At 33.3% G+C, this 144179-nt stretch overlaps 1 protein-coding gene across 1 annotated transcript; it reads left to right on the top strand.

The window, feature by feature from the left end:
• The first annotated feature begins 78138 nt into the window (after nt 1-78138).
• On the top strand, nt 78139-142766 carry LOC137925269 (NACHT and WD repeat domain-containing protein 2). Its single transcript, XM_068768695.1, has 32 exons — nt 78139-78241; nt 91671-91759; nt 103731-103876; nt 105300-105474; nt 106961-107105; nt 108241-108466; nt 109838-109948; nt 111417-111592; nt 112677-112831; nt 113667-113870; nt 114551-114690; nt 116208-116319; nt 117494-117592; nt 118998-119167; nt 119885-120048; nt 120285-120448; nt 123786-123955; nt 124273-124492; nt 125765-125977; nt 126970-127030; nt 127527-127679; nt 128434-128621; nt 130189-130318; nt 131212-131321; nt 132478-132629; nt 133218-133436; nt 133851-134055; nt 136271-136415; nt 137590-137752; nt 139422-139553; nt 140776-141000; nt 142622-142766. Exons 1-32 carry the CDS (start codon nt 78139-78141, stop codon nt 142764-142766), a joined length of 5010 nt encoding a protein of 1669 aa, XP_068624796.1.
• The last annotated feature ends 1413 nt before the right edge of the window (nt 142767-144179 follow it).

Raw genomic sequence — 144179 nt, 5'->3', positions numbered from 1 at the left:
GAATTTCATTTCTATAAGCGAAATTCTTTAAACATTTTAATGTATATTTCAACTGTAAATAAATTAAATAACTTTCATTTTAATTTTTCTTTATTATTAAAATAAATATTTTTGTCTCAGCAAAAATATTTCACAAATAAATAGTATCTTAGTTGAAAAAATACAGGAACTTTTGGCAGTACAAAATCTGCTAAACAGATAGTAACAAGAAAAAGCGCTTTTTAGTAATATATTATCTTAATAACATAATATTTACACCTGTATATAATCAACCTGTATAACGTAATATATCTGTAACATGTTACAGTAGTCTATTTTTGTCCACTGAACTAATACCACAAGCATATGAATACAATACAAGTCTGCATGGTTGTAAATTATAATTAATTTTATATGTAGTTATCTAAATTTCGAAAACTCTTTTACTTACTGTGTTATAATTAAGTCGTTTATTATTTCTGAAGTTTATTTTCTCCATTTTGATACAGTGCACCATGCATTAATTGAGAGAGAATAATATATACTAGATAAAAAAGATTTTACAAGTGTTAATATATTTCATTTTTATATAGTCTCATAAAAAAATTGTTACGAAATGCGGCATTTAATTCCAGCTGATTCAATTGTTAATGTCATAATGCGTCATAAAATTTACTTTTAAGGTCAACTAATATTTAAACATTACTCTGTCTGTTACTTGTCATTACTTACGTAACCACTTATTTTGGTTACGACGAAATTATGACGTATGTGTGTTTTTAATTTGTTTATTTAAGTAAAAGATTAGATTTTATCTTGTAATGTTTCTGCTCTATCGCAAGCATATTCAAAAATACTATCATATACTTCTCAATAATTTCTTCATTTATTTATTCATGTAATTTTTCATACGAAACTTGAAAGATATCCAATTGATAAAAGGCATGAGATAGGGAAACATTCTCTATGAAACTGTTTCCTTGGTGGGTAAAGAAGATCGTAGAATTACACATTAATCTTATGATGGACGACTTACGGTACTAAAACCTCTCTCACACTCTCTCTCTGCTCTCTTACATCTGTCTCTACCTTGTGTTTCATTGCCAAGCTCACAGTCACTTAACGAGAGCAACGATTGGCAAGTTGATGTCATAATGGGCAAGCCGTATAGCAAGCATATCAGATACCACAAGTGACTTAAAATTCTGGAAGATCATCTCTCCCATTTGTGAGTGGACGCTATACTCTACGCTTGCCTCTTTGTGATGTCCAATTGATTCAAATATAAATTCATAATATCTTTATTCAAGTAGGTATATATATGCGATTATGTATCTTAGATTATTTTAGTACTATAAATAGAAACCTACTACTTGACCTTATGGCTCTAGCGATCATCTGTTTTGCCCGCTCTATGACCTGACCGTTTCGAAACATCGGCTACCTTCGTTCAACTTCGGATCTTTTTATTACTGATTCGTGTCCTCTGTAAGCTCGGAAATGTGATCTAAACTCAAAGGATACTGTTCCGTTATTATTAAAGTTATTCAATTTGCTTACAAGTAATTTTTTAATGAATTTTAAAGGAACAATACAAAGTTGTAAATAAAATCTTAAACTTTGAAAATTAAAGCACAAAGCTTTCGGAGTTTTCGTTTATTTGGCAACCCTATTGGCGGAATTAAGTGGCCCGAATCAATTTAATGTAAAGGATAGCCACCGAACCGTTTCTAAAGGGTTGAAAGAACCCGGCCTTAAGGATTTAAGTAATAAACGAAGTTGGCAAGTTCAAGACATCGGGAAAGAGTTTTGTTTTAACATCTTTTTAGTTTTCGTCAACTAGTTAGATCACTTTCAATAAAAGCGTGAAACGTAAACATTTTTAATCTGTTTCTTTACAATGTTAATAATTGAATTATACAACAATAGAGATTTATTTATTTTATTAATTTACTCACACAGTTATCTGCTTAAATTGCGCAGTAAAGGAAAAAATCTTTTTTTTTGTGGTTCCATTTTTGGTGTTTCTCGTTCAACCTCTGTTTCGGGTGGACAGGATCTTTATTTACATCATCATTTTTTAAATAATTTCCAATCTCACCTATCGTCCTCCTCAACGTTTTTCATTCTATCCTCTAATTTCCTTCACATTATTTTTCATTCCTTTCAATATCTTGTCTTAGTTTAGGGACCTATCTATAATTAGATCACATTTGCAACTCTTGTAATTTTATGTTAAAATGTAATAATTATGATGAATATGATGACTTACAACAATAATATTTATTATAACTTTAGACCGTATTGTTAAAATACGTTCAAAGAATCCAACAAATTAAATCTAACAAATCGTACATTTTGCACTTGAAATTTTTCGAAGCGAGTTTCAATCCGCGAGGGAGCCAGTCGTACAATGACGGAACGTAATCTACTAAGCTGCCTCGCTTGCGAGTCTCTTGCCTCCGTTTAAAGCGATATTATTTCGTAATCCTTTGGGTATCGCGAAATTTGCAAAGGATTTAAAAATTGATCATATGGCACCACCCAAACTTGCTATGAACAAATCTGAAGCTATCCTATTTTAGTAATATTTGATATCATCATTTTATATACATAAAAAGACCAATAAGTTTCAACAATGCCAGGTTTTTAATAACGATCAACTAAGTTTAGACGTAATAATGTGGACCAGTAAATGCATTCTAGGACGTCTAACAAGATAGACAGACAACCTGGTAAAAAGAAGACGAAGAAAGAAGATACTAGATGCATGTTTTTTCCAACATGATCTGTTCAAAATCTGTGGCCATTGTCCAGCTATGGATGTCATACGAATAATAAGTCATCCTAATTATATAGTTGTTAATAGAATATTCTATTCTAGTAGCGTTTAGTTCACTCTCATATTGAAGATACATTTTTTAAAGATAGCTAATGCAGCCAATATCATATCTGAAAAAGCATCTGAATTTATTGCGGAGAATAACAAAAATGTCTAATCGCTGCTTTGTAATTTAATTTTTGATGATAATAAGTTGATAACCGTTCCCTTTACAAGATTATATCTATGCTTTGGATAACATAAGAAAGTATCGTGGCAAGAACTACTGTTGCTTTTATAGAACCTGATAGCATTTTTGCCTTTATCTTAAAAGTACCTGAGGTAGGGTTCAGTGAAATTTTAGTACCAAATTACTTAAGTGATTAAAATGAAAGTCAAAATATAATTACTCAGAAAGCAGGTTCCAGATGCTTAGCATTATGGAGAGTCAGAATAGGTACCAGATCTGACAATTTGCGTGAGAAGATTATTTACGTCGTTTTGCGATGGTGTTCAGTTTTACCTTGTGTTTAAGTGTCTTCTCCCGGCTTAACCAATGTTTTAATTGAAGTTAACACTGTTACCTTAGAAGCCTTTTCCAAAGGTAATATGATGTTTGCTCTTGATAGGGTTAATCCTTCAGCAGAAAAAAAATAATTTTCTACCCTTGCTTCTTTATTGTATTATGTTCAATTACATTGATTCCTTGTTAAAACTGTTTTGATATGTCATACGAAAGAATCTTTTAGCTTTCGTTTGTTGGCATTCATTAGTGTCTATCATTACATCTGAATTAGAATTGCCATAGCAAATCTTAAAGTAAATTTAATCTAGTGCCTGAAAATATTAATGTATTTACTTAGGATATTATTTAATATGATCGAGCTAATGAATAGAAGTTTCTGTTAGAGTTTGTATAAATAATAAAGGATTCTAGTAGCTACGAATAATCTGAAACGATTATACCTTATCAGGCCGTTTTCAATTTCAATAATGTTCTAGGGTCATTGTTAACTTTTGGTAATTCCGTTTGGTAAACGTGACGCGATTGTTGAATACCGATTAAGGTTACAATTGGTGATTATCGTTAGAAGGTTAAGTTGGTTAAAGCGAATTAAAAATGGCTATTCAGCGGTCTGTTGGTTAACAGGTTTTAATTTAATTTATTTTAAATGTGATATTAGCTTTTTCTGCTATTTTTCTACCTTGAATTTGACTGACTTCTTGTGAAAAATTTCCACGTATTTTCTTTAAATCAATTCGAAGGTTATGTGTTACTTGTTTGACTGACAGATCATAAAGATTAAAAAAAAAAGTTATAAAAATTTTTAATTAAAAGATCTAAAATCTTACGTTATTTTACGTTTGGGGATACGTTGCATTTATGTTGGTATTCTTTTTGAACATTATTTATTTAAAAAGTAAAGTATATCCCAATTTACCGTTAAACTTAGTTTTTTAATTAACCCGTAAGTTCCCAAAAAATTCACAATGTTTATTAAATGTTACATTACATTTACAATAGGGTATATTATAAAAACATGTTAAATGTTTCAATGTATGTAAATATTCTCTACACAAATGTGTACAGTAGAGTACAACTTTTTGGATTTCAGTAAATAATAAATACAGTTCAATCACCAAGAAACATTCCCGCTTTGATGGATTCCATTTTTGTTTCTATGTCTATTGATGTTACTATTCCAATAATATTTAGTCTCGTCTCAGCAGGTACAGTAACGTCTGGCTCTATCGTAAACTGTTCTATTTCGGAGGCGTCTGCTTTTAATCAAAGAATATCAAAGTGTTCGGAAACCGAGGTTGCCAACGTAAAAGTGTCAATTAGTTTTTTTTTTTTAATTTAGCAGAAACTCCTTTCTGAATTGTTGGTATGATGAAATTAACTTTAAGATATAAATTAATTTGATTAATTTATTATACGTGATATTTAGTGGTGATATGGTGGTATATTACACCATTATCATGAATGTGTTGATGTTCTAATAATAACTTATACATCTAGTAAAGAAAGCCAGTTATATTTCTTTATTTTGGCAATTTCACTTGCTTTCTTTGAACTCGCACTCCCATTAATGTATCCCTTATGCGGTGGTAATTCTTAATACAATTTTGGTATTAAGACGTTGTGGCTTTTAATAATATTAAATTAAATTATTTTATCCATTTGTAAATATTTCTCTAGAAAGTCACCCTGAACAAAATATAATTTTATTTTGTTTTTGATAAAACAGATTGCATCTTACTATAGGTAATAATATTTATTTTTAAGATATATAGTTGAATATAATAAACCAAAAAAGAAAATAGTAGGATATAATTATAATTTCTTGCTAAATCATATTAATTAAAAACATAAATACGAACCTGCAAGCTTGTTTACAAAATTATTTAAAAGTGACAAGGTTGACAGGTAAAAGTTTGTTTATTTTCGCGAAGACTTTTATAAATTAGACGTCATTTGGTTATCTGATATTTCCATATAGGGACCCATTATGTGGGCGTCTATGGCATTAAGAAACCGACTACGAAGTTTTGTTTAGATATATAAATGTGAGAATATATTTTTTATATAATAGATAATATATGTCATTGAAGACATGTAAAAATTTAAATAATTTTAGAACTTGTTATTTTAGTTGTTTTTATATAATTTTAGTTAGAGAAAATAAAATAAAAATTTTATCCGGATAAAATTATTAAACTTCTGTCAACTAACGCCCTGTACTATGTATAGGAGTGAACAATAGTTCTCCAAATAGGGGAGCTGTAAACATAAAAAATACTCTAATTCAAATAGGGCTATCACCGTAAATAAAAATATAAATAAAAAAATAAATTGGGTAATAAAAATAAAAATTAAGTAAAATTAAAAACAAGCTTCACTTATTCAAAATCGAACATTCCAGTTAAGAGTGTGAAATAAATGTGTCAGACTTCGAAATTTTCACTTATATTGAGGCCAGTTTGTTATTCATTAAAGGTGTGTTAAATGACAATGTTCCACTTTTAATAACTCGCAACTGGTACAACTCTGAAAAATTTTATACTCAAAAGTAAATCTCGTTATTTTCAGCAATACAAAGAGCTTTTTATTTTGAGTTTATAGCTTTTAAGCTGGCATTTTAAAATAAAATAAAATTTTTCGTTAATGAACAAGTTTTAATTGAATAATTTATACTTTTTTTTTAAATTTTGATCCAATAACTATAAACGATCATTTCATGGTCATATACTGTCTTTTATTATTAATAGAATATGTTGATTTCTATTGGCACAATACGATAATATACTATAAAGTGAAATGTGGGAAATCTCAGCGTATGACGTCAAACAAGGTGGACAGGTCTATTTAAAAGTCGTTGAAAGACGTAGGATTCAGGCTTTTTTTAAACATTTTAATTAAAATAAAATCTATGGAAGAAGAATATGTTGAAGAGTGGACCTCTTAGGGCACCATTTATGCTTTTAAGTCATAAGTAATCTAATAATCATTTTCTACGACTTATATTTCTCTTTCATCTCTTTCTCTTTCTTTACACTTCTGTCACGCTATCCTCTATTTTCTTCTACTATACGCATCGTCTTTATCTTTGTTAGGTGGGTAATCTGAATATGTATTTCACGAATACAATGACAGAAGAGTATAAATAGGTTAAAAATATATTCCGTTTAACTCTTAATAGCCTAGAGTTTCAATTTTGATACCAACCTTTTAAATCGAATGTTCACATTACTATAAGTTTTTTTTATAGGTTGGCTGTACGTATTTTACTGTTGTATAATATTCTTTCCAACGAAATAAAAAAAATCTATTTTTCCCTTCATCTAGACCCTCAAGCAAACACAGTAATATTAAAGAATCGTTTTTGTAAATCAGGCTATTAAAGGTTAAGCTTGTCTATAATGGCATTTTTCAAATTAAAAGTAGGTGGAGCCAAACGCGCGCTAAACTGAGAAGAATCCACAACAAACTCAGACGGGGTTTTTTCCATAATTTTCTAAAAATAGTAAGGTTATATTGATTTATATATCATGAGACATAACCATATAATCATGACGTATGCAAAGTATTTGAATTGTTTTTGTTTTGATTGAAATTTTGTTAGTATTCACAAATGTGATAAATGAAGCGAGTTCGGCTGTTCATCCAAGTAAGCTACGCGATAGGAAGAAGTTAGCCAGGATTCGAAATAAATCCCTTTTGATATAATTTAAATTCCGAATCTTACACGTTTAGAAATTCGGTAAAAATCACAGTGAAAGACCATGCCAATCGTCATGGAATAAGTTGATCATATAAATCCGTATTAAATAAAGTAACGTCAGAAACTCGGCGTTTGCGTTTCGCGTGGATTCTTTGAGTTTCTGCCAAAAAATATTAATCTTACGCTCCCGAAATAAATTTAATGGGAGATCGATCCGTTCCGTTTACATAGACAGGAATTCGGTCCAAGCCAGAAGCGTTGGCAGCAATGATTCCTTCCCATAGAAACGCAAGATTTTGATTATATTTTTCGAAATATGTCGTCAAATTAACATTAAATTTGTATCAAAAGAACTCTCATTTACTATAAATGTAAAGTAACGTTATTCTTTAGCAGACTAATGATAAAATACTATTTATTTAATAAAGAACATTGAACATTTTGTCGAAATAAATCGAAAAATATCAAAATCGAACAATCGATTTTCCGTTACAAAACATCGCGTCCGTGTTGAAACGCTTTGACGCAATCGATATCGGGTGGTTTTTTATTATACGGCCTCCTTATTTTGGGGTCTTCTCTTTCCCCTGTCTTAATCTATGACTGAGACTTGGATTATAAAATAATTTTTTTTCAGTATTTTGTACTTCATTATTCCTGTTCCATACTTCACATAATCTCTCACTCCGTAACTATTTTTCCTTTCTATTCGTACATCGGCTTATATCCGTCGCCACATTTCTCAAAATGTCACATTTTTATTATTTTATTTTAAATCATTTACTTTTTTATTTTTATTATTAAATTTATTCGTTTCAGCTGTTCAAACTTATTTCTTAATATAATAACACAGCTATTTATCACTTTTACCCGACCTAAGATTTTGTTTATAGTTACGACTTTCTTACAACCTCCTTACATTATTGTAAGAATCTGTGACTGCATCTTGAATCTCCTATCAGGGAGGCTTTGCCGCCTCTCTCTACCTTTGAAAGGTAACTTGATCTCTATATCTGTTCAGATAGCACTTATTAAGGGAAAACAGGCTAACTTATTTTTGTTCACTAAGAATTATTTTTAATGACTTGTATATGTCATGAGATGACGTTAGAAGCAGTAATTTGATAGAGACTAGAATCGAATTGAACTCGAAATACGAATTATTTTTTTAAGACTCAGATTTTTTTGTTTCCACTTTCGTTATATTCTAAATACAATAGTCAAGCGATTTATTCATGAGCTTTATTGTAATTTAAAAAACCTTTATACTGTAATAGGCTCTTCTTCGTTTCAGCGAATAGAGCCTACAAGGCGTTCGGCTTCCCCTTCCAGAGACTCTCCACGGCCCCTTACTATGTCTTCTACCAGCTTGTGATCGCCACTGATGGTGATCAAAAACCCTTGGCCCTAACGGCAATCGGTTGTAATGGTGATGTGTTCCAATGTTTAAATATTATTACTCAATAATAACATTACATGGAAGAGTGTATATGTATAAGAGTGTATATATATATATATATATATATATATATATATATATATCTCTATGTATACCGTACAAAGTTTCCGAATCCACAAAATAGTTACTAATTTTTCAAAGCCTTGATATACAAATATCTAATAAATTGAATTTTAGAATTCTATTAAATTTCAAATAGGATTCTAGAACAATATCAAATTTTAGTATCAAAATTTTCGATGTGTATTATGCATCGATATTCAAATGAATAGAGAGACAGTTGCTCTATCTAGTAAGGTTTAGCATATGATAAATATGCAGATTTATCAAATGAAATATGAAATATTGGAAACAAGCCAATAGAAGATTTGAACTGAAATGTTATACACGAAGAGAGGATTCGTAGACTAATGAAAGTCATCTACATATTCCAAAAGATTTACAAAGTACTGTGGTAGTCAGTAGATGGAGCCACAGTTAATAAACAAATTAAAAAAAAAATCTTTTTTGAACTATATCATAATTTTTTAAATTAAACACATAAGTTGAAATATAATTTTCATAATGAATACTTCGTAATAGGAATTGCAATACACTTTTTTTTCTGTTTATTTTACCGTTTTTTAATTTTGCGTGCTGAACTGTATAACAGATGCTATTTATTTTGAATTAAATTCTCCTCATGGCGTTGTATCCCTCTCTTCTTTAAATCCTTCTGTGCCGGTCTTCGGCGGTGGTTATTCCTTCGATTGTGGACCTGTGCATTGGACTGCGGCCTCTTGGTCCACTATCAGATCCATCAAAAGTTTTTTTTTATATCGTTAATTAGAGGTTGGGCTTTCATCCATGTTTAGACATGTCAATCCCATGGTAACCATTACAATATTCAGAAATCATTATGGAAGCAAGACATCAATATGCGAAATCGAATAACTGCTTTCGACTTAGATATCGACAAAATAGATTGCGCGGTGCCAATATCTAACTAAAATTTAATCGCCTTCACAGTGATTCCATTACATCGATTCCTGACAAATTCCAACAAGTTTTTACAACTTGTCAAGATCAGATAGTGCTAAATTAAGTAAGAAAAGAACCTATATTTTGCTAGTTAGACTCTGTGTTCGGCACTAATCGGTGTAACATAACTCCTGAAGATGCCCCGTGGAGGGGTGAAACACGTGTTGAGTAATTAGGCGGTGGCGGTTGTGTGATTCGCATTGTTTGTCGCATAATCATTTATCAGCGGGCTGGCGGGCGGTGCACTTTGTTGCACGACTACCACTTCATGTGCGGAAGTGGCTAAATATTGGTCCTTTTCTTAGGATGGACTAACGCAAGGTAACGCCTGAAACCATTAAATATAAAAGTGTTAAATTAACCATTATATAAAGATAAAACATCATAATTAAACCGGCATGTGATATCCGCATTTTGATACATCCTTTATATATAGAAGACATATATTCCAATCGATAAAATCATAAATAGGCTGAAGTAAACAAATAAACATTTAATTTTGTAAATATCATCCTGTTTTATTAATATTAAAACCTGCATGATAACAGCCTTATTTTCAACTAGACCAAATTTTTATTAGAGTTACGAAAGTATTTCTGTTGTATAAAAATATCAAATAAATAAGTTTTGCGCTCAAGAGAAACCATTAAAATTATCATAAAATGTAGAAAACTATATAAACAGCGGAAGAAAATGAATGAATTATATCGTTTTTATTTCTCCTTTTTACTTCTTTCGAATGGCGCTTGCAACGTAAAAGAACAGAAGTGATGGCCAATAAATCTTCTGCAGAATATTTATTGGCCGCATTCAATTTACAACTTTAGCTAACAATTTACTTTTTTATCTGTGTTTGTTTATACGAGATGCAACGTTGAAACTTTTTGTAGCTTTTCTATGGAAAAACTGTGAAAAGTAAACACAATTTTACGGTTATTTAACTCTTTTAATTCTAAATCAGATTATGTTCTTCTGAAAAGTCTAAGAGACTAGAAAAACTTTGATGACGTCACTTCTAAAAACGTCTCTTACGATGACTTATATCTGACATGGTTTACAGCATGGATGCACAGACCGCGGCCCGCTGGTCAAATACTGGTGGCCCGCCGACAGCAAAAATAATACTCTCGTGCATTCGAAAAATATTGAATTCTATTCCAGAATAAAACCAAAAAAATTTAATTGCCTATACTTCTCGCGGCCGGCCCGCCATCATTTTTTTTATCATTTGCCCGAGTGGCCCCTAGTCTTAATAAGTCTGTGCAACCATGGTTTACAGTTTTGTACAAAATACTGCATTTCAAAATCATGAAGTGTATGCTTGTGACATAGACTTTTTATGTGAAAATTTCATTTTTTATTTCATTTATACATTATGTTATGCTTATAAATATGTACCTACTAAATCTGAGTGCTTCCTCTTCGAGCACATCGTCATTTTCCATTAGGCGAGTTGATGGTCAACGCGGACAATATTGCGTTTAAAAATATTTGGAATTATTTTTCGATATCGAAGAAGTAGATGAACGAAGATAGCATAGCCTCACGGTTTATAATTTTAAGCAATTTTTTTAATAATAAATTTAAAGTATTTAAGTAGACTACATTTGATGATTACATTCTTAAATATATCATTATCTATATAAACTTATATACCAGCAGAGTTAGACCGGTGGCAGAGGAATGAAACTTGTGATCGAAGGTAGCGGATTCGATTCAAATACAATCTTTTAATTCACACTTTGTGTATTAATTACGAGTATATAGAGTTGCTATTGTTCACAAATAAGTTTCAAAAGGATAGGTAGCGGTGTTCTATGCATACCATATTTCCATATCGCCACGTTGTCGGGCGATTATGGTATACCCCCGTAGATATCTTTGGGAAGAGGTCTGTGCTCTGCTGTGGGTGTATATGGGCTGAAACCACGCTTATAGTTACAAATTCTAAGGATATATATATCATAATAAACATGCAGATAATTAAGAAAAGGACCTATATTTAGCCACTTCCGCACATGCAGTGGTAGTCGTGCAATGAAATGCATTAGTGCCAATTGAAGTATACGTTATACGTATAACATACGTTTTTGTAGAAATATTTTGAATCGCGATAAATCCGTTAACATTTTTTTCACGAATAACATACGAGTGGAACTACCAAAGATGAAACTAAAATTATTTCCCGCTAATGCTTATGGTTTGCACCTAAAGTAATAAACGTCAAGTCGGCATTACAGCGCATGTCTGGCGCACGTCCGTCAGAGCTGGCCTGAGCGTGCGCAGATAAATTTCAAAGGAACGCACCACACACGGCGCTGCGTCTCCTTACATTTGGCATCTTAATTCCGCAATGACAACGCATATTTATCAATCTAATTAAATTGTCGATGTATCCTCTTTATTTGTATCTCAAGTTACGTTAAAACAATAACGCAAGAGGATGTTCTACATGATTCTTTCTAATGTTCTGACTATGATACAAACTGGAAAGAAGTTCTGCTACCGTATGGTACAGACTGGTTATAAGTGGAAAATAGGCTTTTGCACCCATTTCTAATCATTCTTTATAAAACAATCGCTCTAAAATATGTCACTTTAACATATTTCTTCTATTGGAATGCAGTTAGTAAATAAAAGTTAAATTTAATATGCAGTAATTCAAACTTTGAAAACGCCTTGTTACAATGTTATCATTACGTGATTAATTATTTCTGAAATCATTGAATTAGTGTTGTATGTACCACAGATTATTTACAGTTAATGGTACTATATATTTACAGCTTTAAACATTTTCCACCTGTAACCCTGTATAATGTATTGTGTATTCTTAGATTATACTAAATGTTTTCAACATTTAATATGAGTCCATGTTAAGTGCAAATCCCTTAATTATATTGTTTACGCCCGCAGAGCCTTTTAAAATGAAATTGACCTCCCATATATTAACATCGTTTAACTTTTTATGACGCGAAGTTTTCAAACAAGTCCTGATCTAAAAACATACACACACACACACACGCATATATCTAAAATCGTACTTTGAATATCTTCTCATTTTAATTTTAATACATGTAGTGCTGAAACAAGTATACTTTGTATAAATTTATAACAACTTTCAAACTCTTATATATAAATACGATGAAATATTTCACTAGTCTCTTTGGCCTTGTTAGTGTAAAGATCTAAGAAAAGAGCCTTTAGAGTAGGGAAAGGATTAATATTTATCTACTTCTGCACATGCAGTGGTAGTTGTGCAACAAAGTGCACCACCCGCCAGCCCGCTGATAAATGCGCATGCGGCAAACAATGCGAATTACACAACTACCACCGTTAAATCACTCAACACGTGTTTCACCCCTCCACGGGCAAATTCAGGAGTCATACCCCACTGATTAGTGCCAACACACAGAGTCTAGAGCACTAATCGGTGATTAATCATTTATCAGAGTACACAGACTACCACTGCATGTGCGGAAGTGGCTAAATGTTGGACCTTTTCTTACTTAGGATGGACTTCCGCAAAATAACGCCTGATTCCATTAAATATTTAAAAGCCTTCAGAGTTTTGTCACCTGAAAAAAGGTGAAGGTGTAAAAATAAAAACCATTAACTCGAAACAGTCACAACCCATAAATAAATACAATAATAAAATTTTCAGTAAAACTACACGAGTGTTATTTATAAGGAAAATTTTCTTTTATTAGTCACCGTAATTTAGTGCACTATAAAAAAATTTACGACACTTAATGTGTATAGAGCTGTTCCGTCAGCAGCCCGTTAGATCGTGAGGCCCATTTGTTATTTATGCTAACGACAAAAATTAATTGAAACGCCCAGCGACGCCCGGCTTGGCCTACTTGCGATCATTTTGCTGGAAGATTCATCAAGCGAGGCGACACGGGTTTTTAAATCATCTTCACGTTCTCCAACAGTGATATCCTTCGGTTAAACATTTAGAATACATTTACAGATGTTAATGCACCGATTATTCTATTACAAATATTTTTAAAACATTATATCATCATCTTTATGGACCTCGTTCCAGGATGTTACATAAATATATATTTTTTTTTCAGTTTAAATTTTTACACTTTAAATTGTTACAATAACTATCTATCCATTGGTTTCATATCATCTGCATTTCATAGCCTTCTTCCCTGATCATCGCTCTTAGATAACAATTTTAATCACATGTAAATTTTGGTATCTAATTATTGACTCATTTTTATTTATGTACATTTATTCCTAGCTTTTTTTTATTATTACCATGTTTATTTTTCTTTCTTGTAATTTTTACTATTTTATTCAATTTACTTGCCTTAGAGGCTTACCCGACCCCTGTACTACTTTTGAATCTCGTTTTTATGTATTGCACATTGCACTACCTTGCTGCAAAAACCTAAGAATGATGGACGCAGTTAGTCGTCACCTATTGGAATACTTGTTTTGGATAATGCTGCAGATACTGATACAATTTTACTACTACAAAAGAGAGCAGTTTATGCAATTTATGAGACTCTTAGAGAAAAACAAATATGATAGTACATAGTCGATGTATGTGTATATGTCATATGTTTTATTTTACCGGACTGCCACTGCTACCTTAATGGCATTTGCTGATCACGCGGGTTTTATGAGTCAGTGAGCAGAGGGCGCCCAGTCTAAGACCTCCTCCCCCTTTTTTAAGATAGAGAACCTCGTAGACTCTGAAGAGCTTCAGTTCGGGACAATACGTACTACTATTTTAGCGCATTGGTAAGCCAAACGAACGCCTTAATAAAGTAACACAACTCATTCCCAAGCTGTATTATTATTGACAACTAGTCGTTCTGAATTTTTCTATGTGAAGTTACTGATATATCGCTTTCCAGTAGATAAAGATATTTATTTCTGAGTAATCGCTGTAACTTTTGTATATATATATATACAAATATAACTTTTTATTATATATATTACACCATTTATATTACAAAAATGACTCATAATCAATTAAGTATAAGCTTAATTCGTTTTCATTTTATTTAATCACCAGAACGTAGTGATTTTATTATATTGTGCGGAAATATACAGGCACATAGTAAATTCAAAGTCATTCCGTAGGAATGTTTTCTACGATGACGTAACAGATGATGTCAACTGTATTAAGTAAAGTACCGAAATTATCGCGCAATTCATTTTCGACGTTGTCTTATGACGGGAGAGATATAATTTTATGAAATTTAATAAATGTTAAACATTAACTTTATTTGTTTTTAATGATATTGTAAACAAAAGAATTTTCGGACGAGAACCCATCTTTCCATTTAACGTCAGTGAAATTTTTTAAAACATTTCTAACAAAGGTAAAAACAAGGATGATAACTCCAGACAGAATAAATACATTTAAAAAACTTTTAAGTTAAACAGTATTTTGATACCCATATTGTGGTGGTTGTGGAAAAATATGTACCTAGTCCGCCATATTGTAACGGCATCCATCTTGAATTTTAAATTTTGACATGATCATCGTGTTTTACTAGTGTAGCCCTTTCTTTTGATACCCATATTGAGGGGGTTAAGGAAAAATACGTAATCTGCCATTTTGTATCGGCGGCCATCTTAGATTTATAATGTCATGATTTTATTATATTGTATTGTCATCTAAATTAAATGTGTACCAAATTTCAAATCAGAAATAAATTCCGTACGGGTCGAACTAAATAAAACCGTTTAATAAAAAGGTTTTTAATGCACTATAATAGAAAACATGAACCGAAATTGCACTAAATAAGCATTTGTCAGAGATGTACAAACAGATCAAGACGCGAATACGTCACAAGGTATAGATGACATAAGTGTAGTAAAAAATCTATCTATTCATTGCTTCGAAAGTAGTTTATAAAATTTCATAATTTAAAGGCACGTATAAAGGATTTCTAAAACGTTTTTATACAAGAATGTAAAAATAAAGGTAACTTATTTGTTGTTCATTTGAAACAATATTTACAAAATAATTTATGAGCAATTATTATATTTCACTCGGAGGTGTTCAACTGTCTGATTGTCATTTATATTGCTTTGGTAATGTACATAATACAAATGATTATTTATTCTTTAATTCATTTCTTTTTCTTTCCGAGGACAGTGCGATTCAAATCAGTTTGATGTTTTTGATTTATTATTGCATTTATAAAATATATTAAACCGTAATTAATATATGTATATACATGAACATATATAGTATGATTTATAAAAGTTAACTACCCTTTATTTATACTTCTACTGTTTCCATGCTATGGTTGTCTGAAGGAATTGCCTCGTGTGATAAGACCGCCCATTGTAATTTTAATTTAATGTTTATAAAACTATGTATATATTTTCTATTTAATGTTTATATATATATTAAGTGTTTATTATATATATTTAGTGTGTACCATAAAGAATATTAAATTAAATGAAACAATACTCAGGATGACAAATGGAGGTCACATAAACTCGGAATAAAAAGCCAATTAATTAAGCGACACATTAAACGACTACCAAAGCGAAACAAAAAGCGAAGGCCACGTGAGCCTGGCAAATATTTACACAGTAAATAAAGGCGCGCGCCAACCGATCATGCAATACCCCATTAACCTAATTTATTTATAACATTTATTTTTGTAGACAATGTGCAAAGCACAAAGTTGAGTTTTCATAAACTGCGGATCCGTGTACGGGGTAATCCCCGAAATATACGGCCCGGTTGGAATTTTGAGGTTATTTCCGAGTGCCCTAAATTACTGAGCAACAATGCATGTCCCCTGAATATGGGAATTTGGGCTTCATCAAAATTATATTTAGTTTAATACGTAAATGATCACGGATTTTTGAATGTGAGAAATATTTCAGTCATTAAACCTTTGTATGTATAATTCTAGTAATTTCCTAAAACCCTTTTTTGATATATACAGAATATAAAAAGAAATCAGACAAAATGGACATAAGATGAAGTATGCGATATTATAGCAAACGGTAATTTTTTTCAGACAAACCATTGGTAGAATTTAATAAAATATAATTGAATTGCGGTCGTCAAGTGCTAAAAATGGAGGAACAAGCATAAAGTTTACTTATAATATATATCTACATACTACAACATATATTATATTTACGAAAAAACATTAATAAACATGTATGTAATTATTTATGTGTTATATAACAAATATTGCATTGATAATTAGTGAAGCTAAGTTAAAAATAATACACCATCAACAATTATTATCTAATAATTTCTGCCTTAGGTCTACACTGGTACTACTCAACATATATCTCCGTCTTAGACTTACAATAAGACAGGTTGGAAGCGTCCCGTATTCAGTGTTTTTCTGTGACCTCAACAAAATTCTGTAAATCTGTTTTGCGTGCTGTTCAGCCTGCCTTCTGCAACTTCAATTCGCCAATGCACTGGGCTATATCACTTACTTTCGTTCATCTATGGATCTTTCTAGAAATTTCTTAATTCAATCTTGTAGAAGATATCCCAAGCATAGCCCTTTTCATAACTTGTTTAAGAACTGTGAGCTTGCGAATGAAACCCAAAACGGCACCATATGTTTCAGTGCCAGAAATCATCTGTAGTAACACATATTGGACCTAAACCTTAATCTTCATAGTAGTATATCTTCAAGAAACGATTTTAAAAGGTAATTTGATACATAGATGTTACAAAACGAACAATTCAAATGGTCATTTATAGTTGTTGCATCCAAAAAGTCGATAATTAATTTACAGTTAAAGTAAAATATGATTTGATAATTAAATAAGACAACCAATTATTACAATCTGCCGAGAACAAGTTAGTTACTAGAATTTCGCTAAATTAAAATTAATATTTGGAATGATTCCAAACGGAATGGAATGTTCTCGGATTTTGTATAAAAGCACTCGGTTCTACTGAGTATAATTTTATGAAACGTTTTCAGTAATGTACAGACGTAAGAGAAACTGCATTGTTACTTTTAATACAGTCTCTTTGATCCGGATCAAAGTTAACATTGTTCTGTTATTTCAATTGTGGATTTCGTCTCTATTTTGAAGTATAATAATAAGTCAAATAACGTCTAGAAAACCCACAAAAAGAAAAAAGTGACGGTCTCGGCAAATATAATAAATAGTGACTGTTCGTTGTGGACTCTTTTAACATCTGGGCGTGTTTGTCATCTTCATAGTTTTATATTTAGAGATGCCATTATAAAGGAAATCAATCTGATCCTCTCTCTTCTCTTAATAAACACAAATGATGAAAAAATATGAACAAATGATGAATAAATGATCAGGGCTCCTTGACAGAATTCATGACTGGTTAGAGATGGCAATCCAGTATTTTCCGATAGCATTACCAAGGTCATTTGTCCACCTTGGACACCCTAAGCTTTGCGAGAAAGGCCACGGTTTCTACTTCAGAACTTAAAATGATTAATTTTTCGCAAATTATTTTATACTGCAAAAATTTTCTTTAAATTCTTTATTCGTGGTTTTACTTTCCGTAGGAATATTTCCAATATCATTGCTTTTAATTTCAACTTTCATATTTTTTTTAACTCATATAGTTGCTGCAATTTATTTTAATTCAAGAACTTGCCTACAAATAATTTTCCATTAAGCATATATATATATATATATATATATGTAAATTATTTTCTGTGTAAAAGTATATATATATATAAATCTAATATAAACACAACCATACCACGATATTAAAGTTTAATAATAATATCTTATTAATTAATATATACATAATAATACTAAGCAAAGGTAGTACTGGGTAAAACTAGGCAACGTTAGACAACTATATATAGTAAGATGTATTTATAACCAATAATAATCAAGTATTTTTGTGTGATTTCTAAAATATCGATACACATTTATGCACATCATTTATACACATACGCACAAATTTTAATTCTAATACATCTACATATTCAGTTACTCCCATTTCAACATTGTTGCTGTTTCATAGACGCACACTACAAGGTTAAGGCCTCCACCAAAGATATCTATAGGTGAAAAACCGTAATCACCTCGCATGGTGGGCGGGTTGGTGATCACAGTGTAGTATGATATGCAAAGGATGCTGTTGTGCATATTCTGAAAACTTGCTTGCGAGCAATGGCAATCCTATATAACTAAGGCATAAAGTGAGAAATATTTAAAATTGTATGAAGGGAATCGAATTCGCGACCTGTGATCACAAGTCTCAGTATCGCTGGGATACCAATGCTGAACGTATGTTATTATTTTATACACACACACCTTTATTGCTAATAAGAAATAATCACTTGTACAATCGTGTATTTTCTTTATGTAAGCATTCAGTGACCATGATTCAAGTCAGATCTTCTATTGATACCATGTCATTATTAACTCTCAAATTTTGCTTTAGTGGAGTTGTTTGAATTGTATTTCTGTGAAAAAAAAATATTATCATTATTATTAATGACAATACTAAAGTCATCGTTGTTCTCTTTTCAGGTACTCCCGAGTCCGGCCATAAAGCGGCTGAGTAATAAAGATGTAATAGATCACAGGATCCAGGTCGTACGTTGATAACTGTGCAAATTCAATAAAAGTTTCTAGGCCATACCAATTATTGCGCTAAAGTGGGTCATTTTTATTGCCAGATAGTGTTGTGTGGCTAATTACGTTTCAGTATCATTTGCAACTATTGCTTCTGTTCCACAAATCACCTGCTGTATAATAAGATTAGTTACGGGCATTATGAAAATAATAATTCTTTTTTTGAAATCGACTGCGTTTTATATTAGTAATATAACAGGGAATAAAAATGTAGGTTCAATTCTTCATAATACTCCGCTTGAGTTTAAAGAACGTTATTAGATCCCTCTTTTGAATTCGTCCTCGACGAGCGCTGGCGTTGGGGTTCATAAATGTTGCCTTAGATAACCACAAATTCAGTCTTATTCACAGAGGGAAATTTCTTTGATCTTCTACGTGATATTTTCTTCGTTGAATTTTTCGCCATTAAATAAATTTCTTTTTCTATTCCTAGCTGAATCTGTTATTTTATTAATTGTAATTATAGGGTAGAATTTAATCTATTTATTTACTTGAGATTTATGACTTACAACTGCGTTGTTGTAGTTTTTTATACCGGCTTTACATTGACTTTATAAATAAGTCATGACTTTTTCTATACGAACATATTCTCTGATATTTCTTTAGCATAAAATTTTATTTATTATAAATAATAACAATGGTTTTAATTTTTTAATATAGTCATGAATAATATCGTTACTAAATAAAATAATAATAATGATTGGAATAAAAAAATGACTGATGCAAAATCTGATCTCATCATAGACTGGGGAATTTGTTTTTTAATTAAAATTTATTTTTAAAATATTTACCGTTTTTACAAATGTTTCATGAAATTTTTGCGTTTCTTAATTCTATTTTTAAAAATTAACTTTCTTTTCTCTTTTCTCCCATTAAATTTAACTCCCAATTAGTATATCCTTTCAACTACCCGCAAACTAAACGATAAAACCTTTAGTTAATTGGACTGGCCCAAGATAAAAAGTGCCTGCAGTTTTTACGACGCGCCCACCGATGGACAGATAGCATTAAGTGGATGAAATGGCAATGGATATTGGCTAATTCAATTAGGCTGGCTACTCAATACATCGTTGGTGGTCACGCGATCACGAAATGCGGGTAGTTTTTAGAAAGAATAAATTGTTTCGTCTAATAAATTGATATAATTGAAAACGATGCTTGTATAGTCATAAAATTAATCCATATCACTTTCAAATATATTATAAATATTACTTGATAAAAGCCAAACCACATAACATAACCATTTACGTACAAATAGTTGATAGCAACAACAACAGTAAGCAAAAATAACAACAACAGATTAGCTAATGTTGTTGTCTACCAATAATCCAAAAATCCAACATGACGCAAGCGTTACCTCTGAGACTATATGGATCTTAATTCGATTCTCGAGTCATTTTTCGATACATAATCATGCCAGAAGATGTTTTCCTTCACCTTTATGAGCTATGACAATGTAATTTTAAACCAAATTTACTTTTAAAGTCAAATTCGCGACTTTCTGAAATATGACTCGATCTATTAACCTACAAATGCTGTTCCATAATTTTAATAAGATTATCGTCCTAATTACGGGGTTTTTTACTACACAAAAAAAGGTCCTGTAAAATAATTCATTTTATCAGTGTGTAATGGCTAACATCAATTTTAAATCTGATACGAACGATCGATGAATGGCAAATCAATGCATCGACACGCGAATCACTTAAAAGTAATCAAAGACAAATTCACAAACGATGACATCGTTAATCTTAATTTTTGACGATACATCGGCGCGTACGTGTGAGCGTTAAATTGTTAAAGTCAAAACTCATCGTCGATCTATAAGCAGCAAGTCATGCCTCTCACATTATTTTAAACTTATATTTTTTGTTTCAATTTACGGCGCACATCCGTATAATAAAAAAGTAACATTTTTGATTACTTCAGTTACGAAAATATTCAAGTCTTCATCGAAGTTTTAGAAGAGTTCTTAAAATTTGAATCTGTCCATTTAAATTTCGAACGAAACGAATTTATTTTATATTCATCTAGATTTTTCTCTGATTATTTTCTTGTATAGTTTTTTTTTGATATGCATGAAATAAGTACAATTATAATAGTGAATTCTGAAGAGTAACCGACCGAGCCGAGATTGGACCCTCTCGGGCGCCTTCGGAGAACTAAGCGTGTATGATCGATAAGTGACCACCAAAGCCGAGATCTCCTCGTGGGGCCTTTAAGAAGCATCCACCAAAGCGATCTAAAACCTTGGCGGCCTCCCGATCTAGTAAAATAATAGTAAGTAGCGGCCCGAACCAGAGTTTGGCCGTCAAACTAAGTCAAAGGCATCTGAAAATGTGTACAATTACTTTTGTAAAACATACACATAAATAGTCTTTGTCTAGTTATAAACAACCTCATTTGCATGTCAAGATTAGCTATTAATGTGAACAACTTGGAAAATACATAAAATAATCTCCCTTGTCATATGGTCTGATTCCCATGCCTTCGCAATCATCATTAAGGTCGCAATGTTTATCTTTGTAATAGCATGGTGAGGCGTTATGTGAGAGCGTGCATAGCTTTTGTAAAAGCTATGCATTTAAATTGTGAGATGAGAATATTAACTGAACGACCACTACAAAACAATGATCGAAAATAACGTATTGTATTATCAAGTATATTTATCTATTTCATTATATAATTTTTGATAATATGTTATCTATATACATGTTGATTAGTTATAGATTTAAAAAAATTAAAAGAGTGAAAATACAGTCAGTTAATGGTATCAGAGAAAATAAATATCGTAATGATACATTTAAAAATAAATTATTGTTTAAATTTAGTTCCTATAAATTTATGTATCATATTTTAGAGTGATCACTTTATATAGGGTGATTGAAAATAGATGAAATCTTCAAAGTTACCTCATTTGGTGACAAAGAGTTTTTAACACATAAACATTTTAACAATTATTATTCCAATCAATTTGCTTATAAGAAATTTACACCTACATCCTGACTCATCACGATAACTCCTAAACAATAAGGTTTAGGAACTTGAAATTTGATGATAATATTTAGTTTGTCAAGTAAAATTCAGCTAAGAACGGATTTTATAAAATTTTAACCTCGAAGATGAATTAGGGGTGGCAGTCGTTAAAAAATTAATAATTAGAACAACAACCCTTTTAGTTACAAAACTTGCCCAGAATATTTTAATGTCATTTTAAAAATTTATTATAAATAGTTTGTGAAATTACACCCACGTAAAAGCAAAGGAAACGGTATCTTGCCCTGAGTATTAAATATTGTACAAACCTTTGTCGTACGTCTGTCAAATGTCACTTCACGATAGTTGTTATCTGTAATGTAAATTTTGTCTACGGAATATAATTTCCTTGTCGAATAAATATGGCGTGGATAATTTTGATTAATGAATACGAACCTCCACATTCATCGGTCAAGGCGTAATTTTGAATGTTAATTAATATGATGTTTCATCGTTGTTTTTCATTTATTCTTATGTCCCCAAGATAGGGCAGAGGGCGTCCACAGTATGTCGACATCCCGAGCGATGTTGAACCTCGCGCTTTATTTCGCTTCACATTATCCTAACTGCCTTCATTTCTGCAGTGATTGTCCGCCGCCAGGTTTGCTTTGGGCGGCCACGTCTTCGCTTTCCTTGAGGATTCCATTCTAGGGCTTACCTCGGTTTGTTATTGGGGTCCCTTCGGATCGTGTGGCCTATCCACATCCACTTGCAGCGTTTGATCTGCTGGTCGATCGACATCTCACCGCAGGGTCACCAGCGGTCTACGTTAGAGACTTTCTCAGGCCAGTATATACCGAGAATACGTCGAAGACAGCTGTTAACGAAGACTTGGAGCCGACGTGTGATGTCTTTGGTAACCTTCCACGTCTCGCACCCATATCTATATCGTCGTTTTATATATTAATTAAGTAAATATTAGTAATATTTAAAAGAGATATTCAGGCTATCGAAGTAAAAAGGGTTAATGGCTAAGCGCTATTAAATATTGGTGTGTAAGTGATAAATAAAAATGCATATTTCGCTACGATCATTCCCCAGCCATTAGCGGAACAGGACGCTATAGCTGTAGATTTATGTCAACAAAATAAAACTTATCGTTGTTTCCGCGCCGTCCCGTGATTCCGAGGGTCATTTATCAATGCGGCGTTTTCCCGCCATTTTAATTGACAGCTGTCAAATCACGATGTTTTTCGCGGCATTTTACGCGCCGCCATATTCGCCGCGATGCTCTAACGATGGAGATTCCGTTTTTAGATATGGCGAATCGTTATTTTTTTTGTTTTTATTATTGGACACCACGTTTTATTGCGTTAATTCAATCATGTCACTACTAACAATTCGTGGAGTTATCTTTGTGTGACTTTGTTAGTGTCATATGCTTTAACGATTCACGTTGATTGTTATTCCAATACTTTTGAGGTTAGGTTACGTTCAACAGATAATAAATGATTCCGATAATTTTTTTTTTGTATAAATTACGTTCCCACGTTGAAATAGATGAGCACAATGTACTAAACTAATAAAACTAACAATAATTACGCACTAGCTGTTACATTAGATTTATATATTAAGTTAGATTTATCGTAGCTCCGACTATAAATTTTTTTAATTCATGTCTTGGTTTGCGTATGTTATGGTTGCCTGTCATTAATAACATATTTATAAGTATTCCAGTATTTTTTATTTTTATGATATATTGTTAATTTAATTGGTAATCCTTAATGATTAAAATAAAATGATTATAAATGAAAATAAATGTAATAATTTATACCTCAAATTATTATTCTAGAATATAATATATCAATTCGATAGCAAATGTATATGGCTTAAGATGCATTTTTTTATAATTAGGCAATCTTTTTTCAATATATTTTTTAATAAGCATAAAACACAAATGACTATTTTAGCATGTTTGTACTGAACTTAGAATAAGGGTTTTAAATTTTTTAAAAACCGTTTTTTTTGCTCAATGGATTTGAAAGTTTGTCAGTTTTGACAAGACAACTGTGCCAAATATCTTCAAATATGTAAGCTAAAATGGAATTTGTATTTATTTACTTTAAGTAATTTTAGATTATCTTTAATGCATGTCATTTAGATGCAGTTTATAATAAAGATTAAGAGCTTTTCATACCACTGCAATAAAAGGTTCTGTAGTAGCCGGCATAAGAATAGACACACGTACTAAGCTGTCGCAGCACTGTGAACAATACAATGCTATATATAACCGATCTTCTACTAATATTCTATAAATACTTCTAATCGATGTGCCAATTCACATGCCGGTTAATATAACACCTTCAAATGGATACCGAAATTTTTCTTACCTTTTCCTTAAGAGATTTTAACAGAAGATAACTATAGAAGAATATAATCAGAAAATTTTTACCTCTTAATCTTTTGCTTGACGTGCCAAGTCAAATGCCGGATACGTGTACTTCTACTAAGAAGATTTCAAATAGAATGTTCTAGGTAATTCTTCTTTAAGTAGTGCCAAATCAGGCATTATATCATTTTAAAACGTCATCCATTTTTTTAAATTTCTTTGGAGATTATACTGAAAAAGAAGACAGAAAACAAGAGATTGAGAAAGAAGAAAAGTACGGTACACTGATGGGCCTGAATTGTTGCTCTAACCTGTATTTTAAACTAGGTGAGCAAACTTTCAGGTGTGTTAGTGCCGGCTTTACTACTGGAAGAAAATGAAGAATGACGGAAGAAAGAAAAAGAAGAAAGAGAAAGATTTAAATTCAGAAAATTTATCATTCGTTTATTATTTTGTATAACATTGCATATTCCCATAATGCCCCATTAGGATCGCCAACCCGCCTGATATTATACATAGTATAAATAATTAATTAAATAGTTATTAATTAAATGAGGTTTATTATCTCTATCTATATAAATATACGGCAATGTCATTCGTTCTATTTTTAATTATTTTAATATTTATATAAAGAACAGTATTAAAATGTAAACCAGATAATTCTCTATGTATTATCTCACCGCGATATATCTGAAACCATTGAGCATAGAGATTTGTTAGGAATATTCTTTTATCCTTTTTGTAACGTCAGCAAAAGCGTTAAAGGGCTATTACGTTAGCGAAGCGAAAAAAGATTAAAATATAATTTACAGTTCTTTTTTTTTATTTTATTTAATACATTAAAATATTTAAGTATCATATTGTAAATACGCAAACACATTGCAAGCATATACTGTTGTCGTTCAAGCCCATAGACGACACTGCAATGTCTGCTTGCACCCGAGATATCTAGGGGGTATGTACCATAATCGCCACGCATGATAGGCGGGTTGGCGATCGCAATGTGGCGATATATGTATGCAGAGGACGCTGCTGTTCATCCTCTGGAAACTTGTTTATATAATAATTAATGCACAAAGTGTGAATTATACAACATTGTATCCCGGGATTCGAATCTGCAACCTTCGATCGCAAATTTCAGTCCTCTACTACAGGACTACCACTGCTTATAAATATAAGATTCATGTAAAATATATATTCGTTATTAAAATATTAACTTTGATGTGCAAATTTCTGAATTCGTCGCCCTCCGCCGAATAAAATGTCAAGTCCGAAAATTTAACTTTTTAGGGGAAACGAAAAACTAAATATTGGTCGTCTCAAAAATTGATACACCTAAAAATTCACTACGTAATAATGATAATTGTATCTATTCTTAGCATATCGAATAGAGAAAAAAATATTAATGTCTTATAATATTTTTATTCTAGATCATTTAGAGAAAAAAAAGATTACTATGTCTATCTCCGCCATTTTTAGCAAGAAAATTATGAAACAAATTGACTTAATGTATTACTACTTGGTTTCGATTGAAGTTAATGCTGTTGGCGTTGGGCTTTTACAGCTTCATAAGGGAACGAAAGGGTCCGTGAACTTAAAAATAAAACAGAAGCTGGACAGACGTATTCTAGTTGTACGACGTATGACGTTCGCATGTAGTTGTATGACGTTCGCATGTAGTAAACCGTTCTACCCGAGTAGAGTTATGTAGTGTGGATATTGTGTATGCGGCTTGGGACGGCAGCGTGGACCACAGGCGAGCCAAGATTAGATCCGGGTCCAACCTCGGTTCGCCCACGCTATTAGGTACCGGGCAGGAATAAGAACGGGTTTTGTGGTGTGGTGAGTAATGTTTGGTTCTAATGTGAATGTCGCGATGTGCTGAAGTATCGCTGGTGAAGTGGTTGCTGATGCTGTGAGGTTAGCGCTCGAAGTGTTGTTAGTGTCTGCAGCAAGTGTGATGTGGTGTGTGTTCGGTGGGAACCTGGGTGTGAAAAGTACGTCTTTGGGACGTCTCTTAGCCTTTGCTGAGGTCCGGCGGGAGTAGCGAGAAGCGCTCGCTACGAGAAGGTGTATTGGAACTTGTAGATTGCAAATATTCAAAAACCAGTTAAAATGGTTAAGATTGGCACTTTATTTGGTGGGGACGGCGGATTATTCGTTGAATATTTTATCATAATTTATAGTCCTAAAATGAAATTAATGCAAAGCGACCAGGAAGGAAAGAAAAAGAAGATATATAGTGACGTAGTTAAAACAGCTAAATAATAGAAACATTAGGTAAGTCCGCGGCAAGTGGGTGAATGTGAGGTCCGGATCGAGTTACTCTTCGAGTAGGCTTCGAGAGGTCAGCATGGATTGTTGTTGAGATATGTACTCTCGACAAATCATATCTGTTCAGATTAAACCAGAGATTTCTTCCAATTCCGAATCTTGGGCTCTCAATAATACGATAAGATTTTAACGCTATTTATTATAACTAAACATGTATCTATGAACATGTATGTATAAATACATTCGTAATTGTAACTCAGAATGACTTTTCCTGTTTATTTATAACTTTCCTAGTAATTTTTCAAGGTTTTAATGGAAAAACTAAATAGAAAATCATGCAGAAAATTAAACTGAGAGTAAATCGATCATTTAAACTGCGCTCGATCGAGCTTCACAATATATGTGTGAAAATGTATTTATGTAAATAAACACATTACCGATTTTTTTTATAAAACTGACCAGAAGCGAATACAAATTATTATTACCTAAGTTCTAAATAGATAGACGTAGGTAGACGCGTCCTGGGTACTTCCAAATAGGTAGACCGACCACTTTGAAGTCCTTGGATGCGCGCAATGCCTATGGAGGACTATTCATCGTACCGATCTTTGGGGAGAGTGTTACGCCATGCACTGCGCGTCCATTGACTGAAAAAGGAACAATAGCTAAAATTCGACCTAGAGCTAGCAAAACGTTTTTATAGGCAATGTAATCGATTTTGTTTGGGGTCGGACTATCATTGCTTCTCAAATAGCATTTGCAGATTTCATTTGTTTGAAGGGGCAGGCCAAAAATAACGCTTGTCTAAGATTCTCTTAAATTAGTGAAGCTTCAAATTTCCGGGGGTAGATTCGAATTTGCAATAAGATATTAGTAATTATCCATAAAGTTTACATTATTTGATTTAAGGAAAATATCAAAGAATGTCTGTGTTCTAAGAGATATAACATTTACATAACTTAATAATTAAGAAATTATAACATAATTCAGTTTTGTTTCTTTCTCCTGCTCTTATCAGGTCTGAGGCATTTTATCTGAACAGTTGGTATTCTCTGCTTGACGCCAACAACAGAAATCAATTCACTGTATGTTGAATAAATAACTTTTGAACTTAATTTGAACTCAGTGCGTCTATGCGACTTACTGCAAATTTTTATTGTCGATTAAAAGCAGTAAATATTTACTGAATACAAAATTAATTTTCAATAATTATATTGAATAAATTTATACAGTGATCACTCTGAAATACGTTACATTAATTTTCTTTATATCGTAATGCGACAAACCAATAATTTCTGGCATTATAAAATCTATCGTTGCATCTTGTTGAGGATAAATTATAATTAAATACATAACATTTATGTATATATATATATATATATATATAAATGTTACGTCACAGATGTATTAAATTATCTAATGTTGGTTAACAACAAAGGTTATAGACATAAAAACTTTAACACGGTCAATATAGCACATGTGCTTTTAAAACTTTTTTACATACTCCCAATCTTCATGTATAAGAGATCACTATTATATATGTGATAGTAATTTATCTTTTATATTGAAATGCGCCAGGCCAATTAATTAATGCACTACTAAGTCTACAAGGACACATAGCAAACAATAATTATTATGTAGTCCAATTCCAATTTTGTGATAAGGCCCTCGCTTGTTGAAAACGGTTTTTTCTTACTTTATTATCATTAAGTTATTTCTTATTCCTGAAACGATTGATTGAATGAAGCTATAAATTCAATCCTTCATAGCTTTTACATTTACAACTAATAATGGCAAGGTAATACGATTTTCGGTTGGAGATGAGTTACCAACCAAGCATTGTCTGATCCTACTCGAGGAAAATAAAAGCCAAGATAGATAGATGTATGTATACATAAACTATTTACAATTTACAATTGCGATCCAAACGAATCGACACAAGAATAATTGAACACAAAAGTAATGTCGACATCGTCACATACGGAGTACGAACGATATAGACCTATTTTTAATTTACAATAATCTTTTAAGTAGATTACAGATTTATGTTTTGTAAATGAACGTCATTGTAAAACAAAGTTCATTGTTTAAATAAAGTTTAAGTAGCATTCATCGTAGGTATACAGGAAGAGGCATCTGTTTGCCCGTACACTCCTCTTGAAAACAGGAAGCCGGCGAGAGGAACTCAATCCGGTGGCCTCCTTACATTTCCTGTGACGTGTCGCAATGCAGGTTATGCAATGTTTTCCGATGGTTGCATTGTGCATTCAACGGTTATGTATCGGACTCTACTTGACTGTCGTTTCATAACTGGCCTGACAATTGTTACACGTTGTATTTGAAATTTAACTTGCTTCTATACTTGCTTTTACATTTATTTTAATCTTCCATTCTTTTATAACGAAATAGTGTTCCTTGTAATGGTAAAGTTGCAATAGGAGGTCGCGGATTTAATTCCCGGTATACATTTTTATATAATTTACACTTAAGTTAATTATATTAGATTGACACTGCTCACAAACAAGTTACTTGTTTCTTTCTTACTTCCTTTATTTATTTTTCACAACCTCTTAATAATGTCCAGTTTTTAACAATACGATTCGTGCGACTACTTCCTCATCCTTATTTCATATTGATTCCTCAGGTTGTACGCCAGTATCTGTGCAGTTGTTGACGATTATGTGACATTAGTTTTTTTTTTAAATTTCAATGTCACAGAGCTATAACTTCCGGCAGTGCAAACTCTGCTGGGACACAACAAAAAATAATTAATTATTTTAACGTAATAATTACAATTTTTAAAAACTTTTTTTTACTACATGCTATACTATATCACATTAATTACCAGCAATTGGTAACTTTCATAAAGAGATAGTAAAGGTGTTCGTGTATTGGCGAAGGACTTTTGTGATTTTCGGACCTTTAAACTAAGATAGACGATCGACGAAATCTTAAGGTATGCGTTTAGAACGGTAATATATTAAAATGTATATACTATCACACAAAAACATATATAAAACTTACGTAAATGATTATTTAAATATGTTAGTATAATGCATATATAAAATTCGTTCTTTGAAATTATTAAAATAACAGAAAAAAAACATTCTGACAAAGTTTCATACTTATATAAGCAATAGCTTGAAAATAGATTTTTTTAAATTGAATAACCCCTCAACCGTCCTTGCAAGAGAATCCGTAACATCCGTTCTTTGCTGACCTACTTGGCATAAGAAATATTCCGACTAAATTTCAAATCTGTATACTTTATATTTTTCAGAAATGTCATATTGAGTCAGTACATAGGGGAATCTGTAATATATGTATATGTAGATAGATACCAGTGTCATATATGATCAATCAGAACGTCAGAATAAAACATATTTGTCAATTTAATTGTTTTATAACACTTTAAAAAAATAAATGCAATGTTATTTTCGAGTATATGGTACGATAAAAAACTGATGTCTTTTAATTTTTGTATTTCGTTTATAGAACGGTTTTTAAATCTATCGAGTACAGACAGGCAGACACATTCATTACAGAGTCAGATAATAAAAGACGAATGTGAGTAAAAGATTGAGTAAAACCTGTCCCTATAAATCCAATGCAGTGGTTGAATAAGAGTTCCCGAACAGCGCGGACAATAAAAAAAATATTAAGTAAATTTGTTTCTTATGTCAGTCATAATGACCAAAATATCTAAATCAATAGAAATTACAATAATCAGTGATTGATTTACCTGAAACTAAAATATAATAGGGCTTTTTGTGAAAAAAATACCACATTTAAAATGATTTCTTGTTAAAGAAAGCATTTTAAAGTATTATAGTTTTAAACTTAAAAATTATATCTGGGAATAATAACACTAATAATGTATTAAATTAATATAAAATTGTGGACTGGATTTTCCTTTGTTTTATTAAATAAATGATAATTATCAAGAAAAAAAAACTATGATCAAGAGACCTCAGGAGGGGACATCAGCTTGCCTGGCTAATAACCGAATATGTTATGCCAATACCTCGCTTTGCGTCGTTTCGTTTTGCGTTTTTTTCGATGTTGCGTCGCTGCTTAATTAGTACTAATTTTCACTGAGCGTCGTTAGATTTTCGTGGTTGCGTTGTTTTGGAATCGAGTCTTTATTTTTTTAATTTTCTTTTTTTTTTAATCAAAACTCGGGGATACCCTTTCTAACTAAAAATCAAAGCATTTTGAATACAGTTTTATTTTCACATTGTTTAAATAATTTTAAGAGTTCATTTTCTATTACGTAGTGTGTTGTGCTTTTTTTAAAAGAGAATAATTAATTTATACACATTTTTCTGTTCTGTTTCTGGTTACAAAAAAGGTAAATATTATTCCAATTTAATTATTGGCAGAGTTATATTATTTTTGTAATTTAAAGGTTTACTATGTGACCTCTGAACCTATCTTCGATCTTTACATGGTTTGCTATAGAAAATCTTAATTCACTTTGCGGCGTTTCAATTTGCGTCGTGTTTTTTTGGAACGTAACTACGACACAAAGTGAGGTATTGGTGTATATAATTTGCAATACGTAATCTATGCAATGATACCTGGAAAAATATATGTAACTAAATATGTTTTGTTTGAACAATTGATAGTGTCAGCAAATATAGCGTCAGTGGAAGGTACTGCTGGTGCAGTGAGAATGGTAAATTGATATTTCAGACCGCATAGCCTGGCCACACACGTAGATGCCCTATCGTGCTTAGCAGTCATCGAAATTCTAAACGGTGACGTAGGTATGGCGATTTGTTTACACTTTCGCATACCAAGTACCGACCTATTCTATTTTCTTTTTCTTATCTCAATTATGCTATTTAAAACATATATTTTAAATTCTATACTCGTATTTTGTTAGTGAATATATAGATAAAAGATTCCTTAATGGGGATAGATACACAAATATCTATACAATAAAGTTAAACAACATATCTTAGACGTTGCTTTTCTAAGTTTTAAATCTGTTTCACATAGTTGATATAGTAATTAATATATGAAACGTTGTTGAAATTCATTTAAAAAGAGCAACTGTTGTGTTACTAGCTGGCTTTTAGCAAGTCAGCTTTTCAAACCGATGGTAGCTTACTATTTTGATTATTTAAAAGTGCATTAAAAATTGTATAAAAATATATAGTTGTTGTTTTAGTTGTTTTTTATAAACACACGAAAGCATAAAGGCATTTCTTAAAAACGCAAAATTATGTTAAATATTTTTTTTTATTATAAAGTTTCATGTATTCAATATAATATTATATAGATATTTATATATAATTTATAACAAATGTTCCGAACTCTGTCAGTGCTAGACGCCTACTAACTGCGACAAAGTTACATAACATTACTTGCTACTGCAGTTAACAACAATCCACCTTATCTTAGTTCTTTGCACCAAATGAACTAGGATTAAATACTTTTATTAAAAATTAAATAGATTATGCTTTTAAGACCTTCAAGTCTTTGAAAAAAGCCTTGATTATCTGCTTATACTTCATATATATATACATATATAAGTGTAATATATATATGTATACATACATGTATATATTACACTTTTAATGGCGTGAATAGGCTCTCCATTAGTTAAACCGACGACATAGTAAAGGTTCCGGAATCATGGCGAGCCTTGGGGGGTGGGGGGCGGAGCTAATGCTATGCGGTGGGAGTCAATCTCCTAAAATGATGATATTTATATCAGATTTATGTATATCGAATTACCAATACTTTCTGCCATTGTATGGCCGCTCGCTCTATTTTTTAAGGTAAAAAAATCTATCTCATTGTAAAAAGATAAGATAAATTACGTATATTCAACATTGAAACTTTTAACAGAACTGTTATTGATGGTAAACTGGTAATATATTTTATTATGGTGCTATGGTTGTGGAGAAGAAGCAGAAAGAAACTCCACAACAACACATCTTTTATGTATCATCTATAATAGAGTTTAAAATAGATTTATACGTATACACTTCATCAGATGTAGCCTAAATTAAATCAAAATAATCCAACATCACCTTCAAGAATTCTTATCATTTAAATATTCGTTTATTGAATGATAAGCTTTTTCCGACAATTTATTTTTAATATACGTTTTGAATTTTGTTAATTGTAGATTTGGTTTGTAAAAACTGCCATTTGGAATAAGACAGCCGTTTATACTTCTTCTTTTGCCTATTTCATATCCATCATTCTCTTTATTGTATCTTGTAGAACAGAGTTAAATAAATATGTGACACGCGCATTCGTACTAAGCCTGTATTGAATTATAATACGCGATCTTTCTCCCTTCAAGGAAATGAAATTAGCCTCGCAATGTGTGATAATTTTTACTCCTGGAAAATTCAGATATCATCGAGGTTTTAATTCATAATTTTCGAGGGACTTTATGTAACCTGTCAAAGATGAAACCCATGATGAATGATAAATTATATGCCTTAGAAACGTTTATTGAAGGTGTTACTTCTCAGCGAGGAGTCAGGTCCATCACGTTGTAGAAAGATGATGAGAACGATCGGGGCTAACGGCACGCGTAGCAGATTTAAGGAGGCGTTCTTGTATTGACGTCCACATTCACCAACCAGACTCTTATTCTTAACTATCCAAGTTTTCAATGATCTTACCAACTTGGTTCGGAACCCGGTTCCAGAAATTATCTGATGTTCTGCCTCAGAAAATTATATAGAGATTTTGCTGTAGTTTCGTTCGCTTCTATCTTCCTCGAATTCAGATATATTGCAATTTTATTCCTAGTTATTTCGATCGTCGTTGTACTTTTTTACAGAAAGTTCTAGAAGTACTGAACTTATTATTGTTGAAAAGTTAAATCTCCTTGAATTCTTCAATGTTTTTGACTTTATTTTCACCATTATAGTATCGTTAAAAGAATTTGGTGCTGTAAAATAGGTCGTAGACTATAAAGTTTCTAGAATGTTCTTCGATTTTATATTGCCATTCATAATACGTCCAAGTTCCTTACGACCGCGTAGTAAACATTATGGAACGTCTTTATGTGTTCGCCGTCAAAGATTACGCCTCGCAGTGTGGACTATTCTTACATGTCGTTTTATTTATATAGATCCACAGACCAGTGATAAACCCAAAAAAATTTGCAAATTGTTCACAGACCAGCAAACGTGGTGTAGAATTTTCAGCAATTGTTGTAAAAATGACTTTTGTTTAAGTTGTAAACGCTTGATATAGGCCGTATATAACCATTTCTATAAGTAGCATATAACAATTTCGACAAAATAATAAAGAGATCGATAAAAAAAGTAAATAAAAATTACAAATCAAGTTACGTAACACAAATTCAATTCATAATTAATGCAATCTCTGTAACTAAGATTTAAAAATAAGTAAGCTAATAAAATGCAAACAGTGGTAGCTCAGCGGTACAGGACTGAGACTTGCTATCTCAGATTGCGGGTTCAATTCCCGAGGTACAATATTATATAATTCGCAATTTGTGTATTAATTATATAGGTGTCCACAGCTCACAAACAAGTATCCACAGGATGAACAGCAGCGTCCTCTACGTACTATAATACCACAGCGCAATCGCTAACCCACCTACCAAGTGTGGCGATTATGGTATATCCCCCCAAAATACCTTACATTAGGCTTCTATGGGCTGAAATGAGTAAATAAAAATTTAATTTATTATAAATTATTTTAGATATTTCACTTAATTATGTACTCTTTATTGTATATCAAGAGAACATTAACATCAATCAGATGAAATAGGTAAATAATTATACAATTTTTTATTATTATCTACGTATGGTCATTTACAGTGACCACTTGTGTACGTTTCCAAAATAATGCCCATAACAAACTCAGATGGAGTTTTTTATGATCACTTCACACATACAACTTTGACATAAAAATGAAAATATTGCAAAAATCAAATGTATATTAACATTATGAATAGAATATAAAATTGACCGTTATATACATGATGATTGATAAGATGTTTAGAAGCATTAAAATGGTGAAGGTATAGCTGATCTGTCAGCAAAATATATTTAAACCTTTTACGCCTCTTTCGCTATACAAAGTGATTATTCTAAAATATGATATTTTTTTTCTATTGAAATATGATAGGTCTATAATTTTAGGTAGTTCAAATTCTGCAGAGATAGATAATTAGCAATAATCATTTTTAATTTTTGGTAATTTGAATTTTGAATACGCCTTTTCTAATTATGTTATTATTACATTATTTATTAATTTTATAACTTTTAATTTTTGGATACGGTGTAGAGAGTAAATGAAGCCTTCACACCTATTATGAAAAACCTTAAAAATATGGATCTAAAAGTTGTAAAGGAGTGAAAGGAAAATGTCAAAATCAATATTGTTTTAATTTCAAGAAATTTTTCTAAATGTGTGATCCAAAATAATATTTAAGTACTTGAGAGTGTGACAAGTTATATATACGAATATATATTTCATTTATGTCAATAATATTATAGATAATATTTTATTAAAAAAAAAAATTAAAATTTACTCCCTGTCTCGATAGACTTGGTACTTATAACAGATAATACAACTAAGAAAAATAAAAATGAAATATATATAGAATAAAAAGTATAAAATAAAATAAAGAAATGTAAAACTGAGGAATAAGATGCGGAATGACTGATATCGAATGAAAGAGAAAGACAGAAGAAATGTGGAAGATAGAGTACGAAAGATTATAAGAAGAATGCAAGAAGAGCGCGCAAAAGTAATGTGAAAAAAATATTAATATAAATAAAACTACCCGGTCCTTCCCAAAGATAGGGGTATGAAGGGCCCCTAATAGCGGGGACCATAAATAGATACTACCTAGTGCTGTTTGTATTATTTATTAGTGTCCTAAGACATTTACATGGCTTTGATTCTTTTTTTTATGGAGTTTCACTGTTGTTCAAGATTCCTAGGATTCAAGACAATAAAAGACAGGGCGCAGAGGACGCTTAGTGTAAAATCTCTTTAAGGTAGCGAAGCTCGAATTTCCAGGTAAACCTCTGCTTCGGATGGTTATCAAATGTTTGATAGCAAGGGTGTGTATTTTGTATTTATCTGTGATTTTAATTATAAAATAAAAACGATATTTTTTACAAAATTTGTTCTAATTTCGTGTGTGATCACGAAAATATGATAAAAAATTAGTCGAAAAGTCGATTAATATAAGTAAATTTGTAAAATTTCCTGTACCCCATCTTAAAAATACAAAATGGCTTACATTTTATTCAGGCTGGATAGAAAAAATCTTGCAACACGAAACACAACAATACACTAAACATACTTACGTCCTAGAGGTTTCGCTTCTAGCTTCCGTTACAAGGAACAAGCCAGAGGGAAGACCAGATCCTCTCTCCGTCAAATAGAGGCACCATTAATCAATCACACAGCCTCATTTTGACAGACAGTCACTTTCTTTCGTAACTAACCGCATAATAAGATTAGTCATCTGTCATTTTATTGTTAAATTTATTCATATTCTTATACATAGGATGATTTATTGTGACTACATCACCAGAAGAATTTAAGAAGAACCAAATGTTATAGAGACGAGAATCAGATTGAATTCCCTTTTAATGGTATCCTTCAACTTAAAAATGCAAGGGTTTCAAACGTGCTATAATCTGAGAAGAGTCCACAACGTACTTATTTTGTAGTTACTCTTACTATATTCTGGTAGTAGAGCAATTAATTCTTCGTTGTAGTCTTACTTACTGTATTCTAGTAGTAGAGTAATTAATTCTTTTTTGGTAGTTACACATATTATATTCTAGTAGTAGAGCAATCAATTCTTTTTTGTAGTTACACATACTATATTCTAGTAGTAGAGCAATAATTTTTTTTTGTAGTTACACTTACTATATTCTAGTAGAAGAGTAATTAATTCTTTTTTGTAGTTACACTTACTATATTCTAATAGTGGAGCAATTAATTCTATTTTTGTAGTTACACTTACTATGTTCTAGTAGTAGAGTAATTAATTAATTTTTCGTAGTTACACTTACTATATTCTAGTAGTAGAGTAATTAATTCCCTAGCTTTATTATTACCAAAAATCCTTATCACTTCAATAGGTTTTTCTACAAGTTTTGGTTAAAAAATTTCTTTCTCGCCGTCGTCTTTTTTGTCCCTAGACGTTCCACTGCTAATGAAACTGATTGTAACAAAATGGTTATATATTATTTTTTATTGCCAATAAAAGTGCATTCTAGTTTTGTTTTAAGTAAATGAATTTTAGTGTTTTCAAAATAGTCCCCCTAATCTATGTATTGCATGTTTTCCAAATTTTTATTATTTTACCTAAGTTTAGAAGAAAATAAACAAAATCTCAACGTAATAGCTGGCTATTTTACGCTAGATTAACTACAAGGCTTCAACGGGTTTAATAAGGTCAGATATCCAAACTAACAAGGAGAAATAATAACTGTTTCACACATAAAAATCTATGACTACAATTCTGTAACCTTCTTATCTTGGTTTAATAGACGCTAGCGACCGTAGTTTCGTTGTGTCGTCTCATACGTTTAGTTTATGACCCAAGAATGTTTTACATTCATTATGAGGGTCTGTACATCGTTTTTTATATGCACTCTAAATTGTTATCTTGCTATTCAGAAATGTATTGAATAAATTTATAAATGATTCCGCTTGCGGTTCAGGTTTGAGTTGAGTGTTGGTGTTGATCGAATTGACTCTATGCATATAAGTAAGAAAAGGACCAATATTTAGCCACTTCCGCACATGCAGTGGTAGTCGTGCAACAAAGTGCACCGCCTGCCAGTCATTCAAACACAGAGTCAGAGTTTGACTCTGTGTTTGGCACTAATCGGTGTAACATAACTCCCGAAGATGCCCCGTGGAGGGGTGAAACACGTGTTGAGCAATTTGGCGGTGGCGATTGTGTGATTCGCATGTGCTGCATACACTTTGTTGCACGACTACCACTGCATGTGCGGAAGTGGCTAAATATTGGTCCTTTTCTTACTTAGGATGGACTTCCGCAAGGTAACGCCTGTTCCATTAAATATGTATGCATATGCTTATGTCAACCGATGGACTCCCACTGTAAGGTATAGACTTACCCCAAAATCACAATGCCCATATCCAATGACTGCCAGTAACCTTGATTTCCTCGTTGGTCCACAAAAGGGCCTATCCAAGCCGTGACCACCAGCTCGTGGTCGGCATTCAAGAAGCTCTCAGTCCTAGCAGCTGTCGGCTGCACGAGTGATGTATCCCGCCCACTAACACTTACGAGGAAGGTAATTCTTCGAACTATGTCTGTGACTTTGATATTTCTGAGAATCTTCTTATTTCTGACTCGATCTCACAGCGAAACTATAGTATAATATATATATATATATATATATATATATATATTCACAAAATTAAGATTGTTATATTTACATATCTACTGATAGAATAAAAAAACAAAAACCATATCTAAAATTAAAAGTAAATTAAGCTAATATAAAAATGATGATTATAATGTATATACAAATAGTATATAGAATGATTTATTAAATCATTTTAATAGTTTACGTTTGACAATATTTTTACATAATTGCATATCGATTCAAAAAGATTCCAAAATCATCATCTCAGATGAAGGGTGTTCACTGCTGTGCACGGGTTGAAGATCTTCTTCTATATTTCTTCCATTAATTTCCAATAGAACCGCTTGGAAGTTAAAAGAAGCTGACTGTCCACCAAGAGTGGACACTGCCGGTCTGTGGCTTTCTTTCTAGAACGTCAAACTCTCAGTGATCTTTTAATTTAATTTTCTATCAAACTTTTAAAAATATTCGCGCTTAAAAAGTACCACTCAAAGCTTTTATACCTTTTATAAAATTATCCACGAAAGTGCACTAACCTGAATGCTTAAAATTCTCCGTTCAAATTTAATTTCTTGCGACACACCGCCGTCAAGAATTATCGAGACAAATTGATTGTAATATTTCTAGCTAGAATTTATTAATTTATTATATTTTAATTAAAATCATCATTATTTCAGCTGTGAGAAGTCCGCTGTGGGTATAAGGCCTCTCTCATAGATATTTTATAGAGTTTTCGTCATACATGATTAATTCCCCCATTTAGTTTCTTCGCAAAATCGCTGTTAACATTTTTAAAATGGTGAAAGGGGCAATTCCTTGGCCTCTAATATAAGAAATTTTGCAACTACTTTTAAAGCACGAACAGCTAAGAAATTAAATAATTTACCGGCGTCGTCCCAGCAAGCTTTAACTTGAGAGTCAAGTGAGTGAATACGTACCTAGGCAAGCTTGCACCATCGTAGACATCTTCATGGCAAAGTATCAGGTGAGACAAAAGTCAAAATCTTTGTTTAATACAATAAAGAAAAATGTAATAGTGGAAGGTGTAAGCGACCAGCTTTTTCCAACAACCTTAATATGGTGGTCTTAAAGGTCTACTTTGTAAAGTTATCTGACCGTATTCTCAACAATAGAATGCATTAATTCTGCGCGTTATGTGGTTCATATATATATATATATATATATATATATATATATATATATATATATATATATATCTTCATTTATTTCCGTATTACAGTATTGCCTTACGTAACTAAGTCTTATTACTACGTATTACACACTGTAATCAGAGTAAGCAAATAAAAAAAGAAATAAAACATAGAAGAACATTAAAAGTAACAGAATAAGGTAATAAAATAAAAATATTGAAATAAAGAAAACTCAAAGAACTATAAACTGTGATAAACATACATCTGTAATACAAATAAATAACTTAAAATGTAATAAAATAAGAATAGACTGTTATACATTGTTACGGATAGATTTAGACTGTGGTAATTTAAAAGATGATGAAAGGTGACGCAAAGAAGAAAATTTAGAATGAATGAGAATGTTATATTATACGATATGTGTTAAAATATGTATGTATGAGTGAATGAATGATTATGTGAAGACTGGAAGAAGAGAGCGGAAATAAAAACACGTGAATAATTTATTAAAAATGTAAAAGTCCCTTTCCCATAATAACCAAGAGACTCCTACAAACGGGGCCATAATAAACACACACACATATGTGTGTATAACTATATATATAATAATGTCATCCAAAATATTGTACTTTAAAATGTTGACGAATACAATGTACGTCATAAAAATTTATAGCATAGATAGCCTATGTATTGTTGCATTATATTTTGATGTACAACAGGGAGTCAAATGCATCCTTGCCACAGTGTAGGCTGTAATTATATAATTATCTATACGTCTGTGTATGCACGTAGATTCAGATCACGATTGGCTCCGACTTATGATGTCATACCACCTTGTCGCCGAGCCGTGCTGGTGTAATGAAATAGGTGCTTATGTGAAACAAAGGCTCTCTGTGAGGTTAATGTTATGTCGTTGTCCAAGCGAGGGCGGCTATGGCGTTTTGTATAAACGAAATAAACATGTTCACACTAGGTATAGAGAAACACAAGATGTTTATTTTTATAAATTCGCGTAAAAAAACGACAGTTGTCGACGCTTGCGATTATGGTTCTAAAATGGATTATTTCCTTAAAATAAATTTATATAATATCTTATATATACATATAAAATAGTCACGAGTATTTAGAATTAATAAAAAACTATTGTTATTACATTTAAAAGTGCATAACCTTAAATAAGTTAATCTAATATAATATTGCTGCATATATTTATTTTTAACACAATTAAATTCCGTTATATAAATAGAAAAATTTCAAGCATCACTACATTAAAAGAACACGCGTCGTATATAGTCTTTTCTTTGCTTTGCCGACACCAAAAAGTTAAAATAAAGTTTTCTTTGCCGTTCCAAAGAATAGAAGAACTCGAAGGAACTTTTAGAAAGCAAAGAAAAGCAAAGTAACACTAAATTATGAAGTTAATACGTTTTAGATGCAGCTTTGTGGTTTCTTTTAAAATTACGCAAAGAAGCCTTTTATATATGTTATTAAGAAAAATATTTTCTTGTTTTTAAATAGCACCTAAACGGTTAACATACTGAATGAAAAGTTGTAGTTGTTAATAGAACAGTGGTAGCGCTTGAGGCGTGAGCGCAGAGGACTGCGTACCATAATACCACACTGCGATCGCCAGCCTACTTTCCATTCGTGGCGATTATGGTATATCCCCCATTGAGAGAATCCTATACTGATTTTAATTTAAAATCATATGTATAAAAATATAATCTGCTATATTCGCTCACATAAAACATTAATGTCATTTACAGTTGATGTGTCATTTAAATATACAAGGTGTTCTGTGGCAGAATTTATATTTTAAATTGAAATTTTTCAATAAACTTTTATCGAAAGAGCAGAAACTTCCAGAATTAGCTCCATTAATTATGCGGGTTTCTAATCACTATATGTTATATGACAGAAAATCAATGTGCTTTCACAATAATAGCGTATTTAAAGGCTAGTGATTCGTATACAATGGCGCGTTGATTGTTCTTATAGATTCAGGCGTTACTTTGCGGAAGTCCATACTAAGTAAGAAAAGGACTAATATATAGCTACTTCCGCTATGTAGCAGTAGTCGTGCAATAAAGTGCACCGCCTGCCAGCCCACTCGGTGTTTGGCACTAATCGGTGTAACATTACTCCCGAGGATGCCCCGTGGAGGGGTGAAACACGTGAACGGTGGTAGTCGTGTAATTCGCATTGTTTGCCGCATGCGAATTTATCAGCGGGCTGGCGGGCGGTGCACTTTGTTGCACGACTACTACTGCATGTGCGGAAGTGGCTAAATATTGGTCCTTTTCTTGCTTAGTTTTGTTTTTTGATAAAATATTCGATGGTTACGTGATTCTCTAAATGAAGATCTGATTTATTTGTGATTGCGGCGTCAAGGACATATATGTAAAAAGTGCAAAAGTATGTAAAAAGTGCATAATATAAACACGAATTCTATCGCTTACTGGTAACTAATTCTATATATATTTACATCATAACTATCAAAGTCCAGGGAAATTTAGCGGCATTTATAAAAATTAAGGCTCGTTCACATTATAAAATTACTTTTGCGCTACCTTCTATAATTATGAAATTTTAAGATAAAACTTTTCAATTGGGTTTACCTTCAAAGTAAGAGCACACGACATTTTAATATTTTATATAGTTTTAATTACGTTCTTGATAATATTTGTAAGTGCTTTTAATTGTTCGTATATGTATTATTTTTTAATAAAAGTATTATGATTCATTTATAACAATCGTACTTATTTTCTGTTGATGTTGATTCTGTTATTCTGACCCTTAAGGCTTTAACAGCTTCATAGGTGCTGAGTTCACAGAGCGGAAGGATCCGTGGACTTAAAAATTTAGATTTTAACAAAGATGGACAGGCGCGCTCCAGTTGCACTTAGTAAAGCACTCTACCCGAGTAGAGCTGTGTATTTTTGTATGTATGCGGCTTGGAACAGTAGCGTGGATCACAGGCGAGCCAAGGAGTGATCCGGATCCAACCTCGTTTCGCCCACGCTGTTCGCATTTAAGGTGTGGGCGGCCGCCCCAAAAAACGGGTGTGATTTATCAATCACTATCTGATAGTAAATATCAAAACGTGTGCCATGAGAGACCATTTTAATTGAAAATAGAGTCAAATTAAGCGCAACGAGACTTTTACACGAGCCTTTATATAAGCCTGTACTGAAATAACTTGGGTTATTTATTGAATGTTAACTTTAACAAATTTCGTTTACCACAGAATTTGAAATTGATTATAGCTTTATTGTCACTTAAATTTCAATTAAATATTTATAGGATTTTTTATTAAATGCCTTCGATGAATATATTAAAATTCATTGCATGATTATTTAAAGACATTGCATTGTATTACACAGTAAGAACGCACAGTTGTCTACAAAGTTGTAACTAATTTTGTGGATTCTAGCGATAGATCCGGTTTTTTGGGGTGAAGATGTTCCATATTTGAATCAATTTCAGTCATAATTTCTATTTTTCATTCTCCTTCTATTCTTTACAAATTCTTTCATGATTTCCTTTTGTCATTCACAATATTTACCCTTTTATCATTTACAAATAATCTACATTTCATCGTCTTTCTTCCCTCTACTTCGAACTTAGATCACAGATTTAATCACAGATAAATTTTATTTAATGGAATCAGGCGTTACCTTGCGGAAGTCTATCCTAAGTAAGAAAAGGACCAATATTTAGCCACTTACGCACATGCAGTGGTAGTCGTGCAACAAAGTGCACCGCCCGCCAGCCCGCTGATAAATGCGTATGGGCAAACAATTGGTCCTTTTCTTACTTAGATAAATTTTAGTATCACAGTATTGACTAATTTTAATTTAATTACAAATTTTCAGAGGGACCGGAAAGTAATGACGCTTTCTTAAGTTAAATTAACACGACTACATTTTTAACAAGTTTTTATTTATAATCAACAATATGTTCGCCTTCGTTATCAACAACCTTTTGGCATCTAGTATACAATGTCTTCCAATTACGTAATGAGCTACAAAATGACAAACAAATATCGACATGCGCAGAAACGACAATACTTTCTGGTCCCCCTAATATCAAATTCTAATTTCTTATTAATCATAATTTTTTCCATTTTTTCTTACAATATTTACTACTTTACGTAATTAACTTGCCTTAGGATCTTGTTCGGACTGTACAACTCTTCAGTCTTGTTTTTATTTTATGCAGTTGTACCTCAATCAGATGAAGATACGTTTAAAGCCTTTGGGTTAACGGATCCTGATCATAAAGCTAGTAGTCATTTGAGGGTTAAAAGAAGAAACTTTTACCATTCTTTTTATGACGTGCAAAAGTGATCACTGTATATAATACTATGTGGGTAACGAAATGAATAAAGTCAATATAGCATATACGTTTGTACATAGAGTAACTAGTAACGTGCCAAATCTAATGCCGGGTATTAAAAGTTCTATTTAGAACCGAATTGTGGGTCAATGTGAACTTTTTACACATGTTTTAAAAAAGCCCTGAAGAAATAGGTGGTGAATTTGAACACTAGTTGGAAGCCTCTTAAATCCTATATCAGGACGTTTAATACTAATTTTGCTATAATCATAATCACGTATTCAAAATTTGTATATTCACGATGACAGTTGACCGGCGCCGAGGCTATAGGCAGCGCGCAGTCCACGCGGCGAACGATCCGTCTCGATCCACCGTCAAGGTCGCCACGAAAAAAACTTGTCGTTGCGAACGAAATAGGCTCTTGAGTCATCGTATCGATTGTTACAAGTGCGCGTGTCCATTACACATAACGGAGGATGTATTTTTTAATTTCCGTAAGTATCAAGAATTTTACGACGCCAATTTTGTTACTTGAACTTTATTTACAAAGTTCATTGAACTTTATTCTTACATTGATATACCCTTTCAAAAATAACTTTTAAATGGTTACAAAAATTAAAAATATTAATAAGTTAATGTTAAGCTCTTTGCTGTCGATTAATATGACACAACCTATTTACAAATAGTTTCAGAAATAATATGTAACGTAATGATAATATACTAAATAAAGTCGTTGATAAAAACTATGATTGCTACATATTAAAATTAATTATTGTTTACTATCTTGTACACTTTGTACCGTCAGAAGCTGTAGGTCTGACGCATTCCAATGGAAAAATACATATTCCAAAGCGAACACTTTACTCCAATTCTGTACGAATTTATGTAAAATTTTCAAAGCTTTTTTGCTGATTAATTAGCTATACATTCATCGCCTTCAAAACTTTAAACTTACGAGTAGAGTCAAAAATAGAATAGAATAAAAAATATATTTAGTTGATGACCAAAGAAAGTCTTGTTAAAAGTCCAATGTTAAATAAATTAATTGTATCTTTATCTCTTATCTTTACTCTTATAACCAATCAACCGGTATGCCATTGTCCAGGAACTCAAGATAAATGTCTTACGGCAATCATTTGCTCGCAAAAACAAAGAAAACATTTATAAGATCTCTGGGATTTATAGCTTTACGATACGAGGATTGATAAAGGGAGGAGTGTTACAGAAGAGAGAAAGACAACGAGACGTAGCAGATATCGATTCTTTCTTTAGGAGACGTCGTTTCAGTCCACAGACACCCATTGCAAGCCACAGGCCTCCCCCAGAAACATCTACGGGGGGACACCTATATGTGCCATGATATACATGCTAGGCAGGCGGGTTGGCGAACCCAGTGTGGTATTTTGGTACGCAGAGAACGTTGTTATCCATCCACTGGAAACTTTTTTGTAAGCAGTGGCAAACCTATATAATTGATGTACAAAGTGTTAAATATTATAAGTTTGTATTACGAAAATCGAATCCGTGACCCACGACGGCTAGTTTCAGTTCTTTTTTATAATAACTAAGCTCTCTCGGCAGTTGCTGCTCGGGCTAATACATCAATGTTTTAACAGATAAGGATGTTACGATTTCGTCACAATTCTATGTTCAAAGCTAGTTTCAATGATATATTTCTTTACATTACGAAACGATAGAAGATGGGTTATATTTATATCACGATATGCAGTGGTATATTGCCTATAAGATGTTAAGTTTCATCATTCCAAAAGGTGTTTCATGTGTAAATAGATCAAAAAATTAAATAGTAATGCGTTTACCAGCGACAAATGACACTGTCCACGCATAAAAGTGCGATTCTAAAAATATTTGCTTTAATTTAAAATATTACATAAACAAAGTGATACATATGCAATTAGAAATAAAAATTACAACAAATAGTAAAAGGTAAAAGAAATATTAAGTCAAAACTGTGATAAAGTAGAAAATTGTGGTCTAGGAACGATAATGCGGGAAGAAAAATTATACACGGGAGACGATTTGAATCTGAAGAAAAATAGAGATTGTGAAGGATAGAAGAAAATTGTAATAAAAGGAGAAAGTGAAATAAAAGAATAAAATTAAAATAATTTACACGCGTTGTAACGTCCTTGCCATTTGACACATGCCAAGCATTTATTTAGAATAAAAAGACTTAAAGTGATATGTATTCATAAATCAGTAATTACTCTGTTACAAACACTCAAAAATAAAAATAGATAAATAAGGAGAAAAGGTGGAGCATCACTTTTTGGCGTCCAATACAGATTTTGCATCTTAACTTCTGAGACAAAATTTATGGCTATATGTTTATATGAAAAGAGATTTTTAATGGAATCAGGCGTTACCTTGCAGAAGTCCATCCTAAGTAAGAAAAGGACCAATATTTAGCCACTTCCGCACATGCAGTGGTTGTCGTGCAAGAAAGTGCACCGCCCGCCAGCCTGCTGATAAATGCGTAAGCGGCAAACAATGCGAATTACACAACTGCCACCGTTAATTCACTCAACACGTGTTTCACCCCTCCACGGGGCATCTTCAGGAGTTATGTTACACCGATTAGTGGCTCTGTGCACTCTGTGTTTGCCACATACATGAAAAGAGAGTTTATATTCTTTTGTCAGAAATTTCCAGCGAGGCTGAATAAGAGCTGAGAAGATACGTAATGAAAGTGATCGACAGCACAGTGGATTTGCATTGGCATTATGCAGGCCATAAAGCTGATATAACAGATGGTAGCGAGGGTTTTAATTTTCTGGAGAGGAGACCACGGAGCAGCAAAACAGTGTTGGATCTCTACCCATAAGGTAGAGATTCGTCAGACGAATCTATTAAGTTTGTTGAAAGGCACTAAATGCAAACCGCTTACAATCAGTCTTATTATACATCTCCTGTGAAGGTCCATGTCTAATATTGGACGTCCTATGGCTGAAAGATAACGATGGCTTTTCGTAAATGAACTTGGCATATTTTCTTTTTGCAGCAAAACTTTGTCAGCTTCGAGTACAACGAATAAAGAGTCACGTGACATTCGATATATCTTCGCAACGTATGAATTTGTCCTTGTCAGAGAAGAGGCAACTCAACACGGCGTTCACCCAGTTTAATTTAAACATTTCGACGTTTTCGTTTTAAGTTATTTGAAATTTTTACTTAACATTTATAAATTTACTACTCCCACATAATAGAAATAAAAAACTCGTTTTGAAACATCAATCCTAAGTTCCTCTGTTGTTGTTATTTATTGACAATTGACGATAATGAATGTTTTAATCAGGATAACATACTTTTAAATACGAGATAGACATTCTTCTATTGAGCCAATAGCCGCCCAATGCAAGGCTTTTGCGCTGCCCGCCCCACCTTAATCATGTCATCGGTCAAAGGCCTACATGCCGCGTTTACCAGCTCATAGTAATGGAGAACCTTTCGTTCCCAAAGGCGATAGGTTGCAAGAACTATGTGTCCCTGTTACTGCCACTTCAGATGAATCTTAGACATGCGTCGGTGATCTTGTTTTTTCGAATTTCCAAGCATATCTTTCTCCATTTTTCTTTTGGTGATATTCAGGCTTCTTATAAGGCCCATCGTAAACGATGCACTAAAGTAAAGTAAAGTGACGTTTTTTTGTAACTTCTCTTTATGACTTTTTCAGACTAGACGCATTGACTTGAGTGTGATATGGTTTTTATTTTATATAATATCGTACGAAGTATTACAGTTATGCTGTACCTGAGATATCTATCTCGTCGGACTTATATCACTAGAGCTAGCACTACAACCAAACTAATGAAAATTTTGACTACAAAAAGTCTAATTCATTTGTAATAAACGGTATCAGATTTTTTAAATAAAATACCGCCGTGGACTAACATTAACAAAATTCAGAATGCATATTAAAAATAAATTAACAGAAAAAAATTATTATTCAATAAATGAACATTTAAATGATCCTTGGCAGTGATGATTATTTTGAATTCATTTAGGCTATATCTGATAAAGTGTATAAATCAGTGTTAAACTTTATTAAAAAATGTATTTGTTGTGGGGAGTCTTCCTGCTTCTTCATCACAACATATCGCCTTGCGAAGAAGAATTAAAAATAAAATAAATTGAAAAAATCAGTTCACCATCTATAAGATAAGAGTTCTGTTAAAAGTTCCAATGTTGAAGAAATGAATTTTCTCTTATCTTAAAATTTAGTAACGAATCAATCAAAATCAAATCATGAAATGAACAACTTAAAAGCAGATTGGTCAAGGATTTCAAAATAGATATCTTAAAATAATAAATTTAAATTTAGAAATATTAATTTTAATAGAATTATAATGCATTCGTATATGGTTGGCAAAAACATAATATCGCAGATGTACAAAATATGTAAAAACCGTAACACAAAGAGAAATACTTTGATATTTATTTAAAAAATTAAACTGGACATTTTATTTTTTATATTCAGATCTCGAAAAATGGTGATCGAGTGAAGATACTTTCTAAAAGAGTTGCTAGAAGAAGGCACTATAATTCCCCAGAAATTAGTCTACTCTATTCAATGTAAATCAGGCTTTCAATCATCAGTCTGCGTCGGTGGTGATGATAATTGGATGCTTAAAATTAACGTTACGAAGCGACTAGAAACTAAAAACAAGACATGGATTTTCAAAGAAATTCATGAAAAAATTCTCGAAATACAGTCATACAATAGCAAACTTGTGAATTAATTTCTATAAAATTATTTTCCTGTAGCAGTTCCGTTTATAATTAAGTGCATTTAAATTAATTCAAAACAATAAACTAATTACAATAGAACAATTACCGCCTAGTCTAGAGCTTGAGGCGGAAATGACGGACGATAATTATCATAGCCGTGCTACTACCACCCACATAATTTACGACTCGTTTAAAAATTATTTACGACTGAACTATGCGGAGAATTTGTAACAAACGTGACGCAAGACAATGGAAACGCGCCGTGACGTCCCGCACGACGGCGTTGCCTTGGCCGATAGATCCGTGAAGTGGACTCCGGTACAAATCCGCTGACGGAAATTCAAATCATCGACACAGTCGATTTGGTTACCGTTTTATTTGTTCAATTCATTTATCTATGTGCATTAATACTTGCACAAATAATATAATAGTAAAAGAATGAGCCAAGATCGTACTTCACAGGTTCGATTCATTGAATACAAGTTTGTGCATTAATTATATAGGATTGTCACTGCTTATATACAAGTTTCTAGAAAATAGACAGCAGCGATCTCTGTGTGACATAATGATTTACTGCGATAGCCAACCGATCTGCCAAGTGTGGCGATTCTGATATATCTCCCACAGATATATTTGAGAAAGAACTATGCCTTGAAATGGGAGTATATGGGCTGAAACGATGGTATATACTGATGAGGAAACTTTAGAATCAATATTGTTCATTCCTGATATAGAACGTATGCTAATGAACATAGGCCTTTCCCGTATATTTCCAATAGGACCGGTCCACATCGGCCAGTATTGTCTTTTGGCCTAAAGAAGATCGCCTATCCATTTTCTCGATTAACATCTGTGATAGTTTAACTCGAAATTTCTTTTGAGAAGACACCACTTACTACTTATTGCATTTAAATGAACTAAATAAACATACAAAGGTTCATAATAACAGATATGAGGTTTCGTTTCAATTTTCAGCTAAATAAAAGTCACTAACGTCTCACGGTACTAATATAAGTTTCTCTCAGAGGCGACACAGCCTTCCGAAGGCATTGTAACTCATACCAAACAAGGGCTGGACAATGGAATGTATTAAGACCGATTACAATCGTGCGGTGAAGAAATTTATTCCTTGATCTAACTGATAACACCTGTTGAAATCGATACATTAATCCACGGAACATTAAACCATTGCCCTTTGTACTTGATATTAGAATATTGATTATACTTTTTTTTTGTTATCGAGAGAAATGTTCAGGATTGATATAATGTATATATATATATATATATATATATATATATATATATATATCTTATATAACCATACATATCGTAGTACATTTATATGAAATTATATTATGTAGTTGCCATTATTTATATAGTGTTTTTGTGATTCTCTTTCCACTCATTTTGATTTTACTTTTTTATTTTATAATTCGTTTTTGTGATTTTAACTAGTGAAACTAGTTTAACCTACCTTTTTTTTAAATGGCCCCCCTAATGGGAGCCTCTCGTACCCCCTGTCTAGTTTGGGACAGGAACTTTATTTACACATAATTTTTTCAGAGTTTTATCTTTATTCGACACTCACTTTCATACTTCTCAATTTCTTTTATTCTTTCCTTTTATCCTTCACAATATCTTGTAATTTTTGTTCTTTCATTCCTTCTTGCTTTCATTGCCTTTCTTTCCTCTTCTTTTTACCTTAGGTGGCTAGGTTCATTTTTATTTTCCAATCATTATCTTTATTATTTGATATCACAGATTTGTTTGGATTTGAACTTTTTAATACATTGCTAGACTTGTCTTATATTCTATTATTATTTGATAAGTTCGTTTACATGTGCATTTATTTCGTTTTTGGATCCAGTTTTTCTATTTAGTTTTGTTCCTTTTAATAGCGTTACTTACCACCCTGCGAGTAAACAATAGTAGATGAGCGATCAGGTGATCAGGTGATCAGGTTATCAGGTGATCAGGTGATGAAAGGTAGGTACCTTTATTATTTACTACTTTTATTATATATTAACTCTGTACCGCTTAAACGGTTAACTGACATAGAATGCCTTGGGCATTAAATTACCCGTTATACAAAAAATGTACAGAAAAGTTTATTAAATAAATAAATAAATAAGATACCCTGCCTTCTAAAACCCTCTCTGGTCGTTGTCTTCGGTACCTTCGGAGGATCTACCGGATCTCCTATGGAACTCACAGCTGCCTCTAAGTCAAAACAACCCCTAGAAGTCTTATAACTATCTTAATGTTCTCGATTTTTTTTAATTTAGATTTTATTAAAAATTAGGATTTTACACTTAAACTTTGGAAACTCAAAAAGTTTTTATGTATTCTATAGTCTTAAGTTAGAGACCATATACCGTGAAGCGTAGCGTAAGATGTTCACCAAGAAAGTGGACAGGCTACCTTGTAAGGTTCCATAGAACCATAGTAGAGATGATGATTTTTCAAATAATTTCGAAGAGTTTGTATGAATAAAATTTGATGCGTCTTGACTTCCTTAACGGCATTTGAAGGCTGTAATCCAAAATTATATCCTTGGACTGGTTTTTAATTAAGTAGAAGTCACTCAGTGCCTGACCATTTCTACAAGTTTAAGGTTTTACCGATGTGATATCTAGGAAGTACCTCGTCATTATCACAGAGAGCGCATTGTCATGCTAGACGTTGAGCGGTACCATACACACATCTCCAAAGTTATTTTTACAACAGATTATAAATATTTTTCTCTCTCACTATTCAATCTGTAGATTTTTTTAAGTTTCCTTTTATGTAAATCCGAAACATTTTTCTATGTAACACAATAGTTTCATAATCACGTTAATTTATTACAACTTGCCAGTTATATTTCAAATTTAGTTTTATTTAATTTTAAAATATTTGGGAACCAGTGAAATATCGCACGTATGAAAAGTATAACACGTATGAAAAGATTACAATAAAAACATTTAAAATATACATTACAATGAACCAAAATAAAATTATTACATTTCATACAAGTTAATAAATTATTAATATTAATAATAATAATCCGATTATATATATGTATATATAATATATATATATATATATATATATATATATATATAATATATATATATATATATATATATATATATATATATATATATATATATATATATATATATATATATTCGGATCACTTAGAGATTAATTGCTAATTAAAATCTTTATACAAAAATTTGTAAACAATTCGCTGTCAAAACTTTTTGAGTACTACAATACTTAATTATGTACAGTATGATCTAATTATATTACTGCGAAACGTCTTAATAATATAAAAGGATTACCTACAGTAAGCAGTGGTAGTCCAGTGGTAGAGGACTGACACCTGCGATCGTAGGTCGCGAGTTCGATACACGCGATACAATCTTATATAATTCATATTTTGTGCATTAATTATATAGGGTTGTTACTGCTCACAATTAAGTTTGTGATGGGCAGCAACGTCCTCTGCGTACCATAATACCACACTGCGATCGCCAACCTGCCTGCCAAGTGTGGCGATTATGGTATATACTTCATAGATATCTTTGGGAGAGACCGATACCTTGCATTGGACATCTATAGGTTGAAACTACGATACTGAAATTGGACGTGAAGTAGTTTGATGCCAGTAGCGCAAGAGCGGTCATCGTGGAAATTTTTCCAACTATATTTATTTCCATTTTAACTCTTTATATGAATTAATGAAAAAAACTCTGAATTTTTGGACAGGTTTTCCAATTGTTGGACTTATTATAATTTATCGCCTACATAAGAGATTTAAACTTAAGCGATCCCATCTGACCCATCACGATAACTCTGGAATGGTAAGGATTAGACACTTGTGACTTATTTCAAAAATTTCTTTAATTAAGTAAACATTGTTAAGAACAAATTTTACGAAATTTTATATACAAGAAAGTTTAGGGTCGTTCGTAAAAATGCATTTTTCCAAACTACAATAACTTTAAGTATTGACTAGAATATTTTTATTAAAATACACCTAAAAAGTGGTTCCTCACGTGAAGCAGGTGATGAATAGCTATTTAAATATATAAGATAAACTTTATTTTGAGAAACTCTGTATAATAAAATAATATAAATTAATAACTCCGGCTACAAATGAAGGGAAACGGATCTATACGATAAAATAACCCACGACCACGCGTGCAAAGTCGCCGGCAAATTGTAGTGTTGCGTCAAATTGTCAAACTGTGCACGCGCACCGGCAGCGACAACCGGTGAATGTGAATTTACCTTGAATGTACTCAAGTACAGTCGCGTACAAAAACATTAACACTCTTTCTAATAAAAAAACGAAAAAAATTACGATTGATAAATTAAGTAAGGTTGACTGGTAGAGAATGCCTAGGGCATTACGTCCACCATTACAAAGTTTTTAAAAAGGGTAAGTGATTTCGAAAAGGTTCATCAACAAATTGCTTATAACTTTTAAAGATTTCTCTTTTATAATTTTTTTATTGCAATTATTCTCTAAGTTCATGGACTATATATTTCAAATTATTATCCAATAAATAAATAATTATTTTTTCATACATGTATTATTTATTAGTGGAAATTTAACTGTATTGACAATAGTTAAAAATAAATTTTAGAAAATTCACTTATATCCTCGTGTCATTTTAGTCTGAAAACTATATATTCTTGGGTATTATCAATTCCTTCTACAATCATATTATAATTTTTAGTAATAATAATGCTTAGGAATGGCCGAGTAGTCCTCGCTTCGCATACTACATTACACGCATATTCATTACACCATACATCTACACAGGTATAGCCTATCTTGATGCGGACATTTTCAGTGTTCTGTGCAGCAACTGTTTTTTTAAAGTCCGCAGATCGCTGTTTCCGCGGACAAATTTCCACGAAGGTGACCTGCAAGGCTACCAGCGACAACTTCAAATGAAAAAGAGAGAAAATGCTTAGATATTACTTGCTCTACTGAAAAAAACTTCGTCTAGTTTCGTTGTGGGCTCTTCTTGGAGCAAGGCGCTTTTTGATTAGTTTAAATTGAAGGACACCATTATTCAACACTTCAATAGTTTTTGCTAAGCTGTCAAATTCTTATCTAATAGACTTTGGCGTTACCTCTCGGAAGTTATTAGCGGGCTGGTGGGCGGTGCACTTCATTGGTGCACGACTACTGCTGAATAGTGGAAGTAGGTATATATAAGTCTCTTTCTTTGTCAAATTCTTCCAACATTTGATTTAAATCCGAAAAATCTAATTTGACTAGTTCATTTTAAATAATGTCACATAAGAATTTAATATATGCTATTTACTTATGTAGCTGACTGTACTTCAAACATCCGTATATAGAGCGTTGATTCTTATCTAGGATGTGAACGAGTTAAAATGTATTGAATATATTAAATTCTTTATTGGCTGTTAAGTGTACTTTAAATGTCAAATTTATAAGTTGTGTCCTAGATGAAAAATACTAGGTGTTATTAAAAGATGTTCATCTAATGAGCTGATAATAGCAACCGATGATGGAGTAGCTCGTTCCGCTTGGATGGTCTCTGATGGAAGTTCCATACCCTATTCTGGTGATAACTCAGGTCTAAGTTCTTTTTAGGTGATCCTGGCGCTCTTTAACTCCTAGGAGCGCTTAGAGGTTGTTAAAGGGACCTAAAAGCCTCGGACACTCCGTAGGTTTATTATCATCAGCATTTCAGCTGTAAAACTTCTACTGCTGAACACAGGCCTCCAAAGATTTCCAATAGGATAGACATCATATAAGCCAGAGATTCATTGCACCAGGGGATTCAAGCAGGGAGTTTTAATTACACTGAAGCTGGCCACAGCTAGTTCTGGATATCCACGAGGCACGAGACATTAACTGAGTACGTGGATAGTTTTACACTCAAGGAGACTCTCTTGTGCCTCTGTAACCCAGCGGTGGACGAGGCCGTGGTGTATTAACCTGCTGTTCCATATACACTGCTATCCGAATAGACTTGGAAATAGAGTTGAGAAAAAATGTTGAAAGTGACAGTATCGCTAATAAAGGACACAGAAAGCCGTCACGAGATTTTGCAGTAATTCAAAAAGGTTGTAACATAGACAATAAATAAGAAAAAGACCAATATTTAACCACTTCCGCACATTCGCATTGTTTGCCGCATACGCATTTATCAGCGGATTGGCGGGCGGAGCACTTTGTTACACGACTACCACTGCATGTGCAGAAGTGGCTAAATATTGGTCCTTTTCTCACTTAGGATGGACTTCCGCAAGGTAACGCCTGATTCCATTAAATATTGAAGGCAATTAACTTAAAATAAAACATAAAAGGCCGGATTAATAACATTGCAATATTGTGATTAAATTGTCATAAATTAATTGTGATAATAATAATAAAATGACTTTAATAAACGACAAGCACAAAGATATTAAAAAGAAATGAAATCAGGTACGTGGGATTTAGAAGTCGAAGGTAACCGATATAGCCCAGAGGTTTAGTAAGTTAAAATAGCTGAGTCTAGATAGCGCGTAGTCCAATTGGCCGCTGGAGTTTTACGGTTCTAATGTTGAGACCGATTAAAATAAGCTAATAAGTAAAGAAGTAAGTAAAACAACTTTGTAAAAATTTATTCCTAGAAGAGACCAAATGTGAGAAATAGAATAAAAATTAGAATTGAAATAGTTAAGGTATGAGGAAAAGAGCGAATGGTCGAATGAAAGGGAGAGGTAGAAGAATTGTAGAGAGAAAGAAAATAATTAAATGAAAGAATATAGAGGAACGACAGAAGAGCGTGATAATTAAATAATTAATTGAAAAAATTATTAAAAGATAATAAAAGTCTCTATCCTATAAATAAGCAAGTGCTATGAGAGGCCGCCAATAGCGGGGCCATAGAAAAAAAAATATGTTGAGACCAAAGAATGTCTACCCACAGGAGGACGGTAAGAAGACGTTAGATTTCGGCTTATTTCTACTATTAACTCTAAAAAAAATAATTTGTAGATAGGATCTACCATACAATAATTGATGTCAAATGTGCAACACAATTACTTTTTTGAAGCTTAAACATCTTGAACCAACTATCCTGTATAATTTATTGAAATTGTTTAATAGTTTAGTGTGCATTGAAAGGAAAAGGAGGCAGCAGAGAGAGATAGAGAAATAACCGCAGAGCTCTCCATCTGCAGTCGGAGACCTGGATGTCGGAGGGTGTTATACCGCAACTTTCTCCAACCCCCTTAGAATGGCCTTCGCGACGGAGTCGGGGTAATCCGCCGCAAGAAAAGAGTCGAGGTTCTGGGCCACCGTCGTTGAAACTGCAGTAGTATGCGAAAGCGTTCCCGTAGTTTCAACAAAAGGCTTTCTAGAATACCGTGGAGTTTTAGCCGGTAGAAGTCTGGCATAACTCTTTCATTATCCCCGCAGCGGACGGGTATTCCATCCAGGATTTCCCCACGAGTATAAAAAAAGCTGTGCATAGGCCGTATAGCGCGCAGAACAATTGACTGCTAGAGTTTTACGGTTCTGATGTAGAGACCTAGGGATGTCTACCCACAGAAGGAGAAATGAACTTGGTAAGGTAGTCAGAAGACGTTAGATTTCTGCTTATTTCTACCATTAATTCTGAAAACTTTAATTTTTAGATAGGGTCTACCATTAATGTCATATGAGCTACACAATTACTTTTTTGAAGTTTAAATATCTTTAACCAACTACCCTGTATAATTTATTGAAATCGTTTAAGATATTCAGTGTGATTTGGAAATAAAATACATTTTATTTTCATCAGATGATCACATAGATGTCAACTACAAATTAATTGACAGCAATTGAACTTTATATTAATACCTTTAAAGATTTTACTACACTTATAAACAATGGAACGGTATAGATAAAAATAATCTATTTTAATAGAGTTTGTGTAACACTACTAATTGTTAATAATTTTAATTGATTTAAAAATACGAACGAAAAAAACTAAGTCGTAATTGTTACAATCGATTCGGTATTCGCAAAGTCAACAGCACTGCGAAGTTTAATTGGGCTGACGGAAGCCGTGCGCCATTACTCTGAAAGTGGAGAGATTCGATTTGCACCTCACTATTTCAGTGAATTTTATCGACATGTTTAATGGACTTTAAGGTTGAATGACAACACTTATCATTTTCATTTCAACCTTAACCTTCTTTTATTTTATAACTATATTGTTATTAACTACTCTGCTCTCTCTTATCGTGAAGAGTTTGTGCTGACATAATGTCCACTACGAAACACATAACTCCCATATAGTCATTCTGATATTTCTCACATATATGTCATTCAGACATTGACACTACTCAGACTCCTTCTGCCAGCACGACGTTCGCTTGTGACTGTATTTTTAAAACATTGTAGTCAGAACAAACGGAAATTTCATTCCTCATCACCTCCCAAAGTAGTGACCGACGTGATCGATGACGATGGTTTACTTCAAGAAAGTACAACACGCTTGTTTGCAACAGTCTTGATGGATCTTGAAGGTCACGCTGAGTTCCGAGTTATTTATTCAGATAGAAGATAAATTATGAAACTTTGTAATCAGTCTGTAATGATGTTCCTCCAGCAAGTTAAGCTTTTCAAAAGTTCATGTCATGATGTATGCAAGGTGTAATACGATGTTTGGTAGAAAATAAAGTACGGTAAAGAATGAAAGGTTTTGTGATGGATAAAACAGCCGCAGAAGAGTCAAAATCACTGATGAGTTTGAAGAATTGCTCGTCGTGGCAGTGAGTGAGGCATCGCTTCTTCAGCCGATGACAGTTGAAGCCGAAAGGTTCACGAGTGGCGATCACGAGTTGGTAGACGCAGTGTGGGTAGGCCCCACCAGGTAGACCAACCACATAGTTAAAGTCGCGGGAAGTCACTGAATGCGAAGACAAGACCAGTCATCGTGGTGACCTTTGGTCAAGGTCATGGCTTGCAGAAGGCGTCCATGGGCTGAAAAGAAAAAGAAGAAGTAGAATGGTGTTTTATGAGTAATAGTAGAGTTATGAGAGTTATGAGTATATTAGAGTAAAGTAATGTCATTTCTGTTGACCTATTTTACAGAAAAATTGATCGATTTTTACCGCTCCGGCATTGATTTTGTATACTTGATGGTAAAAGGTTGTTAATAACGAAAGTGAATATATTGTTGTTTATAAATTAAAACATGTTAAATATATAGTCGTGTGAATTTAACTTATGAAAGCGACATTATTTTCCGATGGAACTAATATAACAGGAATATTATTCAATAAGCGAATATTTAAATGACAAGAATCTCTTGTAATGATGTGACTTGATTATTTTGTTTTTATTTAGGCAGTATTTGACAGAATGTGTATGTGCATAAGTTCTGTTGAAGATAAAAAATAAACACACACAGAACTCTTATTGATCTCCAACTTATTATTGATCTATTTTTAAACCTTTTTATATTTTGACTCTACTCTGTTTCACAAGGAACTATAACATAGTTGTGGTGAAGAATCATGAAGGAACTCTACAACAATGTTATAAAATATTCTGTATAAAGCATAATAAATCCTATTATTAAACATTATTTTTCTGGTCGCGATGCCAACATATAGAAATTTCTCTAATACTAGTATTACTTTCATAATTTAATATATTTCTAGAAGTTTCTTGTTAAAGAAAAAAATAATATAATTTTTAATCTACAGTCAAATAAAAGATTTGTAATCAACTCTATCTACAGTAACGCGGAAGCACGTAACAACGTAAATTACTAACGCAATTTGTTTTTAGGCCTCATTCTTAATGAAGCGACGATTAAAGAGATTAATAGCTGAACATAGGAAGGGCTCCGTGTGGCTTGGGGGCCGCGGGTGAAGTCAGTTCTGTGTGAAGTCCTTGTAATGTTAGTAAATTCGAAATATATTTTGTGTGCGTTGAAAGGAGGGTGAATGCATAAATTCATGTCACTGCGTAGAGCGCCATCTATGACGGTAAAGATACACTGATTTATTTATTTATTTTAATTGGGCATGCTAATTGCAAAAAATGATGACATAAGTTTAATAAATAGCCCAGTTGATTTGCAAAGAAGTGACAGTAGACAGGCCACATAGCGCGCAGAAAACAAGGCCGCTAGAGTCTAAAGTTTTGGAGTGAAGACCAAGGATTAGCCATCTTTCAACCTCCCAAGCTACTATTGAAAAGCTATGTAAGAAGTATGTTACGTCCTATAGCACAAATGACAATGGCGATAAAAATTATAGGCAGCTGTCTCTACAATTACGGTAGCATTATGTATCGAAAAGTTAAAATTTTAATTAGCAGAATAGAATAACCAATCACTATTAAATAAATTATAGACAAGATCATGGAAGATAATACAGTAGAAATACTAACAGTTTTCATATTATATATTAAGACAAAATAAACTGGTAACGCCTACATTCCGTCTTTATAAAGTTAATAAAATTCCACCAAAGATCTTACGCCTTCCTTTTCTTACTTAAAATCTAAAATTAGAAACATATTTCTTTATAAATCTTAGCAAACAAAAGTTTTTATTTGAATATAATATATACAACTTGTTTTTTTTTATTTATATGGTTCATATTATAATGGACACTACTTGAATTTAATATACAAACAGTTAAAATGAATCAAATCAATGTCAGCGTGATGCAGCAATTCCGTCGTATTATACAACGCCATCTATCGAGCAGTTTGGTAAGAACGTATACGGTACTACAACTCTCTTCATTTCACAAAATAAACCAAAAATTATTAGTTATTAGTATTTAAAATTGGCCCTAACATTTAAGAGGAATCAGGGAAATCTTTCGTTGTTTCAGCCGATACAGGCCCATTGCAAAGATATCAATGGATTATTTCAATTGTTTCAAGAACAGTAAGAAGCGTTGGAATAAGTGCATTGTTATAAAAAGTGGATTGTATTAAAGATATTGTAAAAGAGGCCACAGTTAAAAAAAGCCTGAGTTTCTTATGAGCTTTTCTCAGAAGAGTTTTTGTTTGGAATCCTTATAACTTAAAGTAAAAGATATCATTACATTGTGCTCAATTTTATTCTAGTTTAAGTCAAATTGCGCTCATCTGACATTTTTTTCATGATATACAAAAGTGGCCTCCGTAAATGATCTAAGCTGGTAAATAAATCAATAAGGTGCCATCACTTAGGTTAAATATAAATATGTCAGAAATATAACAGTGCTAAAGCTATATTTAGCAGATTAGCTTTTAATTTAGCAGCGATGTGGGCGCTGGTTTGAAACCTTGACCTCTATCTACATCAGCGTGGAAATTACAAACTTTAAATGGAATTGGATGCTTTTAATAACTCTATCTATTCTTGTATTTTAATTATTCGCATTTTTAAAGGTTATTTTAGCTTCTAATTGCAGAATATTGGCTAAATATTTTTTTTTAATAACGAATCATACCAAAATAATATTAAGTTAATTATGGATTCCTAACACAGGCACTAATGCCTACAATAACTCGTCGCAATGACGGTTGTTTGCACAATTTATTGTTTAACTTATAAAATATAGGATAAAGATAAAACTACTTTATTTGACATTGGAATTTTTACCAGAACTTTTAATGATCGTCATAATCATCGTCTACTCTGCTTCGCAAGGTGTTAAAGTTGTCTAGAAGAAGCAGGAAGAGACACCACACATTGCTAATAAATATGTAAAGACACATTTTTTTTTTCAAATTGGTAATAAAAACTGGTATAATAGTTAAATCAAAATATTTAGTTTTTCAAATGAAAATAACACAAATAATTTAAACAAAATTCATTTAACCTTCATGAATAGTTTAGAAATTGTAAAAAATGTAAACCAATGTCGGATAAATATCATCCACCACGACGACGACATAAAACTAATCACCTTGGCGACCTTTATGGGCGGCCAAAGCCTTGCAGTTGGCATTTATCGGCTGATGATGATTACCAAGACTAAACGTACAGAAGTGGATTGTTCAGTCAAAATATTCAAGTCCCGGATGTTTAGGTTATAAATGATTATATTTAGAATCCATTTTCAATATATCACTAGAAATAAATTAATAAAGTAACATACAATATGTTAAAGAACGAGATGAGAATAATTTTTAATTTGTATTAACCTACTACTTTCTTTATTAAATAAGTCACCGTATCTTTGATCATACATTTCATCTTAACATTGATTTCAAGTAGGAACAATGAAGATCATTTTTAGACAGTGCTGAATCTGAATTACTTAAAAGTCCTGGTTTACAGTCTAGGTAATTTCAATAACTTTTAAATCAAATATTATAGAATTCTATACCAAGTGGCAGGTGTGTTAGTAACACGTGGATTGGAAATTAAATGAATATTTAAACGTCTTTCAAGGGAGTGAGTCGATTGTCCTACATCTATATTATCGATTTTAGCTGTTGTGATATATTTCTAATGTTTATTGTTTTAAACAGGGCAAGAGGCAACTGAAGAAATAAGACTCAAATTGAAACGTACTTGTATAATTGCAAATAAACAAGATTCCTCGTGCAAACGGGTACTAGAATGGAAACTACGAGACTAGAAAATACTACAGAAGAAAACAATTGAAGGAATGACGTCATCAACATGGCGAACAAGTTACAAAACTTTGATGAAAGAAGCCTGCACTAAATATATATTAAAGTAAGGCTGTACAAGCTAAAAAAAAGCCGCAGATAATGGTATTCACTTAATTCGTCGTCACCGTTTTAATTCACAGACGTCCAGTGAAAGAAATACCTTGGCCTGTCCCAAAGATATCTACGGGAGTGTGCCATAATCGCAACTCCTCTTGGTAGGGTAGTTGGTGATCACAGTGTTGTATTATGGTAGGTATAAAACGTTGCTGCTGTCCTCTGGAAAGTTGTTTTGTTAGCAGAGGCAAATCTCTATCATTAATACAATAAGTGTGAATTACAGAAGATTATATCCCGGAAATCGAATCTGCTACCTACGATCGTAAAGTTCAGTCCTCTACTGCTACCTGTGCTGGGCTACCAATGCTCGTAAACCTTCACTTCTTCACCAGTAAACAAATCTAATTATTTTCCGTTTTTTAGCGGCAATATGTCTACTTTTTTAATTTAAGTAAAGCAACAGCATAGGTACAGAATAAAAATACGAAACACTTTTATTTAATTTTTAAAGTGATAATATAAAAGTGTTATTTTGCTTATTTATATCGCAATTCATTATTTTATTTCTCTAACTAAGAAAATATATCCGTCAGAATTTCCTCGAATGTTTTGGTAAAAACACATTTCACGTTTATTTTTGATTTATTAATATACTTTGTTTCAATTTTGTGTAGAAACATATTTTTTTTTAGAATTATAAGAAAATTCTGACTACTTTCCAATTCCGTTCAATTATAATAAAAAGAAATATTTTTTTTGTTTTTAGAAATCAAAAGTTAATAATATATATAACCTTGTATTGTACTTGTGTATTGTCACTAAATTAATGCTTTTAATCTTTATTAATTTATTATTGAGCGGTAGTCTCTTTTGCGATTGTAAGTCTTGAGTTCTATTCCCGGGATACAATCTAACATAATTTACACTGTGCATTAATTATATAAAATTGTTTACATTTTGTGCATTAATTATATAAAATTATTTACATTTATGCATGAATTATATAAAATTGTTTACATTTTGTGCATTCATTATTTAAAATTGCCACTCCTCACAAAACAAGTTTCCAAAGGATGAACAGCAGCATCCTTTGCGTACCATAATACCACACTGCGATCGCCAACTCATCTGCCAAGCGTGGCGATTAAGATATATGGCCTCGTAGATATCTTTGAGATAGGCCTATCGACTTGTAGTTTGAAAATGAAAATATTTCAGAAGAAATATTTAAAGCAGGATGCCTAAAATTATTCCTATAATTGTTTTCTTCTGAACACATCACTGGCAAGAGAGTATTCTTTTAACTTATATTAAGTTTAGGTTTTATTAAGTATCGAATAAGACAACCTCTTTCAGTTCGGAAGAAGCTTCCTGCCGGTCCTGTTAAAAGCATTAATGTCGAACATTTAACACCTTATGCATTAAATGATGAAGTTATGATGATGAAATTTGCTGATTTTTTACTTTCTTGCAAGTAAAGTATTTATTATATTAATGTTAAACTGATGTGACGAGATTATAACTCTGTTACAAAAATAAAACGCAAAAATATTTCGGTATCAGATTTAGAATCTGAAATATTAAAAATTCTATCACAACTAATATCGATCAAATAAACTATTCGTTATAAATCGATGCGTGTCTACACAATCAAAAGATTAAACAAAGCGTATCAAAACCGCAATGTAACATGAATGTTTAAAAAACTATGAATGTTCAATAAAAACTGTCGACGGTGTTAGAATATTTCATATTGGTTTTTACATAAATAATCGAATGCAGGAATTGCGACAAACCTCGAACATACTAAACAGAAGCGTGGAAGTTTCTTCTGCCACTTCTTCTCCCAGCATTAACGATTTCCGAGGTGACAGTAGTGTTATTAGCCAAGCAGTAGCAGCCGACCAAGTCGAGGTTTGGCCCTCTAGAACGCCTTTGTGTCATAATGCTAAAATGTGTTATAAACAAGTGACAACCGACCACAGCCGAGGTACCCTCATAAGTGGCCTTTAAGTCTAGGAATTAAACAAAAAAAAAAAAAGTATCGTTCATTAAGTTTTTTTTTGTTCAAGAATTTTTCTAATTTAAAAGTAATCTAAGTTACTTTGTATATCAGTTACATGTCAATCAAAATCAAAAGGATCCGTCGAAATCGGTGCAACCGTTTCAGAGATTACCCGGAACATACAGACAGACAAAAATTTAAAAAAAAATGTAAAACTCGTATGCGATTTTTAAATAACGGCTATTTTAATATTAGAAACAGACATTGAAATTTTATTTATTTATATCTATAGATAAATTATACAGTAAATAGTACATATCTCACAGTTTATAGTACATTATGTACAGGATAATTGGTTATAGAAGTAAGAGCTTTAAAGAGGAAGAATGTATAGCTCGAAGACTGCAAGACAAGATACGAAGGACTCTCCTTATGTTTGAACCTTTGCAAGTACCCAAAGGTAATCCCTCGTGCGCCGTAAACATCTGGACTGAATAATCAGCAGGAAAGGACTTCCAATGCTTGCCAATGCAATGCCAAAGGTCGCTTAAAACTAGACCTTTTGGAATTCTATGTCATATGCCGATGTTCAGCAGTGGAAGTCTTGCAGCTGAAATTATGATGATGATAATAAAAGACCACAGAATATATAAAATTAACCTTTCTATAAATTTTTCTCAGCTTATTTTACTATTTTTATTAACTTACTGAATTTAAGATATGATAATAACATTCATGTGCTATATAAATATTCTACACATTTATAAAATGATTTTGAAACCGTACGTTAAAATAATTAACTATTTAGCTAATCAAGTGTTCGGTGGAACTAAATTTAGAGCATTGACACGTTACAATGTAGCAGCGGACGTCATCAACGGCACAGTTTAGTTGTAAGCAGTAACTCCTGAAATACATTCAGTTAGAACTGCCCCACCGGAACTGACTTTATAGCCCCACGTCTAATCGTGGAAAAGCGACGCAGGTAGGACTCGCAACGAAAATAGAAGCGTTTCCGACGTCATGTGGCTCAAGTCATAAGCGATATACGTATTTATACTCTTTTAATTATCAAAATGTTATAGACTCTCAAACGAAAACGAAAAATTAAACTAACTAATTGCAGAAAGAATAAAACTTGTTTACCCTATGATAACTTCCTTCGAAATAAAGAACCGTAATGTGAGAAGTACCCGTAACAAAATTAGATGGTTTAGTTAACACAGATTTGTATTTGGATTTCACGAATTTTAAATAACAATAAAACTATTCGTATAAGTTCATTGTTCTGAATATTAAAATAATATCGAGAGCCATAAATAATCCTTAAAAGACACTAGTGGTTGGTAGCGTCAGGTTGGCCCCTATTGAATTTTAAAAAGTGTAAAAACATAAATAAATAAAATCAGATTTATTCCTGAGATTTTGGATTATTGTATTCGCTAAAAGGGACTTAATTACTCTGCGTTTCATGGATTCGTAGTGCAGGACGTACAGGTAATCTTCTCCCTTCTTCTTTTCAGCCGATGCAAGGCATAAGACTCACTCAAAGATCGTCACGATGACCGCTCTTGCGCTACCCCATCCAGACTCTTTCTGCAACCTCAACTACATCGTCGGCATCAACCGGCTTGTGGTCGTCACTCGACAACTTTTCATCTCCTACGGCCTTCGGCTGCACGAGCAATCTGAAACTGCGACTTCAGACAGGCAATTCTTCAAGCTATGTCGGTGATTTAATTTCTGCTGTTCTCTACTGAACGAAATTGTAAATTATCCTATCAATGCTACTAAGTCTATCCCATAAATAAACTGATAGACCCGATCTTTAACATACCTCGTTTCAGGTTATAAAGTTACATTTTTGTGGTCAGTCTTCAAAATCGCTAGCGCTTGTGAATCGCGCCAGTGGTCAAAGACTACGCCCAGTGGAGAAGCAGTGTAAGGTGCGGCTTGCATAAACTGTTGCCGCTAATGGATTGGTTTTTTTTTTCACACTATTTATTACCATTTACAGATTACATGACCGAACTAATGTAATTTTCCGTTCATTGCCAATTAGTAGGGGAGGGCAAATATAGAGCAAGTAGAAAATAATTTATGTATTTTTTTTTTTGTAACTTACGTGATACTTGATGCCATTTGGTCTTTGAACGTTCATTTAATCCAATTAGGACTAACATTGGTGTTCTTTAAGATATGTTGGTTTTATAAAATTCATTTTGAGCTCTTTAAGAACGATTACTGATTTGCATCAGTATTGCATAAGGTTCTATTTTGTTTCAAAATCGCTTTACATTTCTTTAATGACCACCAACACCGATGTACTTTGATGGTATGTTCTAAGTTCAATACTGTTTATAGGTAAAAAAAAATTATAGAAATTCTTCCTTAAAGATCTGTTTTCTCTCCGACATATTTTACCAGTGCTCCTGAAGGATCAAGTCTCTATAACTTTTTTAGTCGATAGACGCCCACTGCAAAACTTAGGCCTCACTTAAAGGTTGCCACTATGACCAGCCTTAACAATGTCGTCGGATCATCTAGTGAAAAGTCTACCCACGCCGCGTCTACAGGCTCGTAATCGCCTGTTGAGAACTTTAAACGAGCAACTCTTCGTACTTCGTCTGTGATCTCTGTTCTTCTGCGATCTTCCATTTATGAATCGATCTCATAGCGAAAGTACGATCATAGCAATTTCCATTGCTCTTTCGTAAATAACCACGCCTTCATTCGTCTGTCATCACTGCGTCCACTTTACTGTAAAATTTTAATCACTTTTTGTGTGTTACTTGTGAATATAAATTTCAGAATTATTTATTTATTAACACACTTCTTATACAATGTACGCTTAAAGGCGAATTTAATGTCATAGGCATTTTATATCAGGTAACCGTTTAGGCGGTGTACAGATAAATTATTTAACCCTTAAATGCATAATGATGTAAAACTGCAATATACCATTTAAACGTAAAATGAGTACTACACTTAAGAGTAAATGCACAGTGTTGTATATCTGCAACATAAGTTTTTTTTAAAAAGTAAATGTAAAAAATATTATATAGATATTTTTTCTATTTTTCCTTGCGTTTTAGTGTACTTATCTGCAAAATAAATATTTTTTTAAAAGTATAAATAAAAGTCATGCATTTAAGGGTTAAATAAGTGAATATCATAAAATAAAAATCAAAAGGAACGAAAATAATAACAAAAATAAAAAAGCTAATATAAATATATTAATGACTGCTACAATAATAGGATATAAATATATAGCATATACAATGCGAAATGTGAAGAGACAGAAGCGTAACTTAAGTCTAAATAATTAAACTGTTAAGTTTACTTCACGGCATATAGAAATAACTTAGACTCCTAACTTCAGTGGGACACCCATCTGTCTTCTCTTGCCAGTAAACTGAGTTTCGCTGCTTACGATGTTCGTGAAGTCAGACACCTTACGGAAGCTAATACAGCCTGACTAGTTTATTTTAGGTACTTCCATAGGGTGTTATACTATGACATATTAGGTCAACGCTGCAAATATTGACTCATATTGAATGTAATTCAAAAAAGTGCAGTGCGGGCTATATACTGCTTGGGAGTTCAGAACACTTTAGGACATGTTTTAGTAAAACTGGTGTTCTTACGGATGCGTTAATATATCTATGATAATCTTTTTTTTTATTCGCAAAACATCTAAAATTATTAAAAATAAACAGTGATGAACATGGTGTTAATACAAGAAATTAAAATAAGCTGTATACTCCTTGTATGTATGTGTATTTAAAAACTAATTAAAGCATTTATGGCACAAGATATACATATGTGCGATTAATTTCCACAAACAATTTCAGATCTGCCAGTTGAGAAATTTAAAATCAATATTAAAAACATACTATTATAAAAGCATATTATTCTATCTAAACATACTTATGTCACTGTGTTGAATTAAATGTTGTTGATGCTCATTCGAAAAGAGCAACTGTTGAGTTTCTCGCCGGCTCTTCTAAGCAGAACTGCCTTTTCAGCCGGTGATAGCATCCTATATTAACAATACTGACATTATGTTTTGATTGAAAATTCGAAAGTCTATGTAACGGTATATTTGAATAAAGAACATTTTGAATATTATTTTAATATAACACATATATCTAAATGTCTACAATATACATTACTGGATAAAGTTTGAATTATTTTTATACAAGCAAGCCGTTACTTATAATAATGTATTAGGAAAAAAGCTAATAACTGCGTTCTTCGTTGCTAAATATCCTTTTCGGTGATATTTATACCATATCAATTGTTTATTGACAAAATTGTTTTTGAAATCCGAACACGAAACAGACTTGTAACATGAAATTTATTTTCTCATAATTTTATTTTGTTATTTAAAATACTTTATTGTACACGATAGAAGATATGTACGTAATTGCATAATAACAAATACAATAGTACAATGGGCAGTCTTATCATATTATAGTTTCTTCCAGACAACCACAGTACGGAAATAGTAGAAATATAAATAACAGGTAGTTAATGTTTTCATAAAATCAAAACATACAAATACATGCAAACATTTATAGCATACATTTATTCATTTATACTTATAATAAATACAATATAATACACAATTATAGATAGAAGTAACCTAGCAGAATTTAATCTTTAGTGATCATCTAAGACAACCTTTCTCAATTCGTGTCATTGTCAGATGACGTTGACAATGCAGGTATAATGATAAGATTGAAGAGAAGATATCGGAATGTACCTTGACAGACTATATCTTTGAATTGGTTTAATTATAATAAAAAATCTTTTAATACCTCAACTCCAGTAAATAGATTAATTTCATTATTGTAATTTAAATGTCTAAAAATAGTAACGTAAGTGGTAGATTCATTATCTTCACCATTTAAACCTGTGATTCCCAAAGTGGTCTATATCAACCCCTAGGGGTCTATGACAACCTGCAAGGAGTCTACGTCAGCGAAAAAAAATTTGGGGGTCCATGAAATGAAAATGGAGGTCCACGATAGCGGATCTCAACACATACACTAATAGTACCTATTTACTTACATCATACTAACTTTTACATTTACATTATTCATAAAAGTACCTATGAAGTAAAAAAATGCTTATTTAATGTTACATAAATTTTACATAACAGATACAAAATTTTATTTTGAGTAGTTTTAATTCAAATTCAATTAATAAATGTATAAATTAACATGTGTTTTTACTTTAAGTTTTTTGCACTAAACTTCACTACAGTTAGAAATTTACAGGAAATCAATATCAGGTAAGTAGGAAGTCTACCCAACACGGAAAAACATGGCAAGGGGTCTACGACACAAAAAAGTTTGGGAAACTCTGATTTAAACCATAGAACGTCCACAGCTGGACTTACGCCTCCTCCATTGTTTTCCGAAAACTTTAGCGAGCTTATTTGTCCACCTTGAGAGCGGACCTCATACTGCGCTTACCAGTTCGTGGTCTTCACTCCAAAACCTTAAGGTAACAGTAGGTTATTAGATTAGAAGAGCTATGATCGTACTTCGTAGGAATTTTACAGGTCCAATTTAAAAAGCTCAAAGAACGTGACAGAAGATATCGTGTGAAAGCTATGTTAACACAATCCGTGTTGGTCACAAACTTCTACTGTTAACAAACGCGTATTGGTCACAAACGTCTACTGGTAACAAATATCTACTTGCCATAAACCTCTACTGTTAACGAATGTCATTTATTCATAAACGTCTACTGTTTACAAATCTCTACTGTTAACCAACTTCTACTGATTACAAACCTCTACTGTTAACACGTTCACTGCGGCTTGAGGCCGATTCAGCCTCATGGTAGACTTTGCACTGGTGCGGCGCGTAAAACTCGTGTTTTCTCTCTAGTGCGGCGGCTGTTTACACTCAACCGAAACATGAGGCAGAAAAGGCCTCAACCGCACTACTAGGAAGTTCAGCTTGAGGCTGATTCGACCTCAGCCGCACCAGCTGAAAGTTCTTCAAAATTGGGCCCGCAGTGAACGTGTTAAAAAACGTCTGCTGTTTACAGATATCTACTGGTTACAAATATCTCCTGTTTACAAACATCTATTGGTAATAAACGGCAAAGGAAGGTCACTTTTATATAACAACATATCTCAGGTAGAAAAATGTTTCTCTCTTTTTCAAATCTGTTTCTTATAAGTGGAAAGATGTCAATGATACTACTGCAACCTTTTCTATGAGAGCATGTACATATATTACATATGTTCATCTACTGTTGTTAGGTAGGCTGTAAATGAACTTTAGTATATACTTATATATATATATATATATTATATATATGCGTGTGTGTATATATATATACGTATATATATATATGTATATACCCCGATATAGTAATATGTGCTTTCTAGATTATTCAACAGTATTTTTAACGAAAACTATAAGTATCAAAATGGCATCCATTTCTGTTACTATTACATTGTAGTTATATTACTATTATTATTTCTATTACTATTACTACTAATGCAGCCGAAATTAGAAATTGTTCATAACCCTATATACTTAATAATTTCATTTCATATATTTTCACATAGTTCGTGCGTGATTAGATAGTGAAAGAAAAATACTAAAAGCCTGTGAAAGTGAACACGTAATTTTCAAACTTTTCAGTCACGAAGATCATTATGGCGGTCTCGACCTTGCCTAGCCACATCACTACGTATAATAGACACTGAAAATAGACTAAAAACAGTGAATAGCGCAAAGCCGAATCGGTAACCTGGCAACCAAATAACATGTTTAGAATCATATTTGCATTCTATCAACCAGTATCATACCGTCAAAGAATTGTATCACACGTATCTTGTATATAATTAAATATATACTATAGAATTAAAAGTGAAAATAATATCGATTTTCCGCGACCTTAACATTCGAGTGCAACTTATCGATCTAAAGTCGCTTGAAACTGGAACAGGTGAGACCGGCGTCTTTGTCTTGTATCGATATGTGCTTGTTCAAGCTTGTCTTTGTCTTGTTCGCACTTATGAGTCTTTCTATTAAGCTATCCTGTTCTTTTCTAATGTGACGCATAAGGAAGTAGGTTAAGAAAAGTGTACATAGTTTTCTTTTCAATTCATTACAACGTATTGAGTTTTGTTTATATTTAAATTTGCTTCTGCATTATTGATTGATCATAGACTTTATATTACTTATAAAAAAGATTTACACCTGAAATTAATAAAATAAAAATATGTTTTGTTTCTTTATATTTTACCGGCGTACTAAGTTCTATTCATTATTAATTTTATTATATCGCTAGCTTAGCCCGCGACTTCGTCTGTGAGGAATTGAACAAAAAAATATTTAGTTTAAAAAGTTATTTTAATTTAAGTATTTTTCTAAAATAAAAGCAGCCTTAATTACTCCTTATTACACTAACTGTAGGTAAATTTCGTCAAAATTGACCTAGCTATTTCAGAGATGAGCCGGAACCAACAGAGAGACAAAAATTAAAAAAAAAAACAATTTCGGATGTGTACCACAAATATATCATATGGATACATATGATATATTTGTGGCATGTGGTAAAAAAGGTTATTTTAATATTGCAAACAGTTACTCCAATTTTATTTATTTATATAGATTTATCGTTGTGTATATGATTTATAATAATAAAAAATTTCTGAAGTAAATAACTGATTAATACAATCAGTTTAGTTTAGTTTATATTTAACTGATGTATTAGGTTCAGTTTATTATAAGTTGTAAACTAATTTATCGTTGAATTGAACTTAAAATTTATAATGACAGGTTTATAAAAGGAAAACGCTTTAAGCCGATAATATAAAATTAAAAATGATAACTATGCTGTTTTTAATTTTATATTTTCGAAAAGCTTTAAATGTAATTATTCAGTTACTTATTTGGCTATGAAATTAAAAAGAAACAATCGGTTAATTTTTTTTACTATAATCACGTAGATAAGATAAATATATATAATAGCGATTTTTTTTATTATTTTCATTTATTATTCATTTTACCAATTTATTTTCTACTGTGTTTTAATTTTGTAACAATATTTGTAAAAAGGTAAAAAAAAAAGTTGCTTCCTTAGAATTCTATGGTTATTTCTTGAAAGATTATTAATATTAATATCTGCAGAGGATCTTTTATGGTGATTTTATGTTTAAACCATGGCAAGCATTCCAAAAGAGCCCAATTTACAGAAACTAAAATCAAATTGACATTTCCTTTATTGATAACATTCATCTTAAAGATACAAAGGTTCGAAGCACACCCTAATCTGAGAGACAACAACAGATTTAGACGAGTTTTTTTTTTTCACTTTTATAACTTCTATAATACAGTGGTAGAGCCATTCTTTCCTATGCTTTATTATAATTAAAAATCCTTCGCGCTATGACAGTTTCTTTAATGGTTTTGTTTATTAAACTGTAATATATTTCAAGATAATTTAGACACATTAAATAAGAATGCATTGTATTAGGCGGATCGGAAAGTACTATCGCTTTCTTAAGTTAAATTCACGCGACTACATTTTAAATAAGTTTTTATTTCTAATCAACAATGTATTCATTTTCGTTATGAACAATCTTTTGCAATCTAGTATACAAAATCAATGCCGGAGCGGTAAATATCAATCGATTTTTCTGTAAAATATGGCGATAGAAACTACCTTCCTTACCGGTGCCTCTAACACTACCGTATACGGTTAAACACAAAAGAGTTATTAATTTTATGAAGCCTACACTTCTTAATTTGAAAACCTTTAGGATAATTAGCTATGTGACCACACTAACATCATTATGAAAGATTGAGACGCTGCCAAGATCTTGCCAAGAGCCAAACTACGGCTCTATCAATTTCTATTTTGGGGATTATCTGAATATTTGAAAATAGAACAGTTTATTTGAAAGGTTCTGTATAATTTTTTATACTTTGCCCTGTGGTCACTCACAGTAATATTACCGGGAACTGCGCAAGTGTGGGCATAATTCGTAGCTCGTTAACCGAACTGCTCGTTCCTTGGTGAGATCGGCTTTGCGGCGTCGTCGGACGGCTTAGAGAAAATTTAACTCCGTGCCGGAGATAAGCTAAAGTTGTTGAGACATTACATCGAAAGCAATATCTTCGTGCGTGTAAATATTTTATCATCGCATATTTTAAAAACAACAGATTAACAAAATTTATCATCAATAAAACAGGTCGTCCACTATTGGATATAGGACTCCTAGATAGATTTAAAATAGGAACGGTTGGTCACCACTTCAGAACCTTAAGGTTGGCGGCATGCTGTGCATGTGTAAAACGGTAAAATTGTTTTATTTAAAGTAAATACTTTTTTAAAACCATACGGCATTTGTAAGGCTTTTCAAGTTGGAACGACGATCTTGTTAGAGTCGTCGGAAAATATTAGATGCAAGCTCCTTCCAACCGGTTTTATTATCTATGAAGAGGCCTATGTTTAGCGGAGAACATCAAATGGTTGAAGTGATGATCATTATTAATTCACGTTTATTTTTTTTAATTTTTGAATTTCACGTACCGGTAAAGTGTATCAACAACTTTATCGCAGTGCACCTGCTTTATGTATTGGTTTGAGAGTCTAAAACCTTTTGATGTGGATTTTTCTCGTATCGATTTAGTAGTAGTATAAATCGCTCTATATGTCGGATCATAAGAATCCGTGCAAGAAATACACACGCTTCAAACCGAAGCATACGGTGTATGGTGAGTTAGTATACTATTATTCGTCTTAAACCAGTTTTAAATAGAAATATTATTTCATTCGAAACACACTACAAGAAGTGTACAATAAATAAATAGATAAATCATGGGCAATGAAGAACTAAGATCTATAACGTAGCTCGGAAAATTATTCGTCTGAAATGGCAGTGGACAGAGCACAGAACTGGTGTAACCGATGACAATTGGAGAAGTATGATCTCGTGGGACGACTACAATCCGGTAGACAGGTGGGTTACGTTCCCACTTTGTAAACCGAAGACATTGTTAAGGTCACTTGAAGGCGCTAAATGCGGGCACAGCAAGACAGACCAGTGCTGCCATCTTTGGGGGAGAAACATGCCTTTCAGTAGGTGCCTATCGACTTATATTATGGTGATGGTTCTTATATGTACTTCAATAGACAGCATGACTTTATAAATACCGCACCGTGTATTTTTATTAGCGTATTTTATAACATTGGTAGACTAATGGTGGTAGGTTTCGTAGGAAAATTTATTCATGAGCTGTGGTAATACTATATAATTAATACACGAAGTGTGTATAAGAATATATCCCGGGAATAGAACCCGCGATCTACGTTCAAGATTCACTGTTTCACAACAGTTCAAAAATATTTATCTACAAGTTTTTTTTTATCCGTTCATTAAATTTTACTTCGCGCTCTAATTTGGTAGGATTATCGGGGATTAATTCGTATCCTGATAACGTTCAATATAAGCTTATCTGATATATCTGATTTATACATTAAGCGATTGCACGGAAATTTCAGCACGCTTAACACGTTCACTGCGGCTTGAGGCCGATTCAGCCTCATGGTAGACTTTGCACTGGTGCGGCGCGTAAAACTCGTGTTTTCTCTCTAGTGCGGCGGCTGTTTACACTCAACCGTATGAGGTATGACCAAGACAAATATAGCTTTCTTTATGTCTGCGAAGCATTGACTCAAAATTGTAAAAAAAATGATTGAAACATGAGGCAGAAAAGGCCTCAACCGCACTACTAGGAAGTTCAGCTTGGGGCTGATTCGACCTCAGCCGCACCAGCTGAAAGTTCTTCAAAATTGGGCCCGCAGTGAACGTGTTAAACATTCACTTTATTTGACTTTGTTATTCACTAAGGTTCATACTGTTTCTCTGCAAGATCGGTTAAAGAAAGAGAAGCCATTATCAGATAGCCACTACAAGCTTTGGTTTTTGAAATAGCTACCACAGTTCGTGCAGCGCAGCATATCTCCACATATAAAGTAGATAGACGAACATGTTTACATAGTCAGTATACTTAAAATACAATAAGTTTTCAAACAGTCTTATTAGAAATATATGGAAGGCCTATGTGGCCAGTATAGGTCGTACAGATGAAATAATGATGTCGATAATTCATGGTATTATTTAATTAGAGTCATTTTTTTACATCCTGTATACATGAGAAGATTACTAAAAGAGACCAAGTTATTAGAAATTATAATCAAATTGAGCTATCTATAATGGCATTCTTAAATATAAAGCTTCCATAAACCCAAAGGAACACTGGTCTGATGTGATCTTAAAATAAAGTCGCGTTTTTTTTAATATCACAAATTTTTGAAGTTTATTATATCCTTCAGTGCTCATCACTCGGATCCGAGTATGCTTCCCGTTCGTTTTGTAATAGTAAAAAAAGCTCCGGCGTTTGTTGCGAGTGTAATTATTTTGCGTGTCTATTTTGATAATATCGTCAACTTACAAAAGCTAGCTGGATTCATTCTTACAATGAATTAGCGATTCGTATCAATCTTTAAAGTAATCAGCAAATAGCATTATGAATCAGACGGTAGCCTATTTATTAAGCTCAAGCGCTGCATCAACCCACCTGTGATCATTACTCGAAAATAATGTATTAGTAACAAATTATAGTCATATCGACATCAAATCATTGCAAGGATTAATTAAATTTAACATTATTTAATGTACACGCTATAAAATGTATACACCAATACCTCACTTTGCATCATGGTTACGTTCCAAAAAAACACGACGCGAATTGAAACGCCGCAAGTGAATTAAGATTTTCTATATCAAACCACGTAAAGATCGAAGATAGGTTCCAGGGTTACGAAAATACTAATTTTAAAAAGAAAATTGAACAAAATAAACATTTAAAAAACAAAAATAATGTAACCTTTTTTGTAATCAGAAACAACACGTAAAATTTTATATAAATTTATTATTCTCTTTTAAAAGAAGTACAACACACTACATTACAATACACCAAGTAATTGAAACTGAACTCTAAAATTAGCATCAGAGTGAAAATAAAACTGTATTCAAATTGCGTTGTTTTTAGTTAGAAGGGGAATCCCCGAGTTTTGATGGCATGGCACAATTAGAAACAAAAGTGTTGCCATCTTTAAGAAAAAAAGAAAATTAAAAAAAAATTAAAGACTCGATCCCAAAACAACGCAACCTCGAAAATCTAACGACGCACATTGAAAATTAGTACTAATTAAGCAGCGATGTAAAAAAAAAACGCAAAACGAAACGACGCAAAGCGAGGTATTGGTGTACTTGTATATATTTTCATAACTATAAAGATAAAATTGCAATGGGCGGTTTTATCACACGAGACAATTTCTCCCAGACAAACATAGTAATGAAACAGTAGTAGAAGAAATAAATTGAATTTTAAAACACTTTTTTCAGTAATTCATTTAAATATATAATAAAACACGTGTACGTCAAATCAAATAGCTTACGAAAACACTTGCTGTCCACTTTGAGAGTTTGACGGCTTTGAGTGCTTTTATTGATCGATACAAGCTAGTAATTTGTCAGTTTCCCACGATTGCTGCTATATATTAATGATGCGGTTTCGTAATACAAGTTGTACCTATAATATACTGCCTACTCTATGTACCTTTGTACCTGTATACTTTAGGTAAAACCAGCTGATTTAGATGTAAAAGCTTTGATGAATGTACAGCGCATTTACTGCCACTTAAACCCTGTGTAAAAATCAATGGTTTCAAAAATAGCAAATACGTTAACTATATATTGATATGATTTATTGCTTACTATTCATTTCCGAGTTTATAAATTCTTCCTGCTTCTTATCCACAACTAAAACACCTAGCGAAGCAGAGTAGTCAAAAAAAGAAATGATTAAAAGAATAATAGACGATATATAAGAGTTCTGTTAAAAGTTTCAATGTTGAATAAATCAATTTTATCTTTTATCTTTGCAAATAGTATACAACGTAATGATTACAAAGTATTTTCATATTGCTATATATTAAAATCGTTTGTATTGCCAAAGTGTGGTACATCCTGTACATATGTGTTGTTGTGGAGTTTCTTCCTGCTTCTTCTCCACAACCATAACATCTTGGAAATCAGAGCATGTCAAAAATAGGGTAAATAAAAAAATAAATTGACGATCGATAAGAGTTCTATTAAAAGTTTCAATGTAGAATAAATTAATTTTATCTTTTATCTTTACTAATAGTATATAACGTAATGATTACAAAGTATTTTCATATTGCTATATATAAAAATTATTGATTGTTTACTATCTATTTCTGCAGACTTTGTATTGCCAAAGTCTGGTACACCTGTACATATGTGTTGATGTGGAGTTTCTTCCTGCTTCTTCTCCACAACCATAACACCTTGGAAATCAAAGCAGAGTCAAAACTAGAGTAGATAAAAAAAAAAATTTCGATCAATAAGAGTTCTGTTAAAAGTTTCAATGTTGAATAAATAAATTTTATCTTTTATCTTTACAAATAGCACATAACGTAATAATTAAAAATCATTTTCAATTTGTTTTCTTTGTATTGCCAGAATTTATTGACCTGTCGCATTCCAATAGAGTTTTAGATTGATTACTTTATATAGGTTGATTTTAAATAGGCGTAATAGCCTTAAAGCTTTTTACTTTTAAAGCTTTTAGAACAATAACTAATCATCTTGTATATGCAGAATAAGTTAACAGAGAGGTTTCTATTTAAAACTGTTTAACTTACTGTAATAAGATGAAATATATCTACGCAACTTAGAGAATTATGATGTTATTAATTAATTTAAGTTTATTTATTTATAAAAATAAGTGAAAACACAACATAAACAAATTAGTTAACAATATTTGGTGCAATACCTAAAAACAATGTATTGTTCTTTTTGATAACAAAGTAATAAATAAAAATCTTACCACAGATATATATCAACCACTGCATAGTAGATATGGGCAGTGGTAGCACAGCTGTGGATTGAGGCTTGCAATTGTTCGCGGGTTCAATTCTCAGGATACAATGTTATATAATTCACTTGCACTTTGTGCGTTAATTATATGGGATTGCCACTGCTCAGAACCAAATTTTCAGAGAAGGCAGCAGCGTCTTATGTGTACAATAATAACACGTCTGTCAAGCGTGGCGTTTGCGTTTGGAGGAATCCTGTCCCTTGACGAGGGCATTTATGACCTGAACCGATAGTAAATATAACCATGGCCCCATTTAACGAGAGATCAAATATTATTGCACTAAATAACAACTTTTGTGTACTAAAATTAATCATTTAAAATTTTTTAAATACCTTTTTTAATGTAATTAGCAAGTACTTAAAATAAAGTCTGTCTGACCAAATCGTTTCGATCGCAATTGATTATAGGTGACTTCGTGGGAGCTTTTACTTGGTCAATCCATCGTTTCCTGTTACAGTGTTATTGGAACTGCTTATCAATTACGCACGGTAAGAGGGGAACAGTGCCGTCAATGCTCGTGGTGAAGATGCTAATTCTTTTTTACTTCGTCTCTCACCTTCTACATCTTGCTTTCCTAAGGCGCGGTACAATGGTTACATATTTAATGGAATCAGGCGTTACCTCGTGGAAGTACATCCTAAGTAAGAAAAGGACCAATATTTAGCCACTTCCGCACATACAGTGGTAGTCGTGCAATAAAGTGCACCGCTCGCCAGCCCGTGTTTCTCACTCTGTATTTGGTTTCTGTGCACTAATCGGTGTAACATAACTCCTAAAGATGCCCGGTGGAGGGGTGAAACACGCGTTGAGTAATTTTGCGGTGGCGGTTGTGTGATTCGCATTGTTTGCCGCATATGCATTTATCAGCGGGCTGGCGGGCGTTGCACTTTATTGCACGACTACCACTGCATGTGCGGAAGTGGCTAAATATTGGTCCTTTTCTTACAATGGTTACAGTTTCACAGTAGTATATGAATAAACGTCTTCCTGTGATTATCATTTGCTTTAAACACCATTAGAATTTAGAAATGTTCTTCTTCAATTTCAGCAATAATTCTTCTTGAGCAACTATGGACGATCGCACCGTGGACCTCATCTTCACAGGCTCTTTGAAGCTGCTGCCCCCTGTAAGCTCGAAGATCGTGAGAATCTTCACCAGTTCAACATTTACAGGTAAATTACAATATATATTTACCCTGCAACGATTTAACACTCGATATATATCAGGGCATAACAAAGCAGAAGCATGGATAACCAAAAAAACATACGAAAAGATTTACAATGTCGACTTTTTTAAATCTAAATGAGGATATTTATAAACATACAGTAGATGCTTTATCAAACCTACGATTAGCTAAAAATATTTGAAACTTGCAAAAACATTCTATTGCAGTGTGAAGGATTCTTTAAATTGTAAACAAGCTTGGGAATTAATATATCTATTAATGTGTAAAAGGCATTATGAAGGTAAGTATAAAACAAACCAGATGAGTTTGTTGTGGAATCTTATCAAACCTGCGTTTGGAACTTCCGTAGCTTTAAATTGAAGAATACTATAATAGAGGAGTTCATTAAGGTTCTAATTTAAAATAGAGTTCCTCTGGCGTGACTTAAGCTATACGTCCACTATTGGCCGCTGTGATTCCTAAATGAATACTAAAATAAATAAAAGAAACACTCATTGCAGATAATATGCAAACAATGTTTTATCGTCATAATTATTGCAGTCATAGAACATCCAGTGACTGACATAGCACGCCTGTTTTTGTAACTATATATTTATGGATAATATGTAACATACGATAATAGATAGTAAATGAAATATATATACTTAACCTTTACAAGTTTTTACATATACAATCATTAACCGTGTATGTAAATATATAAATTGTTTAGGTTTATGCTTTAACCTTAGTAGCCTGATTTACGAGAGTGATTTTTTTTAATATTACTGTGTTTGCTTGAGGGTCTAGATGAAGGGAAAAATAGATTTTTTTTTATTTCGTTGGAAAGAATATTATACAACAGTAAAATATGTACAGCCAACCTATAAAAATAACTAATAGTAATGTGAACATTCGGTTTAAAAGATGGTATCAAAATTGAAACTCTAGGCTATTAAGGGTTAATATACAGGTTTTATGTAAGATCATTTTGAAGATACAATGTATGTATAATTTATTTTACTTACCATCATGATTTATCTCTACCCATCGTAAAACTTAGTGCTAAACTAGTAGAGAATGTCTTTGATATTAAATTCGCTTATATATTGTATAAGCTTCGTAAATAAATAAATGTAATAGTAAAATATATCTAAAACAGTTAACTGGAATAACAATACACGAAGTAACTTTCGAAAGTTACGAAGATATTTGATTAACGAAAAGTAGAGATACCCCACTCTTCGCCCCCCTCTAGGCGGTGGGGGAGGTAAGGGTACTATGGCAACTTTTAATTAATACCCATTATCTGATAGTGCGGACGATAGCTCCTACGAAATTGAACGAAAATTTAATTTATAACCGTCCTTGACAGCACCTACTTTATCGTATAAGAGATTTTTAATGATAGTATTTATTTACTAAAACTATACAAGTGAATAAAAATGAAACATTAAAAGAAATAAATATAGTATTTGAAACTATCTTTATCAAATTCTAACCTTTAGCGCAGAGTTCTCCAAACTTTTTTGTGTCGTAGACCCCTTGCCATGTTTTTCCGTGTTTGGTAGACCCCCTACATACCTGATATTGATTTGCTGTAAATTTCTAACTACTTTTATAAATAATGTAAATGTTTTGATATTATAAGATAGTATGATGTAAGTAAATAGGTACTATCAGTGTATGTGTTTAGATCCACTATCGTGGACTCCCATTTTCATATCATGGACCCCCAAATTTTTTTTCACTGACGTAGACCCCTTACAGGTTGTCATAGACCCCTAGGGGTCGATATAGACCACTTTGGGAATCACTGCTTTAGTGGAACGACTAAAACTCTACTTGGTGATAAAAACTTATGATATAAAAATCCAATGATAACATGATTATTTCGAATCAACCCTGATGACGTCACTGTATGTATTTTAAATTTTAAAATCATTGTTAATATTACAATAATTATCATAAACATTTCACCGGCTGGAAGCTTACACCCTGTGTCTTTTGAAGACATAAACAAGGTTTTCTCTCTACCTTGTAGATGGTCTTCCTTTACTGGGCTTACCGGTTTGTAGAGATTCCAGAACCATCACCAAGCGTCTATCGCAACACTAACAAAGAAAGGACAAAAAGTGGTTATTCATGATAGACAAACAACTGTAGTAAATCGTAGTTTAATTACGGTTAAAATAATCAAAATTTCATTGGAATCGAGTAACAACGAACCATTGTTACATTTATTTAAACTACACATAACAATACCTTTTCAAAAAAAATATCCTGTTGGCACTGTTGGGATCATATCAATACGAAAAAAGCTAGATAATAAAAAGTCAGTTTTGAAATCCTTCGGTGTGAATAACTCTCGATTTTAATCAAATTATTAAAACGATATTAAACATATTGACAAAGATCTGAAGAATATAGTGAATGAAAAATACTTTCCAGTCACAATTCTCTGAATTTCATATTTTCACAAAAAAATCTTTCAGGTGAAATTATGTCTTAAACTATCTTATAGGTCTCATAGATCTCAATGACAGTGACATAAAATAGATTTAATTTAAGGGTGTTTACAATAAAAACAAACATAGAGTCTGTAGGGTAGCGTAATATTACGGTCTTCATTATCTACCTTATATACCTTTATTACAATATCATAAATATCGTGCAGTGGTAACCTAGCGGTTGAGAACACACTTGCAATCGTAGGTCGCGGGTTCAATTTCACCTTCTTACCGAGGTAAAGTCTTATGTAAAATACACAATTTATCCATTAATGATTGCCACTGGTCACAAACAAGTTTTCAGAGGATGGGTTTCAGCGTCAGGTGCCTCCTGTAATATCACACTGCAATCGCTGACTCACCTGCTAAGCCTGGCGATTATGATATATGCCTCATAGATATCATATATGTGAGGTAAGACTAAACCTTGCAATGGGCATCTATGATTTAAAACGAAGATAAAACATTTAGATTTGAACCGTGTTTATTACTGGTATATTCTAGAACAATAACAACAAGAAAAACTAATTGCCTCTGATTATCTTTGTTTCTGAACGCCGCATAACGCTCGCTGCACGCAATCTGCATTAACCGCAGTGGCTTGTTATGCACTAAAAGTGCAACTTACAGTTACCTCAAACAAAACATCTCAACGAAAAGTTGTTCAAGTAATCTCACTTTAAAAATTTATTATCAACAGACTTGTTATAACTAGATATGAAAGTAGAGGAAATGGAAGATAAAGATATAATCCAGATTTGTGATGGTAGTGGAATCAGACAAGAATATATAAGTGCAAATTGTCTTTTTGAAATAGAAGGCAGAATATATGTTTATTGAAATAAGCAATTATATTTTGTGATCGATAAATACTAAACGAAATCATTGTTAACGACAGAAAATTTGCATCAAGTGAACTGTCAAACGCGCGAAGTTCACAGCGAACTGTCAAATAAACGAAATTTCAGTAATCATATTTCTAGAAGCTTCTGTTAGCCAAGAGATCTTTCTACAAAGTATTACGTGATAAAAACAAATGAATGAAATGGGTAGTCTTTCTCAAGTATAGTGTGATCAAGATAAAAAGCAATTCGTTTTTTTTTTTACTTTATTTGGCAATTCTTTAACATTTTTTTTAACTTCCTAAGATCATCTATATCTGAACGCCTTGTTAAAATCAACGAGGAGGTTAAAATCAATGACAAACTGTTTTCATGTCTTAGTATCCTCTGTTTTACACTCATTTTCAATGCGTCGTACCCCTCGCTGAAAAATATTGGACCCTTTTTAGAAAGTTTGTCGGACACTATATTACATCATTCTTACCGGTCTTCGACGGTGTGTATTGCTTCAACTACTTCGGCGCGGTTTGGATTTGACCAGATCTGCGTATGAAGCTACGGCCTTATGGTTATCAACTTTTCCATATATCAAAAGTTCTTCTAATCTATCAACTTTCTACCTGCCACTCTGACCGAAAAATTTAAAAATTCACTTTTTGCTTAAATAAATAAGCCGATTGATATTACTAGTAATATATTTTACTACTGCTATGCTTGAACTGTGGTAACTCAGCGGTAGAGAACGGTGACTTGCGATCTTAGGTTTCGGATTCCATTCCCGGAATACAATGTTATGATTCATACTTTGTGTATTCATTATATAGGATCGCCACTGCTCACAAACAAGTTTCCAGAGGATGAACGGCAACTTAATCTGCATACCATAATACCATACTGCGATCGACAACCCGCCTGCCAAACAACTTTATGGTATACCCCCGCCCCCCATAGATATCTTTAGGGAAGGCCCTATGGCTTGTAGTGCGCGTAAACGACGACTGCCATGCTTTTCCTATGGCAATAGTAATAGAGAGTCAATTATTTAAGGGAATCAGGTGTTACCTTGCGGAAGTCCATCCTAAGTAAGAAAAGGACCAATATTTAGCCACTGATAAATGCGTATGCGGCAAATGCGAATCACACAACTGCCACCGGGCTGGCGGGCGGTGCGCTTTGTTGCACGACTACCACTGCATGTGCGGAAGTGGCTAAATATTGGTCCTTTTCTTACTTAGAGAGTCACTTATTGACTTGAATTTATCAGACTGGTTGACAGGCTGATCTGGACAGACAGAAACATGTTCTTTTACTGTATACTTTTGCTGCAACCAGTACTTTGTTGAAGATATCGGGTTGCCTGCAAATTTTTTGGCCAAAAGCAAGGCTTATGTGATATAAGCTAAATATAGCGTTTAGCAATATTTCATCAGTCTCCTTCAAGCATTAAGGTAACACAATTAAAAGTAATATTTTTACTTTGCGTGTCTAGAATCCGTTGGCTACGGTTCTTTTCAAATTATTTACGGCCGACGTTTATTTATGTTAATTTTTCTTTTAATTTTGATAATTGTTTGCAGAAATTCACGACGGTACTCCTAAGTTTTATATGATTACTAAAAATTTTGTATTTTCGCTTATTCTTTGCTTTGTTACTGTATAAGATTGGGATTGACTTTAGTGCACTGTATTTAATTAGAAAGCCTTGGTTCAGAGAATGAATTAATATATTAAGAATTAATTTTACAAGGAAGGGAAAACACGTGTGCTCGGTGGCGTAAGGGAGCACAGATATAAACATATTTTACCAATTCGCCAAACCATAGATAAAATCTTAACTAAAACATTTTTTGTTGGTACTATTGCCAACAGTTACTGACGAATATTATGTAATCAAGATTAGATATTAATAATATGATTACATATCTTATTTTATATAATTTTTTTCAGTTAGACAAAGTTCTACGACTGTTATGTGTTGCCAGTGATTATTAAATAACTCCAGAAAGAAGTTTAAAGAGGCCAATATTCTTACAGTGGTCTCAAAATGTTTTATTATAATATTTTGTACGTTTAAAATAATTATAATTAATTCAAAAACATATGAAACGTTCATAGTATGTTTAAAAGGCACTGTGAAAAACTGACTCTACAAAAGTTTCAACTGCAAAAAGTCTTCAGTTTCCTCCATTTACAAAGTTCAAAAAGAATATTAGAGTTAATTGACAGAAAAAGCTTATTATTCAATAAACGAACATTTAAATGACAAGAATCCTTGGCAGTGATGTTGACTAATTATTTTGATTTCATTTAGGCCATGTCTGATGAAGTGTATATATATATAAATCTGTATTGTTAAACTTATTTAGTCTTCCATTTACAAAGTCCAAAAAGAATATTAGAGTTAATTGACAAAGAAAGCTTATTATTCGATGAACGAACATTTAAATGTCAATAATCCTTGGCTGTGATGTCGTCTAGTTATTTAGATTTCATTTATGCTATATCTGATAAAGTGTATATGTATAAATCTGTATTGTTAAATTTTATTAAAAGATTTGTTGTTGTGGAGTTTCTTCCTGTTTCTTCTCCACAACTATAATACCTTGCAAAGCAGTTAGTAGAGTTAAAAATAAATCAGATTAAAGAATAGATAAATAAAAAGTAAAAGTCTATTAGAGTTGTGTTAAAACCTTTAAAGTTGAATAAATGAATTTTATGAAAATAAACGAGTTGAGGGAGGCATAAGCTGGCCCGGCGTGGCAGTCGGAGCGGCGGACCCTGACGGACGAGATCGGACAGGACCTTTCCTTGCTAGCAGTCGTATGGGCGATGCTGAGCGGTTCATCGGCGTGGAGGGCCGTGGCCTCTTTTTGTGAGACCGTCATGGTCCAGAAGGAGGCGGCCGAACGGGATCGGCAGAGGACAGATCCCGCTCGGAGACGACGCTGTCAGCACAGGGACGCACCTCGCGACGGCCCTCCGGTGAATGGTGTCCCCTACCATAAACGGGGCTTTCGGAGTCGCGAGACTTTAGGGTGGGGGCCCTAAACTCCCATTAGCTTCAGCGATTGTGAGGTGGACGATAGTTCAACGTGGTCTCGAACCATCGTGATAGCACCACGAGGGTTTTGGGGATAGTGTGAACCATACACGCATATCCCGGGACGGGCTATCTAAAATAGCACAGCGCGAGGGAAGACCGCGTGGCGATCCCTGATCGGGAGATGCCGCGGTCCCCCGTATAGCGCAGAGGGCGATCTCCGGGGGGGCTTTAGTAGGTAGGAATCCCACATACCCCAGATTTACCCCCAAAATAAAAAAAAAGGCATAAGCTGACAAATCCTTAATGGTTATGGATGTACGTATATATAATAAATTTCCACATGATATCTTAAACCTACCTTTTCTTAGTTTTAAATCTAAAATTAAATGTACATAATTGAGTAAATCTTAATATAGCATTTAACCCTTTCGTTACCGGCGTCGGAGTTTGCCGGATTCCACCTTGTAATGTGATCTTATGTTTAGATCCCTATTTTAAGACATCACAGCCAAATACATTACTAAGAATTATCCTAACTTTCATTTTTAATTAATATACCAGTAAAATCTTTAAATTTGTAACACAAATGAGAAAATTCGAATATCAGCTTACCGCCATGCAATGTGCACTTCGCGGCGCACATGCCCGGTTCAGTAGCGTCACTGCGGTAAGGAAAGGGTTAAGACTTTTTAGTTGATCAAAATGTGTGGAACTTGGTGGGTTGATTCATTTACATTGTTAATATTATTAGGTACGTATATAAAAAATTGTTAAATTTAATTTAAAACAGCAGCTGTTGAATTTCTGGACTGCTCTTTTTAATCGATCAGCGTTCCGACCCGGTGATGGATTACAACTTATAATTTTAAAATAAGAAAGGACCAATATCTAGCCACCTCCGCACATGCGGTGAAAGTGCACCGCCCGCCAGCCCGCTCGTAAATGCGCATGCGACAGACAATGCCAACTACACAACCGCCACCGTAAATTCACTCGACACGTGTTTCACCCCTCCACGGGGCATCTTCAGGAGTTGTTACACAGATTAGTGCTAAACACCGAGTGAGCTCAGTCCGCTGTCGCTTTGTTATTTATATGTCCCCTCCTCCCCACCACAACTTAATGTCACGTGATCGACCACGTGGGTATTTTTATTTTACCCTCTCTTACGCATTTGTTATATTTGAGATTTTACGTAATAGACGAGTGCCCCGACCGATTCTCCAGACAAACCTGCAATAATGGAGAGGAGGAGACATTGACCTGCTCATTAAATACAGGTCCACTACCCGCGTGTCTTATTATTTCTAGCCGTTCCAACACGTCCATACGTAATCCTTTGCTACAGGTGTGCAGCACGTCATAGGAATGACCATGGGGCAAACTATGTCCAGTCTCTAATAAATGTTTAGAAAAATGAGATCTTTCAGGGCGATCATTTCTATATGCGGAAATATGCTCCTTATAACGAATGTTGAAACTTCGACCAGTTTGACCCACGTACACCCCTTCACACCCACCACACTTCAACCTATAAATACCCGACTTTTTGTCAACCTCTGTTTTTTCCTTGCCGTTGCAAATCGCACGCCGAATAGTGTTGTTGGTTCTGAATGAAACAGAAACGCCGTTTTTTCTTAATATTTTAGATAATTTTTCGGATATTGGTCCCAAATACACTAAACTAGACCTACAGTTTTGGACCCCGCGCTCAGGTGTCACTGAGTATAAAAGGCCCCTCACTCGCTGGTTCATCTTCTTCCTAATTAAACCATCCACCATTCTCCGCTCGTAGCCATTTGCAACAGCTATTGCATAAATAGTATTAAGTTCTTTATTATATGCTGCTACATTTAACGGGTATGTCATCAATCTATTTATATATGAATTGAAGGCCGCAAGCTTATGTTGCCAAGGATGACAAGAAGAGGATGGAATTACCAAATCCGTATCAGTTGGCTTTCTATATATTTCAAAAACGTGCTGACAATGTTCCTTTTTGATCGTGATATCAAGAAAGTTAATTGAATTGTTAATTTCAACTTCTAATTTAAACTTAATTTTTGGATGAAATTTATTTAAATTAGTTACAAAATTGTCCAAGTCTTGCCTTGTACCTGTCCAGCATATAAGAATATCATCCACATACCTATAATAGTAAAGGATGTTACTATTACCCACAATATATTTATTCTCATAGTTGTCCATGAAGATCTCCGCCATCAAAGGGGATAACGGAGATCCCATAGCCAATCCTTCACTCTGTCTATAATAACTACCGTTAAACCTAAAATAATTTTGTCGCATGCAAATTTTTGTTAACGTTGCTATTTCGTTCAGCTCCTCCGGATGCAGTGCCCTTCTCTCCAATAGATCTGATAATAATGATAAGCTCTCTTGGTAAGGGACATTGGTAAAAAGATTATCTACATCCAGAGATAAGAACAACGAGTTTTCTGGTAAGGTAACATCCTTCACTTTATTTATCAAATCGAGAGTATTTTGTAAACTATATTTTGGAGAAAATGCCGATTTTGATTTTATTATACTTTTTAACTTTTTAGCTAACTGATATGCTGGACAGCCAATGCATGAAACTATCGGACGTACCGGAACATTGTCCTTATGTATTTTAGGTAACCCGTACAACACAGGTGGCTGCGGATTCATCGGAACAATATGTTTTGATGAATTATCGTGACTAAAAACGAACTTGGAACTATCTATAGCTTTTTTGATTTCTGTGTTATAGCGGGTTGTTGGGTCCGAGCGCAGAGCAACAAAATCACCACTGTGAATTATATTATTGACTTTCCCAATGTAATCATTGTGATCTAAAATAACTATACTATTACCCTTATCAGCTTTCGTAACTATTAAATTATTGTCTCTAATTTTACGTTTTAATGATTTCGCCACTCTGATTTCGTCCACAGACGTGTTACTAGGTGAATCGTGCTTTTTTAATTCCTCAGCCACCACCGCCCTGACCGTATTACCTTTACCATTCATCACGCATGCTATCTCCGAATCTATTGCTAGTTCCTCCCTTTCTTTTTGTGTTAGTATTGGTGTTATGTTATATTTGCTACCCTTCTCCAGAAATGTTAACTCTTTGTTGGTTAATTGTATGGTAGTCATGTTTTTTACCCGTGGGTAGAAAACATGATCAGACTGCCCGTCACCATTACCGGCGCTGCCACCGTTATTACATTGCCCTACTTCTCTATGTACACCACCATTTCTGCCACCGGTTCCACCACCATGTTGAGCTGATGTTAACCTACGTAACTTATGTGACTGAATTATGTATTTATCATGCGCTGCCTGTGAAGCGAAATCTCTTGCCTTTTGGTCTAAAAGGTCAAATTCCACATTATGTAAATTGTAAACTAACTCGGTATGTAATACCTTCAAATGTAATTTCAGATTATCTCTAATCTTAAACCACCGGCGAGATTCCGCTTCTAACCAGACCTTCTGAGCCTTACGTATAGCCATATCAGCCGCATGGCTGACCGTGTTGAAACGGATATTAATATAACTGTGGACGAAATCAGAGTGGCGAAATCATTAAAACGTAAAATTAGAGACAATAATTTAATAGTTACGAAAGCTGATAAGGGTAATAGTATAGTTATTTTAGATCACAATGATTACATTGGGAAAGTCAATAATATAATTCACAGTGGTGATTTTGTTGCTCTGCGCTCGGACCCAACAACCCGCTACAACACAGAAATCAAAAAAGCTATAGATAGTTCCAAGTTCGTTTTTAGTCACGATAATTCATCAAAACATATTGTTCCGATGAATCCGCAGCCACCTGTGTTGTACGGGTTACCTAAAATACATAAGGACAATGTTCCGGTACGTCCGATAGTTTCATGCATTGGCTGTCCAGCATATCAGTTAGCTAAAAAGTTAAAAAGTATAATAAAATCAAAATCGGCATTTTCTCCAAAATATAGTTTACAAAATACTCTCGATTTGATAAATAAAGTGAAGGATGTTACCTTACCAGAAAACTCGTTGTTCTTATCTCTGGATGTAGATAATCTTTTTACCAATGTCCCTTACCAAGAGAGCTTATCATTATTATCAGATCTATTGGAGAGAAGGGCACTGCATCCGGAGGAGCTGAACGAAATAGCAACGTTAACAAAAATTTGCATGCGACAAAATTATTTTAGGTTTAACGGTAGTTATTATAGACAGAGTGAAGGATTGGCTATGGGATCTCCGTTATCCCCTTTGATGGCGGAGATCTTCATGGACAACTATGAGAATAAATATATTGTGGGTAATAGTAACATCCTTTACTATTATAGGTATGTGGATGATATTCTTATATGCTGGACAGGTACAAGGCAAGACTTGGACAATTTTGTAACTAATTTAAATAAATTTCATCCAAAAATTAAGTTTAAATTAGAAGTTGAAATTAACAATTCAATTAACTTTCTTGATATCACGATCAAAAAGGAACATTGTCAGCACGTTTTTGAAATATATAGAAAGCCAACTGATACGGATTTGGTAATTCCATCCTCTTCTTGTCATCCTTGGCAACATAAGCTTGCGGCCTTCAATTCATATATAAATAGATTGATGACATACCCGTTAAATGTAGCAGCATATAATAAAGAACTTAATACTATTTATGCAATAGCTGTTGCAAATGGCTACGAGCGGAGAATGGTGGATGGTTTAATTAGGAAGAAGATGAACCAGCGAGTGAGGGGCCTTTTATACTCAGTGACACCTGAGCGCGGGGTCCAAAACTGTAGGTCTAGTTTAGTGTATTTGGGACCAATATCCGAAAAATTATCTAAAATATTAAGAAAAAACGGCGTTTCTGTTTCATTCAGAACCAACAACACTATTCGGCGTGCGATTTGCAACGGCAAGGAAAAAACAGAGGTTGACAAAAAGTCGGGTATTTATAGGTTGAAGTGTGGTGGGTGTGAAGGGGTGTACGTGGGTCAAACTGGTCGAAGTTTCAACATTCGTTATAAGGAGCATATTTCCGCATATAGAAATGATCGCCCTGAAAGATCTCATTTTTCTAAACATTTATTAGAGACTGGACATAGTTTGCCCCATGGTCATTCCTATGACGTGCTGCACACCTGTAGCAAAGGATTACGTATGGACGTGTTGGAACGGCTAGAAATAATAAGACACGCGGGTAGTGGACCTGTATTTAATGAGCAGGTCAATGTCTCCTCCTCTCCATTATTGCAGGTTTGTCTGGAGAATCGGTCGGGGCACTCGTCTATTACGTAAAATCTCAAATATAACAAATGCGTAAGAGAGGGTAAAATAAAAATACCCACGTGGTCGATCACGTGACATTAAGTTGTGGTGGGGAGGAGGGGACATATAAATAACAAAGCGACAGCGGACTGAGCTCACTCGGTGTTTAGCACTAATCTGTGTAACAACTCCTGAAGATGCCCCGTGGAGGGGTGAAACACGTGTCGAGTGAATTTACGGTGGCGGTTGTGTAGTTGGCATTGTCTGTCGCATGCGCATTTACGAGCGGGCTGGCGGGCGGTGCACTTTCATGCACGACAACCACTGCATGTGCGGAGGTGGCTAGATATTGGTCCTTTCTTATTTAGGATGGACTTCCGCAATGTAACGCCTGAATCCATTAAAAATTTTAAAATAATCGAAGTTTTAAAAGTGCGAGTACATGCCTACTTGAATAAAGATATTTTGAATTTGAATATGTTCCAGGATTAGGCCACCTGAATGAGCACGGTAATGATGAAGTAAAATTTTACGATTGCATTATTCATTTACCTTTTTCTAAAATTGAGTACAACGTTCTAATGAAAAGACGGAATCTTGAAAAATTTTAACTTTGCCCGTTTGATAGTTTATGCACTAAATTTTAAATTTGAAATTTTTCTTTAACAGCTGCGTCAGTCAGGAGTAATAGACCACAAAATTTATTTCACTTTTAATAAACAAATAAAGAGATCGCTTTGTAATATGTAACATTTATTGAAATCAGACCAATAGTTTCTTGTAGTAAAAACTCTGTCAAGACTAGGTTAATATAAGAACATATTTCTATTTCTAATTTAGCTACCATTGCCTTTTTTACTTAAGAATAATTTAAATTAAATTAGACACCTGAAAGGGAAAGCAGACCTCTTTGAGGGCAAAGATTTTCTTTCCCACGGAAGAAAGCACGATGGTTGCCATAATGAGTGGCATGGGGAGCTTGGTGCGCAGAGATGTCATGCGCTTCGATGCGAAGATGGGGATGCCCGCTTTTTAGAGGTCGTCTACGACGTCGGCGGTCTGTATTTCGAGCGCGAGGCCGCTGATAGCGACCCAAAGTCGCTTGTCCTCGGGGAGAGCGTATGTGTGGAAGGAGATGCCTTCCTCACGCAGGTGGTGGGTAAGATGACTGAAGTCGTCGACAGAGGTGAAGTTAATCATGATACCTTGCGTGGTATTCTTAGCTTTCGCTTTGTCCATCTAGTTCACGAGAAGCCACGAGTGGACGGATTTCCACGCTTGTTTGTCGTGGAGAAAGACCCTAAAAATTATTTATATAGCAAAACAACGCTTATCGCGTCAGCTACTCACGATATAAATAAATAATATATCGCCTACTGACCAACGTGTTATACTCTTTAAAATGATCGGGAAGAATACCTGAGTAGAAAACTCAGCTCTGGCTGTCGATGGAAACGCATTTCGCATTCAATTTTAAAGGTGCTTTTGTAAGCCTGTCTGCGGTATCAAATATAATCTACAATAACGATCTTTTTAACAAAACCAACAAGCTCATATTTTGTATAATAGAAACGATTTTAAAAATAGGCCTAGTTTAATGTAAACAGATTAACGTTTAATTTCGTCACAGTAAAAAGATTCCAAAATGTTCCAGAAAATATCGTCGGATTAGATGTATGATTTAAGCTGCAGGTTCTAACATCGCTTCACTTATCAGACCACAGTGAATCGAAAACGGTGCATTAAGTTACTTTATTAATTATATAAATTAATTGTATTTTTCAGACACAACGATGGAAAGAAACACGCTGATGGCAAAATGTTATCCTCGTATTAAAGATTACTGCAGAGAAAAACACGGCTTGGAGTTTCAGGTATGTAAATTCTTTGCCAGGTCAACGTCCACCAGTGGGCATCTATTCTGGTCGTCCACTGAAGACAAATCCTTCTCTTGAAGATATCCATGGGGGATATACCATCACAGCGATCGCTGTGTGGTATTATGGTACGCAGAGGAAACTGATGCCCATTCTCTGGAAACATGTATGCAGTAGCAATCCATTAAATTAATGCACAAAGTGTGAATTATATGTAAGATAGTGCTCCAAGAAATGAACCCGCGACCTATAATCGCAAATCTTTTTCCTCTACAGCTAGACTAGCACTGCTCATCTATTGGCTGCCGTGAATGAAGTTCTTTGCTAAGGTGTAATAACTTATTGTGCGTATGTTGAATTTTCGCGATGATTCATGCAAGCAAGGCTTTCAAAGTTCTTAATAGTTGGTTGACTAAGCTGATGATAGCACGTTAGAGAAAATCACCTCCAATCTTGGTTTTTGATATTTCAAGTTTTCGTGTGATTTTCCAGAAAATTTCAAAATAATATTAATAAAACTGCGGTTGTGTTTATCAAATCGACATCTATCAGAAATATTACAATACAAAACACACCAAATAACTACGTGAAACATGAGTTATGTATCCTCCGAAACACCTTTTCGTCTTTATTACAAAATACTTCTAAAATAAATTATATTAATAGAATTATATCTATGCATATCTAGAAAAGAATCCAAAAGCTAAAAAGGGTAAAGATCTTTTAAAATGATCATCATAATCATTTCAGCGACAAAATGTCCACTTGTGGGCATATGCCTTCATTTCATTCATTCTTCTTCATTCATTCATTTTTTATTTTATTGCATATATACCAATATAGTCCTTGGCAAAGTCGTCTGTCTACCTTTTTCTTTATATTTGGTATCTCTCGAACACTCTATCTTATTTTGGAAATAGTTTTTTTGTCTTTAAAAATTTTTGTTCACATTTATTTTTATTGTCATTCTCTTCCACCGATCTTCATATTAACATTCATTCATTTTCTATCGTACATCACAAAATCTTACATTGTCATTTATGCGTTATTTCACAGTACGTGGTTTTTATCACAGTTTATCACAATATTTATTATTCATACAATTTAATTTTTATTTCTATCACAGATTCTGTTCAGCTTGTAGGTGGACGCAATATGCAGTATTACTTGCCGGTTCGTTGTCTAAAAAGTTAAGGCTTCAGCTACCATATGTTTTTCACACTACACACTTCAACAGATTTCCTTACTCCTGATTCAATCCCGTAGAGAAATCCCTAGCACAGCATATTGGGTTATTCTGTACTTGTTTCTCATGATCGTTCCGAACCTTTGACCCACTCGGATAAGGACAAATGAAGTCTACACGTCACGATTTCGAACTTTGTCTATTGTGTTATCAACCCGCATTCAAGCTACGAACCGGTAAACCAATTTAAATAGTACATTGAACTATTGTAGTTCAAATGTATCTAATTTTTGTTCTACACGATAGTAGAGACAACTATATTATTTACTACCTCCAATTTTTATTAATTATCTAATTTCTTGACCTGTTATTCTAGATAATATTAACATTGGGAATCTGAAGGTATTATACAGAGAAAGTTAGAAAAAATCTATGTATAAATACACGTTTAAATATGTGACATATACATAGCAAAGCCTACTTGAAATATTTAATATTTATTCTATTGTTTCATTGTCATTTAGTTCAGTTACTGCAACGCACGTATAGAAAATCAAAGGCAAATTTTACTATGTCAAGATCATCTGTTCACCTTTTGTGGGGTTCACCTTATATAGGGTCGGTTCATTGCCACTCTAACCAGGCAATCCGTTGAACAACTTACGGCTGAAATGGCTGACGATCTGAACTTGTGTGTTGTTTTCGTATCTACTCGTATAACGTATTTAAGGAAGATTGAAGTTAGCTCTCACATGACCCGTAAAGAGTACTGGACAGAGATGATATCCTTGAAGTAAACTGGCGTTAGTTGCTATTGAGTCCAGCCTGTTAAACATGTTTATGCAGCCCGCCAAGCATTTATAAAATTGAATTTATTTAACGACTTTCTCTCATCAATAAATTGTTATAAAATTAATTATAATAAAATGGCGCTACTAATAAACATCAATCAAAACTGTGGGATGGAAAATTAGGAACCCACGTTCCTATTATATACTCGTATACCCTTGTATATATATATATATATATATATATATATACAATGATGTGTAAATAATTCACATTTCGGAATATCTTAAGTGTGGTTTTTGTTGCTTGTAAGGGTGTCACCAAATACAGTAATCGCTTATTATAGTACAGTTTGTGTTAAGAAAAAATTGTGTGCTTAACAAAATAGCTTTATAAAATTTCGATACAGTTATTTCAATGCTTAAACTCCTTTGTTATATAAATGAGATAAAAAGGCATGCAGTGGTCATATAGAAAACATGTTACAATGCAAATACAAAATAATCAACACCTCCGGAAACTCTTTTATTACGCGAATAATTCGTAATTGTGCAAAATTGTTTTATTACACCTATTATACCAGCAACTGTTGGTATTTTTGAATTCCATTTTATTCATTTACACCGCGATAGGGGTCAGTGATGGACGCGCATCAATAATTATTGACGCATTAAAATTATTAAGCTCAATTGGCATCTGCCGTATGGACAGCTGAAAGGAAACAGCCTTGTGTAGATTCCGAAGCACTTATAAATTTTTTTTGCAAGGCCCTAAAATTTTATTATTTTATAGTACTAATTGATCTTATTTATAAGTAGTATATCTTCTTTTTTTTGGTGAAATCCTCCTGACGTTCAAGATGTCCCGCCTCTGGGGGAGGAAGACAGGGGTATGTGGGATTTCTACCCATTGAAATCCCCCTGGTGATCGCCATCTATGCTATATGGGGGACCGCGGTATCTTCCGGTCAAGGATCGCCACGCGGTCTTCCCTCGCGCTGTGCTATTTTAGATAGCCCGTCCCGCGTGTATAGTTCACGCTGCCTCCGAAACCCTCGTGGTGCTAAGTAGTATATCTTATGGCAACCTAACACAACAATATATCTATATAATATATATATATGTATGTGTTTATATATATATGTATAAATATACATATATATATATATATATATATATATATATATATATATATATATATATATAATTAAATGAATACTGATGCCGGCAAATGATAGGCAAAAGAGCAATGGTAGAACAGCGGTAGAGCATTGAGACTCGATCACAGGTCGCGGGTTCGATGCAAAGTATAGAAACTTTTCTTCTTTTCTTCTTTCTGATACAAGACTTTCAAGTCTTCGAAGGTTTTGTTTTATGATCATCATGAAAAATTACTTTAAAGGAAATTTTTCAGTAAATAAGTCTCTACCATAGATTTCGGACCAGTAGATGCTATGTGGCCAGTTCATTTGTCACTTTAAGATAATTGTTGGAACAAATTATTGCAAAGGTAGAACGTGGATTTACTAAAAGTCTTATACAGCTTAACGCGATGATTTCAAAGAAATGTTATCATGTAAAGTGTTCTTACACTAATTATGGATTATTTGATCTCTGGTTGTGACTTCACGGATCAAAATTCGAAGTTCTTCAATAACATTATAAAGTGTAGATTAGCAAGAAATTCCGGATATCTAGTATAAACCCGGACACTGTTATAGTTTCGGTGGTATTGGCGAAGTTTGCTATTGCGGTTTATTAAGTCGTGGCGTTGTCAAATCCTTCGGCTTTTGAATATAATTTTAGACTGCAGATGCTATTATATTTCTGTATATATAATTTGAAGTAACAACATATATAATTTCTTACAACCGAAAGAATTTATAAGTATACAATAATATATTATAAAGTAATAAATTATTTATTCACGTGTAAACATAATTTTATTATTTAAAATATTTATAGTGATCTCTTTTGTACTTCGTATCAAGTTGAGATTTTTATTAACGAGGTTTCCAAATGAATTCTGATCTGTGAGAAACTCAAAACAAACTGACTCAAACTTACGATCACTTATACACATATTTTAATATAGAAATAACAGAAAATTTATTCAATTCATTTGTAGATACAGCTTAGAAATGGTGAAGTAAAACATAATTATTTCATTATTTCATCACTTTTATTCCTCTCGTTGAGGCCGTTTCATGATTCACGGGAGTTTTTTCGGGCAAAATTTATTTTTAACAATTTTTTTTTTATTTACTCTTATCTTTTATCCGTCTTAGTGTCATACATTCTTTCCCGTCTCTGCTTCTACTTTTCAACCGATGGACGTCCACTGCAAGGTACATGCCTCTTCCAAAGATCACCACGATGGTCTGTCCTAATCTCCCGAAACCAACGACTTCCCCTGAACCCTTATTCCTAGGTCTACCTAGTGAGAGGTCTACCCCCGTTGCGTCTACCGGCTTGTGGTCGCCACCCGACCATCGGCCCCAAGGACCATCGGTTCCACGAACGATGTGCCCCGCCCACTACTATTTTAGTAGAGCAGTTCTTCAAGCTACCTCGGAGATATTGGACCTTCTGCGGAACCTGTTTTATCCATTACAGATTCTTTCATTCCTTTTCTTACTTTATCTTTTACCAAACATCATATTCCACCACTTTTATACACCATGACAAAGTTATTTTCACGCCAGAATAACCCAATTTGATAGAAACCCTCTAATGGCGTCCTTCAACCTTAGGCTACTAAGAATTCAAACGCACCCTGATCTGATAAGAGTCCAGACTTGGACATATTTTTTGTTATTACTTTCACAATGCTTACTTTATTAGAAAATCAATTCATTCGTAGCTTTCTTTCGAATTAAAAATCTAAAAGATATAGTACCGATAATCCGTATTGAGTTGGCATGGATTTCAATCCGTATCCTTCCTTTAAGATATTAATAACTTAGTTGTACAAAAAGAACAAGGCTAAAAAAACATGGTACTGTGTCTGACTGATATGTATATATTTTATATCTGTTCCTCTGCTATGTATGTGGCATGAACGTTACATTTCGAATATAAAATTTTTTTAAGATTTTGTTTGAAATTGCTTTCTTTCCTTACAAAATGTTTCATTCTTCACTTTTTGATTTTCTCTCTTTATTCGTCGATAGTCGACCTTATTCTTTTATTACATTATCTTCTGCTTTCTTGTTGGGCTTACCCGACAGCGATACGTATACATATAAATGGAATAATCGATGAAATAAGAGGCTTGTCATGAAACTTCGTGAATAATTACACATTGTAACAAAGAAAAGTAGGATAATTGTTTTTAACAACATAAATTGAACACTTCAAAGTGTATCAAATATAAATTACCCTATAATAATACTGGCCGTACAACATTCTGGAAACGACATGTTTGTTATTGAAATTTTTACGTAGAGTTACAAAATGTTTCTATTCTAAACTACAATAGAAACCTTCCATTTAGCATTTTGCTGTCAGGCTTCATGCAGCTGCTTATGCCGTAAGGAAGATAAAACGCTGCTAATATTGATACTGTTAGTATAGTGTATTTTAGTTATTTCTACAGCATTTTGTCCTATGGATAAAGTTTTGGATATTAAAAATATACATTATACGCATTTCTCAGTCATTACCGCAGGGTAATCATTGCTATATATATTGCTACATATATATATGTATGTATAAATAAATAAAGATGTATATATATATATATATATATATATTTATTATGTTAATTTTTATTTTTATATTGACACCCTCAGGGTAAAAGCCTTCTCCAAAGCTTTCCATTTTTCTCTATCTTTGGCAACTTGGAGCCACCCATGACCTACCGTAGCCACTATATATATATATATATATATATATATATATATATATATATATGTGTGTGTGTGTGTGTATATATATATATATTTATTTTATAAATTACTTATCATATCTTATTTAAACTTAGTTTAATCACGTAAACATCTTTAAACTTGCGAAATATTTATTGTATTATAAAAAGAACGTCGCAAAACACCGTTAAATTTTCGTTTAGAAGATTCGATGAATATTTATCAAGTCTACTTCCCCGACTTTTATCTCCGATTATAATTCAGAGTAAAACAAACGCTTACCCAGAATCGACGGTTGGTTATGTAATTCGTTTCGTTTTTTCAAGCCGCTTTTAACGTGTTCAAAGAAAAACGTCTTTGATTTGGATACAGATTGTATTTAGTCACTGTTGGGCTAAAAGAAAAACTTTTATTTTTTTCATTTCTTAGTCACAATGAGAGAAAATAGCTCTGGGATTAAATCTGTCACACCTAGATATATCACTGGTTCGAATCCGTGCATTTTATGATTTATATTTTATTTCTGCTTATATTTTAATGTATATAGAATTTGATTTTGTGAAATTGTTACACATATCGGTTTCTTTCAAAATAATCATTAGTTATTGCATATAAACGTTTTAATATTTATTTTAAATAAATATAAATTCCTAAAGAATATTGCAGCGCATAGGTCTCTCTGAAAGATATCTACAGGGCGGTATATCAAAATCACCACGCTTGGCTAGCGGGTTAAGGACTGCAGTGTGGTATTATGGTACGCAGAGGATGCTGCTGCTCATCCTCTAGAAACTTCTTTGTGAGCAGTAGCAATCGTATATAATAATGTATAAATTCGCAATCGAACGAACCTACAATAGCAAGTCTCTAAAGCTGTGATACTGCAATAGAAAATACAACTGAAGTGTTTGGGGATGGATGAAAGGAATGGAATGATTGAGAAAGGAAGATGGAATAATGAAATGATAGAAGGAAGAAAAAAAGATATTGTGAACTATTGAAGACGAGGACGAAAATAAAAAATTCATGTGAAAAAATTGTTAAGAATTAAAAAACCCTGCTCCCAACAAAATAGGGGTGGAAGGAGAGGTCCCAATAGCGGAGACCTCATAAAAAATAGCAAGTCTCAGCCGTCTATCACTGGATTACCAGTGCTCATTTTGAAATTTTAACATCATATAGCTCTTTGATTCTGCAGTGGAGCCAATGAACCGGTAAGCATAGTATAAGACATCCACCAAAAATAATGAAGCCAATACTTATTTTTCTGATAGTTTTTCTTTTCAGCCAATATAGGCTCCTATTGTCTATTGTCTCGTGTGAAGTTTGTGCTGTTAGCCTTGCGGCTTTTACAGCTTCATCGGAAACGAGTTCACGGAACGGAGGGGTCCGTGAACTATATTAGAGGCTTTTGCAAGGAATAGGACTTTCTTAACCCTTTCGTTACTAGCGCCGGAGTTAGCCGGCGTCCACTGGATGACCCGTGCGCACCAGCGCCGGAGTTAGACTGCATCCACCTTGTAATGTGGGCTTATGTGTAGATCCGTGTTTTAAGATTTATCACAGCCAAATAAATTACTAAGAATTATCCTAACTTCTATTTTTAATTAATATACCAGTAAAATCTTTAAATATGTGACACAAATGAGAAAATTCGAACATCAGCTTACCGCCATGCAATGTGCACTTCGCGGCGCACATGCCCGGTTCAGTAGCGTCAATTCGGCGGAACGGACTGCCGTAAGGAAAGGGTTAAAGGTCACCACGATGACCTTACTTCAACTAATGCCAATCTATCGAGCACGCGGCACGGGGGGTTCTCTGAGTACCTCCATAGGTTCAAGCTCAAGGAGGACCCCTCGTGCTTCTGTGAAACGGGCGTGGACCAGACCGTGATCCACCTTGTGGCCCGGTGTCCCGCCTTCGAGGGACTCTGGCACGGTGCTTCGATTGCCGGTCTGACGTTCAAATCAGGGAGGAAACATTAGCCTCCCTGATAGGCGAAAAAGAAACTAGGAAAGAATTCCTCGCTTGTTGCAAGAAAATAGTTAAAAACGTAAAAATAAAAATCCAAATATACAATAAGAAATGTAATAAAATGTGATAAAATAAAACTAAAATGTGATACATAATGTATTATAGAAAATAAGTAAAAATGTAAAACAAAAATGTAAAATGAAAAAATGTAATAAGAAAAGAGGAAAGAATGATAGATGAACAGAGCAAAAGGGTAAGAAAGTAGAAATGTAGCATGAAAGATATATAATAGACCGAAAGAGAAAGTAAAATATTAAAGAAGAGAGAGAAAATAAAAAATCATGTGAAAAATTAAATTGCAAATAAAGTCCCTGTCCCACCATAAATAGGGGTACGAGAAGCCCCCAATAGGGGGGTCCTTAAAAAAAAATGCCAATTTATCTAGAGTTGGGTCTATCCACTTCGCGCCTGTCAGAGCATGGTCACCATATCCACAATTACACTTAAAGTTGTATATGTTACAATAATACAAAAGAGTTCATAAAATGTATTCAGAGCGATGATTTATATACAACTTAAACAAATATATATTTTACAAAATCTTAGATATATTAATCAAATAGTCCTATATTAAAGGAATTTATATAAAAAGTAATGCAATTAATTTTCTAAATTGTTTATAGATTAATAATATTGAATAAGAATCCACGCCTTAATCTTGGAAAGTATATGAAATCGTTCAGCGGAAGACATAAATTTTTAAAGCGTCTTAAGAAAATAATCCGTCGAATATTCCGAGAAAAACGAAGTTTCCACGAATTAGAATAATAAGCTTTTATATTTGTTTCGTGAAATTCGAAAATCCCATCCCAGACACGGTTTAAACGAATTAAAATACTCGAAGAGAAATATTTGCGAGGAATATTAAATTCAAAACACGTCACTTGCTGCCGTAGTCTAGGTGTATAAATTCTTCGTAAAGTGTCAGTTTTAGTAACTCCTTTTTGGTGAGCTGTGTTATCATCACATTTGCTGATAGATGCTTTCAGCAAGTATTTAATGGAATCAGGCGTTATCTTGCAGAAGTCCATCCTAAGTAAGAAAAGAACCAATATTTAGCCACTTCCGCACATGTAGTGGTTGTCGTGCAACAAAGTGCACCTCCCGCCAGTCCGCTCATAAATGCGTATGCGGCAAACAATGCGAACTACACAACCACCACCGCTAATTCACTTAACACGTGTTTCACCCCTCCACGGGGCACCTTCAGGAGTTATGTTACACCGATTAGTGCCAAACACTCGGTGTTTTATTGGTCCTTTTATAGCTTTCAGCAAGGTTTAGGCTTTCCCCAAAATATCCACGATATCTGCTGACCGTATCCAGCAACATTTAACGACCTTGACTCCTAGTCCGCCAAATGGGGTCCTATCCACGTAAATTTACCAGTGGATCCAACAGGTCTGTAGTCACCACATGAGCACCTTTGAAGGCATATTATACGAGCAATTCTTCGAGCTTGGATGAACTTTGTCCTTTTGCAAAGCTCCTCAACTGTTTACAATATAACAGTACACTCATATGTAATATGTCAGTATCCTTTGCGTACCAAATGCGATAGTGAACCCGCTCGTGAAACGTTGCGATTATTGTATATCCCTCCATAAATATCTTTAGGGGAAGCTATCTAGCAGTGAATGTGTTTGAACGAAACTATAATATATTACATTATGTTATATATTTTCGTATATTTTTAAGTAAATATTTTCTAATATGGTTCGTATATCCACTGCACTAAATTGGTAACTTTTATTCCTCTTTCATCATTCGATCTTATTACTACACATTGAACGACCGTTAAATTGGCAGCTAGCTCATATTGTTAATGCACATTGTTTTCGACACTATTTTTATTATATTCATCGCTATATACACAAAGAAAAGATTTCCATTTATTTATACTAAGTTTTTAACCACAAAATACCGTAGGATCTTATGTTGTTGTAAAATTTCATTACCACTTAGATTCGATCTTATCACGACACATTGAACGACTGTTAAATTACAGCTAAGTCATATTGGTAATGCACATAGTTTTCGTCGCTATTTTTATTATATTCATCGCTATGTACACAAAGACAAGATTTCTATTTATTTACATCAATTTTCTAAACACAAAAGTCCATAGGATCTAAAAAAGTTCTAGATCTAAAAGTTCATTGCCACTTAAATTCACGTGAGCAAATGACCATTTTGGTCCGGATATTTTTTACACTGACCACCGGATATAACTCTCGTTAAAACATTAGCCCAAACCCTCATGTTATACGAGTTTAAAATAGTTGCACGAACCAATGCACGTGGACATGTTTCCGTCGACTAAAATAGACGAAGCCGGGTGTTTTGTAAATATTTACACAAATCTCAAAACCTTTGAGCCGTTCGCCCAACCGGTTCCCGTTGTTGGCAACTGAAATTAATAAAACAATAAATATTCCGCGTCGAGATCGTGGAAGATTTTTCACCGGATGGTATGAAACCAAACTCACAGCGAGTCCAAACTTTAGAATGGTCCCATACAGAGAAATCATGTCAAGAATGAAAGATAATAAACAATAATTAATTTTAATATGTAGTAACCAAAATTTTAAAAACGTCTTATCTTACTATTTCATTATCACGATGTTTATTATTCATGAAAGCGTTGATTTGTGAATAGGGTGTGACATATATTAATTTACAAAAAATGACCTACACATTCACACTTCTTAAGTCTTTATACCTATAACCAATCACTCTGTAGATATATCGTAGACAATGGTGGCAAACCTAAAAGTTAGAGATCATATAATAAGTTCAGATGTAGCTAGCCAGATGCAAGTTTTTCTTAAATGCTGCACGTGTTACAGTGTAAAAATAATAGAGAAAGTTACTTAAGATGTTTTGCAAAAGTAAATCATGCTTGGAACGCGGATAAGTTGTTCTTTTTTCAAAATTTGATTCGAACGCTTTTTTATGTATTCAATTTTTAATTCTATGAATCGATAGTATAGTAAAGTTTGAATTTAAAATATAGTCAACATCACAACTAAAAATGATATTTTTCGTAACTACTCAAATTAATTATGTATGGTATACAGGTTTATTGGAAGAAGTTGTAAATTTTTGAAATGTTTTTGCTGACAATCACCTATTGTTTTGATCTATTAAAGTAAATGTTATGCTTTCCAACTTAAAAGTAATTGAAAAACAAATCCATAATTTGGAATTATTGGTGGCAAAAAATGTTATTTTTTACTAAATTATAAATTTTAATCACGTTTTGGTGTTAAATAAATACAGATCCATCACCAATATGTGTGACCAGTGATGATTTATCTTTGGCAAGCTGATTGTCGCTCAACGAAAATGAAAAAATCTATGGTTGAGATATCTCTATGTTTTTTTATCTATTTTCGGCGAAGCATTTGACCCCTTTCTCGTCTGATGTTAGGCAATGACGTAGTCTACGATGGTATACGTTTGCCTAGAAAAAATCTATTCTCTCTTCTGGCAGACTCCTAAGTTATAATTGTCTTTAAACAAAGAGGCCTATAGACTGTTCTACACCTTGGCTATTTACACTATAAAGGTATAAGCAAAGCGCTCAGTGCAGGTGAAAGTAATTTCAAACGTGTACAGAAATCGTGAATTCATGTGTCTTGTTGTCCGATGGTAAAGAGGAGATGGGATTAGGTGTAATTTTGCTGCAAACGGTCTAAAATTCAGCGCGTAGAATATCTATAAACTGGCATGGGGAATGAGACAATCCGTAGACGAACAAACATTACCGACATAGCTAACGGGTGGACAATATATCACGAACCGGCAACACAAAGAAGGACGTTCTTCCACGAGGTGGACAGACAACCTTGTGCAAGTCCTTGAGGACGTAACCTATACGTAAGAAGTATTGTTTCTGAGTACCCTAAAACTTCTAGCGCGACAACGAAGAACTTTCTAGAAATCACACTAGTAATTTTTTTTTAATTTCACAAGTTCTAAAAGGAAGTGGGGCTTGCGTTTTTACTTCAATATTATCGAACTGTAATACATTAGAACTACGCAATGTATTGTTGAGTAAGCGGTACTGTAATGTTTAATTCCAGGTGGTAGACATGCGTTGGGGCGTTCGTGACGAGGCCACCGATGATCATATGACCACGGAACTATGTATGCGTGAAATCAAGAATTGTCAGCGTCTCTCTATGGGTCCGAACTTCGTAGTTTTTCTCGGACAAAAATATGGTTATAGGTATGATTTACTTATTTACTGAATAGCGGAAATTTAAATCAAATATGTCGAACTGGTTGAGCCGCTTTTCACATTTACAATTTACAACACATTCGGCTATTATTTAAAAAAAAAGGATATACATCGTATATTATTTTTCATAAGTTTTTTTTTCTAGAACCTACCTTTGAAAGGTTTAGCATAAATTGAGGTTTAATCAGGTTCAAATATATGCTTTACTTTGAAGATTTCGTCAAAGTAAAGCATATATTTGGCATTTGCCTACATTTCTTCGCTGCGAAATTAAGGTTACGTAAAACTTCTATTGACTTAAACCTTAATAATATCCTTTCTTCATATCATGAGGAGAGAGATAGGACTAGGCAATTAAACCAGTCTTGACTTTCAAACACATCAAGGATGTTATCTTTTCAATCATATTGTGTTATATGTCCAACCATACATACATAGTGTGTACTTCAGAAATTTAAATATAATTAAAATCAAAACGTCTTTTTTTAAACATTCGTTAATAACCCAATGCAGTATTTTTGAACATTTAAACTGGTCGCACAACACATGTTGCATGACGAAGGTGTGAAGATATTTAATATGTTGGTGTATTCTCAATTTTACTAAAGAGTACTGGTGTATGTGACTGTACTCGACTGAATGTACATTCACGTACACATTTTGTCAATCAGTATTTATTATATCTACATTACTGTCACAATTGTTTAGTTTTATTTCTGTTATCGTAAACAATTCAGATTAAATGACTTGTTGAAATATATTTTACGTATTAAAAATTAAAAATGACTGAGTTTATTCAATATGATTTATATTCATAATTAAATAACTGGTAGACAGAGAGAGATACTAAAACATAAATTAAAATAGATATTCATAAAGAAACGCAATCTACAATTTTTATTAATATAAAGCCAGAATCTTTTCACTTTTAATCTAAATATAGGCTTAATATACAAATAGATAAATCGTATAATATACATAGATTCTAAAGATGATATAGAAATAAAAACTTACCTATGTAAAAGAAAAAAAATATATGTACAATATTATTAGTTGTATATTGGATGGTGTGTATTGTTGTCGAAGGCCATAAGACAATTTTATTAATATATTTATTTACTTTAAACCTTGTGTCTGTGACTGTACCACTGCGCGAAAGAGCTTCGGAGTGGACAAAAATTTTGGTGCGAGTTATTTCCTAGGAATTTACCGATAATCATCATCAGTTATCATTTTAACAGTAGATCGCCCACAGCTGGGCATAGATTTCTCACATAGATTTCCCAAAGGACCGGTAAGAAGCGGTCTACGTCCAGTGTCTTGGAACAACCTTAAAAAACTTATGCCTTATTATTTACAATGAAATATTTATGAATAATAATATAAATGAACTATTGTGTTTATTTTTAAGACCAATACCAACATATGTGTTGTCTTCGGAACTTCAAATGCTAAGGGACGAGTTGGCCGCCGGTGGTGTCGATGTGATTCTCCTGGACACGTGGTACAAGAAGGATTCGAACGCCGTACCCCCTGTGTCGGTACTTCAGCCTATATCTTCTATACTCGTGAATTTTAACAATAAGGTATTAACCTTTTAGATTCTTTGTTTTATATCTCAAGATTACATAGACTATTTCTTTTCTTTACTTCATCATCAAGTCAGCCGATAAACCTCCACTGTAAGGCATAGGTCACAATGACCAGTTCTGCGCTACCCATATTAAGTAACTGCCTGAAAATATCGGCGGTCAACTTAGTGGAGGCCTACATCGTCTTCCAGTTCATCATTGCTACTCCAGGATATCAGCGCAACGGTTATCACCAGCACGAGCAATGTACCCTGTATTTACTGACAAACACTTCTTCGTGCTACGACTGTCACTTTAATTCTACGGGTTTTTTTTTTGATGGCCCCCGCTATTGGAGGCCTCTCGTACCCCTAATTAGTTGGGATCAGGGTCTTTGTTTACAAATAAGTTTTTCAGATTTTTCATCTTTATTCTTCACTCACTGTCATACTTCTCAATTTCTTTTATTCTTACCTTATTTCCATCACAATATCTCATTTATGATTCGAGATCGGAACGAAATTCCGATCATATATATTTCATTTGAAAAAAACCTTGTTTATTAAATTTAATCTAAAAAGGCTACTGATAAAATATTATCAATGCAAATGTGTTGAATAGTATAAAAATGTGTACAAAACCATTGCTAAAGTATTTTGACTGTTACGCTCTACGAACATCAACTTAGTTTCTAACTTAGTACTTATATTAAGTAAGCGACATATCTACAGGAAGATTAGATATAGGTGTAAAAGTTATGAGAGGGTGAATGTAGACACCATTCGCTGTTAATTAATGTTTGGTGTCTTCTATTGTACAACCTATATAAAACAATGGATTTAGAAATAAGAATAAATAATTTAAAAAGGCTTCCAAAGTAATTGCTATAAATTACAATTAACTGTCTTTCGCTGTTATTCGCTTATCACATACAAAAAGAAAAAAAATTGTTGTATATATCAGAGTGATTACATTTAATTTGGATCACAAATAAGGTAAACATTCACCCCTTTATAGCTTTTACACCTATATACAATCACCTGTATAAATATCACAATTGTATTGATGTCCAAGATACTATATCTAAATTTGATGTACCAACCAACTGTGATGAAAATAGCTTACTGTAATATATTATATATACTTTAGTTAGAAATATACAGTACGATAAAGATAGTGAAGGTAAGTAAAACTGGACATTGTTAGGGCGACGCTTAAAACAAACAAGATATCAATGATTTAGAAAAATATATAATCCTAATAAATAGTTAACCTTAACTTTGTTTTAAATAGTTTATGATTTAAGTTAGTACATATCTCATGAGACTTAGTAAACACTGTAACATGCAAAAATATCAGTGAAATTTTTTTTTGGGAATATTCGACGTAATTGTAAAAACAAAGGCACAGACGCTAATGTCTGTGAAATAAAGATACTAAATAATCAAAAAACAGAAGTCACTTGCTATATTCAGTAATTGAGAAGAGTTTTTCATTTCAGAGAGTACCAAAACTGCAAGCAGAAGATCAAGCAGTTTGGTGGGACACTTTAGGTAAAATGCAGAAACTATTTCGCAAGGCATCACTTCAATTATACAACTCCGGACGGATCGACAAGGATACTATGCATAACTACTTCATGTCTGGTAACTAATTGTTTAGAGATAAATAGTTACGAAATGAGCAATCTAGTCGTAAGGAAGATGATATATCGGTAGATATTTTTCTGACAGACATTAAACTGAAATAAAATTCTAACGATATTGCAACTGATAAATAAAAGTGCAAATGGTTAATTAAAAAAGGTGAAAAAATCTTACAAATATAAAACATATTAAATAACATATCTATGTACTATCCATTATGATTTGAAATTTGGTAGGAAATTTTTTTTTGGAAAATTCAGGTCAGTATATGACAGATTTTACCAAAATTCACTCGCAAGAAAAGTTAAGAGGACCTAATTAAAAAAAATGTTTTCAAGCTATAATAAATAATTTTATAAAGAGAAACTTGGATACAATATTTTTTGGTGCGTTAATATTTATAATACCAAAACTTAAGGTATGTAAAGTTATACCTATGTAACCGTTTCGCGAGGTCCGTACTTACGGAACATTTAGTATGTCATCAAAGAAGTTTGACCTCTTCTGTTAATACGCTTGTCATGTCAATCTAAACATGAAAGATTTGTAGTAGAAGTTCAAGCTATGTGAAGCGGCCACAGCTTGTTCTCCTTCTTACCAGCCGATGGACGCCCACTGCAAGGCATAGGCTTTTTCTATGTCTTCGTTCCACTTGGTGGGGGACCTAACCACGCTGCGTATATCGACTTGTGATTACTACTATAGAACCTATATTATATATAATTCTTTTTTCAGCGAAAATATCCGTATATAAAAACATTACTACAAACAAAAGACTCATAAGTAAGAAAAGGACCAATGTTTAGCCACTTCCGCACATGCAGTGGTAGTCGTGCAACAAAGTGAGTGAGCACTCTGTGTTTGTCACTAATCGGTGTAACATAACTCCTGAAGATGCCCCGTAGAGGGGCGAAACACGTGTTGAGTGATTTGACGGTGGCGGTTGTGTAATTCGCATTGTTTGCCGCATATGTATTTATCAGCGGGCTGGCGGGCGGTGCACTTTGTTGCACGACAACCACTGCATGTGCGCAAGAGGCTAAATATTGGTCCTTTTCTCACTTAGGATGGACTTCCGCAAGGTAACGCCTGATTCCATTAAATATAAAAGACTGATATGTCATTTAATTTTTAGTAACCGAACGAGAGGTTATCAATGGGATTCTTAACGTAAAGAATACAAAGAATCATTGTCTAGCGTACGTCCGTTATATCAATAACATCAACCTTCAAAACCTGAAGAAGGCCAGTAATTTTGTCGACATCCTTAATCGAAGCTTGGACGCTGAGGCCTCCAAACTCTTAGCTGATCTAAGAGACGTCAGACTACCTGAGAAAATTGAAACGACTAACATTCAAAAGTATGTATTAATTTTATTTGTATACTCAAAAATTATTTTATATAAGTCAGAGAAATAGACTCAGATCAACGTCATTATCATCGTTCCAACCATCGGGAGCCCACTGATGGTCATGGGTTTCCAAATATTTTGAACAGGACCAATATAAAGGCGCTGCTGCATGCCTTATTTAGATTACATTAACAAAGGTAATCTGTGCAGTATAACACGGTGACCACTGACATAGATAGGTTCAAGAGTGATGACCATCCACAAAGCTCAGGGGCTAAAGATCTAATGTCTGTGGAACGTAGATCTTTATAATAAAAATAATAATAATAATAAGTAGGTAACCACTTATAAGGGTAGTCTTCAATACTGAACCAAAAAGTAAAGGCCATTTGTCACTAATGTAATTTTAGTCATTACAAAACACTTTCAATACAACAAAGTTTCTGAGAATCTTCTTGTATTATAACTAGCTGATCCCACAAACGTTGTTTTGCCATGTATGTTATTTTTAGGAAACATTAAAAAACAAATTAAAAATCATTGTTGATCGTGGAGGGATGAAATTTAGGGTTGTATGTATTTTTGTATGCTGTATCATAAAAAAATTTTGTCTAAAAAAAAATTAGACGTGGTTCACTCTTAACATTTAGGGGGATGAAAAATAGATGTTGTCCGATTTTGCACCCAATCCGATATGCACAATATTCACGAAAATCGGTCGAGCCGTTTCGGAGGAGTTCAATCACGCACACCAAAACAGGGTAACAACATATTAAGACTCCGGCGGATCAGGCGAAAACTCACTTTGCAAACGGTGCGATGTTATTTATGCCCACCGCAATAAGACTATCTGTCAATATTATCTTGCCCCAATAATTGCCTTTTAACAATCAGATGTTTACAAAATATGTGTTTAACCTAAAAATTTTGAATGAAGGCTATGCTCAATTTAATTTTCAAGATCAAATCAGAAATGATGAGATACAATGACTAAAGAAAGGTTAATGTGGAGTTAAAGGAATGGTTGACGTCGTCAAAAGAGATTGAATGCATGCCTTCTCAAACAGTTCCTACTAAAAAATTTGAGTGAGACCTGTTTCAATCGGTGAACTTCCTATGACTGAAACAAAAATGAATAATACATTTTTATAGCACCAAAACCTGAAAATTAATTTTCTTAATCAACCAGAACCATGAGGTGATTGATATATACATTGATAAAATTTTGGTTCAAGAGCAAGTTGGTTTACTGATACTATAGCGAAGAATGATATCGCTTGAAAATATGGAATGGCATTTGAGACCACAGCTAAGTTTTAGACCTTTAACCCATTGATTAATAAACTGTAATTATAAGCTCTGCAATTCTTGATGTTTCAGATATACTGTTGAATGGATCGGCCGAGAAGGGCTTGACAATGAAACACATGGTGAATATCTAAATCACTTTATATCGCATTTCTACAAGAATATCATCAAACTAGTCGATAGGTCTGTATTTAAATAGTAACTATTATTTTTGATTACTAATTAAATATTTACTTTAGATTACTTTTTATAACATATTGCAAAGGTTGACGGACAGGGTGCTGACCACTTCCTGACGATCTTATTGAAAATCTATTAGAGAGTATTTAATGGAATCAGGCGTTATTTTGCGGAAGTCCATCCTAAGTAAGAAAAGGACCAATATTTAGCCACTTCCGCACATACAGTGGTAGTCGTGCAACAAAGTGCACCGCCCGCCAGCCCGCTGATAAATGCGCGTGCGGCAAACAATGCGATTTACACAACTACCACCGTTAAAACACGACTACCACTGCTTGTGATGAAGTGGCTAAATATTGGTTCTTTTGTTATCTATAAGAGAGATATATACTAAAATATAAAAGACAAAATAAATTTATTCAACATTGGAACTTTAAACAGGACTATTATTAATCGACAACTTATTATTTATTTATTTTTGTTATCTATTTTATTTTAAGCTCTAGTCCGCTTTGCAGTAATGTAGAAAAAGCAGAAAGAATCTCCTCAACAACACTTCTTTTAATAAAGTTTAAGAATACAAATTTATACACATACACTTTATTAGATATAGTCGAAATGAAATCAAAATAATCAAGCGCCATCACTGCCAAGGATTCTTGTCATTTACATATTCGTTTATTAAATAATAAGACTTTTCGTCAATTTACCTTTAATATGCGTTCTGGACTTCGTAAATGGAATTTAATTTAAAAAATCTTACTCCGTTTTAATAAACGATTTAGAGACTTTTTGCAGTCGATGCTTTGGTAAAGCCAGTTTTTTCTTGGTGTCTTATAAATACACTATGGATGTACCATACTTTTTTTTTAATTTATGACGATTATGTAAACTTACAAGATATTATTGTAAATATATTGTGAGGCCACTCTAAAAATATTGACCTTTTTAAACGCTTTCTCTGGGAAATATATATGCCTAGCATAGAACCTCCTACGGCTGTAATGATGATGATTGTAAATTGATGAATACTGTTTTAATGTGCTCTGTCATGTCTTTGGGATTTATTGCAAGTGTCTATGAGTCACTCAATGAGATATGAAAAAGACTATGCATAGGATTTCTCTTTGGGGTTGTATCAGAAAAGATTTCCGTTAACAAAAGATAGTACGAAATAAGCGGAATGGCTAGGGTGGAATTGGTCAGGAGATATAACGCAGAATTGATGTTTGCTGGGGCCTAAAATATAGTAACTAAATATAATATAAATATATAAGTAGTATGAACCTCCAGGATATCTTGCAGCAGGTCACAAAGTTTGCAACATTTTCATCGTAGAGCGATGGTAACAATAAAGTTGAAACAGGACGCTTTCAACCGGCTCTATTTTGAATCTGTGGAATAATACTATGTCCAGAAGAGGACATATGAGAGAAATTAAACCTAATAACTTTTTTTTTCCAATGTACAGGGCAATGAGAAAAGAAGACAGCAGTGCGCAAGGACAAATTGTTACAGAAATTTTACAACACCTACACGCATGCAATAACTCTGTCAAAGTGTTTCACGGAAGAGAAGAAGATTTATCATTCATTGAGAATTACATGAAGAATAATTCTGATAAACCTCTAGTTCTTTACGGCGAAGGTTACTATAGATTTTGTTTTATAAATCACCTTTATTTTGTTAACGGGATAATATATAAAGAAATGGTATAAGTGAAAAAGAAGTTCATTATTTTCGACTTGACTGAAAATCTAAGAATTGCTCGATGTTTAGCACTAATCTGTGTAACAACTCCTGAAGATGCCCCGTGGAGGGGTGAAACACGTGTTGAGTGAATTTACGGTGGCGGTTGTGTGGTTGGCATTGTCTGTCGCATGCGCATTTACGAGCGGGCTGGCGGGCGGTGCACTTTCATGCACGACAACCACTGCATGTGCGGAGGTGGCTAGATATTGGTCCTTTCTTATTTAGGATGGACTTCCGCAATGTAACGCCTGAATCCATTAAATATCTAAGAATTGCACAATGAACCAATATGTAGAATCTGTTTGTAAAAGCACTTCAATTTTCTAGTACTTCTCCTACGTGGTACAGAAATAATTTTCGCTTCGTTCAGGTGGCTCTGGTTGGACAGTTTATCTCCCTATAGCTTGATCAATCATACTGTCATTGTAGAAAGATCACTTTGGATTACCACTCAAATCGCACGGATGCTTTTATGTTTTATTTTTTTGACTAAATTTCCTCAATAGAACCTTCTTAGTCACAAAGTTTGAAGGCTTCTTTGGGAGCTTAGGCTTGGACCGTAAATTGTGTAAGGTTGGTGTGGGTGACGGCGTACAGAGATAAGCAATTAACAGTGTGATATATAGAGAGAACCAAAACACACTGTATATATATGTGATATATATACAGTGTGTTTTGGTTGTGTAGCGTTGAAACAATAGCGCGTTGTAAAAAGGCAACCAGCGCCATCTAGTTTAGAATATAGGAACTTATAAGACGTGTTAACATTCTTTGTAACAAGTGTAGTTTTTATTAAACGCAATAATAGCTCTATCTATTCTTATCACCTTTCAAAATAATAATTGTAAGCTATTTTCTTTTTTTATTCGATAGTATAATACGTAGTCTTTATGGCGAATACAAATCTTAAGTCAAATACACTGAAATAAATCTTAAATAAAAAGAAGAACCGAGTAATAAACTCGTTTAAATATTGCAGGTGGTTGTGGTAAAACCAGTCTCCTTGCAAAGAGTTCAGCGATGTCCCTGAACAGTTGGTTTGCCGAAGTACGGCCCACGAACGTGATCAGGTTTCTTGGAACAACTCCTGACTCCAGCGCCCTCACTCCTACTCTTATATCGATCTGTCAGCAGGTAAGTTCAATTCAACCCTATCACTACCAGGGGAGAAATCTTTATTAGATATCGAAAGAATTTAACAATTTCATTACCGGCTATGTGAGGTTGTAGTGATAATTACGGCCTTTCTGTAGAAGGTTTATCTAGAAGGCCTATTATTTATTTATTTCAACAATTATGGGTATGGATTGCGAAAAGGTGAGTTGGTTTTAGTGGAAATCAAATATGGTAAACGTAAATGTAAATATTATTCAGATGAAAGGTATCCTCTTATATCTTACTTTCCGATAAAACAAATGGCTGGTAAATCAGAATGAGGAGGCTGTAGAGACTCTTATTTAAAACCTGTCTTAAAACAAAGAGCTTGGAGTATGAACTCATGACAAACATATGACAATTCAAGTACAAGTCTATAAACGTCGTAATATCATAGTCTGTAAACTATGTTTTAATTCGTCTTTTTCATGTTTTAAAATCCTTTCATATCCCTATTAATGATAATTATAAAATAGAGTAAGTTATCCCTTCTCCTTAGAAAAGCATTTATCTACGTTTTTACTTATGCTTCAATAAACACCCTTTACACTCCTTTTAAGCTCTTCTCTGCCACTGAAAGTATCGTATTGTCAGAAGTGCTATCTCAAATAATCACCTATTCGAATTCATTGGCTCGCAACTGATCATTGAGCCATTTTACGACCACCACAGACTGGCCATAAAAGTTCCTTTTATCTTTACCATAGGTTACAGCGCAACCAAGACATGGTTAAGCCAATTTTATACAAGAATGACATCCCCTATGAGGGCCTTGTCTTTTTTATAATACTAAGTAAAAATGTAAATTCAACAGATATCATACAATTTTGCATTGCCGTTCGAGAGTATACCGGATGACTTGGTGCCATTGACGGCGCATTTCAAGCAGCTATTGACAATGGCTTCTCAACAGCAACCTCTGCTCTTATTCTTGGATTCCGTGGACCAGCTCACAGGGATCGGAACAGAAAACAACAAAGTTTCTTGGCTGCCAACAAGACTACCGCCGAATTGTAAGGTGAGGATATATCGGTGTTTCCTTCTTTGTTATTGGAATGCCTTGCCTTGTTATGGATTTAAAATGTGCATTCTCTAAAATAATTCCTTTTATCTTTTTGTTCTTCCTACCTTTATTCTTTTCAATCGTTCTTTCGCAGATAACGCGTCTGATAATGTTCAATGACTATGTTTCATACGATGTCACTATCTCTCAAAGTTTTTTGTACTTTTCCTTCTTCGCGAAGTGACTTGTCAAAATCGTCAAGAACTTTTTCAGTCCCTGCGTCTACTTGATCGATTTCTTTCATTTTCATCTCCACTGTGGTCTTTTATAAAATGTCTGAGATTTTAAAATGATGTACTGCTTAGATGTTAAAGACTCTATCGATAATTATCTCAATGATATTTTTTTAATTACATCTAAATTTAATTTTATTCAAATTATTCAATTGTTTTTGTTTTATAATAAATTTAAAAATATAATTATTAGTTTCCATTTATAAAGATTTCACGTAGCTATCTGTTGTTTTGGTTTAAAGAGATAGCCTTAAATAATTTTTAATTGATTTCTCCTGGATGTAGCTGCGTATTTATATATATCTCGTCAAACCATCTTAGTTTTTCGTGATTTTATTTAATATCTCAAATACACATGTTCCTAACAAGTCGAATAAAAAAGACAAAATCGACAACTTTCAGATCATCGTCACATGTGCGTGTGAAGAAGCAAATCCAGAAGTGTCAAAAGAATACGACGTACTGCGACGCATGATCGATTCTGAGGAGAATTTTCTAGAAGTAAAAGCATTGGGAGAAGACCTAGCAATGCAAGTACTGAAGTAAGTGATTAATAAAATGACTGTGATATAATAATAATTACAATTACGATGAACTTATTTATATTAAACTAAGATTAAGTTAAAGTTCATTCGAAGTATTTCAGCCAATAGGCAGCCTACTGCAAGGCCCTAGGCTTTTCCCAAAGATCCGCCTCAATGACTAATCATGTGCAGCGGACCCAGCCTTGATTATTTCTTTGTCGAGGGCCTATGAGCGCCATCTACCGACTCATGGTCATTACTCGAGAACCTTTCAGCCCCAACAGCTATTGCTTGCACCAGCGATGTGCCCCGCCCACTGTTACTTCAGATGAATAAATCTTCAAGCTACATCAGCGACCTTTGTTCTTTTGTGGATTCTTTCTGATTCATTCACGCAGCGAGAATCCGAGCTTAGAGCTCTCCCAAGACACTACAACAGATCCCGCTGGAACCTTAAGGTTTTACAGTGAAGACATTGTACCAGTAAGCGTAGCGTTCACCCAGACGGACAGACGACAGTAAAACGATCATCGAAAGACGCTGGATGTAGGGAGCTTCCTCTTATTGGATTTATAGGGGAGGACTATGTCAAGCTATGGACGCCCTGTGTAATGAGAATAAACATAACCCATTCGACCAATGCTAATATATAGTAATATACAAACACAGATAGGTGTTGTGGTCGACACCTTCATTAAATCGCAATTACGTTTTATGTCATTGCGTAGTGATATATTCAGATGACAAATGCAGGGTTGCCCACATCACCCCCCTCCAAAGACCGTTTCATAGGCGGTAAAAATTTGTAAATTTCACTCTGCGACCTGATCTGGTCGGCCTGACTTCTTTAATGCTTCTATTTTCTCTTTCTTCTTCCTCTATCTTATCTCCTTTTTCTAAGACTGTATAAATATACAAAGAAGATTCTTTTTCAGAATTTCTGTTCTGAATGGTGGAATTTTATCTAAATTTGTCAATAATTTCAAATGGTGTTAAATAAACTTGTCAGATTGTCTTACAGAGCGTTCCCTAATAAATTCATGTAGATACTCTGTAAACTCTCAGGTCATTTTATAAAGGGAGAATCATTGCGTTGACATTTGTGGGATTGTCCAAATCACACCTCTCTCCTCCAAAGTCCGTTTCATGGGCGGTTAAAATTTGTAAATTTCACTCTGTAACGTGATCTCATCTGCCTGTGTTCCTTATTTCATTTGTGTTCTCTTTCTTCTTCCTCTATCTTATCTCCTTTTTCAGGACTTTCGTTCTGACCGGTGGATTTTCACTATCTTTATTTGTAAACATGTTTAAAAGGTTTTTAAAAACTCTTTTGATTATCTTATAGAACATTTCCTAATAAATTCATATAAGTACGCTGTAAGTTCTCAGGAATTTATTTATTTTATTGCGTAGTAGTGATATGATCAGATGACATATTTCTTCACATATAGATAAAGCAGAGTACCTTTTTAAATATATTCTATTTATTAACGGTTGACATGAGATTATTGATTACCCAATAATGTTTGGTTCAGGTTATGGATGGCATCAGCTGCAAGAGATTTGACGAATTATCAGTGGCGTTTGGTTTCAAATGCAATCGCACAATGTTCGTTGCCAATATTCGTTAAACTTGTCTTTGCTGAGGTAAGAATTGTTTTAACTTTACCACGGTCGAAACTTTACTAAATCCTTAATCGCCTTAACCGAAAACTATAAAGCGTGATATCTTTAGAAGGTACATATAATATAAATTAAGGTTATGTTAAACTTAAAAGCTAACTTATATAAATAAAGTAATAAACATTGCTTAGCTTTAAAACCGAAATAAAACAATTATTAATTTTAATTTAAGACTCTTTCTTTCTTTTAGACTATAGAAAATATAAATAATTGTATAATAGTAAAGACAAAATTACAATGGGCGCTCTTATCACACGAGATGATTTCAGACAACCATAGCATAGAAACAGTAGTGATAAATAACGGGTACTTAACGCGTAATTATAGACAAAACATACATATGTATATAGCAAACATTTACTCGTATGTATAATACTTATATTAAATACAGTATATTACATAATTATAAATACAATACTAAAAAAACGTCAAACTAACTTGGATCGCACTTGCGAATACGGGCCTTAGCGGTTATGTAGCATTTGTTATATATTCGTACTTATGTAAAAACTTTTCCACATAAATATATTTTATGTATGAATGTGTTTATAGTAATGTATGTATTTGTATGTATGTACACCTTTAATTGCTCTTTTCTTCGTGTCTCTCATTTCCGTCTAAAGGTTAGATGGAGATGAGAAACATGAAGGAGAGGGCAGTTTAGGGTGTAAAAAAGGGTGTAGCAAAAATAGAAAGATGGAAGGATTGACATTAACAGATGATGGTTGTTGTGTGGTTAGGAGAAAGACTTTTAAGTAGTTATTAATTAAAATTTTAGAAGTAAATTCGAGTGTTTTTCTATTGAGCATCCTGTTTATATATATGTTGATATATACATATATTAGTTAAATTTATTTATATGAGAGTACTATCCCTACGACTGTCAAAAAACGACGTATGTCAGGTGAGGTGTATGCGCGATGTGATGAACAAATGTCATGTTATTTGTAAGAAAAAAATAAACCATTTTCCGTTGTTAAAGATTGTGTTGTACCTCAAATTGAGCCCCATTCATATATATACACATATATATGTACACACACACACACACACATATATATATATATATATATATATATATATATATATATATATATATATATATATATATATATATAGGTTTTGATATTATGTTCAGGTATGCAGATGGAGAAGTTATACAAAACCACAAGATACGCATCTTGCTTCAACTGTTATGGACTCCATTATGATGCTCTTCGAAAGAATCGAGAAACAGGTTATTGTTATATTTTACTAATAAATTTTGATCATTATCATACCACCTCACATTTATATTCGAAAAATATTGGAATAAGATTACGTATTTCGTACTTTCGACATTTATTCAAAGATTTTTAATATCTCTTATATTTACTTCATATTCGCAAGTGTAAACATTACGATTTTTCTCTGTATTTTCTCTATTCTTTATGAAAATGGTCAATATATAAACTCAAAACAAAGTAAATAAATAATAATAATAATTTAATATTATTCATTATTTTTAAATTGAAACACTAAAAAGGAGCTAAAAATAAGAATTTTAAATATAATGTAATATGTTTATATAAATTGTAATGGTGTAAGTAAGAAAAGGACCAATATTTAGCCACTTCCGCCAAACACAGAGTCACTAATCGGTGTAACATAACTCCTGAAGATGCCCTGTGGAGGGATGAAACACGTGTTGAGTAATTTGGCGGTAGCGGTTGTGTGATTCGCATTGTTTGCCGCATACGCATTTATCAGCGGGCTGGCGGGCGGTGCACTTTGTTGCACGACTACCACTGCATGTGCGGAAGTGGCTAAATATTGGTCCTTTTCTTACTTAGGGTGGACTTCCGCAAGGTAACGCCTGATTCCATTAAATGTAATGGTGTACAAACTTAACTTGATATTATTTATTTCTATTCACTTTGTGATTACTCGTATGAAAAAATATTTATTGTTTTCTTATTTGCTTCACTAATAGACAGCTACAGTCAAGTTATTGATTTTGTCGCAGTAAAATAAAAAAAATTAACATAAGCAAATTTTATGATAAAACGTCAAAATATAGAGCAGGGAAGAGCAGCTTATGGTCCGACAAACATGTTTATACGGCCCGCCAAGCATTTCTAAAATTTAATTTATTATATAGACTTTCTCCCGTCAATGTTATGTTGTAAAATTAATTAGTTCCCGAAGACTTTCCGATGCTCAAAGACTAAAAGATTGGTCACCCCTGAACTGATTAAAGATTAAACATTTTAACAAGTTTTCTATTTCGTCCACTTCAAAACTATTAAAAATTTATTAATATTTTAGTCGTAATGTTCCATGGTCCACGACATCTTTTGTTTTATTAATACAAATCGTACTAACATACTCTACATATTTTCTATTCTAATAGACGAAAAAATAATTACAATCACAAGTTTTCTTATTCTTTCTCTCAGTTTTTTTTTTTACAAAATTCCCCTCAACAAGAACAGAAGACGAAATTATAAAAAAATAAATTAAAATTGGACCAGCCGTTGCTCTTTTTTGCGCTCAGCGATGTATACGATATTTTATTTTGATTTATTTAGATTTACAAAAGATAATTACTAAATATTTTAGCGTATGTATATTGAATAGGAGTTTTCTTCTAATTCTTCTAGCATGGACGTCTTCTGGTATTCCACGCCTTAGCTTATATAACAGCAGCTCGAAGTGGTCTTTCAGAGACGGAACTCGAGGATCTGATATCGCTGGATGATAAGGTGCTCGATGATGTCTACCAATATCACCTTCCACCGGTTAGGAGAATCCCACCATTATTATGGACCAGGTATATATGTTCGTTATTTAGTTTACGTAATTAAAGTCACTCAGAGAGTAATGGAGAAAGACTGTGCTGGAGCTTCAAGGTTGAGTCCGAAAGAAGGGGTCCGCAGGGGAACCCCGGTCTGCGAGGTAGCTTGAAGAATTGTTCGTCTTACATAACAGTGGCCAGGGCTGATCACTTCTGCATCCGACGGCTGTAGCTGATGTTGAACACGATTCGATAGACGTGACGTAATATTGAAAATAAATAAAGGTAATAAAGGGAGGAAGTAGTGACAGGCTTCTCCCGCCCAAATCATTTCATAGAAAAGCAGACTAAAGTAGATCTATGAGCAAGCCTTAAATTCTTGGACCGTAGAGAGTTTGACGTCGCTGTGGAATATATATTACGCTGGAACCACTCCGCGCCGATAGCGATCCGGTTGAAAGAGTTCTGGAGCGTTTGTAGGGGTTGGAGTAAGGTTTTCAAGGCGTGGCCGATTACAATGCTTGTGTCGGAAATGACTTCTTTTCTTTATATGAAAAATATGTAGATGAAGTCGTCTGTACCAAATTTATTAGGTTAAAATAAGCTTCTCAATGGGGGAGTTGCATCCGACGATTATAGTCGTAAATAATATAGTATGAAAAAATCTTGAATGATTGAAGAAGTCTTGAATATATGGATCAATACACGACTACCTCATGTGCCGATTCGTTGACAAGTTTTCTCTACTTATAGAATCCGCAATGATCTACCTAATTACCTATCAGAACGCGAGGCCGACGGCGTATCTGTTATGAACTGGTATCACAGACAGTTTCGAGACACGGCCAGGGAGAGATACTTCAAGAATATGAACATGGCGATGTACTTTCATTCTATGATCGCCGATTATTACTTAGGTAAGAGAGATTTATTTACCCCACGGTAATATCACTGAGATAATAAATTGGAAACTAACTTAACTCGAATAATTGATTTTTTGTTATGGCGTTTATGTAATATTTTTGTACTTCATTGTTTTATGTATACAAATGGTATTTTTAGAACTTTAAAACGCATTATCTATTCCGCTAGCTCAAGAATAGATTTATATCTTAGTTTAGAATACTATATGGTTCAATCAAAACATTTACAGGCATTTGGGGCGGTGGAATACCGAAGCCTTTTAAGTATACAGAGATCCAACGGCACCGTTTTAACTTGGCGGATAAAGAAGGTGTTGCAGATAGGAAAGTTCCACTTCAACCGCTCGTGTTCACGTCTGCTGATGGATCGTCCAAGAGATATAATCTCAGGAAGGTAATGTTTATAAATTATTGAAAAAGTAACAGCCGCATGTACAAAATAATTATTCATATACTTCATCTGTTTTGTATCAAATATAACAGCACTAGGAACATTAAACAATATTAAGTATGCTGTAAAGTTCGCAGTTTTAGTGGTGAAACTCATCACATTATTGTCACTTATTTTTAGTTCTTAGAACTCTTGAAGAACAGAATTAGCCTAATTATTCTATCACACGTTGAACCGATACAATTATTTTCTATTTCTTTTTACTATGCTCCGCAATATGAATCAAATTATTCTTATTTTTTTTTAATCTGTACCATATAACGTCGCATACCGAATCGAGATTAACGAATGCAATATAAGATTAATTTTATACCTGCTTTATAGCAACACAACACTTACTATATCTTTATCTATAAAAATTAAATCATTGTGTATGTGTAAAAAAGATTTTGTTTGTATACACAAATCGGAGATTTTTACACCAACCAGGTAATTTCGTTCAATATATAATTCAAAATTAAATTAAATAATAAACAAAATTTAATTATATATTGACTAAAATAATAATAAAATTCAATAAATAAAGTTTGATAAATTAATATCGTTTATTTATAAATAAATCTGGAAATCTGGAAAATTAAATTATAAGTTTATTAATAATAAGATGAATAGTGAAATATATACATAAAAAGTCAACCGTAAATGGAAGGCTTTCAATTTCAGAATCATATGCAGCTCTTTATTATTATGTATCACATACAATTGATGGTTTAAAAAATGTAATATTGGTACATAAATAGATTTGCTTATAAATAAAAATACTTGACAATATGTCTACACATAAACATAAGAAATTTAAATTTATATTAGACACATCACGATACCTCCACAGGTAACCATAGGCTCCATAACCTATAAGGCTTGATTACAATTTGGTACAAATATTATTTTTGCCAAGTAAAGGGTAAAGGTAGCACAGCGATGGAGGACTGAGACATGCGATCGTATGTCGCGGGGTCGATGCCCGGGATACAATTTTATATAATTCACACTTTGTGCATTAATTATATACGATTGCTACTACTCACAAAGAAGTTTCCAGAGGATGGGCAGCAGCGTCATCTGCGTACTATAATACCACACTGCGGTCTCCAACCCGCCTGCCAAGCGTGGCGATTATGGTTATACCACAAGGATATATCCCCACGGGTAACTTTGGGCAAGATATATGCCTTGCGGTACACGTCTATGGGCAATTATAAATTAGTTACAATTTTTATATTTGATTTATGTACTATTTATTGTACGTGAAGAGAAAATAAATCAGACGAAATAGGAATATAATTGTATAATGGGCGGTCTTATTGTAAACTGCGAATTTTATTTTTATCTGTGGTTTCAAACTCGCCTGCAAAACATGGCGATAATGGTATCGACACCAGCTATAAGGGTATCGATAGGCTGAAACTATTACCAAGGTGAAATTAGGAGACATTCACATTAAAGCATATTTACAAACTATACTTCTTAGTGGTATAAAATTTAGCTAGAACATATTTTTTGGCATATAAAATGATCAAGAATGCAATTTAAGAAATTACTCCCTGAAAAGGTAGCACGGACCACGCGGAGCAAGCGATGGTCAGTTTATAATAAATACATGAAATGTGACGAACAAATAGTCTCACTGACATAATTTAGGTGCTTACAATACACTTCCAATACAACAAAGTTTTGATAAATCTTTTAAAATTACTTTAAGAGCATAACAATGTTTCAAGTGGTTCGGAACTTTTGGCTTAAGTGACAACTCTTCTTTTATTGCTCAAAAAATAGTTTAGTGTAATTACATTAATAATTATATATTAACTGTAAATATACTAGGATTTATACATAATTCCTATTAGATTAACAGAACACCTATTTTTCCAGACCTAGATTACAATATTAGTACTCAAACCTGTATATTGAAAGTCCTAAAATGAGATTCACAGATATGTTCAAATTATCATTTTGTCAGATATAATACGCTAGAAATTTTCTAATAAATTCGATTTCATATTCAATATTGTCGAACAAAGTCAGTGACGAATGCAAGTGTGGAATATTAAATACAAGAGTTGCAATTAATGCATGATCCATAAACATAAGAAGGTACAGTTAGAATTATTTATTTCTACAAGATGCCAAATATGGGCATTATTTAGATCATGTCACATTCCATACAATATTCCATTTAACATTTAGTGTGTATGTAATACTAAGCTCTCTTAAAAGTTGTACGTTGATTTAATTTCAATAATTTATTTCTAATTGAGAATAAATCGTAATGTGTAGATTTATATTTGCTTTATACCGGGTTCCTTGACATACAGGTAAGCCTCCACGGATTGTTTGTTATGGAACCTGTTGACGTACTTCCGCACTTGCTAACGAGTCAGATCTTCACTTGGAGCATCACGTGAGCGACGAATACTGTATTAAAACAAACTTGTAAAAATGTTATATAAAACTCGCATAAGTGTTATAAATATATACTAGCTGATCCCGCAAACGTTGTTTTGCCATGTATGTTATCTATAGGAAATATAAAAAAACAAATAAAAAATAGGAGTTGATCGTAGAGGAATGAAAATGGTTGTATGTATTTTTGTAAGCTGTATCATAAAAAAATTAAAAACAAAAAATGTTGACTGAAAAATAAAAAAATTAGGGGGTGGACCACCCTTAACACAAGGGGGATGAAAAATAGATGTTGTCCGATTCTCCACCCTGGCCGATATGCGCGCTAAGATTCACGAAAATCGGTCGAGCCGTTTCGAAGGAGTTCAATCACGCACACCGTATCACGAGAACTTTATATATTAGAAATATATGTACACATAAATTTATTTCTGGCCTAGATACTGTGTCTGTCTATATTTGCGCGTAATAAATATCTACCTTTAATTGTTTTCGTCTTTTCAGGCTATATACAAATTACAAGGTATAAAACTTCCCCAAAGATATCTATGGGGGATACACTAAAAACCCCATGCCTGGCAGGCATGTTGGCGATCGCATCGCGATATTACGACACGCAGGGGACGCTGCTGCCTCTCTTGAAACTTGTTCGAGAACAGTGGCAATCCTATATAATCAATGCACAAAGTATAATATACCTTAAAATGCACAAAGTATAAATACCCACGACCTATGACTACAAGACTCAGCCCTTTGCTTTATTTGTTTTAATTTCTATTAATTTTTCGTTTAATTCTTAAAAAAGAACACTGGTTTAGTTTTCATACTTCTTCTATAATCCATATATTAAAACAATATAAATATTTCATCTTTACAGTTTGGAGAATTGCCTTTTCATTTAGTACGATCGAAGCGATTCACTGACCTTTACGCAGAAGTATTGTTCAACTACGAATGGCTACACGCCAAGTTGAACTGCTGTCCATTGCAGGCTGTGTTAGCTGATTTTGAGGATGCAAAACTACATGTCAGTAAAGACGCCGTAAGGTAAGTTATTGTACACAAAATTATCGTTTCATAAAACGTATCATAGTGAGTTTTTATTACATTTTTTTACAACTATATTACATACTTTGAATATTTTAGTGCGGATTTCTCACAAAATACTTGGAGGCTAGAATTTTTTTAATTTATTTATATTTTAATTTATTATCTAATACCTAGAATAAATAACAATAAAATAATATAAAAAAACAAGTTTATTTAAAAGTTTTCATAGTTATAATTAAAAAAAAAACATCAACATTTATACTTATTTAAACAATAAACAGTCGTAATTAATATATGATTATAAATGATTTCAGAGAGTTAATGCTAGTTGCTGACGCCCTTCGTCTGGGTGGGGCAATTCTAGGTGTCTATCCTGATATGCTAGCGCCTCAACTTGTCGGTCGACTTTTGCCTGAAGCTTCACAGAATCCAGCTGTAGCATCGCTTCTGAAACAGTGTCATGATGTGGGAAAGAATCACTGCGCATTGCTGCCTTCTCATCACTGTTTGCATACTCCTGGTGGTCCACTGAAGGTATGACTAAACTGTTGTTGTATGGTATAAAGGATAAAATTAAAATTTGTTACGTAGCTAGTTTATTGAATAATATATTCAAATACATACATACACACACACACACACACACACACTTATATATATATACACACGTTTTTATTATTTATGTTATCTTCGTTTTTTAAGTAAATATGTTTGTTGCCCCTATGTTTCACTGCTTGCAAGATATAAATAAATAATATACATACGTTGAAGTACTCGTACGTATACCATGTACTATGTATATGTATGCAACACATTCGTAATATTACCTATTCAAATGTCCTTTTCATTATATTAGCTTGAAATGGGTACTTTTCCTTCTTTCACCTTGTATCTATTCTGTTTTATTATAAAATACACCGAAAGGTACAACCAAGGAATCAAAAAGAAATCATATATCTCATTATAGTTATATATATATATATATATATATATATATATATATATATATATAACTATAATGAAAATGTTGAAAAAGTCGTTTCAAAAACATCATGATACATTTTAAATCATCTTCTAATAATATTTTAATGGTTCTAAAAACTGATTTAAATTTTGTAACCTTATATATCTGCATATCCTGTTATAATTAAAAATATACAAATTATTACTTTTAAATTTGCAGCCAACTGTAACCATTTCGAATTAACTCTTATATATTTTAAAGGTTTTATATTTATATATTAAAACAACACACCGTAATTGTAATAAATTATATGTACAATAGAAAATTCTGTATTTCTTTGTAACAATATTTATGAAAAGACTTACTATGGTAATTTATTATTGGTGCAAAAGCTTTTATGTTGATTGTATAGCTCATTTGCCATCTGTTAATGTATAGTACACCCTATCCAAAAAGTTTATTGTTTCAGAAATAATAGGTAACGTGATGATAATATAGTATAGAAGTTTCAGAGAGATCACTTTATACAAGGTGATTAGAAATAAATGTAAAATCTCTAAAGCTTTTCGTTCAATAAACGAGCTATATATACCCTTTAAAGACATACAAACCTATCTTCATGTTTTAGTGATATGGTTGTCTCTGTATTACAAAGTCTTTCATTTTTTATATATAATCAATAATATTACTAAGGGTTTTAGGGAAAAAGACTTTAATATGATAGAATCTAGAATCAAATTAATATCCGATTAAATGCTACGCGATGTCCTTTTACTATAAATATAGTTATGAGATTTCTAAGGGAAGCAAGAGACCTAATAAGCGAAGTTTTTTGTTCACAGTATTCTCTAGAAGGCCACCAGTTCGCTGTGTTCGCGTTCCGTCTGAGCTCTGACAAACGGTACGTGGTATCTATCTCTAGTCGAGTGATCTCCTGGGATTTGTCCACTTCTGACCTAGCCCGCGACCTTTGCCCACAACTGGAGGGTATCATGCAGAATCTGGAGCTTTCACCTGATAACAAGTGGGCTGCAGCATCCACCAATAATTCTGTGGTAAGATTTTTTTTAAACTAAACGAATAGTTATTTACATGATTTAAGTTAAAAAAGGACCAATATTTAGCCACTTTCGCACATGCAGTGGTAGTCGTGCAACAAAGTGCACCGCCCGTCAGCCCGCTGATAAATGCGCATGCGGCAAACAATGCGAATTACACAACTACCACCGTTACATCACTCAACACGTGTTTCACCCCTCCATGGGGCATCTTAAGGAGTTATGTTACACCGATTAGTGCCAAGCACAGAGAATTATTTGATTTAGTTATTCCTATGTTCTTGTATTCATTGTTAACCTTAATTCTATTTACGTTTATTAAGTTCTTATATAGTATTTTGTTCTACCTTAAAGTCCTATACATTATAATAGAAATCGCTTTTTTGCTCCTTGTATAGTCCTTATTCAATAGTATCTAAACTATAAAAAGAAATATATTCAGTTCATATATTAAACTAGATGTCTCGACAAAGTTCTAACCACCAGAAGCTATTGGCCTGATTCTAATCGGTGCTACATATTCTAGAATGATCATTTTAATTTTTGATTAAATATGAAATAAATACATTAGTTTTGTGATCGATAAGTACTGTCGTGGTAAAATAATATGACGATGATATGACTTAAATCTGCAACGCCTGAATTATGAAACGCGATAATTTCAAAGCGAATTGTCAAATGCAAAAAGTTTCTATATTCATTTTGTTCTCTGAAAATTTATACGCAATTATGTTTTGTTTATAACTAAGAATCTTCTACAAATTATAAGGATATAAAATGGTGAATAAAATCAGTAAAGTCGTCCTCCAATTAAAGCGTGACTAAGAGAAAAGGCCTTTATTATATATATTCATTTTACGTATACAAGCTTTTCAATATATTCTAAGTTAAGGATGCTTCTTTATATGAATGTATTTTTGTACATTTTTTTGTGTACAGTAAAGTCTAAATAAAAGAAATAATTTTGTTATTATTTGTTTTTATTACAGTCTATGTTGCTCAATATGCTGACCAGTGAATACGTGACCATCGAAAATCCCCTCGATGAAGGCAAGTAATATATGATAAATCAGATTCATAACTTCTCAAAATTGTATATATGTATTTAATGGAATCAGGTGTTATTTTGCGGAAGTCCATCCTCAGTAAGAAAAGGACCAATATATAGTTCCGCACATGCAGTCGTAGTCGTACTGAGAGCGCAGAGTCCTGTTCTGTGTTTGACACTAATCGGTGTAACATAACTCCTGAAGATGCCCCGTGGAGGGGTGAAACACGTGTTGAGTGATTTAGCGGTGGTAGTTGTGTAATTCGCATTGTTTGTCGCATGCGCATTTATCAGCGGGCTGGCGAGCGGTGCACTTTATTGCACGACTACGATTGCATGTGCGGAAGGAGCGATATATTGGTCCTTTTCTTACTTTGTATATATGTAATTATGCGTGTTCATCGTATTGTAGAGACAGGGTGATGATCTACGCAGCTGGTTTGTGGATACTTCCTATATAATAAATAAATTATTCTGGAATCAATGGTATAATTTTAGGTGAAACCGTCCGTGGAGTGTATGTCTTAAACCATCACATGTTCATCTACGGACCACACTCCTGGGTGCAGTATAACATGAGAGGAGAGCATGAGGAAACTGTGTCGGTGCCTGACTCTGCTCCTTATGATGACGTCACTTGGGAAATTCTATGTAATGATATCACAAATTTATTAACATTCATAATATATAACACCTTCTTGTTTATTCATAATTGCATTCGTAATTATGAATTTTAATGTATTTATTATTAGCATACATGAATAGCAAAGGAACAAAGATCACCGATGTAGCTCGCAGAAGTGTTTTACATATGATAAATAGTTAAAAAATTATTAAATATCCCGTACACAGTCAACGTCGACTTACGCTATTTATCCTTCTATTTCCGCATTGTATCTGTCTGTAACAATTTATTTTGAGTGATAAAACCGCCTATTGTGCTTATGTTATTACCAGCTGTCACCCGCCTACTTCGTGAACATAATATACATTCCCTCGGCGTCCATTACGCGTAATATTTCTTAAAATACTTTCTTAACTGATCTTTGCATAGTAAAATAAATATACATAATAAATTACAAAACTTTATGTCATATAGTTCTAGAGATATCGTGATGAGTTAGTATATAGGTGGAAATTTCTAAGTTGTGTATATGTATGTGGGATGCTCACAAGAAAACACTCGAATTTACTTCTAAAACTTTAATGAATACAACTGCTTAACAAGTTCAATAACCTTCATCTGTCAAAATTTATCAGATGTCATAAGATTTTTTTTTAATTTGCTGGCAATATAGATGTATAATTAGATACAGATAAATATGTTTTCTTTCTGTCATCAGTTCTGAAGCGTATTAAAAACAATGTGATCATAGACTAAAATATTAAATTTCTTTTCGCTAAGCCATGGAGTTCAGAGACTTGGAGAATTTTGTCCTCATAATGTGGAGTGGTGATCTTGACGAAGATAGACTACTGGTTCACTTTTGCAAGAACGGAATATGGATGCAGCCTTTAAGATGCAGAGGTGCTGTTGCTCTGAATAAGAACTGGACGAAACTATACAGTAGTGACCCTGGAAGAGGATACCAGGTGATAATTATTTATTACAAAGCAACTAATCATTTAGAACCTCGTGTAAATCAGGTTAAACCCTCCCTTCCAAATCCCCCCATATTCCTCGTGCAAGCAAAGAGGTACTTTAACATCATTTGCCAAAATTTAGACGTAGATCTCTTTAACACAAGTACTACTACGATTGCTAAATCTTTCTTCCTATATAAAATGCCTTGGAATATGTCAATGAAAAGTAAAGCCTTCGTTGCTAATAATATTACATTAATAATTATATTAATATATTCTAGATTATTCATTAAAATACTTATAATAATTATCTAGCATATTTTTTAATTTAGTTTCTATTTTATTCATTACGAGGAAGTATAACAGCTTACATAAGGTTATATGTCGTCTGAACTGGCAGTAGATTTGGCACATCACTCGTGCAGCTGATGGATGTTGTGGCTGAAAGGTTCTTGAAAAGCGAATACGAGCAGGTAGGCGTATCCTGGGTAAGCCCCGAAATAAGTGAACCGATGACATAATCAAGTGCTAATCATAGAGTCAATCGTTGAGAGAAGCCTGTCTTGCAATGGGCGTCTAGCGGCTGATATGAATAAATAATTATTGAATCGCAGATTAAGTTTATCAGAAGACTTTGGAGTTAAGCTGCTTCTGTCCTTATATTTAGCCTCCTACTGTGGTCTTATTGGAAATTCTACAGCTGAAATGACGATTATATTTAATTGACTTTTTTAACAAGTTAATAAGCGTCAAAGGTATTCCCCTTTGTATCACAGCACTGTTATGACATAAAAAACGTAGTTGCAATGTCTACTTAAGTTGCAGCTATTAGATTCTTTATTTAATCGATTATTTGTGTGAGTATGATATTATTAATAGTATGTAAAAATAAAAAACGAATGTTAATTTTTTTTGTAAAAATTGAGAAACGAGGGAAAAGGATGAGGCGATGAACGAATGGCAATCAGAAAAAGAAAGAGAGATTGAATTGTGGTTTGAAAGAATAGAATAATAGACTATGTGAAGGATGACAGCTGAGAGTGAAAATAAAAAAGACGAGAATTAGTAAAGATAATAATCAACCCTGTCACAAACCAGATAGGGGTGGAAATTGATTATTTAATTTAATGGTATTAATTACATAAATGTAATTAGTATGACTTTCGTGATATCAGCTCTACTTTTGTAATATAGTTTTAATTGTACAATTAGAAAACTGATGTGAGTAATAATGAAGAAGTAGATAATCAAGGTGATAATTTCGATGTATATATATGAAAAGTGGATTTATTAAATACCTGTCATCTCGATATACCTTATCCAAATGGATATAGATGGACAAGCATTTGCCTTCTCCGATGGTTTTTTTTTTGGTCCATCTTCAGTAACTGTAGAACCATTATCCTTTTTTCTTTCGTATCAAATGCAAAAATCTCGATCAAACAACAATTCTGATTGCCGAATCTTGCCAGTGTTCATAAGCATATTTTGGTTTTGAAAAACGAAATAAATATTAACGAAACTCCTTTATGGCAATTGGTTTCTTTAATTAATTATGCTTAATTAAATTTTCCAGATATCTGTCTTTGGACTAAATGAAGAGGAAAAATGTTGGGATAAAGTTGAGGAACTTCGTCATCGTGAAACAGATACTGCAGAGGCGATGCTGCAACTAAAACGAGGAAAAAAGGATCGAATGTTACTCGGTAAAAAATAATTAGGCTGAATGGATATCAACGCGATGTACCAATTAAGAGTACAATCTCTGAGAAAAATTTTATTCACTTATCTGCCAAGAAGAAACTAATTTTAATATGATGTGATATTTGCACCGTCGTTAAAATATCTTCTATAGTACCATTACTTATATGTTCCTTGATCTGAAGAATGCGAAAATTTTGGGTTTATATACTTATTGTGGTAGCAATCGTAATGCTTAGTTAAATTTGTTAAAAATTACATCACCAGTAATAAGAGATAAATAACAATTCACAACAATTTTGGTTAAGGTACTTGAATAGAGACCATGAATCGGTAAGAGTGGAACGTAGAACGAACACTCATAAGGTGGACAGATAACTCTGTTTAGGTAGTCAGAAAAAGCTAAAGTCACGCCGCTTCCAACCAGTTCTTCTGAAAATCTATAAGGGAAGTCTTTTTCCAGATGTTGAAGTCTTATGACTGAGGTGATGATGTTGAAGTTTTGTATTATTGTCTAGTTTTGAATAATGTGATGTTAATAAAGTCTAGACTAGCTTCAGTGCTATGAAACTAGTATAGTGGATGTATGATGACATGTATTATGTTACATAGATCCACGATACAATCGAACAGAGAGATATTTCTAATGCGGGTCGTGTGTACAACTAGTGCGCGTGAAGGTGTGATCTCCCAGACGTTTAGTTTGGCGTTTAGGTACATTGAATTGTTAAATGGGCAAGAGAGTCGCCACAAATAGATGGTTCTTCAGTAAATATTTTAGTATGAAGGTATACTTGGATTCGACTGACGGGACTAATTCCGAGACAGTTAGATCCCATATCATATCGTAATGCATCGAGTAAAATTATCTCTAATATAACACTTATATTTATTTTAGCAACAACAACCTATAGTTTTGTTGTATGGGATTTCTGCAATACTTTTCCAAGAGCAAACCACATTAAGGAGAAGGACGAAGAAGAAAGTGGGAAAAAAGAGGATGAAAATGTAAGACGATTTTCAGATAAATATTTTAAGGCTTTAGTAAGTTTTAAGTTGACCCACCTTGGAAAGATATCTTGTTAAGGACGCTGGATACAGATCACTTTCAACCAGTCACATTTCTTTTTAAATGTTCCCTGATTTTTTGGGGCCTTTCGTACTTTTCATGTCTTGTGTACACAGGGATATTATAACAACAATAATTTCCTTATTTACATCCTCATCTTTCTTCCATCTTAATGTCAATTACTCTTTCGTCTCTTTTTACTTACATATTCTTTCATTCCTTTCTATTCTTTGTTCCTTTTATACTTCACCTCGCTTTCGTCGCTTTCCCTCATCGGATTTTCAGGTATTATGTTTCTATGTTGCTCTATTTTTGTCTTATCACTTTCTTATATATTACGAATTTATTTTAAAATTGACATTTTCATTTATTTCTAGTTTTTATTTTCTTATTATTCTTATTAATATAACACAGTTCGTTTCTTTATGTGTTATATAACCAGTAACGTTAAAATTCCATGGAGAGGCATGTATTTAACAATGGATTTCCTACAGCTGAAACGGAATATAGGTTTTTTGGTAATCAGTGCAAAAACGCTTGCAGTTAAACACACTGATGAAGTATAGATATGAGAAAAGGAAATTTTGGATTAGACTTTATTTTTTAAGGATTTTTTTTACACCTACAATTATTATTCAAATTTTTGTACTTGTGTTTTGTAGTTTTAAAGTTTTCATAGTATTGATCGATATAAAAATTTATATAAGGATCTTTTTAACAAAGTAAAGATTTTAACCTAGGATTCGAAAAAAAAGACAAGCCTAATATGAGTTTTTTAATGGCCGACGTTATTGGGGTCTCCTTTTCTCTCATCTTATTTTTGAAACGGGGATATAGACCTGCACATTTTCATCCTCTCTCTCTCTCATACTTCACAATTTCTCTCTTTATCCCCTCTTTCATTCTTCGCATTTCCTATCACTCTCATCATTCATTTACGCTACATTCACGCATCGCCTTCCATCCCTCGGAGTACGCATAATTACGCTATTACCTTGTAAGCCAAATGTGTGTTATAATTACACGTAAAACCAAGATTCTCTCCTAACCTAAGTTTTGCGCTGTTCATCGTTTTGTATACATGCTTTTCAGGAGGAGAAAACAGATGTGGTTTCGGAGAAGGATCTCCGGCAGGAAGGCATAGTGCTACATCTGCCTCACACCATTCGCAACATCTCCACTAAGATGACCCAGTCCAATTCCTTCATGATTAGCAAGAATAACACCTACGCTGTGGCAGGAGTCAGGTATTATTAGTCATGAATTTGATGCTGGGATATAATTCCCACTTTTAGGTTCAGCTTATAGTACATTTCGATTAATCTATGTCGTTATTTTTACAGCAATATATCCTGTTGGTTATTTGTATAGGGTAATGACGTTCAATCAATGTAATTTTCATGCTAAAAGGGAAAGATAGAGATGTACTTGCAGTTTTTATTGTGAGGTCTAGATACTATTTTAGGCAAAAGTTTAGTTAAAAAATATTATGACTGCATATTTATATATATATATATATATATATATATATATATATATATATATATATATATATATCTTTCCCTTTTAGCACGAAAATTACATTGATTGAATGACATGGGGCCTTGTGAAATTATGTATAATAAACAATAATTTTAATATGTATCAATCAGAATTGTGAAAACTTTTTTTTTCCAATATTTAGTTTCGCATCTCTTCTGAAAAGTTACGTATTTGGATATATAGCATTTGTCATCCAATGAGCTATACATTCACTCCTTTACAGATTTTACTCAACCAATTGCAATACAACCAATCAACCTGTATTTCGATTGTATCCATCTTTAACATTTCAGAAAGAGCTTGTACGTGTGGAGTTTAGAAACGACGAAGCTGATAAAGATCTTGGACGCCCACTTCGGGAGAATCGTTCAACTGGAGCCCTTAACGATCGGTGCTTGGAACAATGTGATTACCTCATCCATTGATCGCACCGTGAAGATTTGGAACATTGATAATATCTTTGAGCAAGTTCACAAGATCGATCGACAAGAGCTGCCCATTGATTCCATAAGGTCAGTTTACTCGATAAAGAATTTGTTATAAAAATACAAATATTTTCGAAGGAGGACAGAGGACTTAAAGTCATTGGAAGATTCTAGATTCAGGCCGCTTTAAACCGATCCTATCTAGGAGGCTTGTGTTCAGTAGAATAAGACCTATCGCTGAAATGAGATTAATGATTATTTTAAAAAAATAATACAACATTAACGATTACTATGAAAAGCTGCTACAGCCTGTAAGTTCTGAAGTGGTGATCATAACAACGATAGAAGACCGTCTTAAAGTCATGAAAAGACGCTGAAAACTTCTAACCGATCCTAAGGTCCCTGGTGAAGCTTGCGTCCCGCACTGAACTTCCTACGGCTTACGTGATGTTATATGCCTGAATTTTTATAAATCTAATAATAATATTTCATCCGTTTCAGCCTAGCACGGGATAAACAGCTTGCAGTTACTGTTACACGGAGTTGCTGGGGTCTGTGGGACACCAGCACTGGAAGACTCCTGGCGCAGCTGGCTGATGCTCCTCTCGGTGCAATCGTGACTCACGCAGTCATAACACCGACAGGTGATAATGTGGTAACAGCTGAATCTGGGAACGTCGTGATTTGGGATATTGCCGAACAACAGGTTTGTATCTAATATATATACCTTATTTTACATTATTAAAAGTATAAGGTCGGATATATTAAGAAAATTATATAAATAAGAAACAGTAATGAGGAATTTTAAATTGTAAACTAAATGATATTAAAGAATATGGTGAAGGAAGATTAGCGATGCGTGTAAGGATTTTTTTTTATGGCCCCCGCTATTGGGAGCCTCTCGTACCCCTGTTTTGTTTGGGACAGGGACTTTATTTACAAATAATTTTTTCATGGTTTTATCTTTATTTTACACTCACTTTCATTCTTCTCAATTTCTTTTATTTCTTCCTTTTATCCTTCAGTGCGTGTAAGGATTGTGGATTAAAGTGAGAGGAGAAAAGAAAATGTGATGGATGAAAGAGTATGTAGCAATAGAGATTGTGAAAGATGAGGCAGGAGAGCTAAAATAAAATAGTAACAAATGAAAAAAATATTGCTAAATAAATTCTCTGTCCCAAATACGATAGGACGAATGAGAGGGCCCCCAATAACGAGTGCCATGTCAAAATAAACTGATTAGCTTTATATATTAGCTATCTCCAATATTAGACTTTTTCTAATGATACGTATTCATCCAAAATTCTTAAACCACTAACATGTATGTATAGTACCCGGCGATAAATATTGCACATCGACCTTTGGAAAGAGACAATCGGCTAATTTCAGCTTCGTAGAGCGTTATCTCTGTCGCACGAAATACAAACAGTCTGGTATCTATCAAGAGCTGTTAAAACAAGTATCATTTGCATCTTTTGATAATTATTTTTATTATTTGTATAAAATACACCAATTTTTCTATAAAAGGTTGCTTTAGGTTGGGGTAAAATAAAATAAAAAAACCTGTTCACATTATGATTACGTATTTAATCGTTTAGGAAATTTACAACAGTACATAATAAACACTATTATACTTATTTTTAAAAGCACAGATAGTAAATTGGAAATAAATGAGAATTAAAATTATTATTTTTTTATTTTTATTATATATATGTCTCATTTTTAAATTGTCTCTTTCCAAAGATCCATGTGCAATATTTATTGCCGGGTACTGTATAAGTCTTAAAATAGAATATATTACAAAATTACGTAATCCGATATTTACTACGATTTAAAAACATTGAAAAGTCCGAAGTTAAAAGCAGACGTGCAATTAAAACGTGTTAAATAAAGACGGAATTAATATTACTTTACTAAAACGAATAATTTTATGTAAGGTCTATTTATTGCACAGGTTTAGTATGAATTTAATTTAACTTGGCAAAGACGTAATGAAAAATTTAATAAATAACAAATAAACATATATCGTTATGCAGGTCCTAAACAGAAGCGTAGACATATATTTTTAATGTTTTGTTTTATATATAATAATCGTTTGGTCTTAACATGTATTCTTTCTTTTCTTTTATCATTGTATAAATAATTTTCTACACACATGAAATAAGCACGTGCATCAGAATTTCTAATGCGTAATTGTATAATTTTAATGTGTTTCAAAAATGACTTTGCAACTTATTTTTTTGGTCATCATTTTTCATATTCGAATTTACAACCAAATTTTTAGTTACGTGAATTTTTTAACAATTTTTTAAATACATTACCGTATCACTACCGTTTTAGTCCATAGATGCCCACTTCAAGGTATAAGCATTCCCTAAAGATGTCTACGGAGGGATATACCATAATCGTACCACTTGGTAGGCGGGTTGGTGATCGCAGTGTGATTTTATAGTACACAGAGGACGCTGTTGCGCATACTCTGAAAACTTGTGTGTGAATTGAGCAATTCTATATCATTAAAGTAGAAAGTATGAATTATTAATTGTAATCTGGGAATCGAATCCACGACCTACGATTGCAAGTATCAGTCTCAACTCTCCTCTACTACTTGGATACTGCTGCACATTCGTATAAATTCAAAATTGTTTTCTATAAAGTAACGCCAGATAAGCCAATCACAAAATCCCATGAATATTGTAAAACATTAATAAACTTCATTGAACACGTTTTTGTGTACAATGTCCGGTCTTTCATAAAACGTTCTACATCAAGAAAATTCCCAAGAGCTCGGTTACCGGACGACGTAACCACCACGCCATTCAGATTTGTTTTAGTCACGTAGCTAGCTAAAGAAAAATAAACTTTCATCTAAAGACTACGAAAGAGTCCCAGAAGTTTTGTATCCAATTTTATTTACACAGGTGGTGTTCAAAGAAGAGCAAAAAGTAGTAAAGCAAGTGCTTTTATTGGAAGACGGATCAAAGTTTATCACCATCTCTATGGAAGTACCAATTGACAATGTTGACAATTTAACAGTGGCAGTAATTGTGGCAAGAACAATTCCAGGTAAGTCATTTAGACCACATTGATAACTTCGAATAATAAATTTATCGATGTAGATAAATAATCTAAGTATTTATACGAAAAAATCACAATCATACATTTTATGTTACTATATCAGTGCCTCACAAATATATGTTACAAGCTATAACTTTCATCAGAGAAACATGGTCTTTTACTAAAGGCTTCACTAGCAAGCTTACAGTCTATAAAAATGGCTTTGCTGTTATCTCTGCGGGATAAAATCAGTTACAAGTAGATGCATAGAAGAACCAAAGTAAAAAAACATATAGTAGCTAAACAGATTGATATATCAAAGTAGCAATAGGCTGCCCATATAGCGCGTGAAATAGATGTCCGCCGGGGCATGAAGTTTCTGGTGTAGAAACCACGTACTGGTAAGGGCAATATTGAACGTCCTCTCATAAGATGGACAATCGACCTTCTTGTTACCGTTGAAAGATGATGAACTCAGACCGCTTTCAGCCGGTCCTAGTGGACTTCATACGGTTTAAATGATGCTGATGATGTAGTACGGTGCGCATCTCGATCTACGGTTTTCGCACAAGTTTTGTCCGCTATGTATCCTGCCACCTCCCACTTTAACTTGCCAATCCGATAAGTTATGCCGGGTACTTTCGTTTATCTACGGATCTCTTTATTTTTGATTTCCCAAACATAGCCCTCCCTATGCCTTGACCAACTTTGATCTTACCAGTGTGATCCGAAGTAAGAGGCCGTGTTTCACAGAAAATAAACAATTATCGTGAAACTCCCTCTTAAGGCACTGAGGAATATTGGAAGAAAAGTTGTATGATTCATTTTATATATATATATATATATATATATATATATATATATATATATATATCAAGAAGTACATTTATGATGGGAGTGGGATAGTGTAATATGTAAAACCTTTAATAACTACATTACCGTCAATTTTCAGTCTCACAGACGTGTTTTATTATTTGCGCTTATTACACACATTTTAAAATGGCGGATATAAATCTTTATATATTTAATAAAATAACATTTCTCAACAAGAACCAGGATTGAACGACATTTTACTAAAGACAAATAGATATTCACCACTAATTGAATAACATGCTTTCTATACCGTCCAACGCAGATATAACCCGTACATAATTTTAATAAGGACCTACCTTCATTAAACCAGATGGTGAAAGGATCTACACCGCAGAATACGAGCTAAGGGGTACGTTATACAGATCTGCAGTGATATCAGCTGATGAACATCACATTGTTGCGCCAGGAATAGACAAATCCTCCAAAGATTGTCTACATGTATTCCATGCTCGCACTGGTACCCGTTTACACAGGTATTTAAACGAAAGTAATTTCAAATCATCTGATAACTATTTTGATATAACTTCAATAAATTCTTGGATAATTCTACCAATTTCCACAGTTATCAAAAGATCATTCGAAACATCTTTCCGTCCAAAATACCGTAATACTTAAGTCTTTAACTAGTGTGTATTGCTGGTGATGACATATAGATCTCTTAAGACTCAAGGTTACCCACAGAGCATTTGCGTAAGCTATGCTCGGAATTTCGACGCGAGATTAGAAACGAGGAGGTCCGCAGAAGAATCATGGTCACCGACGTAGTACAAAAAAATTGCTTGTCTGTTAGAGTTGGAAAGTTCTAGAGTAGCATCCACTTGCACCGGCAAGTGATCTCTACTGAGATACAGCGTAAATAGGCCCAACTAGGTGAACCGAGGATATAGTAAAGGATGCAGATAGTCACTAGATGCGGGCAGCGCAAGATGAGTCAAAGTAGCGATCGAGATTATGCCTTACAGTTGGTGTCTTTTGGCTGAAACGATGGTACGATCCGTGATCTTTCCTTTAAGAACCTTTACGTTTCAACTGCCATCGGTTACACTTTGTTGAAGTTAAATAAGTTAGCATAAATGGACTATACCTTAATCAAAAGCTACAGAAAAATTTCTGCTGTAGTCTGTCCACTGCTAGATATAGATTTCCAATGGGATAAAAGAATCTTAGAACCCCATGCTTCGCTGTGATCATAGCTAATATCCCCGCCAGAAGTAGCGACAGCGAGAGCCTGGTCTTATAACGTTGTTAGTTAATAAATCCTCCTCTCTGCGTTACATCCCTCAGTACTAAGGATAGTCATCCTTTTTTAGATAGTTTGCCGTGCTTTGTGCTACGCCTACTGTGCCAATTTTCGATGATGTGTATATCTTTAACTAATGAGCTAATTTATTTAGTAGATAAATAACCAAAGGAAGCGTTAGGTAACTCGGAACTGCACGAGGTCGGCATTGAGGTACTTTTAGTGTTAGTGCCTGGAGATCAGCGTGAACAAGGGTAGTTCAGCAGCTCTCTCCCTGTTCTTTAGGCAAATAAAGTCTGTTAAGAAAACCAGATATTGGTCCTATGCTGTATTTTAGAAATACAATTTAAAACCAATCAGAATTTATTTACGGTCAAACATCATTTTCAATATCGACTTCGTCGTTTGAGATCATTTTCTTCCTATATTAATAGGCCAATAAACATAAATATTCAACTGATTTGTAGTACTTTAACACGTTCACTGCGGGCCCAATTTCGAAGAACTTTCAGCTGGTGCGGCTGAGGTCGAATCAGCCTCAAGCTGAATTTCCTGGTAGTGCGGTTGAGGCCTTTTCTGCCTCATGTTCATCAATATTTTTTTACAATATTGAGTCAATGCCTCGCAGACATAAAGAAAGCTATATTTGGCTTTGTCATGCGGTTGAGTGTAAACAGCCGCCGCACTAGAGAGAAAACACGAGTTTTACGCGCCGCACCAGTGCAAAGTTTACCATGAGGCTGAATCGACCTCAAGCCGCAGTGAACGTGTTAAGAATGTATAGTTCTTGATTTGTTGTGACTTTTTAGTAACAAAACATTGTTTATAGATGTAAAATGAGCTGGTGATACATTATTTGTTGTGGTAATATATTACATTCAAGTATTCAAATTAAAATACAGGATCGCAATAAAGAACAGCGGGATCAAAGATATGCAGTCGATAGTGGCGTTGCCTCACAAGCCACACTGGGTTGGTGTGGTAGGAAATGATAAAGCTGGTATTATTGACATCAAAACTAAACGTCACGTCAGGTTTGTAAAAGTTGTAAAATGTCTCTTCCACGAATCTTAATATCGAAATATCGTAATCATTGTAGCACTATTTATTATTATTATTATTATTTATCTATATTCTATTGATATTAGCGTCCGTGCCTTTATTTTTACAATTACGACTTATATTTCGGAATTTTTTTCTCTTAAACTATTTACTAACTTAAATCGTAAACTATTTAAAACTAAGTAAAAGCAACTGATTGTTATGATTTTTTTTTAAATCATTGGCATCTTGTTAGTTTAAAACGACGCCTTACAATATCCAGTTTTTAAAAATATGATTCGGGTGACCACTTCCTCATTCCTTCTCTATATTGCCATCCTCAGGCTGTATGCCAGTATCTGTGGTGATAGCCGTATTCGCCAGATCGATTTATTTTTAGTTATTACACCAACATTGTCGTCATTGTCGAACTCATCCACTATTGGACATAGATCTTCTTCGATATCAAATAGGACCGGATAGAAGCGGCTTGCATTAATCTCTTTTTGCTTCCAGGTCCATAAACTCGGAAACTTCGTTTGCATTCAAATTTTACATATTTTTGTTCAAATAGAAATTTATATGCACTTTTGAATCGTTGATTATTTAATATTAAGTACTAAGCTATCACTGACCCTAAATGCTGATCAATAGAGAAGAGCCGATTAAGAATATAACAATTGCTCTATTTAAATGAAATACAATTTGTTATAATTACATTATAATATTAACCATGAAAATGAGTCAACAAATTAAGATCCATATATTTCAATCAACCAAAAACTTTTACATGCTATAACAAGATTTATTCAATATTACACTGTTAATTTTAGATTTAAAAAAAGGATAATGACGGCCTAAGATACCTTATGAAACTTGTAAGATTTGCTAATTTGTTGAAGTCCAAAATTAGATGTTTCGAATTTATTCTTATTTCTTGTATTTATCCTTGTGAACCAGTGGTGTTTCATTCCGAGTCAGAATCAACAATACGTAACAATATATACGATTAAGATGTGATATTTGATACGTGATAATTTTTTTAAATATTTATTTATCCGACACATATAAAAACCATTAAATCAGGCTTTTTATGCAAGTGTTAAATTGCACACAAATGCAATAAAAGAGGGTTAAATGAAACTTCTCATCTTGCTTTACTATTTCACTTATCAAGCTGATAAATTAGTATATAATTATTGTGTGTATTTTCAGATTCGTGCCGCGTTGGAACGGTGCCTGCACTAGAGACGGAAAAATTGGCCTTTGCGCGCCATCTCGTGGTGGACTTGACCTAATAGAATTGAAGAGGGGTACTTCAACGCAGCAACTGATTTTCCGAGCCGCTGAAGGCGTTTTTTCTATCATCACAATGTTCAGTTCCACCGACCAGTACGTCTTCTATTATCACAGTGGAAGAAAAACTTTGAGAGTTTTTAGGTAACCCACTACATGTTTCTTATTTTTTTTTTTTATCATTTTGATATACAAAAGTGATGTACAACATAATAATTACTTAATTGACTTATCTTAAATTACTTTTATACTTATTGCCATCTATATTATACAGTTCATTTTTTTCAATAAGCTTTAACAATATTATGTACAGTATACTGTATATAATAATTACAATAATAATAAAGCTTTAAAATTAATAATATATATTAAATCTGTATGGACCCCTTCAGGGTAAAGGCTTCCTCCAAAGCTTTCCATTTTTCTCTAACTTTGGTATCTAGGAGTAAACTGCTGTAGCCAAGATCTCCTCAGGGGGTGGTAGGACGGAGTTAATACTGTATATACGTGCGTTAAAAACTAAATTTATGCGCAATCTTGGTGGTTCAAATGTTAAGCGTTTATACTCGCGACTACACGGACATAGTGTACATATATATATATTTAGATCTCAGAGAAAACTTCAGCATATCATTCATCATATTTCACGTGAGCTTTGCCAACATCGCTAACTTAAATTATCCAAGGAATTTACGTTGCAACATGGTTTCGGAGAAATTTCTTACATTACTAACACTCTTAACAATGTCTTAAAAGATCGAAACTACCTACAGTATCCGGCGATAAATATTGCACGAAATACAACTGACAAAACGTCACATAGGTAGTGTGGGACAGAGATAGTGCTCTACGAAGCCGAAAATAGCCGATTGTCTCTTTCCGAAGGTCGATGTGCAATATTTATCGCCGAGTACTATAGTTTAAGCGATAACTCTTCGTGTGTGCCGCCAGTGACGCTTTTTTATACCTACCAACAAGACTTTCAATTATTCGCGACTTTATAACATGGTTTAGCCACAATGTACATTAAATCACTTACATCAAGTTAACATAGTTTAAAACCAAACACTTTGATGATATCTTAGAAGAGAGCAAACAAACGCAACAAATCTTTTCTGATTTTTGGCACTAAAATAAACCAACATTTGCCACAGTCTTAGTAGTTTGGCTTTTAATTGCATTCTTGAATGTTGAACCGTGTCGATTTTCAACTCAAACCCAGATCCCTTTTTGGCTCATTGCATGCAATACATTGGCCTTCTACTAGAACAATTTAAAAGACTGGCGACCTCACAAATAATTAAAAATAACTAATTTATTTGCTCAAACTGGAACACCGGGCTCAAGCTTATCTGCTGAAAGAGATTCATACTCTGTGTTTGGCACTAATCGGTGTAACATAACTCCTGAAGATGCCCCGTGGAGGGGTGAAACACGTGTTGAATAATTTGGTGGTGGCGGTTGTGTGATTCGCATTGTTTGCCGCATACGCATTTATCAGCGGGCTGGCGGGCGGTGCATTTCATTGCACGACTACCATTGTATGTGCGGAAGTGGCTAAATATTGGTCCTTTTCTTACTTAGAAAGAGATTCAGACAAAGCCCTCGGTACTTAGCCAAGTGTTTTCACAAGGCTAGTGGAATGCGATTTATTTTCTGACAAATAACATTTATCGGTGATAAACATCAGGCAACGAATAATTAAAATTATGTCGAAGTGAAACGTGCTCAGAATTGTTATTCTAACCAATTTAACTAATTGCAGAACTGTCGACGGACGTGCTGTAGCTGAATATAGAGCTCCAGCTGAAGTGACTGGAGTTGCAAGCGCGCACGGCGGCAAAGCAGTTGCTCTTGGATCACAAGATGGATGTCTCACTATACTAAACATAGTAGATCCTCATGAATAGATCATACGAAAACTTCTCCATATCGAATCTTCAAAATTTGATGTCATTCTCTTCATCGCCTTCATCGTTTTAATCCCAGGATGTCCACAGGCATGATGAATAGTGATAGTTAGACACGGGGCTCCCGCATAGATTTCAAAGTAGTGGTAGCTTACATCTAGCGTCTTCCCATGACCTTAATAAGCTCGTTTGTCCATCTTATTGACTTATTTACCAGTATACTTACGCTACTTAATAAAAAATATAGAAGATTTAACTACTCTAATTCATGTTTACTTAGAAGATAATTGCCCTAATATTTGCCAGTATTAGATTTAAATATAATATACCTTAGTGGTTAGCTCTAATTAACTATATTGTAGTAAGCTGAGTTGATGAGAATTTTTTAGAATTGTAGGTAATAATTGCAACTAGTGGTAATTCTCACAATTAGTGGAAATTCTTATAATTAGTACAAATTCTGACGATTAGTAGAAATTCTTAAAATTAGTACAAAACTTAAATTAGTATAGCCATAGTTATGATTAAGATTTTAAGTGCGTTACAAAGTTCTCATTGTTTCTTTTAATAAAAACAACTGAGCAGTAAATACATATACAGTAAGCTGTAATGTCATTACATCTATAATTATATCTGTAATTACATCTATATCATACTAAGGTATGATATAGATGTAAAAGCTTTAAACGGTGAATGTATGGCCCATTTGCTGTCAAGTAATGTATAAACCATATCCAAAACGTAATACATTGCAAGAAAAAGCATTCTTAAAAATTGGATTACTATAAAAGAAATCAATTATAGTTGACTATTTGTCTCTGCAAACTATGTAATTTGAGATGATATAGGCGGATAGCTTTCCAATATGAAAATAAATTAATGTAACATATATATTTAAAAGTGATCACTTTATGCAGGGTGATTAATGACATTTGTTAAAGTTGAAGGTTTTTGCTGACAAGTGAGTTATACATTTACCCCTTGAATTCCTCTACTCGTATAACTAATCATACTGTAAATCGTGATCAACACTCGCTACAATTCTTTCACATCTTTCTGGCAGTGCTGGTATATAGTTATGATAAAAGGTTTCACCTTTTGAGGGCATAAACGAACTAAGTCTTGGATATCTCAAAACCTACCAATGCTTTTATCTTGAGCGATTTATTGACAAGCATCGAGAAGTTATTAATTATTTAATATTCTTTATTGTACACGTTAAGATACATTAATATACAAAGAACAAAGGGCGGTCTTATCACACGAGGCAATCTCTTACAGACAACCACAGTATGGAAAAGGTAGAAGTACTTATTATGGGTAGTTGACATTTAAAAAATTTATATACATATGCACACTTCATATATATTTATAATAAATAAGGTATAACACATATCATAAATATAACACAAT

The sequence above is a fragment of the Battus philenor genome, unplaced genomic scaffold (assembly GCF_028537555.1).
Source record: "Battus philenor isolate CCGP_79_NKW_IND1 unplaced genomic scaffold, ilBatPhil1.0.hap1 SCAF_26, whole genome shotgun sequence".
In the NCBI taxonomy this organism is placed as follows: Eukaryota; Metazoa; Arthropoda; class Insecta; order Lepidoptera; family Papilionidae; genus Battus; species Battus philenor.
Note: the sequence above shows the minus strand (reverse complement) of the source record. Positions and strands in the feature narration are given on the sequence as shown.

Coding starts and splice junctions, on each gene's coding strand:
- LOC137925269 (XM_068768695.1), top strand. CDS start 78,139: ATGGACGATCGCACCGTGGACCTCATCTTCACAGGCTCTTTGAAGCTG. Junction 91,760..103,730: donor AACACGGCTTGGAGTTTCAG/GTATGTAAATTC, acceptor GTTTAATTCCAG/GTGGTAGACATGCGTTGGGG. Junction 132,630..133,217: donor TACGCTGTGGCAGGAGTCAG/GTATTATTAGTC, acceptor TTAACATTTCAG/AAAGAGCTTGTACGTGTGGA.